The following is a 144,179-nucleotide window of genomic DNA, read 5'->3' as shown; positions in this document are numbered from 1 at the left end:
CTTCCAAACATCTTACAAACAACTGAAACAGTCTCATGACCTAGGACCAAACAAACATCTCCACTTCCGCACTGCATTATTGCTTCTCTTGCTCAGTGATCCTCAGTCATCAGTTAGGGTCTGGGATATTTTTTGTGAGAACAACAAGAGGTAAATTCTTCAAGGCAAGTGGTTTACAGGTAATAAATATGAGAAAAGCATTCCTTTACTCACAGCAGCATTTTGGGGAATGGGAGAAAAAGAAGAAAACCCTCTGAATCCTTGTCAGTAGTTACATCTTCGGCACGTTGCCCCCAAGTTTCAAAGGAATCTAATTTCTTCTGTGTTCCTTAAATACATCAGCTGACACTTCTTGCTATTACTCACTTTAGGTTAGGCCTATGTCTTTATTTAACCAGTGGATCAGTCAGACACTTGCATGCTGGAAAATCATATGCCAGTATTGATTTTCTTAGTAGTAATAATTCACTATCAGTAGCAGCAGTAACAATGCTTTGAAAGCTGGCTCCATAATGGTATTTTAACATTTTGGGACGTTTTGTGCAATGAAAAATGCAGAAAACACAGTCATAGATTTACCTGCTTCAATAGAAAATTTGTCTAATTTAGTTTTAGTTGTAAGGATACTATGCTGGTACTTTGCCTGGGAAGATCCTCTGCCACTGGTGCAGATGGAAGAACTCCATGATCTGAACAAGAGCAAGCAAAAGTGCTAGGGCAAAGGCAAACTCTTCTAGTTTAATGTACGAGGCCATGGCTCAAGTGAGAACAGAGTTTGTGTGGGTTTCTGTACAACACAGCTTGCTTTCTTCAAATACTACCGCCAAGAAAAGATGGTTTAAGAAAACAAAAAGGTTGATCTAGCACAGCTTCAAGCACAAGGCAGAATCAGGGCTGGAGTTCAAGTCCGGACTCAGCTCTTGGCAAACTGCACAAGACAACAGCAAACACCCTGCAAAATTCACTGGTCCTGCATGCTTTCCACCACCTGCAGCTGAGCGCTGTGTGACCTGGCAGCGAGTCATGCAGGGGTACAGCCCAGTCCTGGAACTTAGACCCCAACCTTTCCTCCGCGTACATTGTCTCAGAATTTATCCAGTCAAAAATATCTAAGAAAAAGTCAGTGTTGTGGAAAATAAGTGATTAACTTAAATAGGGGCCTATTACAGTTTAGCATACTGTTTTATATTTCAGTCCTATCAGAAATCTAACTTGAGTATTTACTGTAACTTACCAATTGGTTTTTCTTTTGTAAGTTTCCCCAGCAGCTTCAGGTGGATAAAATTTCCTTAGCTCCTGCCTTCAATTACTGCTTTCAAGTAAGCGCTAACAATTAGCGTATTTTCTTAAGAAGGATCTTCATGTCAGAGCTGTGTGCAGCAATCTCTAGTAAATGGGAGTACTGAATATTAAGGTAAGTCTATCAAGATCTAGGGACTAGAACTCCATACAAAGAGAGGATATTAGTGTAACAGTGAATATACCATTCATGTGAAAAGATAAGACACAGAAAATCTAAAGATCATGAGCAAGTTATTGTGAAATTTTTTTAACATTATCTCCTTTTAAAAGCAGTATAGTCTTTCACAATCATGTGCAACCATTTCACAGAAGTTTCTTTCTGTGTATTAACTAAGTAGTAGACTTGAAAATATTCACTAATAAGCAGTAGGCAATGGCTGGAGTTATCAGCCAGTCAAGGAATCAGCTAATTGGAAATATTTCAGAATCAGTAAAACTGAGAGTTCAGTGAGCTAAGAACACTGGTTCTATGGACACTGGTTCTAAAAAGGGTCCAGTGACCTGAACAAGCTATTTACTTTCTTAAAAATACATGTTTTATACAGGCTGAGCTTTCAAGTTTTTAAATCAAACTTGCAATGTTTTGTTAGATAAACTGCCTCTCATCCCCCTTTCTCATCAAGCAGAAAGACTATGTACTTTATCGAATACATGCTAAATAGGAGACTTTCCTCAAAAGCTTTGGTTTGAAATAAACATTTAAAAAATCTACTTTTGGTTATTGGTTATATACCAACGGTATGTTGACATAGTATCTTCCCAAAAATACAAGGATTAAAACTGACCAAAACTAATGTTCTTCAAAGATGTTAGTCTTGTCTTGCCTTTATCTGAAGGGCCTTAATAATGTTGGTGAGACCTTTTAAAAGCAGATAGCATTATTCTTAATTATGTATTTATTTAAATGCTTACATTGTAATTAATAAAGTTATTAATGAGAATAATATGTGTATTAATTGCCACAATTATTTACTTAACGAAGAGCACTAAAATCTTAGTTAAGTTCAGTGCAGGCAGTTATACAATGGAAATCAGTAGCCATTTTGAACAGAGGCTTCTGTAAGGCTGACATCTGTATGCACTGACCCCTGCAAACAGACAACACTGCAATCTCACAATAGAAGGATAAAAACATACATATTAGTCCAAAATATTTATTTTCAAAAGTTACTTGTTCCTTTACATCTCAGCAGTGAGGATATGAAATAAAATTAGGGCTGGGAAAATGAGACTGGCAGTGAAAATAGCATAGCTGTGGATAAAAGTAAGGGCTGCAGGGAAAACATGCAGAACATCATTTGTATTAGTGTGAGGCAAACAGAGGATGAAGAAATAGGGAAACATGCGAAGATGGAAAAAAAGACAAGAGAACATACGGACAGAAGATAAGGAAACAGATATAAAACCTCAAGTTCTGTAGCTCCGGATATTTCAAATACTAATAAAGCCATTTTAAATAGGATCACGAAGTTTTGTACATTCCAAAATAAAGACAGCATCCAGAATACACTGATGAATCTGACCAGAAAAGTCAAAGGAAAAAAGCAAGCATTATTTGATAATATTATGTGCTAATGCTTGCTCAGATTTTATTAAAATACTCTTATCTGACACTAAACAAAGGCAGATCATGGGAGTTTCCTGGCAGAACCTGGCTGACAACAGGGGCCTGGTATGGAATTGCACTGTTGGTGTGCTGTAACATGCCTTACCTAACTGTTGTAATTATACCCAATTCAAAAATTAGATGTTGGCTTTGAGCCAGTACTGAAAAGAAATCCATAGATATTAAAAGTGGAAATACACAGTTAGGATGTGTTTATGTCCTTAATTATGGCATAAAGTGGCACAGTGAAGAGCAGGATTAAATTCTCATCCAAGATGTATCTGTTTCTTTTTCTCTAGTGTGCAAGCACAAATACTAAGATGCCTTAATTAGAGCCATATGGCTAGTGTATGGAGCGACTGCAGGGTATTGTTAATGCAGTTTGAGTGCCCAAACTACGCTCATTCAGATGTTTTTGAATTACTCTGAATAGTTATAGGTCATAGTAATCAACTCGGAAAATACTGGTTAAAAAGATAATTGTTTTTTCTGATAATGATAACATGCTCTTGTACTATGTCTACCCACAAATTACAAGCATATCAACTCTCTATTAATGTACATATGCATCCACGGAGTAACTGATCAGGTTATTTCCACAAGAGCAGGCCATTTTGGAGACAAGCCCAGAAAAACAAACCAGATATAGGTTAAATTACTGATCTAAGTCTGTGTCATTGTATCATTTGGAGATAGTGCACAGGGGCACTCAGCATCTTATAAAATTAGTCCCTTCTATGTTTTAGAAGAGTCACAAGTCAACAGATAATGATGTAAGCAGTACAATGTATCCCAAAACAAATTAGAAAACTGGTGGAGGGGTTCAGTGGAGAGACGATGCATGTAAACATTGATTTCAGATGCAAGGACAGATGAAAACAGTTTAGAGGTAGAAGAACTTAATTTCTCAGATTATATTCTATTGGAAATCTTAAAATATGAAGTAGTTAAATGTACTGAATTCTGCTTTCATTGTGTAGTACCTCATCACTTGAAATGCCAGAAAACAACAGATATTTCCTTAGCTTGCCAGTAATGAGGACAAAAGGCAAACTTAACAAGGTGCTAAACTGAAGGTAGGAAAAACCCTGTGTTACAAGGCAATGCTTAAAAATAAATTGTGGTATTAGTGGATAATTGGCAAATAAAACCAGTAAATTACTTGTTGACTATTAACCTCTTGGTCATCTTGCCTCTTCCAGCCAAAAGAAAAATCTGCCTCATTGGCCATATCCATAACCAGGATCTTACTTACACAACCACTCCCACTCATTGCCACTGAAAGAACTTGCAAGTTGATGAGGTGTAGTCATTTACACCACCCGATGAGCTGGCATGGGGCATGTAAATTAGGTCTGTCCCTGGGGATGGATGAGGGGCCAACCAAGAGCTTATGAGTCAGGATTAAAGGCAGGGCAGGGACAGGAGACGCTATAGTGTGGGTCTTCTACAGACCGCCCGACCAGGAAGACTGAGTGGATGAAGCCCCTACAGACATATAGGAGCAGCCTCATGATCACCAGCCCTGGTCTTGGTGGAGACTTCAAACACCCCGATATCTGTTGGAGAAATGATCCTAAAGGGTGAAGGATGGCCAGGGCTTTGATTCCTTAACAGTGTTTCAGATACGCATGTTGAATAAAGCTGGGCTATTTTATTTATTTATTTTTCATTCAGCCTATGCACCTTCAGGAATCTTGAAACCATTAGTCTTTTCCCAAATATTGCCATCAGATCGATAAAAGTGTTTCGTAACAACTCAATGATGCAATTCAAGACTGCTTACTGACAAAACTAATTAACTAATTACTGGAAGGCAGGATGTAATCATAGAATCATAGAATGGTTCGGGTTGGAAAGGGCCTTAAAGATCATCTAGTTCCAACCCCCCTGCCATGTCAGGGACACCTCCCACTAGACCAGGTTGCTCAAAACCTCATTCAACCTGGCCTTGAACACTGCCAGGGAGGGGGCAGCCACAGCTTCTCTGGGCAACCTCTTCCAGTGCCTCACCACCCTCATAGGAAAGAATTTATTCCTTATATCTAACCTAAATGCCTCCTCTTTCAGTTTGAAACCATCCTATCGCTACACTCACTGATCGAGTTCCTCCCCACCTTTTCTGTAGGCCCCCTTTAAGTACTGGAAGGCCACTATAAGGTCTCCCTGGAGCCTTCTCTTCTCCAGGCTGAACAACCCCAGCTCTCTCAGCCTGTCCTCACAGGGAAGGTGCTCCAGCCCCCTGGTCATCTTTGTGTCCCTCTTCTGGACCCGCTCGAGCAGGTCCATGTCTTTCCTCTGCTGTGGACCGCAGAGCTGGACACAGCACTGCAGGTGGGGTCTCGCCACAGCAGAGTAGAGGGGGAGAATCGCCTCCCTCGACCTGCTGGGCACAATGATACAGCAGAAGTGATAACTGATTAATGATAAAGTAGAATTGCTGGACTTAAAGACAGAAATAAATTTCCTATCAATTTAATCTCCAGCAAATCTTGAGACTAAAAATAAATACCTATTTTCCTTAAATATGTTTTTTTCACAGGTTTAAAAAAATATATCATCATGGGTATATGCTCACATTCAAAGCCCTGAAGGGACAGTACATTTGCAATCTGTAACTTATTTCATAAATAAATGGGCTTTCCCCAAATCTAAGGTCACATCTGGCAAACACAGTCCAGAAGACATGACCTGGGCCTGCACCCAGTCGGTGCAGTTCAAAGGGCCCTACTCGTTATTTGAGAAGGCCTCCCAAAAATAATCACGTGTCCCAGGAAGACAGTGGGAAACATGCAGTGTGTTGTCGACATCTAGAGTCTTGCAATATGAGATAACATGTTAGGTAAAAAGGTTCTTATGCACAGAAAGTGAACTCTCCACTGTGCTATGCAGAAGAATGCTCCTGTCCACAGCAACCTCTCCTCTCAGAGGAAAAACCCAGTTGAATGAAAACTGATGATAATTAAGCAATCCAATTCCTCTGAAGGATGTTGAAACAAAACAACCTGTTTGTCTACTGAATTGACTCTGCAAGGTTATAAATCATTTTCTAAACATGATTTCTTCTAAGTATCTAAAATATTTTAGAGTCACTTCTAATTAAAACCTTATAATAAACTATAAAACCAGTTTTTCTCTTCAGATTATTGTAATTCAGTATGCAGGAAAAGGATTTTGGTGGGAACACCACTGAACTTTTTTCTTGAATACTTATCTCCATTAAGGGGCGGAGTATCCAAAACCAAACATCACCAAGAGACAACTAACAGGCAGAAAGAAATTGAACCTTGGACTACTTTGAATAATGTGTTAGAGGCATTGCTGAGACAATATATCTGTGAAGAAAACGTTACTGCATGCACATGTAACTGAATTATGTTCTTTTGAATTGAAATATCATAGTAAATGCTGTTGAAGAAAATTATGGGGTTATGCACTCAACTGAAGTTTGTTATAGATACAAAAGAAATAAAGATCCCAATTCCTCCCAAACCCATCTTTAAATAAATTTAAAAATTACTAGAAACTTTTTTTTCCTTTTTAGAATACATCTGGCCTCAAGAAAAAATGTGCCACCTTCCCTTGAGAATGTCTCTTTGACAGACTAGCAAAAAGCTGACAGTATTTCACAGGACGTTACGCAAAAAAAAAAAACCTCATAAGAACAAAATAATAATAATGAAATGACCCTAGACTTTTGTATGCACATTAGAAAAATTACATTAGTGTGATTATCATTACACATATAGAATCACATGCAAGCATGGAGAACAGAGTATTCTACCTGCAATCTACTTAAGAGATCCAAGAAGAATGTATTACCAAAACTTAAGATACAGCTAATTGGTTTGCAGCACTGTTTCCAAAGGCTTTCTTTGTACTTCTCGAAAGCACGGACTGAATACCAAATGAAGGACAGCTGTGGCTTTGGTGGCAGTCTGTTATGTGAAATTAAATGTTCTATCTGTAAGCTATAAAGAAGACTGTTCTGCCATCTCTACACAAGAAGATCTGCCAGGTAAGCTTAATGGACATGCCACATACCCCAGAAAACACTCCAAGAAACAGAAGAGCTGGAACTCCGTTGTGGAGCAGGAATTGCCCTAAACCTCTAGCATGGCTTGTCTGGGCCTAGCCAGCCCAGCTGGGACAGCTTGAGGCTCATCCCTGGATAAAATAATGTTAGTGACAACAGGGTGAAAACAGGCTCTGCATAATGAATTTGGCAGAAAAATAAACACCATGCAGTATGCCGGATGTATTCAAGAAAAGCAGAGAGATTTTCTGGTAGGGAAACACAACTGCTGTCAAACCAAACTGTTGTTCTTGTGAATCTTCCGAGACCACACCATGCCATTCTGCATTGTGTAGTTCTCCACATGACAAAACTCTCTAATTTGGCAAGTTAACATAAAACCTATAGAAATGACATTTTAACAATGTACAGGCCAAATATCACATTTTAAGTGTGATGTTAGTCTTCAGACAAAAGTTCTAGACATTTGCCTTCCTCTTTTTCAGTACTGTTAGGACAGTTTGCATGACAGAAATCCCCTTCTCTTGATCACATCATCATTTTGCTACCAAAATAAGTTAATTATCAGTAATACCACTGTTAAGAATTGCTAAAGTGGGGATAGGCCTAGATTTTTTAAAATCATCAAGTCTTCGTTAATTGAACAGGAGCATTTGTCTTTTGCCACATCTGTTGAGTCCTCCCACCTGCATGTGGCACATAGTTTTCACCAAGTTCAGTGATCCAGCCTCACAACCATGACTCAATAAAATATTCACTCATCCAAAACTGAGAACTTCAACCAGAAACTGACTGTCAAAATTACTTGCTTCCCTCTGGCAGCATAAAATTTTCTGGCAGTTGTGAATTTCCAGGTGGCTCCATTCAGTGACACTGGTTATGTTAATTCAACCTCTACTCTCATTAACTTATTCTCTCCTTCCCTTTGCTCTCTTAATTGCAGGTCTTAGGTTACCAATACCTGAAAACAAAGAGGAAAACAATAACAAGTCCAAAAACCAAAGGAAGCATTGGCAGCCCTTCTGTTTACTTATCCTTAACCCTCACTCTTTGGAGTGATAAAATGTCCTTGTTCAGTAGCTGGCCTCCACGTTAATTATATTTTTTTAAACCTATTTTCAAGACACATAGAAAATAGTTATTCTCTCTTTGTATTACAGATTGAAAGGATACAAGCTGTGGGCCATTCCAGAGATTAAAGTTGATCTACCACACTCTGCTAGGCTGGCAACATTTAAGACATGAAAGAAGTCAGCAAGTACAAGGTCTGCTAGCAACAACACCAGATTTCACTGTTTTATCAGCTTTTGTAACTCTAACTAGTTCTGTTGCATGAAATCATCAGATTTAGAATGTTAGAACTGTGAGTGTTTTAAAATCTGTAAGCACAGGTGATTGCGGTTTAGAAACTAGAGAAACTTGAAACCTGCTATGCACCAGTGATGCTGTTTGAAAACCCCTTACCCCTCTTATTCTGATTTGAATATCAAGAATTCTAATTAATGGATATTAGTAGGGATGGCTAGTGATAATTTTAGGTAGATCAGTCTCAAATAGAATAAATGATTAAATATAAAATAAAATCTGTATTGATTATGCTGTTAGCACGCCTCTGTAAAATTCCAGACCTAAGGTATTCATTAACCAATAATATGTTAGTGGCCAGAAATAAGAACAATGTGTTATAGTCCAAAATGTCTACAAGACAGGATTTATTATGGTAGCCATTGTGTATAATCTTTGAATCATGACCAAAGCAGGTACGAGCCAAGAGCCTACAAGCCAAGGACATATTCCCTGACCATACATGGTCAATTCGTGAAGTGGTCGAGACCGCCAACTCACGGTCCACCTACCCAAATTATACCACCTACTCAAAAGAGAACAATAGAAGACTATGACTGAGGCTGTGCACTAATTTGCATCAGAAGCGAGAAAAGAAGAACCAATCATTGAGAGGATGAAATTGAATATGCATTATATAAACTAAATATGTATGAATTTAATGTATAAATATCTGTTGATTGCAATGTGCCCGTGGACATCTTTGGGAAGGATCCCACATCCCCGGTGCGCATCGTTATTAAAGGACGTCTCTACTTATCTAACTTCGTGTAGATAAGTTTTTCTTACCCATTGCAGATTTGCAACAGTTCTGTTTAATACAACATCTAGTTTCCCACAAAAATCTTCTAGATTTCTTTGTTCAGATGGTTTGTTTTGTAAATACAGAACAATCAGTATTTAAAGGCCTAACTCATTTTTACTGGATCAGGACTATCAACTTGCTGTATACGGGGACTTTTGACACAAATGTTTTAGTTTAGGGTCATTTAGTGTTTGGGGGAATATTTAGTTCAATCAGTCAGGGAACAAGGTAAGCTCTAAAACAGTTTCTATTTCTTGATAACGTTTACTACTTAATGAAGAGAACTGTATTGTTAGCACAATATATAAAAAGCGCAAAATACAATCCAAGCACACAAAAAATAAAAGCAATTTTCTACCGTTTAGGTACTTCAGATAGGATTAGTTCTCAATTTTCTTCCACAGACAAAAGTAGAGAATAGTAAAAGTCTCCCCTTATACAAGGACATGGATGGGATTTACAAACATGTGTCACTTAACTTCTTGATCTCAATAAACTGGCTGAGGAAAGTGAAACTATACATTTACCATTACTGTTCTGTGTTGCACAGCAATATATAAAAGACAAGCAGTCTTTCTGAATGCACGCCTTGGGGACTGAAATTCAAAGACCACACAGATCCTCTGGCAGAAATGGGAGAACAGAATGGAAATGGCTGTTCAGTCAATATTCCCAGTTCCAGAACTCTATTCACTTTATTCTCTTGGACGTTTGTGAGCAGAAATTATTATCATTGCTCAGATATTGAAACTGGGGGTGGAGAGGGAAAAGGAAGAAACACAAAGTCGGTTTGTGATTCAGCAAATGAATTATTAACAAAATACCACACCCTTGACAGATGAGGCAACCAGACCACAACAGAATGATGTCCTAGTCAGACTCAAGCTGGAAGACATTGTTTACGGCTTCGACAAAAAATGATAGTGAACCATATTGATCATGATGTTCACTGCTGCTCAAGAAAGAAAAGTTTGAGCTGTTTTAGAGTTTGAATTTCACCCATTTCTAATATCCAAGCACCAAACTTTTGTGCGGACATGCCAACTTCATGTGGGACTGTAGGGAATCTTCCATTCTTCGCTCCTTAACAAAAAATGTCTCTGTTCGAAAAAAATGTTACCAAACAACATCTACACCCTTGAGAGCAGCTCAGAACAAGGACTGATTCAGGTGATTTACAAAACATTCAAATGTTGGCTTTTCTTTGTTGTAATAAGACAAGAACATTTTTATGAACCTTGTAATGAGGGAACACATCTGTCACATTCCTCTCTCGGGGTCCCTTGCTGCTTTCTGTTATGATGGTAGGAATTTTTTGAGAACTGGTGAAATTAACTCCCTGCCCTATCAACTTAAAGAACACAGGCAGCGTTAAGGTACTTCATAATCACAAGCAGATAAACTTCTTACAGTTCACAGATGAACTCAGTCCTATCCTATATACCCACCAAATTCTTAAACAAAAGTTGTGTTCCTTCAAGAGAAGTGTTGCCCTGTAACACCCATACATTGATTATAATGAAGGGAAGAAAAAAAAAAAAGCTGTTTTCGGCAGTTACTACCAGCACGTTAACATGACCTACGTTTAATTATACTGTGTCATGGTTCTTATCTGATACTACATTAACTTAGAATGTTACCTGTTTTTCTGTTGGAAAGATCAAAATGCATTCATGTGTGAAAAAAGAACATTATTATACATGGTTTATTTGTACTCTTATTCAGTTCTTTAGCAGCCTGACTCAGTGTCAGCAACCCCAAGGGTACATGTGTGTATTTCTCCTTTACATTTTTTTGTCTATGCCTGGTAATTCTGCAACTCAAATTTTCTTTTTGCAAGGAAAACATCATTCCCAGGCATACTGCAAATCTCATGCCCTGGAATTGCACCTTCAAACACTGATAGACGAGGGCTGGCCCCTGCTGAATGGCCAGTTCAGCAATCCACATACGGTGAATTTCACATGTCCTGACTCTGAGAGTCTTCAATATTTCATCACGGTTTTCCATTAACATAGAATTCAGACTGCAAGAGCTGCCCAAGGGAAACGAACACCCACAATTCATGTTTTCAGGGCACTTTAAATCCTTCTGGTAGCTTTGAAAACCTTGGCCTTTGTAGTTACCGTTTCTCTGTACTTACCAAAAATGAGAGATGAAATCTTGCTCCAAGGAAAAGTCAGTGGAAGTTTTGCTATTGATTTCAGTGGCATCAAGATTTCACTCAGGAAATTCAACAGATAAGTTTAATGAAAATGAGTTTAATGGCTGACTTTGACCATAGTTTTCTAATTGTGGTGCAGCATTTTCTACAGACCACTCAAGGCAGTAATGCCTCTGCCAGGGGCTGTTCTTTGAGCTCTGCTAACTGAGACAGATGCCCTCATTGTCTGAGCCCTTATGCCATGCTGAAGTCCATCTTATCTGCTTTCCAGACTGGCTTCTGAACTGAGCATCTCACATGGACAGAGATACTTTCCATGGATGTAGAAATGGACTAATACACTGTTCAGACTACCCATTACTTAACCCCAGATTACTTTGTTTTCAGTGTTGCTTGTTCTGAAATCCCTTTGCAGATTTCCCTCCCTCTGCAATCCATGGCACACATACACAGTATTCTGGACCCCACTCCAAAGTTGCATGCCTTTTTCCATAAATACGAAAAGACACCAAAATTTGCGTTATCTTTGCATACATATCTTCATGCATATACTTTTAAGAGATATGAAATACTGAAAATACTACAAATGTTAAAATAACTCATTACGCTTTATAATTTTATGATTTACAATATCATTTGTCATTCTTTGTGACAAACTCTGAGCTGCAAAACTTTTGGCAAACCCGTTTATTTGGTTGCTAAATGCTTAAAAGATGCTGCAACCACCAAGACGGATCCATCCCAGAGTCAGAAGCACTGTGCCCTCTGCTGCACGTGTCCTCAATGACAGGGACTGACTGTGATGGCTGATCACTGGCAGGAGATGTTCCTGAAAATCAGGCACCCTGTATATTTGCTCTTCATCCCTAAATTGGCAGATACTTTCCACTCTAAAGCCTTGTGTGGAAGAGATGATCATCCACATATGGACTCCTAATTATCCCCTGCATCCATAGTGGTGTAACGTGGTCAGGCTCAGATGTCCAGGGTAAGCAGGCTGGCCAACGCACTTCATAGTACAAGTGCTTCTTCGCAAAACAGAAACTGAAATACAGTTTTGTTGTGGGACAATTTAAACTTCTGACCTAACTACCAAGTAATAGGATGACTTCTTGCCACCCTAATCAGACAGGGTTTCACACACTGCCCGTTGGTTTTCTAGACAGATAATCTGACAATTCTGAGTTTTTCACAGGGCCCACTGTTAATTGAGAACAACTGCAGAAGATACTTCACTGGATCCCTTCCTTATGGTTACTACCAAGCCAATAATATTTTTCACCATAATGAACTAGGAGACAAAATTACAAACTGAAAGTTAGCATAGTAACAAAACAAATCTCAACTTGATTTTCCTGCTTCTTATAGATAATCATCAATTGCAAACAATCTTAGTGCACTTTAGAAACCGACAATTTATTTAGTATTTATTAATACAAACACTAACAAGAGACAGACTTGTTTTTGAATCTACACTTGAAAAGCAAACAGGCCAAGAGCTTCTGAAATTATGAGAAATGACTGAACCAGTTTAAACAAAATAAGCACACCCTTGAGACAGTCCAACTGAAACTCTCCCTTAAAATGTCTGGGAGTGCTCAGTACCTGACAATTTCCAGCCAAATTGCCAGAACAAATTAGCAGCTGTGCTTTCACTGTGCATCTCAAACCTGTAAAATCCATACAAAAATGGGCACTAAGACAATGAGTAAAAACAATATTAAGAATTATGTGAGGCAAAAAAACCCTTTAGAGCAAAGAATTTCTGCTATTTTGAGTAGTATTCAGAAAATGAGAGGTTTTAACAAACCGAATGTGATGCACTGGAAAAAATAATCAGGTAAAGCAATATATGGAAAATGTTTAGTATAGTCGTCTTTTACTTTCTGCCATCCTGTATGAAGAATGAGCATGGGGAAGGATGCCTTTGGAAGACAATGCATCAGCCATCTGGAGATAAAAGACCCACAGCAACAGCCTTTAGGTCAATTTATCAGAATCTATAAAACACAGAGGCAAACATTTCCGGTGGCAAAAGTGTCAAAGCCGAACAATACCAGCACCAAAGCTCACTAGGTCTAAGATAAATGCAGCTTCAGGCTTAGCAAGGATTGAATCACTGTCAGAAATATCCCATCTTGAACAAAATTCCTAGTCAGGGGTTTGATCGACTAAGATAGCTGTCGTTACTTTACTTTCACAATTAGATGAGATAGATAGTTTTAACCCCAGTTTCCTGTCTTGAAATGTGCCCATTCCCCATCCTTCTCTTGGCATTAACTGAATAAACGGTAAACCTATTCCCATTGCAGCTTTCTTTAATCTTCTGTATCCAGATCACCATACACAATTGCACGTTATTTTACCGCTTTCAGTATTGTTTTATATGGCCTAGCTGACATTTAACAAAGTCAGCTGCAATTTAAAATGTATGAAGATGTCATTATTCATCAGAAACCTGTTTAGCCTTTACATTAAAGAAGAGGCTGTGTAAACTACAAATATGTTTTCCGTCATATAATCTGGGACAATTCCACTTCACTGCTTTTATCTTTCTGAATTGCCTAACATATTTTTAAATGCATTTTATAGCAAAGGGAAAATTTCACAGATGCTGATACACTTAAATATTTATTCAGGTCACACATCATTCTGCCATTCATCGAACAGTAAACAGTAATAAGAAACACCACTTACATTATTTATTAGATGTAAAAAGGGGAGTGGAGCTCATGAAACATACCATCTTGTGCTAATCTCTGGTGCAGAGAGATGTCAAGCTACTCTCCGTTAAGCAGGTTTTTCTGCTAACAGGTAGCTGTGTATCAGACCTTCAGTTAACAAATGTCATTCCTGAGTGCACACCAACACCTTGAATGAAAGCCCTAGTTTCCATAAGCAATTTTCAAGCTTCCTCAAATTCATAACTTGATGGTTTTATGCTACTTTCTTCTCAGTCTTGGGGCTACACAGAAACTTAATCAAAACATTAAAAGGCTGTTCACACAATGGCCCAGATCACTTGTCATCCAACCTCCCATGTCACACCTGGGTTGTATTTTACCCGGAAAACACGGGAGGGATAATACAACTCACAACTTTGTTATGCAAGTATTAGCCTGAAGTGCTGCTTTCATTCTTTGTACTGAGGATCCACACAGTGTGTACAGATCTTATTCTTGCCCTTTAGGACTGGAAACCAGGAGAGAGGTACCTCTCTCAGAAGTATTACTAGAAATAATGAAACAGAAAATGACAAGGTATACCTCCAACAAAGCACTGGGATGCATGATTAACCTGCAGTTTAATGAAGAAACTAAGTCCCTCAAAAATTCACCACCTCAAACTCCTAAGAAAGTTTTCTATTGCAGCAGTGAAATGAAGCACCTTTCTTCTGTGGGTTACGTTTAGCACTGTGAGTACAGTATTCACACAGCAATTCAGAGAAAGGAAGGAGGTGGTCTGAACATAAATGCAAGGCAAATGTGCTAGAACAGTCATCTCCGGACAAGTTTCGCTCATGATTTTAATGCCCCCATGATGATGGTAAAAAGCTGGGATTATAAAAATTAACCTATTTTCTGAACAGTTACAAAAGACATAGCCAGTTTCCCCCAAAGAAATTTGATTAATATAACAACTTCAGCAAGCACAAGCTAATTATCTCAGTGGAACCAAGGCTAGGGTTTTGATTTTCATTTTTTTCTAATCTTTGTAGAGATAAAAGAATTTTTTAACTCCCAGCATATTTTTCTGCATTAGCCTCACAGCTTCTCCCTTGAAATACTGATAATAAATTATGGCACTTAAGGCTTCCAGAAGGATGAAATGGAAAGTAAATTATAATACATGATTTGCCTATTTTAGAGCATCACCTTAAAGAGACATAGTAATATATTTGCAGAATCAGATCGACTTTGGTGAAGTCCCACCACGTGGAAGTATCTGTTGCTGTGGACTAGCACCATACATATCACTCTCAAAAAGGAAATTCATCTCCTTGTATTTGCTTTTAAAAATGTTTCCAGTCCAAGGCTGTCATGCCGTGGACTGCTGAGTTCTCTACTAGCAAGGGAGAAGGAAAGCATACTGATATTATATTGATCTCCAAGTAAAGAAACAAAAGCTAAACCCACTGCTGGCTACAGAAAGGCTGGCCAATGCTCGCCCTGTGATTACATCTGTACTCTCATTCTTCCTACACCATTCTGCTCCACAAAGGATGCCACTAAAGTAAGGTATGAATCAACAAGAACAATAGGATTCGAATCTAATCCAACAGCTCCATAAACCATTTTCAAAGTTTTGGACAGAGCTTTGATAGATGTGTTTTTGTTTGCTTTTCTTAGCTTGGTCAAAGAAGTGACAAATTATTTATTTGCATAACTGTTCCTACATAGCAGGCATGGTATTTTAGTTAACCTGACAAAAGGCACCATCTGGCCTGGAGGAACAATTTATTCATCACAAGCATTATGAGACCAGTTGAGAGTAAATCCTAATTAATACACAAGGCAAGTCCAATTTAAGAATCACTTCTCACGACTTTATCAGATATTAATTTAAAGTAAGGATGGCACACTTGGTGCACTTGCTTAAATACCAATAATCCACGATGTTTTTCCAATTCAAAAGTATCACACAGAAGTGCTACTAACTAAAGTTTAGGAATAAGTTTTACTAAAATTTTCAGATAGGATTATTTCCCGTGGGATTTTAACGTCGTCTAATAGGAGATGCTACAAAAGGAAAGCTATCTTAATGCGTTACCTTTTATGCTACTTTTGTTTCAAATGAGTAAGTTTTTTAGGTCTCAAAATCGAAAATATTTCATTTCAGCATTTCAAAGGCAGGTATCATTGGAGAATTTGTCCAGAAGTGGGTCGTGATATACAGCCTTGGACTGACACCACTACTCTGAGCAAAATTGTCTTAACGTGGGAAATTTTTACTTGATTTTATTTCTTCCCAATTAATACAAACACTCAATCAATGGCTTATGGCATATGGATGACTGGATGAAAAACTAAAACTCTGCACACCATGCCAAATACACACCACAAAATTTGTTAGCCTCCTGTCCTAGGTTACAGTGTAAAATGTGCCCCCAAAAAAGTATTCTATTACCATCTTCAGGAGCTGTTGAGACCAGGTGGGGAGGTGCTCCCTGCCTCCCCCCTCTGGACTATCTTCTGTTAATGGACACAACAATGCCTTATCCCATAACCCATAGATAACTCGATCCTGGACTATCTCCTGTTAATGGCCCATCAAGGAATTGCCTCACGACTCCCCATCCCATTGTTAGATGCTCCGCCCGGGGGGGAAGGAGCCAAGCAGTCCATGCTAAATATAAACGGAGATTTCGAACACCCTAGCAGACTCCTTCCACTGGATTCCCAGAGGAGTTTTTTCCCCCACTGGAGTTCCAGAGGACAAGAGCTACCTACCTACCACTGGACCTTCGGAGGAAGACCAGACCCTTTTACAAGATCGCTGCTTCAACAGAACTACATCCATCGCTTCAGGAGGACTGCAGCCAGCATCTTATTGGACTGCTACTGCCACCCTAACAGGGTGTCAGGTTGTATTCCTGACTCTTGTCAGTGTAAACCAGTGGGTTGGGGTTTTTTCCTGCCTTGTGTTACATATATATATATATTAGTAAAGAACTGTTATTCCTATTCCCCATATCTTTGCCTGAAGGCCCCTTAATTTCAAATTGTAATAATTTGGAGGGAAGGGGGTTGCATTTTTCCATTTCAAGGGAGGCTCCTGCCTTCCTCAGCCGACACCTGTCTTTCAAACCAAGACACCTCCTCACTGTGTACCACTTATACCATGGCATGTTGCTTCTTACTTGAGAAGAGGCAAACAGTGACACTGTTTGGGACTTGCCTGAAACAAGACTTTGAGAAAAAAAGGGCAATACAGCATGTAATAGGTAGCATATTGTGTTTTGTTCATTAAACCTGTATGGGAGGGTATGGATGGAAGATTTATGTGCTCGCAAGGCTTGATAGCTCAACCGAAGGACATTCGGCAAAGTAAACAAGACCCGTAGCTGAGGGGGTTGAGTAATCACATTCTTGCATAAGTTCACCCACAGGGCAACGAGGAAGACCTTCAGCCTTCATCCTTACGATCACCAGGAGGCAGAGAAAGACCCCCCAGCAACAGAAGGAACATGCGCAGAGTATCGACCTGATTGCGACACCGCCCTGATTGCGACATCACGAATGCAGGAAATGAGACTGTATATAATGTGCTTACACGAGGCGGGAAGGCGCGAGCCGTTGGTGGAGCGCAGACTCCCCGGCCGCCCAGTGCTGCCTTTGCTCTTGTTCGCTTGCTAATATAATAAAATTCGCATTGGATTTTGACACTTTAAATTGTCCGTGTCTCTACTTATCATACAGCATGCCTGGCCAGGAGGCCAGTTTGCTTTCCTTGCTTAGCCTCTCCAGAGTATTTGAACATAACTGTTTATGCTAATGTTAATGCAAGTATCCATAGCACCACAGGCTAACTAAGGCTGGAAAGGAACCTCAGGAGAACTCTGGTCCCACCTCAGGTTAGATACAGGGTTGACCAGGTTCCTGAGGGCATATTAAGCTCTTATGGTTTTCCACAGTTAAATCAGTATTGCAAAATATGATGGTAACCAGCTAGTTGGCATATCTTTTGAATGCTTATTTTATTAATGAATTATGAGAAATCAAGCAGTACTAAATGAACAGGAAGATGAGAAGACTTCATTTCCACAGAATACTGGAGAGTGAATAGTTTGGGTAATGTTACTCAACACTGCATTTCTTAAACAGTAACTAGTAAAACTATTGCTCGACTCTCATTGTCGTCTTCAATCTTTTACTTTTTTTTAAAGCATGCCAAACATGGAAATTTCACCCAAAGGTACATGCAGGACTTTACTTTGCCCTGCCAGTAGTTTCATTAAGCTACTCACAGATCTTACACATTAGTTATCACTGTGTGCTAATAGTCTTCTTCCTAAAATCATATCTGTCATTTCTTTCAGGTTTCTTTCTAATAATTTTCAAACTGGCATTAATATTCCTTCCTGCTGCACAGTTCTGCTATTTTAAGTTAGACTTTAATTTTATTCTTGGGATCGATTTTCAGAAGACAAAATCTCTTATGAGGTTTCACTATCAAATGATACAGAACTTAGTTTTGTTTCTTAGTACAGGCTTTTGAGATGTAGGCATTTACTCTACAGTTCACACTGAACCTTTCTGCCACAAAGAAATGAAGACTTTAATAGCATGTATTAGTCTCACCTCTCTGTCACATTATTTCATAACTTCTCTTGCTTCCAAAGAGGCTTGTCTCTTTGAGAAACAAGTGAGGTTTGCTTATGATATAAGACCTTTCCAATAAGTTCACTCTTAGATAAAGTCATATGGGATGGCAAAGTGCAGGCTGAGCGCTGAAGAAAATGTTTAAGTTGGCTGAAGTGTAATTTCAAGCTATTTCTAATCTTACCTTTTCTGGCCTTCAACAAATGCAGCATTAGCCCATCTAATGATGTGGGAGCACGTCACAGATCAAATGACAGTCTGCTTTGAACATCTGTTCTTTGGCAAGTCTCACAGAGATGCACTAAAGTCAGTGATTTCAGTTTTCTAGGACTTCCAAAACTTTGTTTATACAGCAAAGCTCTGGCTTTGCGTATAGGAGTGATATCACCCCTTAATTACTGATCCAAAATTGAATCAGCATATAAGAAATATAATGCAGTCGCCCAAAGCTTCTATTGCCAGCTTCTTAGCTATACGAAACCACTGTATCTATCTGTATTTCACAGGCATGTTCTTCCATCCCTGTGTGTTATTTCCTAGCTTATGCCTACAAAGGAAACACACAAGACCTACCCTGAAACATCACCAAAATTCAGTCAAAACTTCTTTGCTTCAGAAAATTCCAGGTTTTGTAATCTGTCAAGCTTCCACATAAGACAGTGAATCTGCAGAGGAGGGTCACAAATGATGTCAACTCACATCATATAAAAATAAAAATGGAAAGATGAAGAGCTTAATCTGAAATTCCAAATTAAAATCCTGTAAATGATGGAACATTAGATATCATAAAGCATTTTCTTCTTCATAGGTATCTGTATAAATTAACATTTTTTCAAAATTCATCATACTTTTTTTAAAGAAAAAGACAGTCCTCTGTCAAAAATACAAAGCTAGTAAGATTAACAGGACTATAGTGATATCCAGGTAGCTGGATAGTCTCCCATCAACTTCAGGCATCTCACTGGCACTGTGAGGCAGAGCACTTCTTTTTTTCCATGAAGAGATCAGGCTCCTAAGTATGTTCCTCTGAGTTGAGTGCAATGAGATGTCTCAGTTAAACCATAGCGATACATACTCTCATTGCACCTCTCAACAGGAAAACCTCCATACACACCAATGTGCATAAGAGTCTTCCCTCCCTGGTTTTTCAGTGAGAAACTTTCAACTATAACTAATCCTCAATTAAGTGGGGATTTTCTAGGCTGTAATTTTTAAGGTGCCTATAACAATACCTATATCATCTGTCTTAATAACTGATTATGTTCCTTGACACTCCATTAGACTGCAGTTGGTGTTTTCTGCAGCAGCATTGCAAATCCCTTTTAGGACTACAGACCACTCAAAACTTGTAAAAGAGATTTCCAGATTCCAAAAATAATTTTATAAAAAAATCTGATAATTTTAGTTCAAAGGTAACTTGCTAAGGTGAAAAATACGCTCGTGGCTTTTTGTGTCCACCTTCTTGTAAAACAAAGATTTTAAAGTCTTCCTTTTTTACCCACCTTAATTCACATTCAGACTCACTGGCTTTGCTGGTGGGATGGGGAAGGATGGTGATTTCTGGCACTGCCAGTGAAAATAAGCTGAAATTTGAACAACTGAGCAGGAAAGAAATTTGAGGCAATCCACCTGGAATTCTTCAGTTTCAGGCAACTTCTATCAAGGTCTGCTTGGGGGAGAGGGGAGAACATAGTTTTTCATTCGGTCCTGCAATCTCTCCCATAAGAGCAGATGCTGCAGAGCTGACTGTAGGCAGAACAAAGCCAGCAGCTGCTGGGTAGAGCAGACTCCCCAAGCTACTGAAATGGCCACAAAAACTCCTCTGTCATCCATAACATCAGAGTCTGGGGTAGTCACGATTGCTGCTGATTTTCCTTATGTTTTACTAATAAAACAAGAGGTTCTGCCAGGGGTGACATTAATCTTACTCATCCCTCCCCTCTGTCAGCCTGCTATGATACTACATTACTGCAGAGGAGCATTTGGAAAATACAACATACGGTGTGGTTAAAGAGAGACTCGTGGGAATCATCTGACAGTTCCCCTACATGGGCACATAAAGCCTTGTTTGCCTGAGAGCAGAGGGAAACAAAAATCATGTTAGTAAAAAGCATGCGCAAGGAGACAAAGGCTGAAGCCTCATTCTCCCTGGAAAAATGGCTTTCCTCTAGAGCATCCTTAAAGGAGAGAGGAATCTATACCCTCAGTGATCTGTCAACTAGATTCAAAAAGTCTCGCAGAGTTGCATTACCCCATACACAAAAACACTGTTCTGCACCAAGCCACTGTCATGATGTAATATGCGTGCATGCATTCTACCTCCTACTTCTATAGGAGACAAATTTAATGACAGCTTGTTTTCTGGTTTACCTACAGGAAAGCTGATAAGAAAATGTCCTTCCTCCTCATTTCTCCTCTTGGGAGGAGGTGACTCATAGCACAACATTATCTCATTGGAATAACCTTGTTATCAAGAGGTAGCTGATGATATAACCCTTTATAAAGTAATAAAGTTGATCTTTAAGCCATCTACAGGATGAGGATGCCTGCGCTCTGCTGCTCTGAAAATTTCACTTGGCATTCCTTGTGATTTTCTGTCTCTGCTGTTTGGTAACAGTGTATGGGGTTTTTCCCTTGAAAGGAATGCAGGTCATCAAAACGATGTGAGGCAAACAAATAAAATAAAGGCTGAGTCGCTAAGACAAGATGTGTGCTCACAGTCCTCAATGTTTGAGGCCATAGTTGTCACACGCAACAGGGAACATCTGAAGTGAAAGGAAGTGTGATGCCAAAAAATAAAGACCTAATTTTTGTTTTGGCTTCAATTTATGCTTTGAAAACGGAAACCACAGAAGTGTTCCACTTTACAGAACAATCACACTGTAACCCCGCTACTGACCTCTGGAGGGGCTTAGAAATTCTATGCTTGAAAGGGATGTAATTAGTAATAATGATTAAGAATCATACAATACCTAGTACTTAAGAAAACCACTTGTCCTTGAGAGATTTCAGTTAAAGACCAGAAAGAGATTAGAGTAAAAATTATCCAAATCAGTAGTATGATCCTTTGGAACAAAAATGGGATCTGCTTTTACACATGGAAAGTCAGGCATGTCCTAGGTTCTAACTGTCGTTCCACTGTCAGAAAAAGACAACAGCAAAAGATAAGAGTAACACTGGACAATATTCCAGGCTAAGAAATAAATGACCAAGTATCAAGTGATAAGCAATTTTTTGAGAGGAAAACATCTGTATAGCATTTTGAAACAAGATATAATATTTGTTAGTCCTAACAAAACTGCTTTGCCTCTGCAAGGTTATTCCAGTGAGAGAATATCACATTCTTATGATCACTAAACCAAATCTCCAGCAGAGATCTTCATCTCTGTTTTTCGTAACTCTAATCTCTCTCCTCTGGTCCTTATACTGATTTCTTATAGCTTGAGTTACTCACTGACTCCTGTCTACAATTTCTCTGTGGCTCCACTCTGATCAGTTTATCTATTTTCAGTGACTCCCAAGCCATTCTGGAACTGCTTTTTTACTGTTTTATACCATATGCTGTTGCTCCTTAGGAGACTGAGAATATATGCTGAGCAACTAATAAAAGCATAAGGCTGTCCATCTTCATATGCCCACTTTCTCAAAATGTCTTTTAATATAAAACTATAAGGCAACAATCAGAGCACTGCAGGAAGGGAATTCATCATTAGCAGTGCTAGGGGTGTGAATCCACCCTATTTTATTTTACAAGCATATTCTGAAAGCACAGACTATCAAGCTCACTGGTTTGCAGTGCACTTTCTCTACAAATATTTTGTTTGCATAGTCCTCCTTTCAGGTAATGCACTCGGCAGACCAAGGCCTATGTGCTCACCTAAGTGACATGCTCAGCACTGCCTGGCACATTCAAAATTCACAGACCGACAAGAGTTTGGGGCACTACATGTCTGAAGTCATCTCTGGAGCGAGTGTTTCATGAATTGTGCTGAAACTTTCTGATAAAACAGCCAGAGTATTCACATAATTAAGCCTGATGTCACTTCCAGAAGTTTTCCAAGCCAGAGAGATCGGTTTTATAGCAGACGCTCACGCAGTGTTCCTAACCTCGTGCTCCCTTGTCCAGGATGTATGTACAAACCTGTCCAGAAACTCAGTGCTTGCTTTTAACCTAAATGCACTTTTCTTCTTCAACATCTTCCAAGTCTGTAAACCTGTTCATTACCTTATACAATTTATTGCCTTCCTTGAATACTGCATTGTTGTCCTAGGTTACAGTGTAAGATGTGCCCAAAAAAAGTATTCTATTACCATCTTCAGGAGCTGTTGAGACCAGGTGGGGAGGTGCTCCCTGCCTCCCCCCTCTGGACTATCTTCTGTTACTGGGCACAACAGTGCCTTATCGCATCACCCATAGATAACTCGATCCTGGACTATCTCCTGTTAATGGCCCATCAAGGAATTGCCTCACGACTCCCCATCCCATTGTTAGATGCTCCGCCCGGGGGGGAAGGAGCCAAGCAGTCCATGCTAAATATAAACGGAGATTTCGAACACCCTAGCAGACTCCTTCCACTGGATTCCCAGAGGAGTTTTTTCCCCCACTGGAGTTCCAGAGGACAAGAGCTACCTACCTACCACTGGACCTTCGGAGGAAGACCAGACCCTTTTACAAGATCGCTGCTTCAACAGAACTACATCCATCACTTCAGGAGGACTGCAGCCAGCATCTTATCGGACTGCTACTGCCACCCTAACAGGGTGTCAGGTTGTATTCCTGACTCTTGTCAGTGTAAACCAGTGGGTTGGGGTTTTTTCCTGCCTTGTGTTACATATATATATATATATATTAGTAAAGAACTGTTATTCCTATTCCCCATATCTTTGCCTGAAGGCCCCTTAATTCCAAAATTATAATAATTTGGAGGGAAGGGGGTTGCATTTTTCCATTTCAAGGGAGGCTCCTGCCTTCCTCAGCAGACACCTGTCTTTCAAACCAAGACAATTGTGTAGCACCTCTCAGTACTATTAACAATTCACCTCCTTCTCAGAGCTTCAGGATCACTGCAGCCAAAACACAGAAACTCCCCCTTCATCCATGACGCATCACCCTACGCTTCAGTCATCTTCACTGTTTCAGAGATGATACTCACTCCTAACCAACTATCTACTTCCACGGCTGAAAACAGGCCCCCAGCACTGAGCACCACTGTTCTCCTCCCAAGGGATTCACATTTTCTCTCTAACTTTTAATTCATTCCTGAAAGAAAAAGAAAAAAAAGCCCTTCACCTTATTGCCTTTATTGGCAACACCATACACCTTCAACTGTAAACAAAAATTACCTAAGAAAATAGAATATTTGTTTTATTTTCTCTGAGGAAAGCTGCTGCATGTTCCAGGAGATGAACAGTACTTGGCTTCAAAAGCTGTTACATGTGACTCTCCCCTTCTTTGACAGCACAGGCTATTTCACAGATTACACTTGCTGCTCATCAGTGCCAGTTAGGAATCATTTTCCTTGCACTAAGTTTTACACTGATGCAACTAACAGAATCAGGCATGTTAGCAGGATCATGCATGAATGACCAAAACCTACTTATTCAATTTTCTATTCAGTTTATCCCTTATATGTCACCATTTGATTTTTTGCGGCATGGTGATGGGAACAGAGAGAAGGGAAGAAAAAAGAACTTCCTGACCAGATTCATATAATCTTTTATGCCTAGTGCAATAAACAAAAGTTACTTAGGTAGCCTAGGGGCAAAATTATGAACCATAAATTGTAATTGATCTGTCCTGATTTTCATCAACTGAGAGTTTTAACCTTAATAACCTTGATGATATGAACTTCAGGGACTATAAAGCTCAGCCAGGACCCACAAACAACATTGCTTACCTCTATGCCACAAATAGAGTTATAGTTTCATCCTTCCTCCTGTCCTTCTAAGTTGTTTCCAACTCAGCCACTGCCTGCCGACAGTAACTTGGTAGTGTCTTTTCTGCACTAGGTAAGGTGCCAACCTTATGTGGGGCACACGCACAGGCCCGACTCAGCACAACAAAAGAGTACTCAATGGGATATACACAATGTAGAAGGAGCTGCCTGAAATAACAGTTGCAAAATGTGGGTCCTAATCCTGCAAATATGTGCAGAACTGTACGCATGGCAAAGGAGTGTCAGATAGGCCCTTACAATGGGGGCCTTCAGCAGCAACTGAGCAAGAGGAAAGTTACATTTTGAGTGCTCACCTGCTCATGCATGTGTTCAGTTGATTGATACAAGGCTTCATTCGCCAGTGGAAGCGTGAAACCAATTTCATATAAATTGGAACATACACACAAAAATCTTATCACTGCCTAAAGATATATTTCCATTACTTTGTTTTCTGTTTTCTTCAATCAGCTCAGTATTTATGGGGTGGCTGAAAAAGGACTCTATACATTATTTATTAACATTGATTTTAAGCAAGTCATTCAATTCATAATCATGAATTACCTAAGAAAATAGAGTGTTTATCTTATTTTTTCTCTCTAAAGAAAATGAAGTATTTAATTATTAATGAGATTTTATTGTTGAATTTAGTGAACAGATCCTTAAAAATAAGAAACAGGGATGGAGATAACTACCAATAGTACAGTTACACAATGTCATTAATAATTCCAGTGTTCACTGCATTTCTTAATTTAAGGAAGTACTGGTGCTGATTTAGAAAGAAAGTTGCATCTAATAAAAAAAGAAATAAAATAGCCCTCTGTTCCAGCATTTTCTGAATTTACACTTAAAGAAGGCTCATTTTCATCAGAGGCCTTTAATTCTGTCTAGACCAGTTCTGCTCTGCCGACCACTCATTATGGTAACAGGACGCAGTGAAAAATCCTGTGGAGGATGCAGGTCAATTACTCAATGACATTCACTTACCTACATTGATTAGGCCACGCGTTGTTGGACCTTCCTTTTGATTCCTTCTGTCATGAGGAAGTGGTTACACCCCTCCTGTAAGGCAGAGGAAAATTAAATTCATTAAAATGAAATTACTTTAAGTTTTATACAAATTCTATCTAACCTGAATGGAAAATGGCCAATTAAATATATTAAAGAGCAAAACCCAATAAAACAGCACAGGCTCAGATCTTTGCTCTGACCATGCAACCCTGTGGTGAGACGATTTTGTGTAATATGATACAAGCTAATGACCAGACCAAGAAGACCCAGGAATGCAACTCTGCCGAAGTACTAGCTTTCAAGCATTTTTTAGATAACACTTTTTTCCTTCAAACTCTTACAAATTAACATACCTTCAATTTCAATTTCCTCAATTTTTAGTTACCCCTCGTTTTTGGTTATCACAGAATCAGAGAATGGTAGGGGTTGGAAGGGACCTCTGGAGATCATCTAGTCCTGCTAAAGCAGGTTCTCTAGGGCAGATCACACAGGATCGCATCCAGGTGGGTTTTGAGTATCTCCAGAGAAGGCGACTCCGCAGCCTCCCTGGGCAGCCTGTTCCAGTGCTCTGTCACCCTCACAGTAAAATTTTTCCTCACATTCAGGCGGAACTTCCTGTGCCCCAGTTTGTGCCCATTGCCTCTTGTCCTGTCACTGAGCACCACTGAAAAGAGCCTGGCCCCATCCTCTTGACGCCCACCCTTTAGATATTTATAAGCATTGATAAGGTCCCCTCTCAGCCTTCTCTTCTCCAAGGACAGCCCCAGGTCTCTCAGCCTTTCCTCATGAGAGAGATGCTCCAGTCCCCTCATCATCTTAGTAGCCCTCCATTGGACTCTCCCCAGTAGTTCCCTGTCTCTATTGAACTGGGGGGCCCAGAACTGGACACAGTGCTCCTGATATGGCCTCACCAGGGCAGAGTAGAGGCGGGGGAGAACCTCTCTCGACCTGCTGGCCACACTCTTCTTAATGCACCCCAGAAGACCATTGGCCGCCTTGTCCACGAGGGCACGTTGCTGGCTCATGGCTAACTTGCCGTGCACCAGGACTCCCAGGTCCTTCTCCACAGAGCTGCTCTCCAGCAGGTTGGCACCCAGCCTGTGCTGGTGCATGGGGTTATTCCTCCCCAAGGTGCAGGACCCTACACTTGCCCTTGTTGAAGCTCATTAGGTTCCTCTCTCTCCAGCTCTGCAGCCTGACCAGGTCTCGCTGAATGGCAGCACAGCCTGCGGGTGTGTCAGCCGCTCCTCCCAGTTTTGCGTCACCAGCTGCTGATCACAACCCTCTGAGCTCTGTCCTTCAGCCAGTTCTCAATCCACCTCACTGTCCACTCATCTATCCCACACTTCCTAAGCCTACCTATGAGGATGTGGTGGGAGACAGTGTCAAAAGCCTTGCTGAAGTCAAGGTAGACAACATCCACTGCTTTCTCCTCATCCACCCAGCCAGTCATGCCATCATAGAAGGCTATCAGATGGGTCAAGCATAATTTCCCCTTGGGGAATCCATGCTGACTACTCCTGATAACTGTCTTTTCCTCCACATGCTTAGAGATGACATCCAGAATGAGCTGCTCCATCACCTTTCCAGGGGTGGAGGGGAGGCTGACTGGCCTGTAGTTTCCTGGGTCCTCCTTCTTGCCCTTTGTGAAGACTGGAGTCACACTGGCTTTCCTCCAGTCCTCAGACACCTCTCCTGTTCTCCACAAGCTTTCAAAAATGATGGGGAGTGGCTTAGCAATAGCATCTGCCAGATCCCTTGGCACTCATGGATGCATGCCATTGGGGCCCATGATCTGTAGGTGTCCGATTTGCCTAAATGATCTTTAACCCAATGCTCCTCGACCAAGGGAAAATCTTCCTCTCTCCAGACTTGCTCTCTGATGCTAAGGATTCCCTTCCTTCTTCTAGACAGGTAGATGCCATCTCTCCCTGGCAGGTTATAATCATCAAAGAATGTCCTACTGTCATAAAAGTCAAAACCCTTGTGATGGCACCAGCCAGAAAGCCAGAAGGTGATAGGCATTACTTATCTATTTCTGGCTGTCCCCTTTCCTCCAACTAGTAAAATGGAGGAAAAGATAACTTGGGCGCCAATATTTTTCACTTACACCTCCAGGGTTTTATAGTCTTCCTTGATTCTGCCCAGATTCTGCCTCATGGTGTCATTCATGCCCACATGAAAGAGTTACGGTGATAGCAGTCCATGCTCTTGACAATGTGTGCTACCCTCTCAGCAATGTCTTGGATCCAGCTCTCAGAAGGCAGCATACTTATTGTAGCTCCCTGTTGGGTCAGCAGAAGGGCGTCTCAGTGCCCTTTAACAGAGAGAGGCACCCTGTAACATTTGCTGTCTTCTGATAATAGGTCTGTTATACATAGCCAAGAGTATATATAGCAGTTCTGCTAACATATTCTTCTGATTAATCTGTTGCTTTACCCAGTCCTTAAAATGTCAGCTTTTCCATTACTGCAGCATTTTTTATTCCATTAAAAAACTTACAGCTAACTATTAATTTTTTATGGGTTATCAGTCACAATCCATTTATATCTAGGCAAAGTGCAACAGTTTATAAAATTGTGTGTTGTATGGTACGTGACTGATGAGATGCTGTAACTTATTAAGCGAAAAATAGTTCCCTTAGTCTGCTCCTCTGAAATTATTCCTACAACTGAGGAAGTCTTATGGTCAGGCCAAAGACTAACGGCCTACATCTGCATACCTGCTTGTTTTTATTGCTCTGGCTAAGGAACTGATCAACAAGGAGATGTAGCCTGCCAGAAGCAGGATAGCTTGTAGTCTTAGCAGTTCTGCTGACTTCCCAAGCCAAGGCAACTAGGAGCACACACAGAGACGAGAGACACTGGCAAGCCCCCAGGGCGACCCATATGCAGTTTCTCTCATATTGTACATCACCAGCTCACAAACACTGCTGGAGCCAGGAGTTTTTAGATGCAGCCCTACTCTGTTTTACTTTTTACCTTAAAACCTCTCACACATGCCTGGAAATTTGTTTTTCAACAGCCAATTTCTGCAGCCTAACTTACTCAGAAAATGAGGTAAATATCATCACTGCAGTTATCTGCCCAGGTCTACCTGAGCCTGCTCTGTTTTCTGATGCTGCCCTTTTTCATGTCACATCTTCCACCATGAAGCCCCAAGCCCTACTGAGTGTACAGCATACTCTCCACCAGCGTCCACCTCTCATGAATGCCCCTAATGTCTGCTAGCTTAAGCCCTCTGCCTGCCTTTCAGGCTCTGCATCTTCCTAGCACTGCTTTTCTTTCCCATTTCCCTTTCAGGAGAAAGGCATCTTGCCGGGTGCCAGCACTGCACCCTTGCTGTCACTGAGATAACCCTCTCGACATTTGAGCAGCCCTGCAGAAGGCAAAGCCAGTCGCTGTTCTTTTAACAGTTCACTTTGTTTCTTCTCATCTCCTGTCTGCATCTCCTCCCTCCTCTTTGTTATCCTTTGCCATATCAAAGAGTCCAGAACTTCATGTTCTGCAAAAAAAAAAAAAAAAGCATCTCTACAAACTAAATGCTTTAAGAGTCAGCATACAGTTTATTCTTTACAGCTGTTTCACTATAACATATATCTGCTGAAACTAGCAAGAGAGAGACTGAAAAGTGCCAATAGGAAAGATGTTTTTGTCATCTGACCACATAGCTATTAGGAACAGGAAGGATTGTTTTAGTACAAGTAATTCCTCTGGAAAGAGGGGATATGTGCTGGGTTTGGAATGGCAGATATACAAGGGGGAAATGACAGCTAAATCTCAAAGGCAGAGCAGAATGCAGAAAAAAAATCGGGGATTACTTTGAAGTTTCTAGTTCAGTGCTCTGGAGTTTCTAATTTGGGTTAAGGGTGTTTTTAGAAGGGCATAGTGTAGATCTGATTCCTTAGCTAAGGGAGCACTGAGACGGAAGAAGATGCACTCATGTATCTTAGAGGCCCATGGGTGCTCCTGGATTTAATCCAGAAACAAAAAATATCAAGAAATTTTCCAACCTATTTAATGTGGTGTCATGGTTTAACAACAACTCAGCCCCACACAGCTGCTTGCTCACTCGGGGCGGAGTGAGATGGGGGAAAGAATCGGAAGAGCAAGAGGGAGAAAACTCGTGGATTGAGATAAAGACAGTTTAACAGGTGAAGCAAAAGCCGCGCACACAAGCAAAGCAAAACAAGGAATCCATTCACCACTCCCCATGAGCAGGCAGGTGCTCAGCCATCTCCAGGAGAGCAGGGCTCCATCATGCATATCAGTTACTTGGGAAGACAAATGCAATCCCTCCAAATGTCCCCCTTTCCTCCTTCTTCCCCCAGCTTTATATGCTGAGGATGATGTCGTATTGTCTGGGATATCCCTTTGGTCAGCGGGGATCAGCTGTCCCGGCTGTGTCCCCTCCCAACTTCTTGTACATCCCCAGCCTGCTAGCTGGTGGGGTGGTGTGAGAGGCAGAAAAGGCCTTGGCTCTGTGCAAGCCCTGCTCAGCACTGGCTGAAACATCCCTGTGTTATCAGCACTGACCTCAGCATAAACCAGCACAAACCCAAAACACAGCCCATACCAGCTACTGTGAAGAAAATTAACCCTACCCCAGCCAAAACCAGCACAGGTGATCAAAATCACATCACGCTGGCTAGTGCCTGCTCCAACTTCTTCTCTGGTCCATTTCATACTTTTGGCCCACCTATGCCTTCACAGATTTCTAATTTGAAAAGTAAGGCTGATTTTCGATTGTATGGCAAAAGATCCACATAGAAATCTTTCTCCTGGAAAACTTCTTTTGAAGCAAGCCCAAAACAATTCTAGTGCCATTAGGTTGTCACAGGTTGAGGCTAGGCCAGCCACTAACAAATGACAGATGCTCTCTATTAACCCCTCTCCCCTCCCAAAAGGGAAAAGGAAAGAGAACAAGGGAGAGAGACTTTATGGTTTGGAAAAGAAAACAAAAACAGCTCTAATGAAACAATAACAACAAAAGAAAAGATAATAATAAGAATAAGGAAATAATGAAATATATACAGTATGTACAAACATATACAAATAGATACAAAACAAATACCACACCCAACTTCCCCCACCCTGATGACAACACGTCACCACCACACTGCAGGGCTGGCACTGGGGCAGTCCCAGGCCGGACTCGGCAGCAGACAGGAACGGGATGCAGGAGCTGGACTCAGGCACTGGATTCAGGGATGCACGGATCGGGATCGACGACAGAAGAACAGACAGAGTCCTCCCCAGATGTCAGCCATCAAAGAGAGAGAGACCCTCGTGATCTCTCAGCTTTATACTGAATATGACGTACATGGGATGGCATACTCTGTTGGTCAGGTTTGGGTCACCCGTCCGGTTCAGCCCTCCCTGCAGGTGTGACCTTTTTTGTGCTTGCGACCCTTTTCACTCCCAGCACCCCAACACAGAGTACAAGATTTAGCATTGACCTTGGTCAGTACAAGAACAAGTGTAAGCAAGGGCCTCTCTGCATCCCATTCCTTGGTACGAACTATAAACATCAGGCCTTATCACTGCTAGGAGCAGTCACTGTCTGGAAAAACAGGCTGCTGTTTCAGAAAGTGCCGTTAGTTAGAGGAGACTTAACTGAAAAGTTAAAGCACTAAAACAGAATTAGTTCTGGTTTATCCCAAACCAGGACATAGGTAAAGAAGCCTGTCCTTGCCATCTCTGTCAATGAAACGCAAAACCCAAAGAATAGGTGTGTGCATACATTTGCATCAATAATAAAATTTCTATATTATTCTTCTTTCTATTAATATCTTGTTAGCTACCACACTTTGTCATTGCTTCTGAAAGCTACTGCATGGCAAATAATCCAAAGCATTCTTAACTAAAGAATAAAAGAGAACAAAGATAGTAAATTAATTTCATCTGCTTTGTTTCCCACCCAGTTTCATCAATCAATACTATGTGTTACCTGCAATTCTGTTGCTCTCGTAAAAACCTTTTGTTCGTGACTTTGGGAATATATTCTAGAAAGTCAGTAAGTTTAGAAAATGACAGGCTGCCCACGTAATTATTCTAATTTACCAATAATCCTCTTTTGTTCACATAGAAGAAAAAGAAGTAAAAAATTACAGTAGGTGTGTAACTGAACTCAAGAAATAACAGCCTGCAGATTTGAGCAACGTTTTCACTTGCAGTGACTACACTCTCATGATTCCAAACAAGTAATTTGCAGTCCAGTCACACCTCCTGCTGGCCTGGACAACACATACCACATATATTGTGGCATACAATGTCTTAAATGTCCTAATCAGTCTTTTTTGTTTTTTTTTTTTTTTACCCCTTCTTTCTCCACAGAGCAGCAAGTACTCTCTGCCTAGACAACAGCAGCAGCGAGCTCTGCCCCCTTTCCTGCCATGCACATAGCCATGCTCTGTCCATCTCTGGGGAACAGATTTCTCCACCGGAGAAACGTTCAAGCCTTTGCCAGCATCTCTCCTCTCCCTCTTTCCACTGTACACATTATTATCTCACCTGCAGGGAGACCGCGTATGACACTTTCTGGACTATATAAAGTCTGTCAATAGGAAATCAAGTCCTCTGTCTCCTCCCTAGCACCCACAGCGCATTTCCAATGGACGTGTCCCAGCAGCCCTTTCAGCATCTCAAAGTGACCATATGCCCTACACAGCAACTAGGGTAGGATGGTGGTTTTAAAAACAAAGGATAACCCCAAGGAGAGGTAAATCTGTTCCTTATATTCCCTTCTCTTTCCCCATTGAGTCTGCATTTAGATACAGCCACCTTGATTAGAGGTCTGAAATGCATTTTAACATGTCCATTAATTAATTTTCCATAAATCTAGTTTTTACATAAATTTAGAGCATAGATATTCTTTCCCAGCTAAATACAGACACATGTAAGTATTTTCATACAGACTACATGGACAGATTTACTTCATAGCACTATAGATATGGGTTACAACATACCTTAAATATCACTAAAAATAGAACAGAACAGTACAGAAGTTGTCCTGCTGAAGTGTTGCAATATCTCATGGGAACACTTGAAAGGAGAAAGTACAATATTCACACTTGGTATTCACAATCCGATTATTACACATTTCTAGAAATGTGGCCCCACCCCACTTAATTAAAAAGAAAGCTTGAAAGAGTAGAAGGAATAAAAATGTTCTCAACTTCAATGACACTATTGGAAAATAATTATTTCAAAACTGCTTATCTGTTTAGAAGCTGGCACGCTACCAGGATCTTGATTGCTGTAAGCAATTTTATAACTGCTCTACACAGATAAATTTAACAAAGAAATTAATTTCAGTCTCATAATAAGTCTCATCTCATTACCAAAACAATGTCTGTTCTGCAACAGAGCCTTGTGCAAAGGGCTGCTGATAGAGGCCTTTGTGTGCAAACATTTAACAGCTGCCTAGAAAAACTCCACCTCGAAACTCCGAATGCCATTTAATGCTTATTTCTAAACATAATTCTTCCTAATTGTGAAACAGAAAGTGAAATGAGAATCATAGAATGAGTTGGAAGGGACCTTAAAGATCATCTAGTTCCAACTCCCCTGCCATGGGCAGGGACACCTTCCACTAGATCAGGTTGCTTAAACCTCAAAATATTGTGAAATAAAGCAAAATTCTTCCCAGTTTCACTTGTATTTTGCCCATTGGATTTGAGGAAAGCTACCTGGCTGCCATTTATTCTCAGTTTCTTAGATACATGCCCCTAATGCAGTAACAGGAGTATCGCTCCTCCAAAGAACCATATTGACTACGGCATCTACCTTGCATCTTTTTTTGCAATCCAGGGCACCTAAAAACATGTTAATTATTATGTCAGGCTTCTCTGTCCACAGACACAGCAACAATATGACTGTATAACAAGGACGGCCTGCGGGTAAAAAAAAGTGGTCTTCTTCCTTTATGCCACCATGCTGCCCTTTACTGGGACTTGTCTTCCCACAGGACGGTTCTGTTAGACCCCTAACTCCTCCAACAAGTCTTTGAAAATGCTGGAAAATACAACACAACCAAGATCAAAATTAAAATTTGACAGCAGATTCGGCAATAAGCTCTGGATGCTTTGAGCCAATTTATGGCCCCTGTGCTCTGCAAAAAAAGGCACAAAACAATAACAGGGTGCATAACAGCTCATAAATCCTGCCGCACTAGCACTTGTGCTTGCAGCTCTCAGATGGCACTGCTTGAGCAGCAGCATTATGAATAGCCTGATTTTTTTCTTCTACCATTCTTATTGGTGTTCTTGTTATGGCACATCAACCAGGGTATAAAAAAAATGAGTGCATGATATATCCTGATGAAAATCCTGATACGGACTTCAGCTTTGCTAACACATAACTTTGCTGAACAGCATCTCATCTTTGTGAGCCACAATGCCATTTTCTGCTACTAGACACCCCATCCAACAAACTGCAGAGAGCAGATTTATTGGCACAGAAAGTCTTTTTTCATGAGGTACTCCTCACGCATTTGCTGGTGTACTTGACCATGCAAATCAATATCTCTTTACAGGGCACACACTGTGAGCAGTAAGAAAACAGACTGTTTTCTTCAATCCAGCACATCCTTGAACTGCAACTTCATTATGCTATTTTTTCCCAATTACAGAATTATTCCGTTCACCAATTTTCTTCCTTGGCATAAACTCATCTACAGATTTATATGAAGTGTTTGCATTTAATACAGCATTTTATTCCTTCTTGAACTTCTCCAAAGAAAATGAAGCTAAAAATCCTCCCCTAAGTCTTCTTTGGTTATAATTAAACATATCTGATTTTCAACCTAAGTTTCTTGACCTATTTTCTCAAAGATGTTTTTCATTGTTCCTTTTCTTGTTTCCACTGCAACCTTTCCATGACTCTCAAAGTTTTCTCCTATTTTCTTACAATTCTATAAGGAAATAGTGACTTTTTTTGTGTTTGTTTTTGTTTGGTTCGTTGGTTTGGTTGTTTTTTTAACAAATGCAGAGATATTTTTATATATGTCTTTTAAAACAAAACAAAGATTCTGGGGCAATGGTCATTTCCATCTCCCTTGCAGTAATTAGATGATTCTGCAAAACTTCATTTAAATCAGCAGTACTGTTGTTAGTCTTTCACTTCACCAGGTTCCACAACACCACAAGGTTATTGCAGGCCAAGGTGGGGAAGGAATCTTCTCTGGACCCTGTTTAAATACTTGATACCGCAGCATTAGTCAACAGTACCAGAGCAAGGCACTATTCAATTGAAAAATTTTGAATAAATGCTAAATAGATCTAATATCAGTCTCCAGTGATTAATACAACCCAGTTCACACCTAGGGAGAAACACTGAGGCAACATAGTTGATAATTTTGAGGGTGATCCACATAAAGATTGCCCACACACATCCAGGTTGTAGGAGATACTATTTCAAAGGAAAAAGCAATGAGCTAAGTCCCTTTATGCTGTTATTACCATCCATTTATTCCCTTTCCTTATTTTTGCTTCCAGTATATTTTATAAAATGCATTAGAAACTATTTTATACATACATGCATATATACTTAGATGTTTGTATGCTATAGCTGCCAGAACTGCATCAAAATAATGGAATCTCTCATTTAAAATAGAATGGAAAAACCGTATCAGGTTCTGTGCAACTGCTTCCAGAAGACATGAAAATAGACATTCCCCCATCTGAGATTCCCACAGAAGTCAAAGACAAGAAGTCTGTTTAGGAGGTCTTGTAGTTCACAAGCTAATGCAGCGGGGTAAGGTCTTATGTTTTTCCTTTCAGCAAAACACAAGTGAAGTTCAGTTGTGCATTATTTTCCGAGGCCAACAGATAAAAAACAACATTTCAGTCAGACTTTATTGCAAAATCTATTAGATTTAGAAGTAATGTTCCAGTTCATATAAACGAACGTTAAAGATAGGCAGTTTGCATTCCAATTGTTTCTGCACATTGTTTATATTTAATCGTCTTCAATTCCGGTAATAGATTTTGAGCGGAGAAAGGGACCGTTCCTAACACTGTGCATTTCATACTCTGTGACTCATGGCTTTCAAAACTCAGCTGAGTATGAAAATGCATCTGAGAGGATTAAGTTCCAGTTCCAGCCCAGACCTTTGCTAATAATAGTTTTTCTTTCTCTTCTCCATCAAAAGCAAATGCAACATTTAATGTCTCTTTCTAATTTATTGGAAAACATATGCCTGAACCATTTCAAAAACATTCTCTTTACGGCCTGTTTTTTTCTGAACAGGTTGTTAATGGGATCTGTTTGGGTTTTTCCTACTGGGTCTGCGGCACCTGAAAGTAAAGTAACTTTTCAGTTTCCAGACCTCCTCATGTTTTATGCTGCTTGCATCAAGGGGTACATTTGCTGTAGCAGCTGTTCCTTCCATATTCAATGGATTTCAAGCTTTAAAAATAGTTACCTGTAAAAACAGAACAAACCTTAAGGTACAACAGTCAAAGGACTATTAATTTCACCAGCTTGGAACATAAAACTGCTTATCTTAAAAAAACATCCTCCTACACTATTCGGAACAGAAGTACAGCTGAATAAGAACTTTTCTTGAAAGATTTTTCTTTGCAAATGCACCAATCTATCTAAGCACCTTTCTACTGGTGTGTGACCTTTTAGGAAAACTACCCATTTTAATAAAAAACTTCCAACGACAAAGATTTCTCTGCTCCAAATTGAGTTTTCAGTCCAAAACAGACAAAAAATTTGGCTGCATCCATTCAGAGCACATGTTGACTCTCCACTGGATAACTGGACCAGGGAAGTGAAAGCTACACCTTATGCCAGGTGTGATGGGGACCTCACTGGAACATAGCTTTAGTTTTTTGCCGGATGGGCTCAGGTGGAGGTTTAATCAGCTCTGGCTTTCTGGCTTGCAGCAAACCACACTTTTTTTTTCCTGTGGTCCTTAGGAAGTTTTTCTCTTTAGTACCTCTGAGGTTTGGCTGGGTCTGCTCCCTGCTCACCTCAGCAGCTTCACAGTTTCTCTGCACAAGCTGCAAATTCTCAGAAGGTTGCTACAAGTCCTTCCTTCCTGAACCTCTTCTGCCTCTGTGCTCAATGCACACTGAAAGCTCCCCTCCCTTAGCAGGGGCTGCATGCTAAAGCTTCTCTAGGGGCAGCCCAGTATTTGCACGAAGGAAAAGAGGAGTATGTGGTTCTATGCAATTTTATGCACTGGAGCATGCAAGAAGTACTGTGACACTACCTAGAAAAGCAAGAGAAACCTGGCAGCATATCCTATGCAATGTCTATGACACACCTACTAGAGACACACTGACCCAAGAACACAACAGATGAAAGTATTACAACATGCCAAATCAGCTTTACATCAGCAGATTTAGACTATCCCTTGCTACAATGCTCCTGAATAGAGCCAATGCAGAACTGGCTATTCAGCAAGGGATTACTAGTTCATCAAGGAAGTTTCACTCTAGGTTTAGTATCTCCTAGAGCTCAGGAGTTGTCCAAGATTTTAAGTTTTCCTCTTTAATGCCACAATTGGTGTTTTGGATCACTGCCTGATCTTCACAGTCATGGAGAGTTTGTGGAGCTGGGATTTTTTTAATTTTTTTTTTTAGCAAGATCTGCAAGCCAAAATGCTTGTGCAACTTTTCAAAATTTTATAGAAATTATGGGTGGAAGCCAAGTTAATTCTGCCCAATACTGAAGATATTTTCTTTATCTTCATAATAATACCTGTTTAAACACCTTTCATTCTAACTTTAAAACCTATTTGCTCTTGAAAATGTAATTCCAATACTCATCTGAGCTCTGAATAATTCTTACGAAAGCTGAAGCCTTGTCAATCAAAACCAACAATCGGACATTTTAGGTCGAATTGCTTGGTAAGACCTTTTTCCATATAAGCTAATTATAAAGAATTCTCTTAATTGAATTTGTATTGCTGCTTTCTTCAGCCCATAGATGTATATATTAGAGATATGCAAGGAATATCTTTCAACTAACTTGCAAACTTTGGGATTAACTGTGAAAATGTAATTTCCGTCAGGAGAAGAAAGCAGATATGTAGACCGCTAAAGGCAAATCAGGTGCACACAACAATTTACAGCCTTACAGCTCTGTTCAGGCTTCAGATCAGAATGAGTGACTAGAGAGGCTTTGACCTCTGCTACTCGCCCTGCACAGGCTGGATCTGAGACTCCACCTTGACCTCACAAAGCTTTTAGCATGCCTGCAGGCATTCTTCAGTTCAACACTTTGTACATCCTTTTTTATTATACACTTTTTATCATATTTAGTTACAATGTGATGGAAGGCCCTTAGCATCCAAGATACACACACTGCAAAATTGTAACTACAGCCAAATCACTGGACTTGTTCAACAGATTTTTGTAAATATGTTCTGGTGTGGTATTCCTCTCATGTCAATGCTATTTGCTTCGAACCATTTCCTGGGAACCCCTTGTTTTCCAGGCTTACTTAAAGCAGTTTTCACAGTATTGTAAGAAGCTTGGTGACAAACTTTGCAGTTCATTTAAGCTAGTGCAGCCTGAGGAGCTGAGCCTACAAAAGGCTAGGTAAGAAGAGATTGTTCTCCAGCTCCACTAGGGTCAGTAGGTGAAAAAGGCAGGACAATTTTGCCCCTAAATTATTAGCAACTTATTGAGAGGCCAGCATAGATCTGCTGCAGCCCATTTAGGACTAAAAGACATTTTTGAAAAACGTTACACTCTGGAGGTGACACTGTAAAGCAGACCACAGACATTAACACATGCAAAAATACATGTGCACCTCACTTAGAGATTGAACACAAATAGCGATACATTGTCAACTACCTGTTTCTTTAATTACCACATTTACACAAACAGCTGAGTACTCACTGATTTGAACTTAAAAAGTCACATTTTGAACATACAAATTTTCAGAATAAGTCAAATTCTTACCCCCAACTGCACTGTTAAGGTAAGTTTAAACAAAACTTATCTGCTTTCTACATTGCTTCCAAAATGACTCGATTGTCTGCATGCAGGGAACTTCTGCAAGTCTTACATAAAGCCTGTCTATCTTATAGCCTAAGCTTTTAGTCTTACTTTAACATCAGATCTAGCAACAAGCTTAAGGCTAAATAAATGAGTCTTAAAACCATTATTGTCCTTCACTGGTGCCAGATCACATCAGTACCAGGCACTTAATTTGCTCTGGCTTTTAGTTTTAAATCAATCATTCCAGAAGTTCACACACATTATTCTTGTAACTTTTTTAAGTTAATAATGAAAGACACAATGACGATTACATCTAAAATAAAAAAGCTTAAATATTCTAAAGCCATCTGATTTCATTATGCAAATGAGATAACATGTCAATAACAACACATACTGTTTCAGCAATATGACTTGACTTTGTACTTAAATCATTTCAACTTCATTAATTATGTGAAAGGTGGAAGAGTCAATTTAGGTCATAGGCAGGTAGCACACACATATGGAAATCCACTATAAGGCCTACCTGTAATAACAGCATTCAAACAAAATTTTAAATGTATGTATTAGTTGCTTTCATAATTTTCAGTGTGAAATGAAGGACATACTTGGGAGTTTATCATCTGTGCCACTGTACAACACGTTTTAATTTTGTTTTAAATTCAGCCAGCCTGGCCCCACATGCTCTGCTGGGGCAGATGAGCTGCTGCACAAAGGAGCTGCTTAACTCCAGCTTGAATGAGAGACACGACCCTCCTATCCCACTCTCAGCTCAGCTCTCTGGGCTCCATCAGCCAGGACACAGGAGAGAGACTGATTTATTGCTAAGCACATAAAAACCATGCCAGAGGCACCCGTACACCTGCCCAGAACTTGCTGATGAGACAAACCAAACTGCATATCCATGACCAACAACCCAAATAACGCCTTGTCTGCTGGACTGTTCCTCATTCAAGAGACAGCTGAAGAGCAGCTGAACAGCATCTTCAATTCCTATGGTCTTGCCCTTCTTCCCTGCAATGCCTCACATTTGCTCAGGATCCTACCCAGTTATTAGAGTATGTACAGAGAGCACAATATGCTAAATGCAAATCCCGAGACTGATAGTTTTCATCCTTAAGAAACTCTTAGACTTTACAGGGTCTGCTACTTGGCTTGTTCAAAGAAGACACTGCAGCTTACGGTTCTGGGTTATATCTCAAATATCTGTCAGCATCACAAGGCTTAGCAACTTAGTAACAGATATTATGCAGGTAAGCTACGTTCTGACTACTCAAGTGTTAGGTCTCTTGCTTAGCAGCTGACCTTATATTTTATAATTTGGCCGAGTAGCTACAGGTAGGCAGAAGAGATGTGGTCATGAATCTGTGTTCAAAAACAGGAAGATTATGTCACTGCTAAATACAGACCACCAAAGAGCCTGGCATAGTTATACCTTCTTGACAGTGAGAGGGTACAGCTGAGCAATCATTATTTAGGATAAAAGCGAGCTGGCTAGTAAGTGTTGGAAAACAACTGAATAAAGACAAACATATGAATCTTAAAGTTTGGGGATTAAATGAGATATGTTATCCTTCCAGAGGCAGAATTTTGCTGTGAGGTTCAGGATGGCATATTGGCTGTGCACAACCATTTCTGCTTAGCTGTCCCTTCTTGCTTGAGGCAAGGTAAGTTTCTTAGGGAATGTAAAAGCATATGGATCTGGTTTCCCAAAGGTTTAGCAATTAATCACATGGGAAATCACTGGAAATCCACAAGAAGTGGGAAAAAATAATCACTAGACACTGGATTTAACTTCATTCAATTCCATTGTAATAGTCTCAGATAAAATTTTTACCTCCAATGAAAACAAGAATTTTGATGCAAGTTTTCTAAAGGCTTCCTTGAAAGAAGAATATCCTTAGATGAAAAAAGAAAAAACAGATTTTGGTTTAAGGAAAAAGGCTCTCTATCTACTTGTGTTTCTACAAATCCAAAAACAGGCATTCAAATCAAAGTAGCATTTGAACTTTGACTTAAATAAGCTGCAAAAGCTTTTCATAAGGAAGAGCTGAAACTCAAGTGTCAATCGTCTTTGCAGTATTATGATAATTTTTTTGATTGAAATGCAGTAATAATCTCTTAAAACTACAGGAAAATATTTTCAATATAGATGTAAGATTACAATGTAAAAATATGAGGATAAGTTTGGCTCTTGAGTATAAATGTGCAACCTTTCTGAAGACTGCACAGATGCAAATCAGCTGAATTTTACCTTTAATCTCGTTCCTCAGATAAGATTTCTACCATATTTTGAAATATGAAAATGATGGAATTTATGTGATGTACTCTGCATTCAACACAAATGCAGCTAAAAGTGAGAAACAAAATCAATGATTTCGATGATCAAAGAGTGTACACACTGATCCTGTAACTTTTGTGTCAGCACAAAGAATTACAACTATAAATCCTGCTCTATTAGGTATCTATTGCCTGTTAAACAATATACTATATGTACACAAATACACAGAATTAAATTTCCCACCAGCCTTTACTCATTCTGCTGTAGTTGTGCCTGGTTACACCAGTGGTGAATTTGGTTTATTGGTCCATTATTTTTCAGAACTTTGTCAGATGGAGAATTTTTGCTTTTAAAGAAGATGGATCCTTCAGTTGGCTTTTCTTTGTCCCAGTTCCTCCAGAGTCCCATAGAAGAGCAGCAAGAATGCTTCATCCAGCAGCATTTGCTGGGATTACAAGCTGGCCTTGCAAATTTTTGTGAACTTTCTGAGAAGGTAGCTGAGAGACAGTTGCTACTTGAAAGACATGGGTGTAACATCAGAAAACGTCGTAACAGTGATAGGTAAGTTCAAACAACTGTAAAGGCATGTTTAAGTGTGGCACCCTATCGAGGATAATGCAACGTTTTTTAACATCAACGTTTTCTTTCTTGAGAGCATTCCCACAGTGATCCCACAAAGTTGCTTATTGGAGCTGTCCCACAGAAAAATAATAAATATAGAAGACAACGCATGATTGCCCTATCAAATTGGACACCTGGACAAACTAAAAGCACAGTGCAGTGATGAACAGTGAACATATCTTGGCTTAGTTGCCTTACAGATGGTATTGGTCAGTAGAAATAACTACTTTCCATGCCAACACAATGGCAGCAGCATTAGCCCACTGCCCTTTAAATGAAACTGGGAAATTGCAGCTGGATTAATGTCAGCAGCAAATCACAAAACTGACACTGATGAGTCCAAGGTGGAGCTATCAATACAAGCTTTTCTGAGGCCTTCAGAAATTCACACCCTCGACTTCCCTACTGACCTTGAAACAGCAGCCACTGACAAAGCACTGCTCAGCCCTCTGCAGAAGCACACATCTATGTGGTGATAGGAGCATCAACCTCATCATGGGTATATTTCAGGGGCATTCTTCTACAGCAGGATTTCATCTCCAGCTCCACCTGATGGAGGTGAGCTAACAAGTTGTGGGGTCCCTCTTAAGGTAAGCTGAAGAATGCACATGGAGCAACATATATGAACTGAACAAAGAAAAGGAGCACGCAGCTTCATCAAAGAGTCTCAAAAGGTTTCATGTTGCTTAGGGTTTTAAAAGCCACAAGTTAGTCCCAAAAACAATACTGTAACTAGCAGTTAGAAACTGATTGTTCACAGACAACGGCTGCTTCTGGGACCTTAATATCTAATTTGGTACGCTGCACCTTTTAGGAGTGCAATCAAAAAGTTATGTCAACTTACAATGAAGTGTATTTCAGTATTCACCAGCTTTATATGTCTTTTGAAAATGTTCCTCTTACTAAAACAATTTTGATGTTACCTCAGGAGATTTCTGATTTACTTGCCATCTTATTTAGCATTTGCACTTTGGTGGAACCTAAAAATCATAGTCAGGATTAGGCCCCATTCCATGAAACACCACATGTGCTAATCCTTTTTTAAAGCTAGTGATTACTCAGTCTCTGTAGGAGAAGCCCTTGACAACCTTTTCAAGGACAAAGTACTTCCAACATGGAATGAGGAACTGTAACATTGAGATTTCCTTTTTACACTGTAAGAATTACGTGGTATAATTGTATTCTATGCATAAATTCAATATGCGTTCAGTCTTCATAAAACAATTCCTCTTTTTTTTTTGCACTGATTATAGATTTATGCTATGAACCAATTCTGAACAGGTTCAGCTGAGACCAGCTTAAACATCTGTGCCAGTTGAATTCACCTGTCATCAAAGAGACAGACAATTCAAGTCGGCAATAATTCATGGCGGACAATACCTGCTTCATTTCTCAGCAGAGGTGTAATGTGAATAGGGCAAGAACTCCTTTGTGACTGAATAAAAATACTGAAGAATTACTGTACCCGCTGCTCAGTATTAGAAGTGAACAGGGCAGCAGTTATGCAGGAACAATAGGCAGCACTCTCTTGCACAGAGGGGCGCAATAAAGAAATCATGGGCAGTCTTCACTTTGCACTTACAAGCACATCCTGTTTACCAAGCAACATCCTGGGGTTTGCTTCACCTGAATTATCTCATTGTTAGTCACAACTCAGGAGAAAATATCAAAACGTCACATTGAGTGATACACAAAGCCGACTTGAATTTTTAGTATGAAGATAAATAGCATCATCCACTAAGCAGAAAGCTGAGCAAAGAAGAATCACAGTCACCTAAGCCTACAGTCAGAGCACAGCCATGAACACAGCTGCTGTACCATGGCATAAATACTGCTCAATTTGATCAAAATACTTACATAAAGATGTCAATCTGATGAGTCATAACTCAGATACCATTAAGAAAATGCATTTCAATTGTTACTTTTGTTGCACAACAAAAATCCCTTCCGGGTGCCAGCATCTTAGTTATCTGGCTTAGGGCTTCTGATGCAACTTTGAATGTTCCAGGTGAACTTAGGTTTACAGTATCACAAATGCTCTTACAAATAAAAACACCTTTAATATTGGTATAGAAACCTGCTCAATAACTCTTAGGTTTCCCAGAGAAGATAGTCTCTTTAGCATTGATTGCAAAAGAAAAAAAAGTAGGACACATTCTCAATAAAATCTTCCATGAGTTTGTTTAATTTCTTAGTGTGACAGATTTGCAAAGAAAAAGCATTATGAAACCAAGTAAGTGTCCATAAACTTCTGTCTGGTGAACTGTTGTGCTATCACATGGTTTGGTCATGACACTTGAAGTTCTTCTTCCTTCTCTCTCTTACACCATATACCAAAGCCTGAGCTAACATTAACAACTTCCCCACAAAGCCAAAGAAACTGGGAATACATATTTAGCATTAAAAGGATCCAAAGATAAGATACAAAGAAGCTGTGGCATTTTAGTAGGCAGAAAAAACTGGTTTCAGCCACTCTTAGAGTGCTCTCAAATTTCTGTGCAAGTCACTTACCTTTTAAAGTCAATGGGTATTTCGCGATTGTTATTTGTGTACGTTACATACATTCTGTTCCATGTTGTCCATGATACAAAGCAACTGTACCACCCCAGGAGAGCTTTGTTTCAACAGATATTGGACTGAGCCAATGGAACAAATAGCCAAAGGGACAAGAGAGAACAATTTCACTTAAATTGTTAATAACAGAAAAGTAATACTCAAGTAGTTGTACCAACCGTTGATAAACTTTACATGGCTGGAAAATTCAACGAGATTTATAGCCCTTCACTTAAGAGAATGTGCATTACTCATTCACAGGCTCATGCCCTGTGACCCTTGCCAAATTCACACCGCTGATAATGCCTACCCTGCAATGTGTGTAAGAACATCACGTATGTGTAAATATATGTAAATACTATAAATACAAAACCCCTCAGCTACATGTACTTTTATACTCTGTGATCAAGGCCCCAAATCACTACCTGGGGTGTACAATGCAGAAAACTAGATCTCTATTCCCATTTCAGTTTAGTACAATCTCCTTTGTCCCATCTCCTGTACAGAGCTGGATGTCCTCTTGCTGTCTGCACTCCCTTGCCACTCAGCGCTGTGCATAAGTGCTACACTTTGCATCTTTGCTCCAACTTGTTAGGATTCCCTTCGGTGCTTTGGAGTTTGCAAGCTCCAGCAATAGCCTGGGGAAACACTTACCGGCATCTGAAAAAATCTCCCTTTGGGGAAGGAGTTTTCAGCTTCATCAGAGAGGAATCCCTCCTGCTAACAGGTGTTCCTGATGGAGCCCAGCAAGCATACAGTTTTTTCTGGCTGTGAACCGCAATCAAACTGGCAATTATGTGTTTGCTCATGTCCTTGATAAAAGCTCATTTAGCCACAACATGAGGCTGATTGCTTTTTCCTGCTGCCTTCTTACATATAGTTTTAAGCTACACACAGAGACTTCCCCCCACAACAAAATACGTGCAATAACCGGGTTTCAGAGCCTCCCGGTCAATTTGATAGATATGTGAAAATACCAGTTCTCAGGATCTACTTGTTATCCACTACATCCAGCGAAGGTTATAGAGTCTGAATAGGGTTTTGCAGTGAGAGGGGTGGTTATTATTCTACACTGCATATATCTGCAGTATAGGTATCTTATATAGGGGAACCACGTAAGGCACAGAATCAGGCATCACTGCCCTTCAACAGCAGGCAATATTTACCTATCTGCAGGCACAGTGATGGCAGCACGTGTGCATTGACAAGACTGCCACCTGTGTCTGGCTCTGCAGCCTTCCCAGAGACAGCAGCTAACCCTAAACAAGGCAAGCTCCAGCACACTTTCCACAGGCATCTCCCACATGCTGGCCCTGTCAGATGCAGCACAACTCCCCAACAGAACTGGCCAGGAAAAACATTGTCCCTGTGCTTTTTCGAACATACACATTATTATTAGAAGAGTGGGACAATTGGCAGACATTTGGCAATCCTCATGAGTTTCCACACCTCATTTGTTATGTGGGCATCAGTCTGTTTGTAGCTAAGCCTCCTATGAGAAAATCAGCAATATTCTGTGTCACATGGGATTGAACTCCTCCACTTACTCTTCTGGGCAGCTGCTACCATCTCTTCCTTTCTCCTCTGTTTTCCCCATGTTTCTCAAGCCTTCCCTCCTGGGATTCCTCATCTTTTGCCTACTTCTGAGCTGTCTCTTTTGTCTCTTTCTAAATAATAAGAACTTGCAATCACCTCCTCTTCCTTTCTGCCCTCCTGCCATCCTTCATTTTGCCATCATTTAAAATTTTACAGGAGGAAGCACTCAAATTACTCTGGCAGTGCCACATAAAATTTATTCAGTGTAGCCAGAAAAAGTGCATAAAGCACATTGTAAAGATGCACCGGGTAAAAATCGTTCTTAGGCTGCTAAACCATTATTTCTTGCAGCTCCTTTTACCATTGGGATCTTGCAGTGACAGTAAGTAAAGAGTTTAGAAAAAGAAATATTACAAAACCTTGCTACGATTGCATTAAATGTTAGACTTGGAAGAAAATAAATTTAAGAAAGTATGTAAGAAAAAACCACCTCAAGTCCCAGAGCTCATATGCAAACATCACTCAGCACTGATGGTTATATTGTTTAAATCTGTAGGTTCACTATTCCTGCTGCCTCTCTTGCCATACTAGCAAATCATCAGTAACCATTAGCAAATTGTGGAACCTCATGGCTGCAGAAAAAAAAGAGAGGCATGAAGTGCAGTTGTTTCCCCAGTGAATACTATATATTTACACTACTCCTTGAACATGGCTGAGCCTTAACAACATACAGGCAGTACCTTCTTTAGGGAACTTCTGCCAAAACACCATGAAAAATCCCTAAACTCATGCTACTTGCAACAGATCCTCCAAGACAAACCAGAATCAAAACATTTCCTCCAAGACTTAATAAAGCTCATACACCAAGAAGGGACACCCCAAAAAAGTCAGGAAACAGTGCCATCTCGCAAGTTACATCCAACATAAATATCACAGCAGGTCCCCAAGCCTCCACTCCGTCATCCCCACTCAAATGGGAGCATCACTGCACTATAGTTATTCACTATATACTATAGTAATTCATCAGTTAGCACTCTACCCTGTCCTACCTACTCAGAAAGTCATGGTAAATATAATTTCTAGTCCTCAGTGCTCACCAAAAAAACCTTTCACTTCTTGTTTATGAACTGGTTTTAAACAATATAGAAGTTTTATTTTCATAAATAAGTTTTATTGTAATTTTTACTTGTTTGAAGTCAAGCAATCCACAGGCTGTATTATAATTTTGTAGAAGTAGGGGGTTAAAAACCACAGTTCAGGGTAAAGACTCTGCATTAGAGTTCTTAATTGAGAAGTGGGAGAGCATAAAAAGGAAGTGCAGAGGGTGATTACAGGGCTTTTTCAGCAAAGGGAGCAGTACAAGCACTGAACTCCATAATCAAGAACAAAGAAAAACAAATTCACCTCTAATTTTCTCTGTAATACAGCCTTTGTTATTCATGCTCAGAATGCAAGATTAGAATTTATACCATCAAGTTAACTGACAAGATCAACATTTTTTTGAGATGTACTTGTTTTAAGGCTAAGACTGTGAAAAAAAAGAGGAAGGACATAAAAAATAACTTGGATCTGAAATATTTATTGCCTGGGCTCCTGCTTTGCAAATCAGTCAGATTTCTCTCTGGCTTCTGCCTGTTCTCTGCTATTGAACAGACTGCACAGAATAAATCTGCAGAGGAAAAAATGGAAGGAGACAGCACATGGAACGAAAAGCAGATACTTGTATTTACTACACTCTATCCTCAATTTTCTTCCTCCTCTCTCCAAGAAACAAACACAATACAACCCCACAAACCTCTTCCTTCTGCTAAGACAAAGCCAGCTACAAAGTCACAGTGCAGCAGTGTCACTGCTTAGGTAGGCACTGCAGGAAAGCACTCACACACAACAGTGGGAATGCTCCTGAGAATGCTAAGGAGATGTAAATATGTTAAAGAGACATAATTTTATATATGCTATGCACTTTACAAATGATAAGGAGAAATTATATAGTGCACCCATCCACAATTGTAGACAGCTGAGGTCTCCTGGACATTCACTTTGCTACCACACAGAAATCTGACATGTGATCAGAGCAGCTTCAACCTTCAGTGGGGCACAAGACTGTCACTGAAAAACCCAGTGCAGTGTTACTTAGCACAACTCTAGACTTTAGTCACTTAGGCCATCAGATGTTTGGGGTTTTATTGAGAAATAAGAAAGAGAAGTAAAATCAGGCATCTCTCCAAGTAGTTCTATGCAGGTTCAAGTGTTACCCTCAAGTGTTCAAGTGTTACCTGACATGTCATATTTTTTTCTTCAAATTTAATAATTAGAACTATGAAATTCATGAGAGAGCACAATCTGCCTCAACCTCTGAGAAAAGAAGAAATTTTTTTATATATTCTTTATATATAAAGATTTCTTCACTATCATCTCACTTTTATGAGAAAACTCTTATATTTGTACAGATACAGCAAGCTCTTGTAATCATTGTGCGTAATCATTGGCTTTTTTTTATCTAAGCACTTTTCAAATTCTTTTACATCAGGCTTTAAGGCTTCCAAGTTTTCTGGTGGTGGTGGTGGTGGTTTTCCCCATAAATATACTTTTAACTGCATGTTGCTGACGAACAGTTAGCTACCTATCGCAAAGCCACAGCAGGCTTGAATTCACCAAGCTGGTTGTGAAGTTATTAATATTTCCCCAGTATTGTGGTCTCTGCCTCCACACCGGTTTCTGACTCCAAGAGGTGACAGAAGCAAGAGGGTGACAAGAATAATAACCACTGAGGCCCTTTGGAACCATTATCATCTTCTATTCCACTTTCCCTCACAACTTACACTATAGAATATCACCCATTACTTCCAACATGGGGCTTATAATGCTAAATTCAAATATCATTGCAAGAACCCAGTGCATTCATCTCCAAGAACCAGGAAATATAGCTGTTTAATGACATGAAACCTGATCTAGAGCCCACTTCAGTCATACGGAAATCTTTTAGCAGACTATCGGTCTTTGCTTAAGGGCCATCAGCTCCAACAAATCAGGATGCAATTTTAGCTTTAATTGGACAGATCTTGAGAAGGTCATGTAAACACACTCACCAAGTTCCCTTTGGCCATCCCTAAAAAACAGGCAGCAGGGATGACCAGGCTGTCAGCACTTTATAGGTGAGTAACTTCTCAGTAGCTGTGTAATGTGCAGGCAAGAAAACATGCTAAAACTTAGTGGCACAAAGCGTAGTGCCACAAAGACACTGGCACTTACTTAACACGGGAGAAGATCTGGGCAGGGTAGGTGTGCTCACTGGTCCAACTTACCATAATATATCTGACTGACACTGTACCCTTGGGACTAGGGAGAGCACCTCATCCAAGTGCTGTAATTGAGCTGCTTTACATTATTTTATTGTATACAGAACATAGATGCAAATAAAGAATTTGCCTAACATAAGCAGGAAATGTTATGCTGTAGTCCTCAACCATACGGGCCAATCAGAAGTCAATAGATCAATTTTTAAAAAGGGAGATTGCTTCTTTCTAATGATTTAGGTTTGGTAGCTGCCAACTGGCCTTGCATTACCAAAATGCCAAATCTCTGGTAGCTGTAACTTCTTCTTCATTCTATGCTATGAAATACTCAATTTACAGCAGTATTCTACTTACTTGCACAAACCTACATGTTTACTTACCTATATCCAAATCGCAAACATTTAAAAAAAGGTTTTACTCTAATGTTGGAGAAGAACATGGTGCAGGAGTCCTTTCCATGTTATTTACAAGCAAACACACACATTTGTCCAAGAGGTGTCCCAGAACTTTACCAGCTTCTGAAATTACCTCCAATTTGTCCACATCAGTACTTTTCTTTATTGAAGGTCTGGTTCTTTAAGCTATTATCTGTCATCATTGGTGATCTTTTTGCATGTGAAGCATTAAGTTGATTCCAAAATGCATTGCTGACAATCGCTAAAAGTTGTGTTAAGATGGGAATTGCAACATCCAAAAACTTCAAATAAGGCACAATAAGAGAAAAGAGAGGGTGAAATAACAGGTTTCGAAATTTAAAGTAATAAGCAGCCTAAGGCCAAGGAAGGTTTACATGAATAAAGAACAACTTCCTGTAAAGATAATTACAGGTAACTGGCCAAGGTTTTAGATGGACCAGCTGGTTTCTGTCCAGATTAGATATTTGGGATCCACATTGATGACTAAAAGGAACAAGCTTCCAACATAAAAGTTGGAAATGTTCAAGGCAAGGCTGGATGGGGCTTTGAGCAACCTGGTCTAGCCCTGCCCATGGCAGGGGGGTTGGAACTGGATGATCTTTAAGGCCCTTTCCAACCTAAACTATCCTATGATTCTATGAAAGTGACCTGTTATTACAGTTATTACAGAAACAAACAAAACCCAAACAAGCAACAAACCAGATAGATGCACCTTTAAACATAAGCCACTACTTAACGAAAGAGAGCCATACACATGCTGAACCAAAACAGTATCTAACTGAAATCTAGAAGTTAGTCTAACTGCAAGTTTGCCCTCAAAACCATTTAACCCATTGGGATTAATAGAACAAAATCACCAATCTACTGAATTTACAAGAATGAATTGGTAGAAATTGCAGTGTGTTTAGTTATAAATCCCAATTTAAAAAATTCAACAAATTTAATCTTTACTCTGACAATAGCTAGATATTTGGAAAATTAGTTACTACCTAATCAATAAATCACAACTTTGGAGTCAAATATGGCTTACACATTCTCATCATAGACTGCCAAGTGAGCCATTCTTTCTAAGTGCAGGAAAACACAGTATGCAGTAAATCCAGCCAGAGTAGCAGAAGTGTTTGATCTGTCTGTTATATATACAAATATGCCTCTTACTGTACTTCAAAACACATGCTAATACTACTGTCTTACAAGATCGCATTTAGGGCTTTCTAAACTTGATTAGGCACTTTTTGTCTGGCAGCTGCTTCATATGCACATACAAGGACAGGAATACAGATCTGTAACTGCCAACACAGACCAAGGATGACTTGGCTCTTCCTCAGCTAACAGATCACAGGAGGGGACAGGCAGGGGCTGATGGCCTCCATCCTCCCCAGCATTCCAGCATCCAGCTCTGTTGAGCAGTTAATGAGGACCAGCTGCTGCCCCAGGCCCAGCAGACCCCTGGGAGCTGGGGGAAAGTAGGGAAAAGCTACTTCCTGACATCTCCTTGGTGCCACAACCACCTTGGTAAGGTGAAGCCCATTGGGAGGTACTGACATTTGACTTGAGCCTGAGTGGGTAAAAGAGCTCATCCTTAGCAAGTGTCAGCTTGGAAAAAGCTACCTGAGCTTTAAAATTAAGAAACCAACAGAAGTTCAGCATTTTGTAAAGCTCAGAGGCTATAAGCTTGCAGCTTTTTCAGTGTATCAGAAAGTTGAAGTCACGTGATTGCTTCTGAAGATGCTGGTATAAATTTGTCCCCATGAAAGATCATGAAATGACATTATGTCTCCAGTTTATGGAAAATTTGAGCTAAAACCATATTAAAATAACTGACTGAGAAAGAACTAGCAACAGCCAGCCACTCAATATCCATCCATCAGAAAAAATGAAGAAAAACTCACAAAACCAATCACCTTATGACTACATACCAGCACAACCTCTACAAAAGGACAAACTATATTTCTATTTAGGAAATGAGTTGTAAATCAAATCATTCTCTCCGACAAGATGAGATTTTCAAGAATAAGTTATTTTAAAATTCCTCTAGATGTAGGATATTTAAGAATTAAAAAGCATAAGCAGAATTTAAGGTCTCTTGTTATACACACTATCTTTCTTTCTCTGGGTCACATGGTGTAACTTGATGCTAAAAAAAATTAATTCTACATAATACATCAGGTTTTAGATAGCATCTTTTCATTTTTTTCCTAGGTTATTATCGTTGTGTACTTCATTACATCATATCAATGGAGCTTCTACGTGATAAAACCTGATGTGGAACACCATTTATCAGGTAAATCATAAAAAGCCCCTTACATGTAATTTAAGCTTAATACCAGTAAAGTTATACCATCTGCTCTGTTACAGGAAAACAAACACACTTTTGGTTTTGCTTTTGTTTCAGTTTATTATCTCACTATATACAGACATATCAAGACAGAGAGAGAGAAAGAGAGATCTATAGATACACAAAAGAGATAAATTTCTATCCTTCCATCCCTACAGCAGACTATACAGTAGCTGTGCAGAAAATAGCTTCTTAAAGTAAATGTGAATTGATGTCCTTTAATTTATTTTGAAAACCCAACCTGTACCACAGACGTTCCCATGGATATTTTTATATTCAAAAGTGATGATCAGTGGGAATAGTATTACTCAAATAGCCAATGCAACAATGACTACAGCTGCCCACATTTCACATTTCCATAAGTCAAACTAATCCAACTGGGTAAATCTGTTAAAAAAAAAAAATCAACTGGTGCTGATTTTTCCATATTAACTCCAGTTATAAAAAGGCTACTTCACATGTAATTTTGTGTAGTTACCAAACAATTTTTCCATTTATTTTATTCAGGCATGTTAATTAATTTTAGCCTTAGTGCTGTCACTTAAAACTTCATATCACTGGGGTATATATCTATTTTTTCAGTATCACAGTCACATGAGAAAAATTGACAAAACCCACAAAAACATCAGAATGATAAAGGTTGTCAGGGTAACAAATTATACACACGGGAAAAAGGGTAAAATATAATTATGCAGATGGCAAAATAAAAGAAGGTAATTTACAACTGATGCAGAAAATTACTGGTACAAAAAGCATACCCCATAAATCAGTTAGTTAGCAACCTAATTTGTAACTTTCTGAAAAACTGCAAAGATAAAATAGAGACCTAGAAAGGAATTTAAGTGCCTCATGTCTTTTCTTTCAGTAATGAACCTACTAAGGATGATATTAATAGATCAGCAGCACATTAAGTAATTGATGCTGCATTATTACCCCCCTCCCCTCTGCACTAATGAGCAACTACTTCTTGTGATGATTGACTCTCTTCAACAGGGAAAATAGGAAAATTTTTGCAGTACAGAAATGGCAGAAGCTCACAGGTCTGAGATTATCAGCTGGAAAACCTATTCATATTTAAAAACATCAACAAACACTACCCAGGCCAGAAAGAGCGAGGCACTTCTCTGCATTCTTACAAGTCCACTGGAAAGCACAACAGGAACTTAGACCTGTCTTCTCCCCGCAAACCAACAGGCACAACTGAATAATGCTTTTTTAAAAAGCTATACAAAATTAACTATGGAGGGCACACACACACACACAATTTATTTTTTTTTAATAATGAGATACTTTGGGGGATAAAAATTCAAATAATTTGGTAGCTCACAAGGAATGAGCAAGGTCATGGTGGTTTCTGGGCTCCTAACTTTTCAAATTACTCCAGCCCAACATAAAGACTAAACATTTCTCCAAGTCCTACTGATCTAATGAGGCACTTTTCTATATTAAAGGGGAAAGGGAAAAGACAAGGATGATTTTTGTGAATAAGGTCACACAACAAGGTGTGACACATTTGAGGAGGAGGAGTAAAGGTATTAAACTAAGGAACAAATGCAAGAACACATAGCACATGCGTCAAAGAGACTACATGACAGCAAGTTCTTCAGGAAAGATTTTAACATTTCAAGTAAAAAAGTGATCGTCTGTGCGGCACACTGATAATACAAAACAGCAGGTAGGCATAACGCAGCAGCTTTCTTAGGCAAAACTCATCATCCTGTTGGTACAGTTAGGGACTTCAGCATGCAATGCTGTGACTAGGGTGGCAAAGCTGTAGCATTTGCTACAAGTAGGGAAGCAGTAGCCTTAAAAGTCTGTACTAAGGTTTCAGAAATGGTCTTGGCAGAAATGAGTAACAGGTAACTGCAAGGTCATCTTATTTGTGACACTAAGTCATTAACTGATTATGCATCCATCTGTTCTGCTTTGCAAATTGGCCTTCTGTGTTCATTAGCAACCATAAACCCGGATATATTATGACACAGGCTAAGAACCACATACAAAAACATTCCAAAGAACAGACCTGAGCATTACAGCTACTCAGTGTCGTAAACACTAATGACTTTGAATCATACAATTAGCCTACTGGAAGTAAGAACCTTTAGAGCAAATGGAGTACAATATCTACATCAAGAAAAAAGGTATTTTTACTGTAAACATGCACAAAACCAAAGGGACTTTAATCTACAAAAATAGAGAGGGGTCTCAGTGAAGAGAGAGCTCAGTGTAGTAACTATTCATTACCACCACATTACTTTACACTTGCCCCATGAATTTCATTAAAGATAGAGATACCGGTCATTTGGGTCTGCTTCTCCTTCCTTCTCCAGGTCTTAACTGCACTTGCCTGTGTGGCAAAACATAGCAATAGAAAGGCACTGCAAAGCATGTTCTTACCCTGCGCTTGTACAGGATCCTCTAACAGGAGCTCCTCTCCCGCAGAGCCTACTCTTGCCCACCATCCATGCTCTGCGGCACTCTGGTCAGCTTCACCCTTGTTTCTGCAGATACAAAAGTGCTGGGCTATGTTGGCATCAGGTCAGGGAGCCAAACCCATTCCTGGTATCGTTACAGGGATGAACGTGGTGCAGGCACTTAAGATTAAAGTGAATACAATGTTCAAGTACGTAGAACTCTTCTGCATGTTGAGGAAAGAGAACCCCTCCAATTTTACAATTTGTACATTATGATAGGTTATAGTTGAATTATTTACAGAGTGAGCACTTGCACTGTAACAGTATTTTTGTTAGCTATGTAGTCATGTCAAGGGAAGCAAAAATAGTATAGTCCTAATGGACTTCTATTCATACATTCCACATTTTTCTCATTCTACCCTAAGGCTATAATTATATATGGTAACGAAAGAAATTAAAATGATTCCTGTTGCCTCTCTTCTTTATTAATCTTTAATGATTTTTAATTTGAATGCTTTAATCCACCCTTCCATAAAAAGAATAAAGCAGTAATTCTTCAAAAGCCTTTTGCCTTTTTCTTTTTTTTCAGTCATCCCTTTATACAACAAATTTCCAAAAAACCACATAGGAATTTTGGGTTTGGTACATACTTTCCTATTTTATCAGTAGTCAGAGAAGCAACTAAGGGCATGAACCTGCACCCATCACCAGCACATGGAGTGATTCAATAGAGCACATATGCATGTTTCTCTACAAGCAAATAATTACGTCGCTTCTTGTTCAACAAGCATTTAAGCAAAAGCTGCTTAGTGTAAGCTGTGCTCACTGCCATGAGTAATCCTTTTTTCATTTAAATGAGACTAATAAAGGTAGAAAACATGCTGCCTAAGAGTGGTTTAGGAGGAGAACCCAAGCTTTAAGAGCTTTTCCTTGCAAGAAGCCAAGAGAAAATGGGAGGTAAATATTAAGTTTGAAAGTCCATAGTCTGCAGCCAGTTTGGGAGAGGGCAGAAGAGCTTGTGAGCTAAACCCAGGCTGAATTAACCCTTCAATCCAGAAACCACTGCCTGCTGAGGTCACTGCTGGGCACCAGAAGAAAAGCATTCCACAGTCTCTCTAGACAACTGCTGTCAGAATTCTTACAAACAGAATACCTGCAGTTCCCCAGCCCTGTATACCCAGGCCTGTCACCACTGCCTCTTCACCCACTAGTCTTTGGGGCTGGCACAAGCATCTGCCTTGGTTACTTCAGATCCAGCTGGAAAGCAAACAAACAAACAAAAGCCACCCCCCACCACCTCAGCTTACTTCTCAACATTTCCCCAATCTTCATTAAATACACAGCCCTGAAATCTTCCTAGTACAGCCCAGGCGTGAATAGAAGTTACAGTGGCATATACACCCCAACTTACTTGTTCTTCTGGAAGGAGTGATATTTGGGTGATGCACACAGAATATTAGAGCATAATGACCATTACATATTTCTGGTGTGTCATGTGCACTGTACTTCCTAGCAGTACTTAGAGCAACACAATTATCCTTTTGGAATTTTTTTTTTCTTTTAATATTTCAAAAATTTTGCATCAGGGCAAAATTTTGGAATGATCCTCATCCAGCCACAAATGAGCAAACCGCCCTTTGCTTGGATACAGGTGCTATGAAGTGTGAGGGCAGGTCTTTCTGAGCCCAAATCAGAGGGGGCAAGAGGAGGACACTCCATCTTCCAACTTGAAAGGATGAAGAAGCATGCGTAACAGAGGCTTTTTTTAACAGGCAGATTAAATGCCTCCAACAAATCTCTGTCAGGACATTTATTTGCAAAAATTCAGATGTTCCAATTCATCCATTTTTCTCACTGGAACGCTTCCATTATGTATAAATGCCCACATTTTTGTTTATGTTCCTATCTTCGGCAGAGAAAGAGAGAAGTAGCCTGGAGGCTGGATCTATTTTCTGAAACGAAGGAAAGCGGTTTCAAGTCTGCACTTTGGGAAACAGCAGGATTTTGACCCACTGGTCTTACCTCCCCACAGGTTAGCCTGCATACTGGACTGCTGGCTATTCTGATATTGGCTAGAGTTACTCTCTTTGAACAGAAAAGCTATGAAAAGCTTCAAATTCAATTAACTAGCTTTCATTTCAGTCACTTATCTTGAATGAAAAAAAAAAATATTAAAAAACCCTGACCCAATTATTTCATACATAAAAGAAGCCTTTGTAGCAGGTGTAATATTCCTAAGAGGTGGTTAATGAGAAATTTACATCAGAGCTTAACTGGAACGAGTCTTTGATGCTGGTTAGCTTACCTGTTGTGACACTAAAGGAAAAAATCACAAGGGAGAGAGTGAGCATGCATTGCATCTCCACTGGGGGCTGTTACAATTTGATAAGCCACAGTCTTCCAGGTTATACTTCAGCTCCTGCTGAAGCTCCCCAAACCTCCTCCCCAACTCCACACTAGGACACCTACAACCCACGGAGACAGGTTCCCCCAGCATTGCCCACAAAAGGCCCACCTCCAGTCGACTACAGGAAGCTTTGATTTCAAGAGGCTTACTTCAGCACAAACCCTGTCAAGTCACACAGTCCTTAAACTAAATAACATTCACATCTGAGGTGGAAAAAAATACATTAAAAAACCGTAATGTCTGAAAAAATATAAAGCAGGTTTTTATTTTTTCCACCACCATGAACTTAGCTGAACCAAGAAGATCTAAATACATTTCTAACAAATTTAATGTATTCACAAGAGTTGCTTTGATTAGACATTCTTTAAAAATGCATAGTGACAGAGGGGGGCTGTGTGTGAATGCCGTTTGATTTGGATAAGCACAGCACTATTGCACAAGAATACCACAGTTAAGCAGAGATCCAAGGAAAGGTTCTTCTCCTCTGCAAAAAGCAGAGGGAACTTATTTTGCCTTGGACTCTCCAACCTGCTTAAACTTGATTTTCCCTCCTCACATCATTCTATGGTTTGACTGGCACAGTGAGAGTTCTCCTTCCTATTTCAATTTATTGTAGCCACAGGAATGGAGGCAACTATAAATTCACATGTCTTTGTGCGTATGGCAGTAACCATAGCGGGAATCTCATCTCCACAACAAAACTTTTCCAAACCCAAAATCTAAAATGGCCACATACTTCATACACAACACCCTGGTAATGAGAGAAAGAGATAAATGATTGAAAATTGTAACAGACAAGAAATTGTACACCCTTTTTTTTTTCCATTTTGATATATTCAACATAGACCTGTTTGAAAAGGTTATAAAACCCCCTCCAAAACACAGTTTCACATTGCTTTATCAGATTAACTATTTTTCAAATGCAAAAGCATCTAAAAGGCTAAAAGGGTTTTCTTATTACTGGCTTAAAATTGATTTTCATACTTCAGTACATTACTACTGTTTAACAAGGGAACAAATGCACTTCAACGAATAGATATCTAATTCTCTGTGTGACAGCAAGCAAAAATGCGCCAAGCTGCCAGCCCCCAGGAGACCTGGTAGGGCTGCCATGCTTTGAGAGTGTTCTTGAACATTCCCTGTAAGTTACCAACACTGTGCCATGCCTTTATGCACCCACTGCAAAATGACTGAAATCTGTTCATTATACCTGTCTGTACTTCAACTTGTCTTAAATTTAGCTGGGGGTGGGGAGTGTTGTACTTGCTAAAAACATGAACAGAATACGTATTTGAACCTTACTTGCACCCACAGGAAAGCTGAGATTTACATTTTAAAATAATAACAAAAATTGGCAGCCGCAGAGCGGGACGGAGGAGATGGGGAGCAAGGGGCAGGCAAGGGATAAAGAGGAGGACAAGGAAAAGAAATGAGCTTCGTGCTCCAGGACGTGATGAAAAACTTGCCATTGAAGTGTCATTCTTTGCAACACCCACAAGTCACTTTCCAAAACCCAGTTTAGGAATTGTACACAGAACTATCTCTCTAATATTGTACTGGGGCATCGTGGGCAGTGTTGTCCAACAAAAAGGGCTCATAAAATGTGTGTTTTGATTTTTCTGTGCAACAGGAATATGCTTTGATCTGTTTTCCAATGCATTCAAACAATTCTTGCACAGAGGTCTCTTTCCTGTGGTGCAACATAGGAAATGGCTGTTCAAAACAGAGAACAGCTGAATTAAAATCTCCATTTATGAACAGGGTTTCCAGCAGTTTTGCAAGCTTCCAACACAGTTCAAGCCCAGTCTAGACACCAGTCCTCTGCAGAAGCAGGGAATGCCTGTACTCATTTAAGCTTTGATCCTCTTGCCAAATTCGGCAAGAAGAGAGCTGACTGCTGCCTGACTGCTTTTATGGATATCTGTGAAATCCACTGGTTTGTCCATCTTAGCAACAAGAGATTTCCAAACACATCTGGCTGGTGGAGGCCAAGACACCATACTGTTTTCACTGGAAAAGAACAGGCCTTTACTTCAGAGCCTCACAAGAAACAGAGTTTTAACAATTTTCCAGCCATGGCTAGACCCAAGCCTAAAATCACATCCCTGGCAATATGTGGTACCAGATGCATTCAGAGACCACAGTCATGGAGGTAAGGGACACCCTGCTCCACACACTAGCTATAGATGAGACTTCTTTAAGACTGAAAGCCTGACATTTTAATGCCCTTTCATAAAAACTAGCAAGCTTTTGCTGAAGGTTATCAGCTGTTTTAAAAGAACATAAAGGTGGAAAGCAAAACACTTTATGAAAGACCACGATCAAGCTTACACACATAGCACTGCTTTGGTCCTCTAACACAGGTCATTTATGATATAGTCTTGACAGACACAGCTGTGCCATCCTGATTTTTGCGGAAGTCTGCTTCATCCTTATGAGGAACATTGGGCTGAGCTTCCTTTGGTTCCTTCTCAGCCTTTAGTTTTTACAGGTAAGGAGTGGACACATTCTCATATATTTTATTTATATTGTTACAAACGGAACCTTTGTTCAATTCCATAGAATTATTTTTCATTTTTAAAAGGACTGTGCTACCTATTGCATTGTTCAAGGACTGAATTTCCTTTTGCTGCTTGGTAGGTGGGTAGCCCTCAGCATTTTTGGCACAATCAAAAAGCCTCTTCGAATTTTCAGTTAAACTGCATTCAACTAAGGAGCACCTAGTCCATCTTCTGTTTTATTTTATTAATTCTGTACAATCAAATCCTGCTCTAGAACTCTTAGCTTCTTCTGGGTGCTTTTCACGGTAGGATTTAAGACAATGATCCAACATAATTTTTGCAGAAAGTACTTCTTAATGCAACTGCTTTTCACCAGCTCCAGTACAAAGTCACCTGGGTTAATTTGTGGCTGTTTAATCTGAAGGTTGTTTAATTTGACTTCGCTGACTCTGCCATGAAGCAGAAAAGATCACCGCATGATCCATTCTGCTAGGATGAGATGCCACAGCTTTCAGCACATAGAAAGTAAGAAGCTGATAAGGAAATGAGGGAAAAGAAGGCAGTATCTTAAGTATCCCAGCTGTTCCTAAACTGGACAAATATGTTCCATGCCAATTGCACTCAAGCTTTCTTTTCAAACTGCTCCTCAAATTTATTCTACCTTCACAGCAGCAGTCTCAAGAATAGAGATAATCTGTGGCATCTACAATTGTTCCCCCTATCTCTCCCTAGAGTACCTATTATTAAAAACTTGGTATTTTTAAAGCAAACGTGGCCCTGATTTATGCCACAACTACAAGTGTCCAGAAAGTGTGACTGGTTTAGCAAAAGGCTTATGAGAAATCTGGGTTAAGGGACTGAACTCACCATCATTGAGGAACTCAGCAGTGAAGGCCAAACAAGGAAGCCATTTCCTTGGGCAGCATCCAGCTGGCTGAGCACTCACACCTGCCTCTTCCTGCATCTTCTTGCTCAGTTTCTGCCTTTCACTTCCTGCAATAAACCAGGCATACACAGTACTTCAAAAATTAAATGACAGCCTTATTTAACAACACAGTCTTCCTTCCTCCATTAACTGGTCAGTGCGCTATACACCAAATAAACCACAGATTCTTTGGCAACTGTGGAAACTGCTACAACCTTAAACATTGCCTCAGGTAGTTTCCTCCTATTTACCTGCTCCCTCCCACCTACCTTAAAAGGGAAAATTTAGTTTACACAAATGGTTTAACTGCAGCATTTTCCAGATTTTTAGGTGCTTGACTTCACAACGTCAAAGGCGATTCTTTTAATGCACGTGCTTTTTAGGTTTTGTCCACTTACAATGACACACATAAAACATTCATTGTTAGGATGTTGCTACTAATACAATATCTAACTCCAAATGTCTACAAATTACAATTTGTATTTTCAGTCCAACTCTTCTAATAAAACAAAATAATGTTTTGTGAGGCACCATTAAAACTTAACCACATTTGACAGAAACGATCGCTCTATAATCACAATCTGATTCTGTAGAAATACAGAAATATTGACATAGAAAACTGAGATCCAATATTTTTAATGTCTTCTAATAAATCAGTTTGCAACAGCCTTTTATTGTCTAGTAAAGTTAGCATTTCTTTTTAAAAAGAAAGGTTCCTGCTTAATTTTGCAATGAATGCAATACAGCCGAAATTAGAAACCACACACTGGGCAGAAACACAAGGTGCGTCAGTGAGTACAAAGCCCAAGGCTACCATTACATCGCTTTTCCTGAGCTGCTTTCAAAATGAGGGTTCTGCAGCTGCAGGAGTTCCTGGCATACCAAAGCTGGTGCAGGAAGACAGGAAGTGACATGGACGAGTGCTCAGAGAGAGGCAGTTGGCAGAAATCATCTTGAAGAGCGAGCTGCATCACCAATTAGGGAATTATGTTTTGGGTCAGTAATTATAGGATGCAAATTTTTACTTTTAAGATCATTTCAGTTGCAAAGCCAGGAAGGCCTTAGCACTGCTATGCCTTTCACCTGATAATTAAGATCATTCTGCTCCTGGACCTCACCTTTACTGCATGTTTTGAGTAGTGTGTAACAGAGCTAAGTAAAGAGTACTGATGAGATATTAGTCAACAGGCAATACTGTCTGGGGGCAGGATGGGATCCAGGCAAAGACTCACTATAATTAGAGGATTAGAAACAGCCAAGACAATGCATGGATCATCTCTAAGATATTTGTTCCGATATCCGACAGCCTATTGAGATACCAAAGCAGCTTCCTTATCACAACAGTTCCCTGGGTCCATGGAGTTAGATGTACCCTCATGGATAACACTTGTTTATGGGCATATGTACCTGAAGTACATTAATTTCTCTTCTACAACCTTATTCCTTATTCGGTCACATAAAGCTTCCAAATGGACTCTTCCACTGGAATGTATTTCCCCAAAGCCATTGAAATAATTCTTTGAGGGTCTCCAATCAAAATAAATTAAGTCATTGATGAGCAATTCAGTGAGCTAAGCATAAATATCATAGACCAACTTAAAATACATTTATGGTTCCTGTTGGAAAGGAATGGAGTTGTAATCGAAATCTTTTCATTCACTGTTCCAAGAGAGTGAGTTAACTCTATATGGGTGGCTGGATTATACCAAATACAAAAGACTCAAGCCCACACACTGTGGCAACCATATATCCATTTGGAAACACAGATTTGATTTAAAAGAGACTCTTAGTTGCAGACTAAAATGTTCAGTGGAGATTTTATTGATTCACACACACCTCTCCTGAGAATCTCTGTAATTCATACACAGGAACGTTACCATAAGTGTTATTTTGGGGATTGTTACCAATGTCAGAGTGTTAATTTGCAAGTGGCTACAGAGATCAAATCAAACCCATTCCTGGTCTACCTCTGAACACAGAGCCTTTATACATCCCCCTCTTTTCACCTAGTAAGAAAACAAAAAGAGGTGATTTTTTTTTCGTATCACAGCCGTAACAACATGACAGCTGTTGGCTTTGGCATAGATTTAAAGGGCAGCAGTGCAACCACTGCCAAACTTAATTCACAATAGCAGACCTCAAAGTAGCTGAGTTACACCACAGCCCTATGGTACAGTGTGTCTCTCTCCAGAGCTGGCTTGAAGGCCTTAGCAAGCATCTCTCTACATCCTACCTTGTTGTAGAAGGCAGCACCCAAAATCAACACATACAGACCTACTGCCAGGGCTGGAAATGCAGACTAAGGAAAATGGCATGATAACATGCCACAAGTAAAGGTGAGAGAAATGACAAGCTGATATCCAAAAACTTAAGATAATTCAAGTATGTTTCCTAGCTATAAAGAAACACACTTCATGTAAGTTCATTTCAACTTCCATTAAAGAAAGAATAACACATGGTCTTGAGCAACAGGAGGAAGGAGACTCAACAGTTTAATAGAAAAGCAATGTTTTAAGAGGGAAAAAACCCACCATATATCTAAGACAGTATCAATCCATTTAGACTTGCCTGTTCCACAAAGAGTTACCTAGCAGCCTAGACATTTGTCTGAGGCACTAACTTGACTGCCTATTCCAGGAGGCCTACAAGAGTTCTTAAAGCTTTTTATAGACATCTTGGATCCTTCCAGCCCTAGAGAATATATTTATCACTTTTCCTACCCTGCTCTTCAACCGCAACCTCATTTGCACAGGAACAAAAAAGTCTGTAAATAAATGCTCTGAAGGCCTACCTGAATAATGCACTTCAGCACCTACATGTGGGAAGAGCAGGGCATCCAAAGCCACACCGCAGCCACGGCAGTTCAAAGGCAAAAGAATACGTGCCAACACAGCACCCCTTTCTCTCCCAGCATCATACAAGTCCACGCTGAGCTCCCAGGCAGCACCCCTGCTCACTGTATTAGACCATCATGCCCAAGGCAGAGAAAATGTTATTCCAAAGAAATGTAGAAAGAGAGAGAAAATATAATACATATATAAAATAAAATATATGTAGGATAAAACTGTAGGGTAAAAATCAGTGTCCCTGAACAAGCAAGAAAACAGTTTCTCATAAGGAGATACTAAAAGTTGCATGAAATGAGTGTTAGGGTGAGGAGGAACTGGCATCCATGTGGAAAAGGCAGCATCAAGAAACGGTTTTCAGTGAGACAGCAAACTAGAAGAAATATTTATGACGTGCAATTTATCATGCAGCAAACCCATTGCAGAGGGTGGGAGCACGTGAGAAGACCAAAAAGCACTGACTGAGCCTTAGGGTAGTAGAGTAGCACTGCAGAGTGTGCATCCTTCTCCTGTACTAGCACTTTATAAAGGTATTTTAAGAGTAGGCAGCTCCTCATACCACCTGATTACCTACACTGTCTTGCTGAAGCAACTGGAAACATAGCCGCATCATCCTCATTTAAGCACTCACCTGCCAGAAAAGCTGTGTCAGGTGAGCTATAAGCAGCAGCTCGTGCCTATAGTGATTTGTAACAAGTGGGATACAAATAGCCCTGGCACAGATTGTAGAAGGCTCTTCGTTAAAAGTCGTGTAGTTGTATTTAGGTAGGGTTCACATCTGTTCTTGCACTACACACATTCATAAACTCTCACTCAGCCAGGTCACAGTGAATTTGCCTCACAATGTCTGAATCTAAGGATTAAGTAGCAGGATTTATTTTAGGCATCCATGGGCCAGGAGAGGGCCAGAAAAGCCAGAGGAAGGATCCTTCATGCTTCCAAAAATGCCTTTTTCAAGATGTCAAGTGCAGAATGAGAGATTTTCCTCAGCATCCCTGCATGGGAGAAAAGTGTCAAAAACAGTCTCTCTCTCCTGGCTGAGTTTAAGAGCTCACAGCGTGGTTTGATTTTCACAGATGTTAAAACAGAAGACAACTAACAATGGTGGTCACTGTGCTTTGGCATCTGCTCCAAGGTTGATCTTTGTGGCTTCTCAAGGTCTTGCTGAGTGCAAACCCTGACACACACTAGCCTGAGGAAAGGAGCAGAGGTAACATCCTCAGCTGCTTCACCTTACAAATACTGTTCCTGGAGCAAGGGCAGCCTTCCCTATTTGCAACCCCATCACGAGAGGCTCCTAGGCAGGGCATTTTCTGGGTAATAAGCTCCTGCATGACACCTTGCTGATAAGGTCTGAGGCACACGGAGAGTTATCTACGACCACAGAGCAGGTGACAGAGCCAGGTGAGTGCAGCCCACCCCACCTGCCTGCTAACCATTTCCAAGCCAGCCTTCCTCTTCTGCCTGGTAATGGCCAAGGAGAAAGAGATTTTTGTGCAGACTTTGTAGGGGAAAGTCTTAATCCAAAATAAAGGTAGCTCAAGGATAAGTGTGGGAGATTTGGGAATAGGGGAGTCATTTGTACTTCACAGACAATTATTGGCCATGAATCATTTGCAAGGAGGATAATGAGACGCTGGAGAGAGTGATACTGAATTAAAAATGATGGTCCTGATTTTTATCCTTTTCCATTTTTCCCCTTAATAAAACTGCATGGGATTTTCCTAGACAGGAGAAGCCCTTACTGTTAATTAAATTATCTTTAAACCTTTGGAGGTAAGACTAAAACTTCTGAAGAACTAACACACAGGAGGAGAAGGCAGGAGAATAGCAAGCCTGTACCAAGACTGTATTATTTAATTTTTTTGCAACTACACGATCCATTCCTACATGAAAAATACAGTTTTAGGAAAATAATAGTTTCGTTAAGGTGCGTGTTTATGAGAAACCAAGACCAAAATATCTAGTTGCAAGTAGTTTGAAACAAATCAAATTTTCTGCTTGGTGGGATAACATGAAGAACTTTTGGTTTGAGTTAGTTCAACTGTGAACTGCCGTTTCTGAAGAGCTGCAGGTTGGAATGGCCACATTCTCCTGTCGCACCTGCGGGATGAGCTCCTGAGCAAGCCTCAGTGTTTTTTCTCTCTCCCCTTCCTTACCCCTTCAGTAAGTTTCCTCACGGTCAAAATATTCCTAGAGCTGACCAAAAACTTCACACAATATTTTTTTTCCTTGCCTAGCCATCAGTCTGTATCATGGGAGATGGGACCTGTTGGCAAGCAGTGATCGAATTCACCCATATTGCTGCTACCAGAGAGAGCAGCTTGGCTATTCTTATAAACAGACAATAGAAAACAAAACCCATTCCACTTAAAGTGGGGGTGCGGTGGAATATCAATCAGTTTTTTCCCACAAAATACACTGTGCTTTTAATAATTTCCCTCCATAGAGACTGCAGTAGGTAAGGCTACTAATAGATGCTCTGATGCATAGCTCACAGCAAGCATGCAGATGAGCAAATAGTGGTTCTGAGGTAATGAACAAAGATAAGTCTGCAATGGATAACTCAGGTGATTTTGGCTGACTTACTTACATGCTTACTATAAGACAACATGCAACCCAAACCATAAAATCTTCATTCTTCTCTAACAATTTTAAAAGATATTAATGGATTTTTTTTTTCAGTTTTATTAAGGCTTCTAGTATGGTGAGACATAGTACATGCGCAACAAGTTCAAGCTTAGTGTGATTTTTTTATAGCAAGCCCAAAAATACCAGTTTATTGCCTAAATGCTGACACAATCAAAAATGTAATGGAGAGAACAGAACTGCTGTAATTTCTGCTACAATCCTATCAATGTGGTTAGTAGACAAAGGTTGCACCAAGAATTTTACTTTTTATTTTCATTCACCTTTTCTAACTTAAGACTTATCAGGGGTTTCCTGTCACTTACCCAGTTTACCCACGAAACATACCTCTTTGCTCATGCAAAGGATGCAGGAGATTTTGTCTCATTTACCAAAGCATGAGCTACTAACTTGAAGCTAATGAACAAAAATCATCTCCAGAATTTCTCTCATGCAGAAAGTCCGCACAGAATAAAAACACTTCTTTAAAATGTATGTAAAAGAAACAGCATGCTCAGGGGAGGATATCAGCCATATTTCTAAATGTGCCAAGATGGGTCTAACACCAACTTCTGAAAGGCTATGGAAGTTGTCCAGTTTCACTGCTTTTCTCTCCAAAGATGACCATGCAGCTGCTGGGCCAGCCACCACAAGGACTTGAGGCAGAGGCAAGCTCTAGGCCAGCAGCCAGGGCGGACAACAGCAACGGACAGCAGCTGGTTGTCAGACCGATGACCTACCACTTCCCATGCAGGACTGCAAGATACTGCTTTGGATCAGCTGCCCTAGAACAAGGTCAAGACATTATTTCCGTCTGTGGAGTCATGGAGGTGATCTAACATAACCTCTAATGTCTGGTCTGATCTGAACCTGAACTGCAGTGCTCCAAAGCTGGCTGAAACATCTGAAAATACCGATTTCTTTATCAATTTTAAACTGGTGCAGTTATTCTCCAAACAGCTCAGGGCATATGCTCTCCTTACTGTGCCTGCCACTTTTGGAAGGTGGAGACTAAATCCAAAGCAAGCCAGAAATACTAAGAAGACACATCACTACGAGGAAGATTGCTAGTGGCCAGGTCAGAGCAGTGTGTGAAACACGAGCTGGCAATGCTGCTACCCTGCTAAACTGCAAGAGAAACACATCAGGGGCTGCTCCTTTTCTGTCCCCAAACTCACTAACTGCCTGCCCCAGGAAAAGGAGACCATCTGATCACTAATAGCCCAAAATATTTTGCAATATTATTATCCAACCGCTTGTCAACAGGCTGAGGCCAGGGGCTTATTTCAGATAAGCTAAATGTTATTGCAGCAGAGTCTGATTAAAATAAGTATACTCTAATAACATCTACACTGTATTACAGACTTCATTTATTTTTTTAAAGATATAGCACCTTCATTCTCTGTATGTCAAAGCAAATGAGCATCATTATTTGACTAAAGGAGGCAGAAATGAGAGAGAGATAATGAGCAGGCCATGGGCAGAGCCAAAAATGCAGGCCAGGTTTCTCAAGTGTGTTTTCTGTTAGGCTGCACTGTCTACAAGTGAAGGACTAACGATATTATAACTACAATTTTCTAAGCCAACAATGCCCTTTGTGGCTTTTAACCATCGGGGTTACTATCAAGTAAACTGCATTTGTCATAACTGTTCCAGTCATTCTTGCATTCAACTTTATATCATGCCAGCACAATTCTGACCAAAAAAATTATGTTTTTTGAAAGGGAGCAGCTAAAGAAAAATCCAATTTTCAGTTATACCCAGCTACCATTATAAACCAATTCTTCTCAGTGACAGCTCACTGCAGTTCCAGCTTTTTCTGCTGTTTTCTACTCTATACTGCAGCAAAAATGCCCATTATTGTAATTTTGATACAGTAACCAGGTTCATTATTACCCAGCTACGCAGAATTCATCATAAATTACCTGCAATTACCTTTGCAGGATGAAGGCCAGCTAGTGGCAAGTGATACCAATTCTCAGCAGAGGAGTGAAGCAGTACTTCCCAGAGGATGCAGCACAGCCCTCCCCACTCTCACAGGGAGTTTGTGGCAAGATGCCCAAAGCCAAGCAGGTCCAAAACACTGTTTTGCCTAGGCTGAAGGATTTCTTTTGAAACCTCCTGTGTTCTGCAGACTTGTATTCCCAAAACACATATAGCATCTAGTTTACCAATGAGTAGGAGGTCCTGGGGAAATACTTTACTTGAAAACACTGTTTTCATTACTTCTAAAGTGCTTTTTACCTCCTCTGTCCCCAAGAAGTTGAGAAACTCTGGCAGTGGTCCAGCTACAAAGTAACAAAACATATATATTTTTATATATCCATCCCAACTAAATTCTCTATGTTTCACCAGTTTATGTACGATGTTTGATTCATAATTTCCTCTGCCTTTATCTACTTTCACTGCCTAGTAAGAGGAAATTAGGCATCATGTCACTTTACCCTAAGCACTAATTTTGGAGAAGCTGCCAGTGTACCCGTATACACTCCTTCCCCACTCCCAGGTTATGAGAACAGACTGAGATCAAAGCTGTGCTATTACTGCACACTTGCCCACGACTCGCCTGAGCTTAATTAAGTCCTACACCACAAACGCCAGCAGTGGGTGAGTGAAGGAAGGTGAAGTGAAGAAAGAGTCAAGATCAATCTAAGTTCTTCTTTTCCTTAACCTTTAAAAAAAGAATTAGTCTCCTGTAATATTTCTCTAGCATTTCAAGTGCTGTGAGCTTCTCTCCCTTATCTTTGCTTCATTTAGAATTCACATTTGTCTTATGCTGTATTTACATCAGACTTTAATGCAAATCAACTCAGCTTATCTACTCTGCACGACTAATGCATGCCCTGTAAACAGAAGTCTCTTGAAATGGTTAAGGAGGGAATTTTTGAGACCTTTCTTCATCTTCCTGCTCTTGTTTCAGTCTTAAGGTGACATTTAGAAGCACTGATAGTGACTCTTAAGTACTCAGTGGTATTTAGCTTGCAATTTCTCCTTATACTCAGTGATTGATTGGTGTATTTATTTATTTATTTATTAACCTTGGGAAACCTTTTCACCTTTGATTGCTCCCTGAGTGTCTGCCTGGTGTGTTACTGTGATCCCACGGCAAAACTGGTTCAGTTTCCACCTTCTTAGTGCTTCCAGCACACGTCCACCAGACCAAATGATTACACTTCTTTCTAACGCAATTGTTAGTTTTCAGCTGTCAGAACAGTCTATGCAAAGTCATTTGAAGACATTTTGAACTTAAGGGCTTGAACCCTGCACTCCATGCCTTCTACTGCAGGTTTCATGTCTATAAAGAAGCATTGATGATACTAGTACCTCAAGGTCTAAAGTTTCCACAAATGGTCAAGTTCTGCTGCTGGGACAATCCTTTACTCTTGTATTTTCTGTCTTGTTTTGGTATCTGTGGGGTAAATGAACAGAATCATTCATTCAAATTTCTTCACTTTGGTGTGAACTTCTTGTCTGAAGATTTCTCTTTGCTGTTGCCTTGCTTTGAGGATTCCTAAGCAACAGAAAATTGCAGTCTTGTCCCTCCTTATACCAGTTTTAGTCTGTTTCTTTCATCGAGGTGACATCACTTGCAGATTGTACAGAACACAAATAACAAATCTAATTGAGAGCAACAATGCCATCCCATTAAAGTTTAAGGGCTTCTGACAAAGATGAGAGAAGGCATTCTGTGCTTACCTTAAGTGTGTATAGTCACTAAAATGACACTGCTGAGAACTGTTTTCCTTTTATGTTTTCTCTCAGAGGGCTTGCATGCCTATCACGATGCTTTGCGAGCAGTGTCCCTTTGTAGCACACCCTCCTGCATCCTGAAGCCTTTGGAGCCTCCCCTTTGATGCTGTATGTGCTTTCTGTGCAGTCGGCTCCACCTGAAGGTCTGTCCTTTGCTTTACCTCCATGTGAAATCTGTGCATCCTTCTGCAAGTAGTTATTCTACTTTAGACTTCAGCTAGTTCAAAAGGATAGAGATGTGGCTGAGAGGAATACTTCAGCATGTGGTAGAGAGATTTTGTACTAAAGAGTCCCCTTCACAGGGACTGGGATCACAGTTACATCACTGGCATCAGCTACAGATGTGACTGCCATGTTATGCTGGTCCCTGGTGACCCCTCCCCATCCCTACACATTATTTGGCAAACACACTATTTGCTGTAGGTGCTCATCTGCCACATTTAAGAATATCTACTCTTTCTGTGGTGTTTTTTTTTCCAAGTACAGAAATACCTTCTAGCTCCTTTACTTCCCACTTGCTGGTCTGCTGATCATTGTGGCTATACAGATTTTCTTGATACTCCTTCTAGATCTCTTCCCTGGCAATCATTACAGTAAAAGCTCTGTATACATACACACACACACACGCTCTCTCAAATTTGGGGCTCCCTGAGACCAAAGACTTCTGGACCCAGTCACCTGCCCTCTAGAAATAGAATTCACAATGAAGGGATGGTAAGTAGGCAGCCACCCTGGGCATCCTCCCTTTCCTTTCTGGTGAGTCTGCAAAACATCTCACTCCCAAAGAGCTCCACCAAGGTGCCCACGTTTCAGCACCAGCGAGGCTGCAGGACCTCCCCTGCCTGTCCTCCACCAAGGCTGCACCTCTCAGAATGATCACTCATAGCATAGCCCCATTTCTCATTACTTTTCCATGGAACCTGGACTATAAAAAGTGTTATGTCAGTTCTGACTCTGTGTTACAGTTTTGTTTACATACAAATGAAATGAAATTGTTATGGGCATGTGTTATTCTGGCTTCCAATCAGGATATTTTGTTCTAACCTTTAGGAGTTGTAAAAGGATCATTATTATAAAATTATATATACCAAATCATGGCTAATATCTAGCTGTCCAAAGCCACAAAAAATAAGATCATTACAGAAAGGAAAAACAAAAAAAAATTGTAAATGACTGAAAAGGGGAACTATAATTACTTAGTAAAGTATGTATGAGGCAGTAAAACCCTTCTGCACTTAGAAATTTTCAGGCCAAGGACTTCTATTTGAATTCAGGACCCGCTCCCCCTGCCCTTTTTTTTTGGTATACCTTCTTCTTTCCCTCCCCTTTTTTTCTTCTCTCCATCTACAAGGTTTGGCAATGCCAAGATAACATTTTGCTCAAGTAAGTACTTTTGTTTATAACAATTTTCCAACTTAAGTTTGCCAGCATTTTCCAACTCACATTTACTGCTCAGTTACCAACTAAACCTAAAGTTTGCTCAAATTTAGCTGGAGATGAAAGGTGGAACAAAGAAAGTGGATAAATGGGACAGAAATTTCGTAGGAGTTGCTGGCCTTGAACACAAAAGCTCTCTCTTGACTGAGAATAAAGACAGGACCTGAAGAAGCCTTCTATTCCCTGGTCAGACAACAAAAAGGCTGGCAGAGAATAAGGAAAACCATTAGTCTCCCAGCTTCCTTTTTAGTGTCAAGTGACAAACATCTATGGCAGCAGCCCCATAGCCCATCAGGCACCCTGAGCACTGTCCCTGAGCTCAGGCCAGGGAGTTAGCCCCAAGAGGACAGCGGGGATGGTGGTGACCAGGGGAACAGCCAGAGTCAGCACTTGTGGCTCGGTTTTGTGGCGTATGTATCCTGCTAATGACACACTCACCTAGTGTGATAAAATCAACTATTTGCGGTGGTTTTCTAATCTATTTTTACATTAAAATTAAATGTTTTACAATAGCTGACCAACACTAAGACAGTGACAAAATACTGTATGACAACAATCTGTGGACAGATTGTTGTCTTCTTGTATGGCTGACCATACTGTATGTAAAGCCAGCTAAGATTTCACTGTTTCCTTATCACGACTGTGCAGACAGTTTGCCAAAGGCTATGTTAATTGCAAATACAGAGCCATACACTTCTGCTGTATTTATGAGAAGTATTCTTGTCATAATGCATCTCTGTGTTTATATTTAGCAACACAAACTGTAGAAAATAATTATAGAAAAAGTATCAAGCCTGCATTTCTGCTTGAAACCTCATGTCTGCAATGGAAATAGCTCCTTGACAAGGCAAAGGGAAGGTGGATGTCTTTGATATTCTCTGCTCTCCTATTTTAAGCTCTTCAGAATTTTTTCTTGTCGGGTTGTAGTTGGGAAGACGTGGGTACAACTCAAACAGCAGATATTTAGTAGTTGAAAAATAAGAATGAAATAAAATTAGAGGATGTATATAATGAACAAAAACCTGTATTCTGCTAAATATCTCTTCCCTGTTGAGAAGCCTAATGATCCCAACCCATGTCATTGTAACTAGGACTTCTGAGATTTGTTTTCCAACTTGCTTTATTTATATCTACACTAGCTGAATGGCAGTACATCAGGATAAATCTCAGGCTCACTGCCATGAGTGGATTAACTTTCCTAATTGCTGATCAATTTTTCTTTCATCTCATTTCTCATTCTAGTACCCAGTGATTTCCCTAATTCACACCATACGGCCTTTAAATGTCAGATCACAAGTACTCAGAAAAAAAAAAAAAAAAAGACATTTGATAAATCTGAAAGCTATCCACAAAGCCACTAGACAGAAAGTGACTGGCCCAAAAAATTGCCCTCCTCCCTTTCCATTGCAGGTAACAAGCCATGAGGACCCACGTTCTAGATACACATTTTTCAGGAGAGATATATCAAATGGGCTTCCAAAACAAATGAAATGGAACTGCAGCCCCTAAAGCCGCTGCAGTGGGCTGTTGCTTCATTGCAGCGTTATTCCTCTACCCCTTGCCTACATGGGATTTCCTGGCAGAGCAGGTGCCAGCCCCCAGAGGCATGCACCCCTCTCCCAACTTAGGAGGCCACCAACATGTCGCAGGGTGACTCCTTCCCACTTGGAAAGCACAGACAGCTGCCTAGTGACAAAGCACTTTGGATTTTATAATCATTTATTTCAAATGAATAGCTTGCATATGCATAATCGGGTATTCTAGCTCTGATATGCATGATGATTAGGATTAATCACTTGGCTGATGAACTGGGCCAAGTGCAAGCTTGCCCTGTAGTAAAGCTACATGCAAGGGCTGGCTATATTCTTTACTTCAAATTCAATTAAGATGTCACATATGCTCCTGGAGCTAGAGATCATAAGCAAAGTTCACATTCAGCAGTAGTGAGCTGGACGAGAAAGGGCAGAGTCTCTCCATCACCATGAGTGGTGTAACACAGGCCCTTGATTCCCATAGTGTTTAGGTAAAAAGATGGAGGGCACCACTTGCACCTGAGCAGCTGTACAAGCTGGAGTCATCTCAGTGGCCAGAAATGACTGAAGAGAGAAATACTCTCCTTTTCATTCAGCTATGGTTATAGCCCAGTGATCTGATTTCAGAGTAGGAATACTTTGGAGGCCATAAATGGGGGCCCTACAAACACAATGCAATTATCCTTCAAGTTTTATTTTGTGTGGACATAATTAACCTCTTGCTGGGATAGCCGTATGGGGTATCTTCTCCAGCATCTTACTCTTCTGATCTGATTTATACAAACTGCTGTGGAAGGGAAAAAAAAATCAAAAAAATCCAATGCACCAAAAAAAAGAAAAAAAAAATCCCTCAAACCACCAAAATCCTTCAGTATGAAGAATACAGACAACTTTATCTTTGCTAAATTCAACATATAATACAGGCTTAAAAAAAAAAAACACCAATCAACAAAACAAAGCTTATCTCTTCAGCTCAACAAATAAAGCACATATTGTACATTTTGAGAGGCTACACTGAACATCCACTAGCATTACCAAAAATCACTGTCCCAGGACATTAAATTTGCAGTAGAAAAAACATCTATGTCAGAAACTTTTTAAACCTACATTAGAGAACAGGAGCTACTACATGTTGTCAGCTATTTCTCAGACATTTTCCAAGGTTTTTGTCCATATTCATTACATATCAGTTTACTCAAACTTGATTGCAGCATTTTTCCTCTGTCAGTATTAATGTTCTTTTTCTTTTGAGGATATTAATGATGTCTAGCTGGTCATTTATTTTAGAACTATGATTTCCTCTGTTGTTTTTATAAGAAAAAATTAATTAGTATTTTCTGAGAACTGTCAGGTCATTTTTATAGTTTGTGTTTTCCTTAAAAAATGTAAGGAGAGAGGAGAGATGTGAAAAGATATGTGGCTAAAATCAACCATGCAGCATTGTAAGCAAAAGATCCCACCTAAGGAAAATGAAATTGCTACATACAAACTTTCACTTAACTTGGTTAACTATAAAGCACAGGTAACATTGCTAAACAGAGCTTCCTTTAGAAATAAAAGAACAAAATAAAGAATAGGAAACCAAATACTTGGGGAAAAAACCACAGTTGCAGTCCATCTTCCCGGCATTCAAAGAGGCTATCAGAAAAGATGAAAACCAGGACTGTTGTGGCTGTGTGAGAAACTACGCATGACAGCAGCTGTCCTGTTCATATTTTGGAAGCTCTCAGGTGCACAACCAGCTTTATTACCAAAAAAAAGTAAAAAGTTTTAAAATGTATATACACACACACATATATACTGCCAGCATGCCTAGTTATTCACACAGCTGCACCAGTCCTGGTTTTAATCTATCTGGATAGCCTTTATGCATGCAGGGAAGAAGGAGCAGCTATCCTGCGATTTAAGAGTGCTGTTAATTATTAGCTCAAATAAAACTGCCCACTGGTCAGTGGAGAAATATTTTGCTCAGCTTCTTTCCATATGGATAATCCCAGAGCACCCAGCCTCTGCCCCACACCAGCTCTCTCAGCAAGCCTCCGCACCAAGAAAAGGCTGGAGCAGCAGAGCAGGCCCATGCAAAAAGGCACTGCCCAGGGCACCCGCCCTTCCCACCCTGCAGCCGTGCTGTTGCACACCCCAGCAGGACTGGCTGGGCAGCTCTCCACACTGAAAGAGCTGAATGCCCCTGTAAAGCAGATGTTAAATACGTTACTGCAAAGAATCAATACCCTGAGAGGTTAAAAGAAAAAATAGAAAAATCACTGTTTAAAGCCAGTAAGACATTAGGTCCAAACTCAATTTATTTTTGAAATTAGATTTCTCAAATCCAGCAAGTCTGCATTTTGGCCAGCTTTTATACCCTGGCCTTTTCTTTTCACCTGTAGACTATCTTACAGAAGCCAGCCAACAAAAGCAATTCTGCTACTTCACTTTATAAGCACTACAGTTTCCAATAACTCATTTATTGATCACAGAAGTGGTAAATGTCTGTCTATCCTTGAGAAGAGAGAACACCACCACAGAAGTCCTCACCAAATGATTAATGAGAGATCACAGTTATCTAGCTAAAGCTATAGGAGATCAGAATATTTACACACAGCCACAAGATGAACGTACCCTTCTTTATGAGACTCTTTTAGCTTGGCTGTAACACTGTGACCTGTGAATCCCGACTTTGATAAATTAACATCCAGATCACAATCCACAGCAAAAAAAGGATTTGAAATGGCAGCAAGGGGCCAGGTCCTGAATATAAATCAGCCCAGCTTCTCGGGCTTCAGGAGCTGACACGTACTAGGCAGAAATCCTGCCATTAGTAAATGACTCCTGAGTTAAATATAGCATATGCCATTGCCTGACACCCAAAGAGCTGTTCAGGTCTAGGTAAAGCACTACTATTTCCACTATGCAGAGTTTTACAGATAGCTTGCATGCATGAAATTGCAAGAGTCACAGGGCAGATGAAGACTAGTACAGAGATTTACAAATTACGGATTTATATTTAGCATGGACAAAGCAACCCAGGAAACATTTCCTCCTCGGCAGAATAGCAAGGTAATTTCACACATAATGGAGAATGTGTAGACAGAAGGGCTCCAAGTCCTCCTTTCTTCAAAAGCTGCACAACAGTGCAATGCAGAGGAGGGAGGCATTGCCTCTGTCTGGCTGCTGCCTCAGCTTCCAAGATACCTGCTGGAACTCCTGAAGGAGCTCAAATTTCACATTTATAACATTAAATGAGTAACTGAAAGGAGCTGAACACAGAAGCTCTGCAGTAATTTCCTCCCTCTTTACCCCCAACACTTCAGCTTGCAAGACAGCTTAATAAAAGCATGTATTTCCCTAATTATATTTAATTTTGCATTCTTTAATTTTCAGGTCCCTTCTGATGCTTGTACCTTTATGCTTTTCTGCCTTTTCCACTTCCACACATCCCTATCATGTGCCAAATGGAACGTTTCAATTTTTTTTCAAGGTCATAAAATAATCTGATTCTCCCATCAAAAAAGATGACTGAACCAGACCTCAATTAGTCCTAATGTATACCATCCTCCTAGTCTGACTCACCATGATCAAGGCCCTTGGATAAAGTTCTACATAAAACTGTCTACAGCATGACACCAGCTCATGTGAATAATGTGATTGAAATCCTTTATTGCAACAGGTGCACAACCAGCTTTATTAGCAAAAAAAAGGCGACAAGGTTTTCCCTTTTCTCAACTATCCATGCTGTCAAGTCATGCTAGTGGAGTTACATCAGCATGCTGCATCACTGAAATACACTCACAAATACTTTGACTTCAAGACATTCCTTATTCTCCCGGTCCTGAGGTGTTTTCTGGCTTTTTGGGGTGGTTTGGGGACAGTGGGGTGGGAAGGGTTCTTTTGCATTTTGTGGTGTTTTATTGGTGGGTTGTTTGGGGAGTTTTGGGGTGTGGTTTATTTGGTCCCCTAGACCTGCCAGAAATCTCTGAACAAATATAATTTTTGATAAACAATGAAAAAAATAAGGAACTTATATAAATATGATATTACTACTAAATAAAACTTTCTCCTTCACACACGAAACCTTTTCATGATAGTCCATCAGTGTACCATATGAATCTTACATATTTGTTCAGGCCCCTTTTACTTATTTTTAACCTTTAGTCAAGCAGAACTACCTCCCAGGATTTGACATTTATACTAAGGGATGCTAGGATCTGACTTACTTCATTTTAAAGTAATCATCCTTTGTTGCATTTGATGCTTATGCAATGCAAAATTGCATCCAATACACACAGTGTCACATTGTTGAGTGTTATCTGTAATTGTACATTTTGCTACCTCAGCACGTCCAGTAAAAACATGTTCCCTAAATCATATTTATATATACGAGCTACAGTGCAATGAAGGAGTAAAGTGTCTGTACTTTAAAAATTATCTTTAGAACTTTGTTGGAAAGGATACCCAGAGTGTAACATTCCTACATACCTCTATGATTCAGTAATGTAGCTGGGCCATAAATTAATACTTAATGGTATTTTGCTAAATTGAAAAAAAGACAGTTCCATTACTACAGACCATAACCTAAATCTCCAGATACAAAATGACTTCCCATTCAGTTATAAAGAACTGAAAGACAACAGTTAAGCTTTAAAATTGGAATATATTTGGAAAATACCCCATTAAAATGGTAGCATTGATAGTGCTGAAAGGGATCATCTTGACAAACCTTTTCACAACCAGTGGTACCTTTGTATATGGCCTTTGGAATTTTACTAATGGCAAATACCATTACATTTTGTAATTTAAAATATATTTGTACCAAGATATGAAGCACTGCACAAACCAGATTAGCATAAGAGAGTTTCTCCATATATATCCTTTACTAGAATTAAAAGGTAGCAGATATAATATATGAAAGTGTGTGCTTGAGATTTTGCTAAATTACCACCACCATTAATCTACCTCTTTTGCACCTTTTGACATTAGATATAAACATACTTCTTGAGGCAAAGAGGGCAGGGTAGCAGAAGGAACTTACAGGGAGCAGCTGTATTTGTATTTGTCTAGCCTTTCCTCCCAGATGTAGTGCACTGACTGCTGAGAGCTAGTCATTAATGGGTAACTGCCAATATTTTCAACGTGTCTATAGATTTTAGAGCAAAGTTTGAAATGCCTTGGGTCGGGCCAAAGGTTTTACATTTTCATAGATCAATTAAAATCAAATACAGTATTCTGAAAATTTAAAGGGGTCAAGAAAAAAAAAAATCTTTGTACACTTTCAAAAGCCTGTATGCAAAGTTAGAGGGAAAAATGGAGCCCAAGTGTCGAAAAAGAAGACAGCAGTGACGTGAAGTGCTTTGGAGTGAGGGCAGGCATAGGCTCAACTTCTGAGTCTATTCAGAAGCAGCATAAATTTTTTCAATGCACAATGGAAGCAATTAATAACAAATGCACTCACTCTGAGTTGCTTAACAAAATGTCCAGTTTAATAAAGTTCCTCCTGTCTTAAATTCCAGCAACACACTATTGAGGAACTGCAATGCCTAGTGATAAGGGAAGGCACTGACATACAAAGCACACAAGAAACCTGAGGGAAGGAAGACAGTAGGCAAGACATTTTAACACCAGCACTCAAAAAAAAAAAAAAATCAACAACCCACACACCACCACAAAACAAACAAACAAACAAATGAAAAAAAACAAACACCCCAAACCAGAAAAGACAGGAAAATGAGCTGCCTGTACTGTAGTACTGTATGCTAAGGAGAGGTCAGGGTTGAATCAAATTGACATACTACTCATCTCAGCAAGTAACACAGAATCCATGTTCCTTGAAATGCCTTGCCTAAAACAGAGCAATGTACGATTGGGTCTATAACACCTTTCAGCTGAACAGGGTGGCTACACTAAACACAATATGCCAGGAGAGATCAGAAAGGGCAGGAAACAAATTAGCAATAGGGAGGTTTCAGTTACCGTCACCAACTCAGCAAACACCACACTGCGACCTGAAGCAGAGAGGACACTTGCTCCAATGCTGCCAGTAACTGTGTGAAGAAGCTTACTGGGAGCTCATCAGATGCAAAACCCTACTTGGTCCTAAGTAGGTACAGGTCCATCAGAATCATGCAACTAGAAATGGCCTCTGCAGAAGTTACCACAAAGTAGTTAAAGGCAAACTCCTGCAGGAGTGACAAAAATGCAAAAAAATCCTTTAGTGACACTCAACTTCAGGAAGGCAGATTGCATAAAAATTAGGAAGCTTATTAAAAAACAGCTAAAAAATTACATTTTAGAGATCTGAATGCTGAGACACAGCAGTGAAGACCGCTGAAGGGCAGCAAGCTGGAGTCACTGGGCCAGTGCAGACTGCCCATTGCGAGGAGCTGGAGAACAAGCAAACGGAAGCTGGTAGTAGCTGAACAGCACAGTGAGGGGTTATTAGAAGCAAGACGACAGACTTAAAAAGCTGAAATTGTGTCCAAATGAAGAAAATAACAAATGGTACATGGTACCATTTAATGATACACTAAATGCAAAACCACAGTGAGAAAAGCAAAAAGGAACCAAAACTAGTCTGAAATCCTTTCCTTCTTTAGCAGAAGCACTGAAATCTCATTAAGGCTAAATAATGCCCAGGGTAGAAAGAGCACCCAAAGGACAGGGCTGCCACAGGGAAGCTGACCAATTTCTTTGCACTAATGTTCAATGTGGAAGAAGTGAGAAGAAATCTATCTGGAATTGAAGCAACTGCAGGATGAGATGTAGAGTAAGTGGACAAAACAAACAACAAAACCACTAGCACTAAAAGGTATTCAGGTGAAGGAGAAAATCTGATTTGCTAAGTAGGTATCCCACTTGCTTAATCACCTTGGTATGTACCAGAATGTGGGAGGTGTCTATACTAGGTATAAAAACAGGGACTGGGGTAGAATCAAGGGAATTATAATCCTAATACCTGCACCAAGAAATTAGTAGAAACTGTGATACAGGTTAAAACAAAGGAGGTCTTGGCTCTGCACACAGTGGGTAAAAAAGCTTTAGTACTCGCTGAGAAAATAGCTGATAGATGCGAAAAGCTTATCAAGGCTCATGTTTATGGAAAACACTCTTGTTAATGGTTAGTAAATAGATCAAAATCACATCCAGCTCAGGAAGTCCACAGACATGCACACAGCTGAAGGCTGGAAATACGTATTTGCTTGCTATGTTTTGATTCTTCCTTGCCTATCTACTTATGGACACTGTTGCAGATGCAACACCGAGCAAAATAAAATCTTGCTTTGGCCCATTAGGGACACGCTTTTCTTCTGGCATTAAAAGAGCTGAGCTGGCAATGCAATGTCCAAGTCAAATCCAGAAAGCACACCAAACACCCTGATACTTACTGCTGGGTTCTCAGCGCTATGCTGAGCCCTCAAGGTCAACATGGGACTGAAACAACAGCTAGTTGTCTTTCCAGCATTGGCTCTAAATCACACTGGTCTAAGTTTAGCCTGAGAAGGCATAGAAACATCACAGCCCTGGCATTTACTCATGAATGAAGCTCAGAGTTTATTCCTTGCTTTCTTCCTTTTGAAAGGAGACCTGGTAAAACGTTTTGGAGTCCATCAGAGTGTAGACTCCATAACTTTAGCATATTGAACCAAATCTTGTGAAAAAAGTCCTCTGGCATCAAAATTTTAAAATAAATTTTCATTTAAAAATGCAGATTATGAAAATGCCGCTCCTTGTCAGAATGCAATTTGTATGCAAATAAGGAGAAGGGATATAAGATCCTTAAACTAGTATTCACAGAATTAGGAAGGTCAACATAATTCCAATTAAAATACAAAGATCATGAGCACAAATAAACTAATTCTCTATATTACTAATCTTTTCCAGTTATTTAGGAAGTCTTTATTAATAAAAATGACAGCAACTAATAATTGAACATAGAATTGGCTGTAAAGCACGGAAACAAACTTAAAGCTGAAGAAATCAGCTCACTGCTCCTGTGATGTTAATGCGAAATTACACCCTCTCTCTTTCAACAGATTGGGTCTTACACTGACTGGACAGCTGGTTGGGGGTGGGGGCCAGGAGGGGAAGGTGGGTGTTTGTTTTGGAGGGTTTGGGGGGGCACAGAAGGGAGGGGAGGGGGGTTGTAATCGAATTGTTCCACTTTCCTATGTCAACTCTAGGCAATGAGCATATTTTAAAACTGTTGAAAAGTGTTCATGCCCCAGACCTTCAGCCAGAATAGCCATTTGTAGAACTAAGTCATAGTAAGAATCAAGGTAAACCAGGTGCCATTTTATGGAACAGTTTTTGCCTTTTTCAGGGTGACATTACTAACTGTGGTTGCACTGAACAGGCCCCACCATCTTATGTTTTCCATCCCTGCGTAAAATTACTGACAGTTCAGGATCAGGAAAGAGGAATTACAAGGCAAGAGACAACAGTTATTCATTGCTCTGATGTAGAACAGAAAGGAGGTTACCACCTTGCCTTGGATTCTTAACTATTTACAGGAAGACAGGCTTTCTCTAGTTCAAAGATATTGCTAACTAAAATAATCAAATATTACACATAATGATTGACATCATGAATTACACAATTATATTTAAAAAGTTTCTCAGTGAAATGTAGAGTCAAGCTGAAGGTAAATTCAATTTCTTTGAAAAATATAATAAAAATAAAATAAAAATCAGAAAGCTCAAAAGGAGAAACAATTACCTCCTCCTAGTTAGTAGAGATTCACATGTTCCACTTGTGGCCTGATGGCCTTCTCCCAGACCACACATGTGATCTTGTGAAAACAGATCAGACAGTGAAGACAGAATGGCCGCATCACACCAGAGAAATAATCACTGTTGATTGTGGTGAACAGCTTGATGATAAAGTCAAAAAAATAATTGCCAAAGTTAGTCTTTCCCTATCAACAAACTACTTTGAGTTACCTCTGCTACATTTCTTTACCTTTCATTTCAAATAAGGCAGGAGCAGAAAAAATAAGTTTAGTTTCACAGGGGAAGTATCACAGTGCAAAGACTAAAGAAACTACTGCACCCAAAGGAGGAGGGAGTTGTACAGAATTTAAAGTGAATCAAATTTTGAAAGAAGAGGCAAAAACAGCAAAGGAAAGCAGAACATATTTTGCTACACAACATTGACTAGGACTGCTTTTAAATCAGTAACAAACAAAAAGAACCAAAACCAAAGAAAAAAATCAGAAATCACCTAGCCCCAGAGTTAGCTCCATTGATACTATAAGCCATAAAATAAACGTATATGCATACACACACAGAGATATACAAGGCAATCTAGGAAGATCTTATCTGAATTATTCTTGATCAAAGTAAGAATATATTATCTCCTGCATGAAGGCAGGAGATCCAGCAACACACATCTCAGTGTCAGAAAACGGGCACAAATATTGCTTTTAATTTAAAAACTCTTGAAATTGCAATTAAATTATTTTTTTTTTAATTTCTTTTATTTTCTAGGAGCATCAACAGCAAATCCCTTGCAATGCTGTGGAATACATCCTGGGATCTCCAGGCACTTCATAAAAATGCACAGTTGATTAACCCCTAGATATAGATGGCAAAGCAGGCTCTTGTTTAATAGGCAAGGAAATTGATACAGAGGAAGGCATAGGGCAGACGTTATGTTTGAATACCTGAGCCAATTCATATGTCATTAACCCCAGTGACTTGCATCATCACCAGCAACAGCTGCTCAGGACCTCCGAGGAGCCCTGGTGCATCAGAGCTGGTCCCGGTGTGTTCACAAGGGAGGCTGTGGTTCAAGGTTACATAAATACGGCTTCCAGGTCTGCTTCAGTCACAAGACACATCTTGCTACACTATTTGGAATATAAATGAAATATATGTCAAATATCCTAATGGTTTTACTGGCTGTCTTGCCAAATGCATTTGATGGTCATTAGGTCCTACGGGGGACTTTTTCTTTTCTATATAATGGGGACGAATAAAAATTTGGTCTTTGTATTAGGAGTTCTCTTAACATAGGGATTGATGGGGTGGCCTGACACAGAAGAAACTATGAAGAATAATCACTAATAGGATTAAATAAGCCAAGAATATTTTGAGGAACAATTTAGGAACAGCAAAGCCTACATAAAGTATGTTATTATCTACAGGTACCTGTGCTAAGCAGCTCTGTATATTGATCACATAAAAAGGATCAGAGCGTTCATTTTTGTTTTTCAGAAACAGCAAATTTAAAGCTGCCCTACCAAACATAGATGACGGAAAAAACGTTTACTGCTTTCTCAACTCCCAGCTTCCCGTCCACAAAACTGATTTTTAATATAGCCCTGCATAAACAAAAATGAACTCCGCATTGACATCAATGGCTTCTTAAAGTGCTTTAGAGAAATCATTTTGGTGAACTGCTTTGCAGATACTAGAAGTAGTGTCAAAAATTAAAATGTTACTTGTTTTATTTTTTTTCTATAGATGGAACGCTTAGTTCTAGAAACATCATTTTGTAGACTACTTGTACGCTATGTGACCTTGTCTTCGAGGCTCTACTGGCAGACAATTTTATGCCACCTAGTTAAGTCTTATTATATTGTAATTATGCTGTCACATAGAATCTCAAATGAAATTAATGAAATATTATTAATCCAAGACAAGAGCTATGGAACCAGCAGAACTCTCCCTGTTAGCATTTGCTTTTACTATTAAGACCCATCACTTAAACTCCTATATCAGGTATCTAAAAAAAATAAATCAAATCAGAGAAATTAAGTTCAATACACAAATATTTTTATTAACTGTGTCTTCAGTTTCAGATTTTTCACTAAAAGCTCATCACAGTCCTCTGGCCAAGAAAGAAATTAATCGAAACAGGTGGAAAATATAAAAATAGAGAAGATAAATTAGGAAGGGGAAGAATGAAAGTACAGTTCTGCCTGCCTAATTGGTCCCAGACAAATAGGGGGAAAAAAATTACTCAAATACGACTAAGTTCTTCCTCAAGACTTACATAAATGAAAGCTGTTAAGTGTAATTATCTGTAGAAACATGAGAGCACCAAATATTGATAGTCTGATTTGATCACTAACAAGAGGAAGATGCACTGCGAAGCAAAGATGATCTTTCCAGGACTCCAGTCCCATGAGACAGAGCTGTTATTAGGAGGTGATTATTTGGCTCCTTCGAGTCTTCCCACTACTCCGCACTCACAGATCAAAGTCTCAGTATAAATACTAACACCCCATCAGGTCTGCCTCATTGAGTCGTATCTACTGTATTTTTCTATATTGATTGTAAAAAGATGTGAACAATCTGAGAAGTAGTAGGCATGAAACCCTTCTATGTAAACAAAATGGACATCTCTATTGTGTGCGCAAATAGTTTTGAGCACAGCGAAGAGTAATGGCTTTTCCATCACACATCACCACTAGTTTCACTTCAGGCTCACTAAACACATCCACTCAGCGATAGAGAATAGTTCGAAAGTGGCTCAAACCAGTCAGTCAAGACGGAATCACTAAATCAACCCACTGCTTGTTGGTATGAGTTGCGGCCAGCCACAACACCTGTAATTCCCTGTAGATCAAATCCCAGACACCAGAGGAGAGACAAGCAGAGAGCACGCATTTCTCCATGCATATAATCAAATACACACTGAGTTTCAGGCTCAGCTCAGCTAAGTTCTGTATGTGCGGATGCATGACTCCCACTGCACACTGTCATATACAGATACCTCACACTGTCCTGTCACATTATGTGACAGAGAAACTCAGCAGCCGCTCCCAGACAAACCAGGATTCCATCTGTCTGCGATAATGGTAAAAACAAAGGTGAAAGAAAAGGTAGAAGAGCTAGCAAGTTAGTGCAGCCTTATCTGAGACTAAGTGGCTGGTAAGTCTCAGCAATTCGAGCCACTTTCCCTTGTGATGTTGCATTCAGCAACTCAGGATCGTTAGGTGACAATTCCCTTTAAGTGCACAACATGAAAATGACTTGAAAAATAGTCAGCCTAAGAACATTTCCTGAAGGAACTGTTTGTAAACTGTACCCGGTACAAATGCTGGTAAATGTTTTAGCTAATGAGTATTATGAAAAATTTAATTGTTCTCTAAAGAGTTGCTGAATTTTAAGATTAAATTCAACTCACTGAAGTGTGAAATGCAGGAATTGTAAATTTAGCTTAAATACTGTATCTCCATAGCATCTTCACCATGGAAAAGATGCACAAACAGCCACAGTGGCTCCACGTTCCCAAAGAAGAGAAAGGGAATAGACCCCTGTTGGGGAGGGAAGGATCATCAAGGCTACCAAGGAGGACCTCTCAAGGTCACCAGCCACCCCCTGCTACAGATTAAGAGCCCAGTACACACAACTTAAATCTCTCTAGTTGTACCAGATGTTAAATAGTAATGGATCTTTGCTCTGAGAAGATCTCTGATTTTACAACCTAGGCTTTCCAAACACTGACCAATTTAATAGCTGTCTGCATAGAAACATAATACTAATCTTAACTGAAATCTATGCTGCTGGTTTGCAAAACCTGTTTGACTTTGGACATCACCTCTTACGGTGTGTCAGGCCTCTGTTTCTTTGGCAGGCAGTTTTTTGACCCTTGGACAGGAACGCAGCTGTCAGCCTTCACACCACAGACACAGTGTTTATAAATACATATCAACATGATGTGCAGAGATTCAGTCCCCGGCTGTAACACCAGCCAATGCCATTACCAGCCTTTTAAAGCTGAGAGCTCCCACTCAATGTCTTTTTTTCATTTTATACCTACAGACATATTTGTCAGACTGAGTGCATATTAACACCAATGCAAGAAATGGAGTGGCCAGAGATGATTACAAATGTTTCCATGCACCCAAGAGTTAAATGCTTCATGGGAAATTCTTAAAGTAGAAACGCTGTGCTCCTCCTTCCACTCTGTCCTGAGCCCAAACACATAATGTGGCTTTCTGTTCTTGTTTTATACATATAAACACATGTATGTATATGCCTTTTTAACACGGGTTAATAACTGCTGAAACATGTCAGGATTCAGAATACTTACTGTCCATAATTCCTGACTTCAGCAAGTTTCAGAGGTACTTAGCACCTCACAGGAACTTTGCTTCAAACTGCATACCTAAACCCTCAAACTCAGCTTCCAACAACACACCTAATTCTTAAGCTGGCCGCATAATACACTTAATTTAGGACAGAAGTGGCCCATTCAAGCAATACTTTATCACATATACATTGTATTTTTCACTTATAGTATTTCGATTTTAACTCTAAATCTCAGGAAAGCTCCTGTCATGTGTGAGCATGAATTCTTATCTGTGCTGGAAAACTGCTGTGGGATCAGTGCACAGTGTTTTGTTTTATAAACGTGCTTCAAAAACCTCAGAGTAGAACACTCATAGTTTTTATATATCTTTTAGATACTTTCTAAACACTTAATTAATTATGGTTCTGTATGAAACAGACATTTCCAGAGCACCCAAAGATTTGTTCTGCACGTGCAGGAAAAAACTTCAGGTTGCAGTGCAACCTTCACTGCATAAACATAGGTTTTGAAAACCCTGTTTAGAAACATTCATGTCACCATGTAGAGAAATCTCTATAGCTTAGCCATTAAGTGTTATCCTCTTGAAACACCTATTGAAACAGGGTAAAATATGATGAAAAACTGCGTATACCAAAAGTGTATCTCTATGCAGCAAGAATCAAATGTTGGGTTTAGAAGAACTCTGGACTGTTACAGGCAACATGTGGCTTTTAATTCATACAAAGGGATAATCCAACACTGTCTTAAATTCATACATGTGGCCTGCTGACTGAACCCTACAGCATTATTTCACCATAATGTAACGAAAAGCACATTGCATTCATACCAGTATATATCATAAGTTTACTGAGTTAATTATTTCTTGGTTTTCACGTTTTTATGTAGCAAGTTTTCTTTTGTTCCAAGGTAGTTGAAAGTGACACCTACAGTGAAACACGGCTTAGATTCACCTTGCTTTATGCCAATTTTTTAACTCATGATCCTGAACACTGTTTGCATCTGTCACGGGTTGAGGCTGGGCCAGTGAATAACAAATGATAGATGCTCTCTATTAACCCCTCTCCCCTCCCAAAAGGGAAAAGGAGAGAGAATAAGGGAGAGGGGCTTTATGGTTTGGAAAAGAAAACTAAAACAGTTTAATGAAATGGCATCAATAAAATAAAAGATAATAATAATAAGGGAATAATGAAATATATACAGTATGTACAAATATATACAAAACCAATACCGAATCCAAGTCCCCTCACCCTGCTGACGATACGTCACAACCACACTGCAGGGCTGGCACTGGGGCAGTCCCAGGATGGACTTGGCAGCAGACAGGAACGGGATGCAGGAGCTGGACTCAGGCACTGGACTCAGGGATGCACGGATCGGGATCGACGACAGAACAGTCAGAGTCCTCCTCAGATGTCAGTCATCGAAGAAGAGAGAGACCCTCGTGATCTCTCAGCTTTATACTGAATATGACGTACGTGGGATGGCATACTCTGTTGGTCAGGTTTGGGTCACCCGTCCGGTTCAGCCCTCCCTGCAGGTGCGACTTTTTTTGTGCTTGCGACCCTTTTCACTCCCAGCACCCCAACACAGAGTACAAGATTTAGCATTGACCTTGGTCGGTACAAGAACAAGTGTAAGCAAGGGCCTCTCTGCATCCCATTCCTTGGTACGAGCTATAAACATCAGGCCTTATCACTGCTAGGAGCAGTCACTGTCTGGAAAAACAGGCTGCTGTTTCAGAAAGTACCGTTAGTTAGAGGAGACTTAACTGAAAAGTTAAAGCACTAAAACAGAATTAGTTCTGGTTTAGCCCAAACCAGGACAGCATCTTTTAGCATTTCCATCGCACTTCGGTAAAGGACAGCAGTTTTCTGTGATGGAGCCACATCTCCACAGCTGGACTCTCCTGTTCCTCCCCTCCTGTCCACCTTTAAGTGCAGTTTCATGTGTTAATTCACCTAGCGTGAAGACACCAATTTGTGATCTGAAGACAAATCTCGGGACAGAAAAACAGAAGTCCTCTTAAAAAACTCAAGCTTTTTGTACTACACAGATACTGAAAGCATCCCAGCATTGGTCTGACAGATGCAAACTAACAAGAGATGCTAACAAATTGTCTCTAATGCAGTCCTCATCCAGCGATGATGCTGAGAACAATTAATCCCTCACTGGGACTTCTGCATCTTTAAACTTCCATTTAACATTCAGCTAGAGAGGATTTCTTACAACCTCTCTTTGAATACACAATATTTTTTAAAAAAAAAAAGAAAACACGGTGCACATTTGAGGCTTTCCCTTTCAGCAAGCTATAACATGAAGATGGTAAGGATCTTCAGCCCTGCTAACAGTACACATCCACTTAGAAGGGAAAAAATTACTATGAATTGATTTACAGCTAAACTATTTTTAACATCTCAGAACGACACAGTGGACTTTCACCAGCTGGCAAGATGGTCGTATTCAAAGGTCTGTAAACTTATAGCCGTCAGAAGAGAGATCTTCTAAAGCTAGGAAGAGAGGACTTCAAAATCATACATCAATGCAAGATAGATGTACTTTTCCAAATTATCTTTGTGCTTAAACCTTTAAGTGCAGTTAGCAACTCCTGTAAGGTTTGGTCCAAAACGAAAGGAGTGCACTTGAAATCAACTGAGTAAATGATCAACACTTAAGGAGTAAGTGACCTCTCCACAGTAAGACGTTAATTTAGAATACACAGTTGATATTTACTGGCACGAACTGCCATTATCCTAGCAGTTCCTAGGAAGATTACAAATTCATTTCTGCTATACCTGTTGTTCCTAACATGTAAGTTTGAATATATAACATGACAGGAAAACTACATTTTCTACACTGCAAGGTTTTGTTCTGTATACTGAAGATAAAGTTAATTTTATTTGTTGAATCTAATGAGATCTGGAAAACATAGTCAGAAGTGAAAGTTTACTTGTGTAGTTGCTAAGCAATGGGCTCGTACATAAACTGAGTAATCATTTTATATAGGATTTTTCCTCTTAAACATCATGACATTTTCAGGAGATTACCAGCCGAAGGTAAAACCCCTCTTGTTTTCGTCTTGAGTTTGGCAACTCAAATTATTTAATAATATTTAGAATATATGAGACATTCCAAAGACTTTCATTATTTCTGCTTTAAATATTTAAAAGAAGCTGGCAGCTTTCGCAAACAGCAGCATCCATTTCAGCCTGCAGGGCACATGCTCAGGCAGCATCTATAATAACAGGGTTCCTCTGAAGCCACTGATCTAGATTGAAGGGACACTCCCAGGTAACTCCTGAGGAGATAATCAAATAAACATTATCTGGCCTTCAAAAAGAATGATTCATCCTTAGGGCACTGCTGCCCCTACAATAGCTAAAGCAAGGATTTTCTTTTTAAACATAAGACCTTCCAAGCTGCTAGGGCTCTGGCAGCAGTGTGCAAGAACTGCATTCAGCCATGTGGTCACTTCTAACAGGATAAAACTCCTCTAACTTCAGAAGGGTATTCGATAGGGATAGTCAAAGGGCTGGATCAGGTATAAAGACACCCAGCTGCGGAAGGACAAGGCCTGACTATTTTGCTTTTCTCACCTGCACAGGAAGAACCAACTGGAGAATATTGAGGTAAGTTAGTTTTGTCCAAGTCATCTGATGGTCCTGATCTAAGCCACTGTACATCACAGAAAATGTTCAATGACACCTTCTCTGCATCTTCAATGCCCTAACTCCCCTACCCCCAAAAAATAAAATAAAATAAAATAAGGTTAACTTTGTTCCAGAATATTTCTAAATCTCAACTAAGAAGTTGCAGGCATTTGCACACTCTCTAAGACTACAAATAAGCAGCCATGTAACATCAAATCAATCGTATTTCTTTCCTGGGGGGAGCTCTCAGTTTCATGCCTGCAGGACCATCCCTGCTCGTCATGCTATCCCAACTTGATGTTCTCATAAACAACAAAGGGACATCGTCAATGTCACCATGAGAAGGCAGCTGCACAACCAAGAGAATTCCAGCTCAATGATTCACCTGAATAACCAGTATCAGACTGCTAGGCAGCAGAAAACCCCACTTTGGGAACCAGGGGGTGCAGACTGCAAGCTCTAAGATCAGCGTTCACTTACAGGATGACTGGTTAAGTCACATCTTTACCATTAATGCTGAAGCCACGTTGACTCCAGCTCTCAGACAGTATTACACCATTCTGTGGGACATCCCAGAGCAAAGCCAAAGAAAAACATTCAGCATCTTCAACAGCTTTTAGGATTGAGATATTCCAGCAGTTTCTCAAAAACATGTAAATACGTTCCAGATTGTTTTCCCTGATATGTCGCTCAAACTCACATTTCCTCTTGAAAGTACAATACACGAGTAGAAAGATTATCTCAAAACAACAGAGTAGTAAAAGGTAGAAAAAGCTTTCAAGAATAATGAAATCAGAAAACAGAAAAGAAGAACTAAAGCAAAGGCTTGGCATGGATTAATTCAATAAATTCCTTTCCACATTTAGTCAATATTTTAACACAGAAATAGAGCCTCATTTAATTTCTAGATGCAGACCTGGCTCAGCTTGGCAAGAATTCTAAGGCTATATCTAAATTTTGCAGCTAGGATCAACTGCTCTGCGCAGTAACGGAAAGGATAACTAACACGAGATTGGCATCCACATCTTGCAGCCCTCTTCTGGTTGAAATTATTCCATCACTCCAAAAAAAAAAAAAAACAACCACCTTCTTCAAATAGCTTAATTTTGCAACTGTAATTGCATTTGGTTGACGATGATAATTATCCCTTTCCAATTCCCATGGTAACTCCTTTTCTTCATGAATTGCAATAGCAGAGACTACAAAAAGCAGTAGAGCATGCACACAGTTTACCCTCCAAAAAAGCCATAAATAAGAATGGACTATTCACTGCAACATTAATGCTGTGCTGTTGCAATGATTAGAGAGAGAGTGTTTTTTGGTTTTTAAGAAAAGGTAAATAAATCCGCACCAAACTATCTTCTTCGATTTTACCAAATGTAAGTACACTTATGTATTTTTGTCAGATTACTTTAACTTTTTTTTTTTTCCTCCTACAGACTACTTTGTCCTTCATCAGCTTGTACTGGATTTTTGCACTCTTGATTTTTTTGAGGAAAGTCAAAAGCCTGACACAAGACTCACCTTTTCTCTTATTACATAATGAAAAGACATTATGAGTCCTTTCTCTTTCAGCTCTAAGTAGCTGCAGGTAATAAGCGAGACATTAGTTCAATACCATTATGTCAAACAAATGACATCTGGCCACACTGCACTATAATTGTTGACATTTTTCTACAATATTAAATCTAGAAGCTTCACCCAAGCTACTATTCACTTACTCGAAGCAGATAAAGATACTGCACAGCATTATACAGTAACGCCAAATCATTCAAAAAACAGAATTTGCCCACCTATGCTCACTACTCTATATATTCCTGCTAAGGTAATCAGGTGAGAACAAGCAACAGGCAAAGGAACACATCTAGGTCCTAATGTTTTCCACATCAATTACCACAATTAAACAGCCATTTAGTATGCAACATGTGAATACTTACTTAGACACAGAAAATAAAGGGTATTGTAAAGCACCGGATGGCATGATCATCATCCAGCTCTTGTAGAGGACAATTATTTGAAACGCTACACTGAAAAAGGAAGCCTAATTGATTACAATATATGGGTGCCACGGCTCACTTGCCAGTATGTAGATGGATTTGAGTAACTACAGGAACATAAGAAGTCACTTTTCTTACTATAAATTAGAGTTAAAAGTTTAGGACAGAATATTAGCTTAGGTACATCAACAGCATGAAAAATAAATCACATTTAAATACAAACTTTGTGTTTTCCTATTCAGGTCAAATCACTTCTACAGAACACACTTCCCCTTTATCCCTGAAAATGAACAGACATATAGAGGGCTACACACACACCCCCTGTCACCCAACACCACTCAGGTTTTACATCCTGTGACTCATTTCAGGGCCACTGAAAAGAGCTACAGAACTACATGACTGTCACAAAGGCTTGCGTAGGTTGTAGAGCCACAGGATTTATGCAGGTGCCAGCAGGTAAGTGGGGTGGGCGTCCCTCCACATTGCAGCCTTGGGAAAGGAGAATCAGAGATCTGACAGGGGAGCACAGATTTGCTTCAAATTCAATTTGCCAATTTTCACAGTCTGTATCAGCAAAGATAAAAGGTTAATCATACTACAATATTTGCTCCAAAATCTTTATTTTCCATTTATTTACCACTTGTGTTACTTATACTGGCTTAGCACTTGCAAAACATTTCCACTGCCTAAGAGGCACAAAAAGCACTATAACCCTGTTCATTAACTCTGTCAAAAATCCCACTCAGACCATGCTTGGTTCCCTGTATAAAGCACACCAATGAGGCTGGGAGACTGGAAAAAACAAGTAAAGAAGGTCCGATAGTGAGCCAAAACCATCCTCTTCAATCCCGCTTCTTGTGTGTTTACTACAAGTAAACCAGTTGCAACCCAAAGTCCACCTTACAGAGAAGAGAAAAAAAAATCAGGAATTTTGAGCTCAGAAGTATAGAAAAACCGAAGATTTTTTCATGCACTTATCTCTACATTTCCCCTTAACTTCTAAGGACTGGTAGTTATTTCGATGTAGGTGGATTGACTTCAAAAACTTTTTTCACAAAAACGATTATACACTGCTACTTTATTGTATTTAAATCCCTATGAATTGAGTTAGGAACATCTCCATAAAATTACAGCATTAAATTTTTATACATCATACTTTAAAAAAAATAAAGACAGCAGGTCCTAAGATCACTTGACTGTGACAAATTGTCTCTTTCTGCTCACTTCAAATTGGCCTGTGAGACTTATCAAATCCCAGCTTTGTTACTGCTAGGAGAATTGATTTTAAAGTGCACACTGTCATTATATACTTACAGAGAGGTATATTTTAGGATTATGCAAGTGCTTGATATATAATTGGTTCCGTCTTTTTGCCGCATCTTAAGTTTTTCGACTAGAGAAAACAGAAAGATTTAAACTGCACAAAAAATGTGAGTAATCTTTATGAAACAAGAGTAGAAGGCCGGAATACAACTCCTAATTAAATGAATGTGACCTTCTTAAAATTGTCAATCAAAATTAACTTCCTGTGAAACACAACAGGAATGGCTTTTTTGAAATGTCACTGGTGCCTATGTGTTTGTAGGGATCACAGCACAGCACTGGACCTCTGCTAGTAAATAAATTAATCCCAAGTTTGGAACATCACAAAACCAGGTCACTTGCTGTCAGAAAACAACTATGAACTCACAGCAGGACTAGCATGAGGCTTTCACAAGGTATGACTGCATTTGTGCCCATGGTGAGGGCAACCAAGCCCTCCCACTGAAGGCTGTCCTGGCAGCAGTGAGCCTGCTGCACTACCAGAAGACTCTTGGGTACCTTGCTGTCCCACAGTATGGAAACTTTCCTCAGATACAGCACTAGCAACATCACTTAAAGTGAGGCATCATATCAAACCTCTTCATGTGCTACAGGTACAAAACGCAAGATGAACTCCCCACCTGCGTGCTCAGTAGAAACAGGACTCTCAGACTTTAAAGTCAAGCACAAAAACCTTGCCCGGAGCACAAGCCAGCTTTAGAGAATCTACCTCCTTCGTTCCTTGTACATTTCCTGCAAAAGCATCTGGTTGAAGCACCTGCCTCACAAGAAGCTTTTAAGCGAGGAACAAGTGTCACTTGTTCATACATAGTCTGTGATTTTTCCATGCGGGGGGCTGTTGTGCAGAAGGCTGTTGTATGGGGGTACAGAGGTGTGCATTAAAAACATCTCTGTACATAACAGCTGGCACACCCCTGCTATCTATACACAGTATCCTCCAGAGAGATGGGAGAAATTTGAGCCACAGATTCCAACTCCACAAAGACACAGACATACACTGATCTCCTGATTAAACTCCCCCAAAATATTTATACTTACAGCTTTGGTCTTAATAATACTGATCATGCAAGAAGGCATATTGACATACTGTTTAAAGGGAAAGAAAAATGTTTAAAGTCTTGGGAAACAAGGTAAGATTCAGAGCGTCTATAAGCCATGCCTGTCTGAAAACTATTTTTGACTAGAAAAAATTCTTCATCAAAAAAATTCTTTATCAAAAACTACAGGGATTGCATGAAGTGATAAGCATATTTCTGTTGCAGTGGCTCAATCCTGTTTTCAGAAGTTATGAAAGACAAAAACCAGTTTTGAACACAGATTATGAATACTTTCTTATTTCAAGAACTGCTATCAGGCTTAAGATCAAGTTTTAAAGAGATGATTTTACTCCATAGAAACAACTACATGATTATAAGCTAATAAACACTTTCAAATATGCAGTAGGATGCAGAATATCCTTAGAACCAATACATGGGCTCCAGAAAGATTTACTGAGACTGTAATAGATCTAAATTGTGAAATAAAGTAATCAAGATAGATTAAAACAAATTCTGGCATATTTAATACTCTCTATGTTGCGGGTTACAGTTACATTACAGGTGTGCTCCAAAGGGAATTTCAAGAAGTATTGTGCACTGTAAAAACAGAGTGAAAAACAGTTTGCTTGGTGGTCTTAGCACTTCTCATTGAAGCTTCCCAAGAGTTTCCAAGTGCTGGAACAGTCATCTAAATTTGATAGACATGCACCACTTTGACTTACTCTGGGCATTTAACTCTTCTTGGAGCGCAAGCCCTTTTGCTTCCTGTCCCACTCACTCTCCTTTCCCCACAAGGGGAAAACCCCCACTCCATCCTGAGGACTGGAAGACACAGCAGAAAGCAATCATAAAGGGCAGTATAGAGATGGTGCTTTCCCCAGGAGAGTCTATCATCTCTAAAACCCTGGACACACAGGCTGACAGAAAATGTCTAGAGACCATAGCAGCACAGAGCTTTCAAAGACAAGCATTTAGCCCTATAAGTAATACTGTAATTATAATATTGCTTCCCAGAAATGTTTGAATAACTAACTACTATAATTAAAGCCTTAATAACTATTTGGTTCTTGACTTTAACCACGATCAACACACACAGTAAAATGACATCCCTGTCTGTATCTCTTCAGAGATTACAGGGAACCAGCATTACAGAGGACTACTGAATAGTGTAGTAGTCTGTATTTTCTTTTTCCTACCTGTTATTTGACAGACAACAGCATAAATAGTCATTTTCCATGGCACTTCAGTTGCAACAGCAATCTATGCAAAACACTAGCGTAGTGGAGTCCTCTTTATGACAAAACTATGCGAAAAACCAAGCTAATCAGTTTATTGTGATTTGACAGTACCCAGCATGTTTGCTCTGTATTCTAAGGAAAACTATTTACTAGTCCAGTGTGTGCTGCTACACAGAACCCTTTTTGCATGGAGAAGCATAACAAAAAACAGTGCAGAAGAGCTTTTGCAAGAAGGATACCTAGAACAAAGAGCAAGTGACGCCTGCTAGAGCTGAGATGTTTCTGTGTACTTTCCCACTTTCCTCCCTGAGAAATGCTGAGCTTTTCTGCTTAGCTTCTGTGATAGCTGACAAGTAGTATATAATAAGTTATCATATGCTTAAAACAATACCTATTAAGGTTACATATAACACAGACATATTTAATTTTGTAAACAAACACCCCATTGATTCTCAAAGCTATTTATGTTCAGCAACGCCATGGTAGATCACACCAATGTGCTTTTCTGGATGCTATAAAACTGCCAGTCTCCTGTATTTTCTCATTCCAGTTTTACGCTTCTGTATCACCACCACCACCCCCTTTTCCTCGCTCTTGAACATACTTTAAGATGCCACTCAGATTTGTTACCACTTTGAGGGGTCAAAACACAATTTGTGAGCAATGAATGTTGAACGAATGATACCCCCTGCCTACAGTAATTGGCAGTGGTGCAAGGCAGACCAGAAATGTGGAATCACCTATTTATAGCTAGGAATTTTTTTTGCTAGTTTGCATACACATCTTTTCCAGTAGGAACAGCTGGAATCTCACCAGTTGCCAAGTAATGCTGCTCAGTTCCCATTGTGAATGCAAAATAGCATTTCAAGTTGTTTGCTAATCTTTTTACCACTCCCCTCTCAAACACAGATCTTGGCTAGTTCGTTGTGATAACTTTTGTTTTCCTGTTATTCTTGTTTGATATTTGAAACGCATCCTTTACATGCTACAGGTCAATTACAGTTTATTAGGAATAAGTGTGAATTATCGCCCTAATACCCTCAGAGCAAAAGTCCATTTAAAAAGTCAGTTTTTGAAGGGTGCCAATCACCTCTAACACGACAAATTTTCAACAATCCCCTCACTCATCACCTAATTTTAAGATTTTTTCCATGCTCAGTAAATTTCCTAGCGAGTAATGAATCATAAGCAATTTATTAATCTTCACTATCAAAGTAACACTGAAAAGTCTAAGATTGTTACATCTGACTTGACAAAAATGTCCTACATTACTGACCCATATAATAAAAGGGGTCACTGTCTCTGACAGGTTTGCTGGACAGTTTTCCAGCTGTTTATTTCAGACTATTTTCTTTTAGTTTATGTCCTGTTTTTAAAGACCTTTAACTCCTTTCTCATTTCTATCACCTCCCTAATTCACAGGAAAACTAGACCTGACATCTTTTGTCACTGTTGCATTCTATTATTTTGTTTGTTTCCTTTAAATGAGAAAATAGACTTTTCAAAAATTTTTACTTATCTTATCCAAAGTATGTTCCCCTCCCGAATCTATTCACACAGTTCTGCCCCTTCCTCCAAAGCCAGCTCTCTAACCCAGAACAAACTGTTCACTTATTTGTATTAGTTGTACCCTAAGCTCAGATGGCAAACTCGACACGCTCACTTTAATGTAAAGATAAAATCCTGTGATAGGTCTCCTATCATGCAAAAACAAGTGTTCGATTTTATGCATGAAGTTCTGGCAAGCCAAAGGAAGCAAAGGGAACAGCAACCACCATCAGAAACCCTTTGAATATTTCTGTATTAACTGTTATCTTACCACTTGTAACCACATTAGTTACTGCGTGATTAGAAAGGTATGCAGTCATTCTTCTGCTTCTGTGGAAGGGAAACACAGGGAAAACGCTTTCCCCACAAAATGCAAGTTGTGCAAATATGGCTCAGGCTGTATGTTTGGTCTCATCAGGTAGCCCATGAACAGAAAGATCCTATCAGACTGATGCTATATCTAAGCCTACACACGGAACACCTTTTAAAATCAAGGAATCTGATACTTGCAACAGGGCTTGGTAAATAATATCAAAGGTATGATAATAAAAAGGGGCTGGGGAAGTGGTGTCTATTCCTGCCATGCATTTGGTACCATGAAAGAAAGTTAAATATATTACAAATACATTAGTTATTGAGAGAGAGAAAGTGAGCTGATCAGCAGCATGAACATAAGATATTGCAGCAGAAATGTTCTCAACACAAGAGGGAAAAAGGAGGGAAAAAAACCTCACCATGATATAATGAATGTATCAATCAACACAGAAGAGATTAGCAGTGGGAGTGAAAAAAGAAATAAGAAATTAGGGACTCCAGCAGAAACAAAAATGTCCAAAGTGATAAATACTTCTGATACTTACTGTCTCTATTATTCCTGTATTTATGTGTTTGGCAGAATACTATGCAAGAAAAGCATATTCAGCACCAAGATCTACAGATAAAGAAGGTAAAAAAAAAAAAAGGGGGGGGGGCAAACAAACCAAAAAGATGTAAGGATGCCATGAGAGACAAAAGAACCGTTAATTGGAAGAAATCGTAAAAAAGTTCTCTTTGCAAAAAACAAAAAGAACTCCTCCCCACAAAAAAAAAACCATGCTGTTTCTGTTGAAAGTGCAACAGCAACATTTCAATTATTCTCAGAGGGAACCAGAATACCAAGATAAGGCTGAACTGCAGTCAGCCTTAGAAATTCGGTAATATCCTCGTGGGGGGAGAGATTAAAGTGATGATATCACACATCATATGATCTATATATCAGCATTCTTCATTTAAAAAAATACCTAGGGAAGTTACCAGAAGTGAGCACTGATGATCATTAAGTGAACCTATATGGAATTTCCAGCCAAAATTCCCAATGCATCAGCTGGAATCTCGTGAACTGCTTTAAACACCTAGCAGGGGCCTTGTCTCCATGATCTCACCTGTGAACTAGTTTCTGTGACGGACAATTTTATGGCAGTCACAATTCTCTGAGGGTATCCATTGTAGGAACATAAAAAAAATTCTTAACAAGATTTACTCATCTGATTTTGCAGTTGTGTTTTGCCTTAGACACTGAAAAGTATCAAAACCAGCCATTTAAAGTATCAAAGAAACAGCTGCAGAATTAAAATTAGGTAAAGCTTTATGAGCCCATCCTAATTTCTCAGCAGACCACCACACACAAACACTGTTCATACAAAATAAAGCTCTTCTCCAAACTGTACTGCAACTTAAAAAGGACACGAATCTTTATAAAAAAAAGGAACAGCAAACATGAACATGATCAGATTAAATCAGGCTTTTTCAACATCTTATGAATACCCTTAGGCATGATTTGCCCATCGATTGCTTAACAATATGAAAGGATGGCTTGGAAATTCCTCAGACTAGACATAGACATCAGCGTGGGCCAGGTGATGTTCAGATGTAACTTTAAATCCTGCTGCATCTCATGAGGCAAATCAATAATTTTCAAGGGTCACTGTATGAATAAAATAGACTTGACAAATTCTTCCATCACATTCTAATTTCCTACAATTAATGACAATTCTGATAAAAAGTGGCGTGGCTTTATTGTGAAAAATAATTTCAATTTCAGTCCAAGCAAGGTGCATTACTAACCTAGCAAAACTAATTTTGCTCCAGGCATTCTTTAGAGACATGCTTGTTTTGAACAATTTTCAGTTTAATGAACCAGCTCCAAGCAAAGGAAATGCAGCATTAATTAAAGGAAATCTACTTGCTTTTTGTTTTGTTTTGGCAAGTTTTTGTTTTGGCCTTAAGATGGGTTGTCTCAAGTTAATTCAATTCTGGTGGTTGCGTGCCTCTTGAGCTGTGAAGGGTGCTGCAAGGAATGCCTATGTGGTCACACTCCTTCCCTCTAAAGGAAAGGGAAACCAGCCAATTCAGTTAACTTACAGCCAGTAAGACCATCTAATAAATAACTACAGACTAACAGAATTGGGGAGAACACAAAAAGAGCATCTGGGAAAAGATGCAAACAGAAAGGGTAGCAACTATTCCTCAGGTATACCTACATCAGTTAAAGAGCGTCTTCTTGCTCATAGCTTTCTCCAGTGACAGAAATGTTACAGAAATTCTGCTCACGGTGCTACCAAGATTTACCCTTACACTGAAATCTAACAGCTAGTTTTACCCTTGCCCTCTTAGAGGGACACAGTGTGACAGCTTTGGACCAAGTCAAACCAGCTGAACTCCTATCAATGTAGACTGAGTCTTCCATGAGTCCTGTAAGAAACATTTGAAACTTGAGTACACCTAGATCAAACTACTTGTAGTCTGGACTGCGGTCTTCCATTTGAGTGTGAGGATACTGATGCACCTGGATACCTCCACCCAGGTATTCACAGAATCACAGAACAGTTGGGGTTGGAAGGGACCATTAGAGGTCTATTGCTGGGTACTGAATGACGTCTTACGATGCTCCTGATAAAGAAGGTCTGAAAAATAAAGGACTATGAGATACAACAAAGAGGGGTTATCTCAGTGGTACAAGAAGGCTTTACACTACTAGGTGCCATATAGGTTCTATCTTTTGTGTAGAAATCCAGAGGAGTCTATCTAGTAATGCAAGTGGACATAACTTTTACTGGGGATGCCTCAGACAGCAGGTGACCTGCATGATCAAAGCCTTAAAACTAATCTCTGTGCTCAAGAGAGATCTTAATCTCAAAAAGAAATCCTCAATTTATTCAAGATGAAGTAACTGTAACAAGAAAAAAGATCCCTATAATATACTAAAGCAAAAATTCACAGAAGAGCTTCTCCCTCTTGGGAGCACTTTCAAAAAGACGTTTAGTTATTACTGATGCTCAAGAGAAGTACTTGTAATCTGATGAAAATGGAAGTATGCAAACTATTCACTGCTTCTTTCAACGTCTTTGCAGTGCCAGAGTCAATACCAGTAGATTTAGTGTTTAGAGGTATTGCTGGCTAAAATTACACAGCAGGTTTATATAATGAAGAGTTCGAGCCACAGCCCAGATAAATTATCTCTCCTCTAACTTTCCTTCCCAAGACAGAGACAGAAGCAGAAATGCCTTTTTTGACTTTGCCACCCCAGCAAGCATGCTGCAGTGACAGAGAGACAGAAACATGGAGGGCGTACGATGAAATAGAGACAATAGTTCAGCTTCAATCCCAGACTCCACAGCAACTCCTTGGTGATTCTCCACTTTCAACTAGAATTGTAAGTAAACGAAAGAGTGAAAAAAAACAGGGGGAAAAAAACCCTCTCTATATATTGCTACTAGACCAGTCGTTACCCCCTCTCAAATTATTTCTGCTTAGTACAACTTCACTGATTGACTGCAGCACCAGGCTAGTAATTAATTTGTGATTTCTATTGAAGCATTTTAGAGCCAAACCTAGCAGCTATTAATTACTAATCTTAGTAAGTATTTTCAAACTGCTTTCTTAAGGAAATAAAGGTATGCAATCACTCCATCATATCTCTGTCCCTTCCCCACTACATTTTCAACCAATTTCAATCCAATTTGAGATACAGATGGAAGTTTGCATGGATTAAGTCCCAGCACCACCTGTGCAGCAGCACCTGGTTTTTGTTTGATCTGGTTTTTATTGGGTTTTTTCCCCTCCAGAAAATCACCCAGTAGTTTCCTCATGTTCTTTTATACTGCTGCTGCCTGTAGAAGGACTATCTAGGTGATTATACCCAAATACATCTGCAATGGCAACACATTAATCTTTGTTCAGTTTCATTAAAGAAGACACGTCATGCAAGGGAGAAAACCCCTTATAATGATCTCCTGAAAGTAAAGTCTTCCAGATGCCCAAGAGCTAACACCATATCTCTGCATACTGCAGCCTCACCCTCACTCTGCAGAGCCTCTCTATACCCCAAGCTACTGGAAGAGCTACTTCCAGAATTACATTATCTTCAGCAGCTGCAACGCTGAGGGCATGCAAAAATTGGGAGAATCAATGCAGGAGACATGTTCTGTAGAGGAGCCTATTTGGTTTCCAATTGCTGGCCCAAAGCAACATTAATTTACAAGCCCTGGTTTCTACCCTTTGCAGAAGAGGTAGCAGCATACAGGCCGAGACCATAGTTGGCATGCACAGGCAGACAGAGAGTGAGGGCAGAAAGGCAGGTAAAAGATTTCATTTCTTCATGCCTGAGGTCTTCTGCAGATTTTCTGCATCGTTTGCCTGTTAACCCCTCTCGCAAGAATAAAAAGTAAGTGCTTACCTCTGAACCCATCCAAACACCTAAGCTGTCTTCACTTGAAAATCCTGAAGGGAATAATCTGGAATGGACTTGCTTAGTGCCTTTTTCCAAGTCTTGCCTCGTTCCACCACATGTTGGAAAAAACCCATAAGGCCACTTTCATCCAAACTTGTCCTTTGGCCCTCACTTCATGGCTGAATGCACAGTTTAACATACTGATCATCAGCCCTCATTAAGATTTATAAAACTGTTTGCTCTGACTCTGATTCTTCTGGAAAACAATTTTTTTATTGTTTTTTAACCACTCCATTAGAGCTTCATACTTCCCTCTTGCTCCATCACTGAATTATACTTGCTTACTATGATGAGGAAGCATCATGGCTAAGAGTGGCAGTTCAGGCAATGGCTGCTCTATCAGATTTAAACCGCTATTAAGCTGTTACCACAAAGAGAAATACACTGAGGGGCTGGAATCTGAATAACTGGTGGTTTGGGTGAGTGTATCACATTTATCTGCCTCAGACCTCTGGTCCTGTTCCCCATGATTATTTTAATGTGCAGCAGTTACTTGGTTTGGTGCTTTTGAAATTAAGGATTTTGTTTAGTGGTTACCAAAATCCTGCTAGGAATACACACAACAGCTCTCGTTTTTATAAAAATCCTTCTCTATTTAAGAGTGTTTATTCAGGGTGTTTAAGGGAGTTCCCTGCAGAGTACAACAAATGCATGTTTCTGCAGAAATAAATTACTATCTAATGATTTCATCACCCAAACTGCTACACCTAAATGAGTGGTTATATGTATTCTGAATTCAGACAGATTCTATTTATAGAGCATTTATTTATGTCTGAGATGCATTTAAATATAAATTGCAGTACCCAATACCAAGTTTTATAATATGCCATTCATAATCCATTATGTATTTTATTACATGTATTGTAGAAGAGATAAATTCATAGTCCCTATTTATAGTATTAACAAGGAATGACGAAACCACACGAAAGATGTATTGCTTTTTGGGTTATGTGTAGGTTTACTGCTAAGGCATATCTACAAGTCATTTTTAATGTTTCATTATAATAAAATACATGATCTGAGTGCTGTAATGTATGTAAAAATTAAAAGAAGCACTACTAAAACAATATAGGCTTTCATACTCAGGCACAAACAAATACAGACTTAGCATATTCTCAGATGCTTTCTAAGCTGTAGCAGCATGTGGGAATAAGTATTGATCTGTTAATTTAAAAGCTTTTACCAGGTGCTTCATCACAGAGTGTTCCAAACAAAAACTTTACTTTGTTTGAAAATTTGGGGAAAAAAACACACAAATTTACTCCTTGCATCCTTCTTAAAATTCATGGGTCATCCCTCACCTAGTATGCTTCTTTTCCCACACTTTCTGACTGTCAAAGTCTGGAATCAGCAGGGAAATAAAGGCTTTCCTCTTTACCTTTTTCTTAACTTACCTCCCAAAATTTCATTTTGTATTACTGGCTAGGAAAAGATCTTATTTCTATTGTTACACTGTCCTCAGGAGAAGTTATCTCCACACTTGCTCAGTTCTCCCGCTTGCCAAAGAAGCAAAGAAGAGAAGAAGACAATCTTCTTCGCACATATATGGGGGAAAAGGTCACTGTTTAAAAAAAGAAAAGCATCCAAAGCCAATTAACACTTTCAAAAAAATATTGCCGTGGGTTTTGATGATCCCTCCCCTTTAACCAGAATCCTGGGGAAGTGGGAAGAGAAATGAAAAGGTTATTTTTTGATCAGTTCAGGTTTTGATTTGAATAGTTATTGCTCTCCTCCCTAGTAGCTCTGAATCCTACGATCTATCTCTTACTAGTCCTTTCCAGCTTTCACATTCATGAGTATTCAGTCAATTCCCATTCAGCTGCTATTTCAAACAACGTGTACAATTTCAAGCAAAGCATACCTGAACAGGTCTTTACAGAAGTCTCCAATATTAAATTACTGTCTCATGTAGAATTACTGGTTGGTTGTGTATGGGAAATGGGAACCAAAACATTAACTCATGGCATTACCTATCGGTCATTCCATTTTCTATCCCTGTAATACTTGAACACCTCTCACTGAGACAGAAGGTTTGAAGACAGCATTGCCCTGAAGAAAAATACTTCATCCCATATCACAGATGGAAACAGAGGCAGAAGTAACTTGCTCAAAGTAAAGATAATCTCTGTGACAAAGCAGAAAGAGAATGCTGATCTCTGGACCACTATTATATATGTGAGTGGACAGTGAGGTGGATTGAGAACTGAAGAGCTCAAAGGGTTGTGATCAGCAGTGCAGAGTCCAGCTGGAGGCCTGTGGCTAGCGGTGTTCCCCAGGGGTCAGTACTGGGTCTGGTCTTGTTCACCATATTCATCAACGACCTGGATGAAGGGACAGGGTTCACCCTCAGCAAGCTTGCTGATGGCACAAAACTGGGAGGAGTGGCTGACACACCCGCAGGCTGTGCTGCCATTCAGTGAGACCTAGACTGGCTGGAGAGCTGGACAGAGAGGAACCTAATATGGTTCAACAAGGGCAAGCGTAGGGTCCTGCACCTGGGGAGGAATAACCTCATGCACCAGCACAGGCTGGGGGCTGACCTGCTGGAGAGCAGCTCTGTGGAGAGAGACCTGGGAGTTCTGGTGCACAGAAAGTTAGCCATGAGCCAGCAACGTGCCCTTGTGGCCAAGAAGGCCAGTGATATCCTGGGATGCATTAAGAATAGCATGGCCAGCAGCTCGAGGGAGGTTCTCCCCCGCCTCTACTCTGCCCTGGTGAAGCCTCATCTGGAGCACTGTGTCCAGTTCTGGGCCCCCCAGTTCAATAGAGACAGAGATCTACTGGGGCGAGTCCAGCGGAGGGCTACGAAGATGATGAGGGGACTGGAGCATCTCTGTCATGAGGAAAGGCTGAGAGACCTGGGTCTGTTTAGCCTGGAGAAGAAAAGGCTGAGAGGGGACCTTTTCAATGCTTATAAACATCTAAAGGGCAGGTGTCAAGAGGATAGGGCCAGGCTCTTTTCAGTGGTGTCCAGTGACAGGACAGGGAGCAGTGGGCACAAACCAGAGCACATAAAGTCCAACATGAGGAAAAACTTCTTTCCTTTGAGGGTGGCAGAGCACTGGAACAGGTTGCCCAGAGAGGCTGTGGAGTCTCCTTCTCTGGAGATACTCAAAACTCGCCTGGATGTGATCCTGTGTAACCTGCTGTAGGTGAACCTGCTTTAGCAGAGGGTTGGACTAGATGATCTCCAGAGGTACCTTCCAACCTCTGCCATTCGGTGATTTTATAACTAACACACAGCAAATCTATCACTGCTTACTTCAAGATTTAAGAGGAAAGTAGGCAACACTGAAAGATCATAAGACATAAATCCTAGGATTTCAAATGTTACAATTTTAAGAACCTTTGATAAACCTGATAAAGTAATTTTCCTAATGAAAATTATTTTAAGATACAACTTCAATTAAAAGTTTGTGATATGAAAACATTAGAAGTTAAAATACATACCTGTGAATTTCACAATCTTTTTTGTTTTGTTAAAAAGCATGAATCTTCCTTTCATTATGTAAAGGTGGATAAACAAAGGCACAGGGAGGCTAAGCAAGTTACCAATCTTACAGCAAAGTAAATAAAACAACCAAAAAAGCACCAAAGTCACAGTTTTTAGCCATACACGCTAACCAAGAATCCAACCCCTAGTCTTCCTGCAGTTCACATACCAGATTTATTTTGACTGGTGTATATTAGTGATACTAATACTTTTTCCATTTTGCAGATAAATTCAGAAGGTAGAGAACTTTATCAAGATCATTTTCTTTTCCAACTTGTCATGTACATCCTATATTTACATAGTAACAGACAACATTTATTTTAAGTAAAGGCAAAAATTACAGCTTACCATGAGACTGTTATATGGAAATACATCAATGCTTTCGTATTGGTATCGTTATGATAGCTATTACAGCTTATTCCATTAATCCTACTTTCCTTATCAAATCCTTTTCAAAATCCAATCGTTACCCCCAGTTTTTAATACTTGCACTGCGTTGCTATTTTTAATTCCTTTGTCCTCTCTGCTTCCCCTCTGTCACAAGATGCCCTTGATCTCTTCCCATTTATTTCCTCTCATTCTAAACTCTTGAAATCCATTAGAAGTCTAGGCTATCCAGCCATGTGCTCACACTTATCTGTCTAGAGAGAGGGCTAAAACACAATTTAATCCTTTTCTGGGCTGCATCTAACGAGTAGGCTGCTTCCTAAATAACTTAGCTTACAAAAACAAAAAGCAATTACAAAAGCAGAACATACAAAATAACAGTCAAATAGCAAAAAACAAATAGCTTGGTTCACTGGCTACATCTCAATCTCTTGTGTGCACCCTCCCGAACTTGGATGTTACAAAACACTAAAGTGAAAGCTGCGGAAGTGAACTGCTTTCCTCTGTAGGTCCATGCAAGGTGCATCACGCTCTGGCAATGATTTGTTTTCTCCGCTTCATTCCCCTCTGGCAGTGAGTATGGTCTATGCAGTAGAGATTGCACAACCTGCATCATCCCAAACAGCTGCAGCTTTGTTTGTGCTTGAGGCCAGTGCTTATAATCACAAAGGCTTAATTAAACATCACCCCTGTGCACTTCAGTAAATTCATAAAAATACAGAGTACTGCCTACATTCTTCTGGTTAAGCAGCGGCTGGAAACGGTAACAACAGAAAACCTACACAAACCTCTTTGCCCTTGCTGATCCAGCAATACCATACTTTTAAACTTGGTCAAGCCCACTGTCTTTCCCCACAAAAAAAAAGAGTGAAAAGCCTTAACTTCTTCCAGAAGACACCCACAGGAGTCAGTGGTGTAGACTTCTTGGGGCAATATTTTTATCATTTATATTGCCAGAAGATACTATGGAAATTCGCAGCACAATTCCTACTTCATGAAGCCATTTTCTTTCCCACCCTGAACACACCATGTCAGGCACAGAAAAGAAAATGGATCCAAAGGATAAAGCCCTACAGTGGCAATCCTACTGGATTCAGAGCTCAGGGAAGAACCAGGAAGGAATGATTTCTCACAAAGCGGGCATTAAACCTGCACAGCAGCAACAGGGTTGAGAGATCATTTGAACATCAGAGCACAAGGTTAGTAGTAACTTTCTTCCACAGCTATTGCCATGGTCATGTTCAATGCTTTCTCTAGCTTAAATCACAGAAAGAAACAGTATTACCAGGAATTACATCAGTGAAATCGAGGGGAAAAAACTGATTCAGAAAGCAAAGCAGAAAAACTCAGTAGAGGGAAAGGACAAGACATTCTTTCTTGCCACGCTCTCATAGAGGACCTTCATTCCAGTAGAATTATTATCTTGTACAGAAAAAAAGTAAGAGTCAGCTCAAAAAGTTCTTTCTCTTTTGTCCACTGGTATCAGAACAATAGTCAAGTCTTGCACAATCAGTAAGCGCATCTATTTTACAAGACTTTCTAACATTGCACAGGAGTTTTCATATTTTTCAGCTCTAAAGGGTCAAAGTATTCATCCACTTCCTTGGGTCTATTAGGACACAGATGAAACTGTTCATTCTTTTCAAGAAACCAAGAACCTTCTATTCTAAGAATTCTGCTTCAAAACGTTACTCTCCTAGAAGGCTCTAGGAGAACAAACAAACTGTAGTGGGGACCACAGAGAGACTCTTGGGTATATCCTTTATACAACAGCCTCTCAACCAATCCTGCTGATATAGGAAGAGATCTAACATAAGGGAGAGTAAGAAAGGGAAAAACTGAAGTATTAGCTGCTCTATAGCTGTTTTCTGCCTTGGTGAGCCCTGGAAAACCAAGCATAAGTAACTGCAGAAGGCAGTCTCACCAGCATTTCAGATGCAACATATTCAGAGCTATGATTGTAACCCTGCAGGTTTTTGCATATGACTAGTCTTATTACTGTGATTAGAAATGCATACCTAGGTACTGGCCCTACTCTACAGGAATAGAAGTTTGCAGGATTAGCATCAAGACAGCCAGACACACAAGACAGCGCCATTTTAATTTCATATTCATTATTTTAAAAGCTCCTGAGATCCAGCAACAGAAGTGGGAATAACAGCTTCACCTGGCTTCACAGGGCATGTGCAAGGATGGGAGGCCCATGCTCCCCTTTGGGACCTGGCAGGAAGGAGTCACAAGCCAACAGCTGGCTAGCTGTTCTGCACGCTAAAAGAGACTCTCCCATTTTAACCCCTCTTCTGCATCATTTTAGTTCTACTTCTTCCAACTAAACTGTTTAGTTTTGGGGACGTGTTAATGAGATCCTTTCCTGAACACCTGCAGCGCTCTCAGGGGTCTGTCCTATCCTTTAAGGATTCCCCTTATAGGTCATTACCCTCAGAGTTGCACATGAATGAGATTTCTTGTGCTTGTAGAAGCCTACTTGTTCCCTTGAGTGTGACTGGCCTAATTTCTGACTTAAAAAAATCCCACAACATTAACACCTAAGCCCAAACGTTTTAGCATCTCCTGGAAGGCAGTCATTTATTCATATACTGGGTAACCTCTTTCATTTTCCTCATGTGTCATGTAATAGGGGGGTGTAAGTACAGTGGGTGATCCCAAAGTTAGGTGTCACACCACCATTTATAATACTCGACATTTCTTGGCCCTTTGTAAGCTCCTTCATTTATGCATTTTCAATACATAAGCACTTAAATCCCAGCCTCCTGATCTCTCAGTATCATCAACAGAACTCCTTCAGTTTCTTCAAGTCCCTGCACACTGGTGCAAAGTATTTACTGGTACCTAAATGCTCTTGATTGTTTGTCTTCTACAAGAAGATTGTGTAACGACCAGAGGCACTAAGAAAAACCTAATTCTGTTCAAGCAAATATCAGTCCCCTTCTCATACCTCCCAGCTCGCACCATTACTGCTTTTCTTGGCTTACTGATGAAGCCAGGGATCACACTTCAGACCAGACAACAACCTCATTGGCCAGAAGCCGAGGTCCTCAAGAAAACCATGTTAAAGAAATACTAAAATCTGGGGCAAAAAACATGAACTTTTTTTTGCTGGAATGTTGAAAGTGTTGGCTTCTTATCAAAGCCACTTAGAAGTAACTAAAGCTCTCTCCACTGAATGTTAAGTCACCCAAAAAAGATTTCAGCTTTTGCCCTTGCAGCAAGGAATTTTTATTCTGGTTATTCTGCCTTTATTGATGAAAAATGTACAGTCAACTATCAAAAAATTACTACCCAAAGTATATTACTTATGTCACCAAAGACACAGTTCAGAGCTCTTTCTTATCTTCTCCTGGTTTCATTGCTTTCTGGATGCACGTTTAAGCCTGTGCCTGAGTTAGACTACTGACACTGGTGTTATCTCTACTTTCTGAAGAGCTGTTGTGGTATCTATCCAGGCTGCATTGACTAAAGGATGTCTGGACTTGAACATGATTACATTAAGGCAGATAATGGTCTTAATGAGGAACAGATTTTATTGCTTAGAACATTTCTTTCCTTTCCCTTACTTACTCTCAAAGCAGGATGTGCATTTCAGTTATTTTTTACTGAAAAGTAACAAATCTATTTTTTAATTGAAACATGGTTTAAAGCTATAGAGAAGTCTTAAGGGGTTAAAAACACATTTGCTAAAACTAGATTATTGAGTCTACATTTTAAGCAATGGATAATTAGTATAGATATAGATGACAGATTTGTTCTCTGCATCTTCAACAAGCAAATAAAATCACGGAAACTACATGAAGAAAATAAGTAAATATGAACACTACTGAAATATTGACCTTTTCATTAAAACAGTTTAGGAGCCTATGGCACTCATATTGAAGGGGTAGACAAAATCACCGTCTTTAGGATTTTATCTTTAAAATTACCACTTGACAACCTATTAGCTAATTTGCTCTTTAATCCAGCATTACGTAGATTACCTTTTGCAAAATGTCATCTGCACATGCAAATGAGATGTTTAAGCTCAGAGACAGGAAAAAAGACATCTGCAATTTAAAGACATACGGAATCATTCATTGGCCAATGCAGAGTAGGCATGGAAGGAAAGGAAAGAACAATGTAATTGCTTCCCAAGTCACACCTTCTAAATAAAATAAAAAGTAATCCCAAATGAGTAGTGAATCAATAGATTCAGGCACTGGAAGCACTGAAGTAATTTTTGGAACAGTGTAAGCCCATGGCTTGTAAGCTCCCTCTTGTTCCATATTTAAGAATAGCTGTACATGTGCATGCAGAATACGTTTTCTAAAAATACATGCTGATCAAGTTCATAATTATATGAAACAAACAACTACTCTTCTAGAACTTTTTCTTTGCAAAAACTGAAAACATACTATTTCAACTTTAAGCTCCATAAAGATGCATACTTTTGCTTTCAGACAAACAGAATTAATTCTTTACTGACAATAGACAGAAAATACTGTGTATTATGCAAATTAGTGTAACAATGCCCGTAGCCAAAATAAGCCAAAAGGTGGGAGAAAAATCGTCTTTTGTTATAAACTGAAAAGACATTCTACATCCATTTGACTTACATTTAATCTTTACCACAGACAAATATGCCAAATAAATAGTCTTAACAGCACTTTAGCTGCCTAAGAAACAATCAAGCTTCTCAGCTGCTGTTCATATGCTGCTATCTTCATATAACCTTGGTTTCCAAACATAGACTACTTCTGGGTTGGGTGAAAATAAAAAAAAAAAAAAACACTCTGAGATCACAAGAAAGGAAATTTTGTTCAAAAATAGTTTTTAAAAGATTCTTGATAATTTTTCTGTTTCTTGTTTAAGGACCAAGATGATAAATGACCACAGACTATTTTCTAAAGCTCTAGTTGCAGACATCCTTGCTCAGTTTCTGCTGTATGTAATTACTGCAAATTTTGAAAAGATGACACTGAGGTCACATGGGGTTAATCTGATATATTACATGTCATTCTGCTACACAGATATCCTGATGTGCAAGCAGAGCCAGCGTCTGATACCTGGACCAACTTCTCCATTAATATGATTATCAAAAGCTTTTTCTTTTCTTTTTTTGACAGTCAAATGCTTCTTTTCTTGAAACTTTTTGAGGTTTACAAATGTGTCAACTTTTTGCCATTTAAGGCATGGGGAATGATGTTTAGTTTACGGACTGGCTTGAATTTCTCCTGCAAAGCCTGCAGTCCCCATCTCACTGGGCTGAGGGACCTATGGACAAGCAGGTAGTGGCTACAGCACACACTGCTCTGACACAGGCAGGGACCAGCCCCACCAGCGCCACCCCCTCAGCCACCACAGAGTGAAGTTGAGGGCTTTGCAAGCACAGTATCCATCAACCTGTGCAGCACCTGAGAAAGCTTAGTGGAGAACACAGAGAAGAAACAAAAAAGGAAACTGCAAAGCCGGAATTAACTTTTCTGACTAAGCACTGAAAATTGTTCCTGGTGAAAGAAACGAGTATTTTTTACTCAGGTTTCATAAAATCTTAATTTGCAAACTTTTTTTTAAAGCAGGAAAGCCTGTCCACAACTGTGCACATAACAATTTGCTGTACAGCACTAAAAGGCTTTGTTGGGTTGTTTTTTTACAAGCTCTGTAATTTGTGAGACTTCACAAATGTATCCAGAATTGGTGACTTGACTGCTTAAAAAAGCCTTCTCTTTCCAAGTTGAGAGCCACAACTTTAACCCCTGCAGCTCAAGCAAGATCAGCGCATGAAAAAACAAGCTTTTCTGTCTTTACACTGGTCACATCACACCACAGAAATCCCAAACCTTCTCTACTAGTAACTGACTGTTCCTTTGTCAGGCAATCCCCCTTCCATTACACTACTGCTTCCTTTAGATAAACATCCCAGGGAAATAAGAAGGCACAGCTTAGAGAGCAGAAGCTCCAGCCTCTTTCCTTCTCTCTCTGCAGAGGTTTTCCAGGCCACAAACAAGTGTCCCAAGGACCAGCGGAGCACAACATGAGTGCACTGCCCAGCCTCCTCTGATCAGCTCTGAGCGTCAATTCCCTCAATTCCAGTGGGAATGAAAAGGATCATGACAGATGCAAACCACGGAAGGCTCGAATCACCAAGACGTGCCAAATGCAACGGGTATCTGAGCCATTCGGCCTCTTCATGTAGAGCCTGTATGCCTAACTATAGAAAAATCAAGGTTGTAGAGGCAAAATAATTAACAAGCAGGTCTTGAGAAAGCCTCTAGCTTTCTGAGTAATTCTGTATCCTAATGTGAATGCTACCAACAACAAGCAATGAAATAAAGGAAGCAGTGCAGTACATAGGTGGGGTTGTTTTTACCTGAACTGGTAAAATACTATGACACAGGTAGACTCATCTTAAAACAAAAACCCAATAAACTTGAGGACAGAAAAAGACAGGGCCCTCCAGCAGGTAACTAAAAATACACCCTAAGTTTTGACACCTGTAAGGAGTTACTCATTTATAAACTGTTTTCTCTGTTATTATGCGTCTGTTTTAAAACAAGCAGGACTGTGATGTGAGATCTTGTTGCAGCGTAGGTCTGCCACTGTGCCGAACAAGAACTCCAGATTCTGGCCTAAAGTCAGGCCTTTGGGGTATAATTATAGCAAGTGACAAGACAGCTGTATCCTCATCTGAGAGAAACATGATGTCTTGTGCAGATAAAATGGGTTAGGTAAATGCTTCTCCTTTGGGGACTGGGAGGGGCAGGGTGAGCCTGAAAAAGCCAGAAGCACAAGTAAACCCCGAGCTCTGACAAGACCCATCTGTCCTGCTGTTGGAACAAGCACTTGTGACAAGGATCCTGCAACCTGGGACTGGCGAGCTGCTGGTGGGCTGCTGTCAGACCCCAGAGTGCTTCACCAGTAGCTGCTCCTGATCTTTTTCCAATGATCAAGGAGGGAGCTGGCAGCAGCCAAATAAATGGCAGCAGCAGTCCCCTCCAAGGCATCGCATCTGCAGGGTGGACTGACTCTTTGCATCACAGTGACACCCCACCTAAAAGGGAGGCAGGAATGGTGCTCCTCTGGCACAAGAAGAAACTAAGTGGCCACCCCAGCCAGAAAGATTGGGCACCACCAATCTGTGGTATGGATCAAGCTCTACTGCATTTATCTATACCAGTAGAACCATGAATGCCCTTTGCAGTTCATTTTGCAATAACAGAAAACCCTTCAAATAGATAATGAAAACAGAACTGGATTAAGACAGATTTTTAAGGCTCCAGTAGTATTTGTCTTTTTAATACATTTAAAATAAAATATTTGTCTTTATACATTTCATCTCATCTCCATTATTACTCAGAGATCTATTTTAAGGTCAGCAGCTAAGCAAATCAAAACAAAACCCAAAAGAAACCTTTGGCTAAATTTTATGCACTTGTTACAAATAATGAAGTCTAGAGAGCTCTGCTAAGTTTTTTAGGTCTTCCACTTACGAATGAAGCATGGCTCTGGAGACAGAGGGATCAGATTCCTTACCTGATCCCCACCAGAGGGATCCTGTTATCATCTTCACGGATTGTCTAAAAGGGAAGAGTACCAGCTGCAGTTCCAGGAGCCAGTTGCATGGGCAACCCAGAGAGACCAAAGTCTGCTGCCCCCAAACTTCTGAGGAAAAATGGAGTAGCTTTCCTCAACCAACATTCTGGGTCACTTTCAGCACAGCTGCACTGAACAGAAAGCACAGCCAGCCCCAGTGGAGTCAACAGATAATGCAATAGAGCAGGCTATAAATTACAACGTTTTCCAAGAAAATGTTACAGTTTGCTGAACATTCTCTTGTCTAAAGCAGTTAACGAGTCAGTTGTTGATCATGGATGAGTTTAGGCTTCCTCTCCAGTACTCAAGTCATATAAAACTCTGGCTGCCACCTATCTCACTAAGTACTACACAGCACATGGACCTGAACACGTGCACAGAGTATTGCTATGCATCTAGACAGCAATTCTTGCACCCGGTTCTTTTGACACCCATTGTGTCCTATTGCTATCAGCACAACATTCACTGAATAACATACAGATCCCAAATGATGTTTTTCCTCCTACAGAAGCATTTTGAACAAAAAAATGCAAAGACAGCCTTCTAAAAGATGTACTGAAAAGCATCCAAAATTCAAGGTGATGCTTCCACTAACCCTTGATTTATATTATTTAATCCCTTTCAGCAAGAAGGATAAACTGCAACAAAAGTCACGCTTCAGTTATCTTGAGGGCTAGTTGTTTAAGATTATTAGAACAGTAAGGCTATAAATATACATCCTATGAAGGTAAGTAACAGCAAGAAAGATGAACAGGTGTTTTTCTCTAAGGCTTACCACTTGTTCAAATGCACAAACCAGTATTTGCTTTCCAAATTCCAAAGCGAGTGCATCTTTGGACACAGAATTTTACTGACAAAGAGAAAGCTTTGACAAAGACCGTGTGCTGAAGAGTACCTTATTTCCTAACTTACTGTTTTGCTACTCTCCAGCTACTTGATGCTTCAATATTCAAATTTCCATTAAAAGTGGCAGATTTTGACTCCTTTTGGTTGAAGGGAAGAACAGAAAGCAAACTGATCCCAAGTCACATTGACTATACATCAGTGTCTGCTTCAGCAGCAAACCAAAGCTCTTTGCCATGAAACACCAGTAATGTGCAGTGAGCCATCGCAGAGGAAGGCTCCACATTGCAGGCAGCTGCTCACCACCTGCATGCTCACAGAGCCACCTTAAGTAAAACCCCTAGCCTCCATGATTTAGACTGTTGGGTTTACACAGACTGCTTCTTTCACTAACTAAGGACTTTCTCAGGGGTTATCATCACCCTAAGGAAAAACTTGTAAATTTACATGTTTTTTACAGGAGCAGCTGCTCACAGCAAGAATATTTAAGTGACTCAAGTCAATGTATTAAAACAACATGTACAAGAGCACACAGTTGGAGGCTGCTATTGACACAAAACCAGGTTAGCACACTAAAATTAAAGGGGAAGTTTGTGGGCCTGAAGATTTCCTGTCTCTTCTCCAGGAGAAGGAAGCATTTTGGACTGGGGGACAGGGGGAGAGGAGAAATAGAAGAACCTGCTTTTGGAGCTATTAAAGAAAAAAAGAAAAAAAAAAAAAAAGGAAGAAAATATTTCTGCATGCATTTTTGAGGAAGGTAAGTGAGGCTTTAGCCACCCACTAATTGCTGTCTGTTCTCCAGGAGCAGTCCATGAGCTAATGGAGAGGATGAAGCCAACATCTCCCCAGCCTGGACCCAGGGCATCAGGCTTCAGCTGAGATGGGACTTGGGAATGAGACACAACCTTTCCATTGGCAAAGGTGGAGGGGATCTATCAGCCTTGCATCTTCCCTAAAAGCACATACTTGTTGGCTTTGTGTGAATCAGCCTCTATTGCTCTTAGTTTTCTTGTGCAGCTTCCTTTGTGTCTAAGGAAGCCCCTTTCCCTTTCTCATTTGTACCATGCAGTGAATAGCCCTCTGCCTTTCAAGCTCTATGTTTTGTAATGAGGTCTCACCATTTCAGAGAGCACTGCTAACAAACATCGTAACTGAGGTGCACTTGCACACATCCAGGCCACACCATGTGCTGACACTCAGCCTCCAAATTCAAAATCACTCGCTCAGTTTAAAGATCCCTATAAGCTGTAGGAAACTAAATATGATTATTGAACTAGATGATCTTTCAAGGTCCCTTCCAACCCCTAACATTCTGTGATTCTGTGTGATTGAAGCTTTCTTACATTAACTTGGACTATGAGTGTATATTGTAACTAGACTAATAATTTGAATTATTAGACTACTAAAACATCATTTGAAGTAACGATAAATTCTCGACTTCAAATATAGTTATTCTTTTATGGCCACCATAAATATGACTGATGCATTCTTTGCTGAAGTAACAGTAATAGTTATGCAAAGCTCCTTCACAGAATATTCAGATCTTTTCCATGCTTTAAAAAGTGAAAATATTTAGTTAATCCTTACCACATGGCAATCAAGCAGACAGAATGAGTGTCAGACTGCCAAAATATACAAGATAAAAAGCTCACCATGGGTCAAAGGCTGGCAGGTGGCTGATTCCTTTTCATATCTGTATTTCTTGTTATTCTCTTAACAGGGAAAATACGTAAAAGGATGTTGTCCGCATTCATTCTCTAAACTTCATCCATTTAAGCCTAGCAGTAGTTTAAAATTGTACGAGGTTCAGCTGTATCCACACATGGACAAAGTTAACCACCATCATCTTATTTCTTTAATTCCTTTCTCAAATACCACAGTAGTACCTGGTAGGAATGCACAGGCTACATATCTAAGCCTGTTCTCTTCAAACCCCCTAGCTGAAACAATACTACTTTTTAAAAGCTGTTGGCACTAACAAAGTACATCAAAGTAACAAAAAAGCAACTAAATTGGTGCTGCCCTGATGACTCTGCTACTTTGACAAGAGCTACAACAAAATAAAAATGTATAAATAAGTTGACCATATACTGTTTTACTTCTTGCATCTCCAGAGATATTTTCTGACAACACAACAAATTTAATAAAAGAAAAATGTCATAGTTTTTTTCAACTAAAAAAGAAAAATAGGGTAATACTTAACTTGTCATGAGGTCAGCATTCCTTATTTTGCACTGGGATGCGCTGGAAGCTAAAACCTACTGTAGAACAGCAGCACAAACAACTTCTCAGTGAGTACAAGAGAAGTTGTGTACTGTCCCAAAATTCAGAAACGGGCCTCCAGGAAATATTGCTCAGCCTCAAACCTGAATGTCAACATCTTCACTCTTCCACTGTTTGCACCTGGGGTGCTTCAGCCCCATGCTCTACAGTTCTATCAGCCCCACTAGTCCGCCCTTCCTTTTAGCCAGAGAGTCCTTCTCAAGCACTCAGGGGCAGTGATTGCCAGGAGGTAACTCTATGCTTCAGTGTGCAGTTCAGGTCATAATTTTAGTGGAACCACAAGTACATCTGTAGAACAGGCAACAGTAGAACCACAACCTCAGGACCTGCAGCCATTAAATTTTACAAGTGGCAGTAATCCAGTGGGACATTTTCTCTAATATGTTATGGACAAATTTAGACATCTATCACTGGAATAATTACAAGAAACATATAAAGATTAATTACATCTGTATCCATCAGCATATTTATGCCAACACTGTAACCATGTGGTATCTAAGCATCTTACAGAATTTATGACCAGAAGAGAGCATTAGTATCATCTGCCTGGCTTGCTGAATAACACACGTCATAAAACTATACAATAATTTCAACATCAAGCTTGGTGCAGCTATAGCTTTGTCTCTCTATTAAAAAGAACAATTCAACACATCCTTAAAAATTGCTTTTAGCATTAACTGGGAAGATGCATACCCTACTATGTGCAAATTTCAGCAGTTTCAGCACCCAACCAATGGATTATTATCATCAACACAGTTCAAAAAATTCAGTAAGTACTGTATTTATATACACTCTTGAAGATTAAGGTTGACGAGCAAACTGGACAAAATAACTGTACTGCATAGCAAGCAACTTGCGATTCAATACAAATTCTTTTCTTCAGAAGAAACAAGGTCCTTTCCCAAGTTTTAGCATCAAAGGCAAACAACAGAAAAGTTGCCCTTTCCATGGTGGCTGAGAAGGCTAAAGCAACAACTAAAGCACTGGAAACCACAATGCCACAGTAAAAATGGAAGATAAACTGCAAATAAGGACCCATTAGCTATTACAGCTTTTAGTGCTGTGCTGAAGTGCCCATAGAGCTGAAGTGTCTCTAGTACTTGCCTCGCACGCAAGGCACCTGGCATCTTATTGGAAAATGCATCTCAAAAGGGACATAGCAAATTGTATGAGAGAACAAAACTTATTACAGCTTTTGGCTAGGAATCCAAAATCAGAGCTGGGATTTATATTTGTTACTGTGAAGTGATACATGCCAAGGTGTTGTAAAACCAAAACACAGCTGTTACTTGTCTGGACCACTTTTTATACAGCCAAGAAAAGCTCCACCGTGCTGTAACTGGAGAGCAGACATCCCAGAGCTCATTTGGCTTGTAAGTACCAGCATAAATTGTGAAACTTTCCACTGAAGATCATGCTGGATATGATTTACTAGATTTATTAAAATAGGGAGAGAAGAAACTGCTTTAGAAACTTTTTCTAAAAAGCAGAATTATTAGTACTTAAGGTGATGACTGGAGTGAGAAAGCAGGGAACATCTGCCTTTCCTGCTCATGCAGAGGGCCTGAGCAGGAGTTTCCCCTCTCAAAGGCCTCCCTCCAAATCTGACACCTCTCATGTATGGGGCAGAACTGACTGAACCCAAAACAACTTCTCTCTGTTCCTTGTCCTCTCCCTTTCACTGAGAATCTCAAGACCTCTGAATGGTGAGGAGTACTGCAACTGTTGATTAGTGAGTTGCTTTTCTGGATAAACAGAAAAACGGACAGTATTGGGGGCTTTTCCATGCAATTAAGACTTTGGTGAGCTAGGGAGCTGATATTACTAAATTCATCGATGATATGCAAGTTGCGCAGTGACTTCACTGCTTTCAGTTCAAAGTCAGCACACCAAGATCATAAATTTCAGCTTCATATGCTGAAATGGCTGGGTTCAGTGATGCCTTTTGAAGACACCCGTGTCTGTCTGTATCTGTAGACTTTACAATAACTTCCACTGCATGCTAGTTGCAGTACCAATACTTACGTTCTTAAGGATGATTTCTTTCTACTTACTGATTAATACTATAAGGAATTATTTGGTCCCATTAAGAATATGTTAAACATAAGGAATGAAAGAATTACTGTTTAAATAAACAACATTCTCCAAGAATAATTAGTTGTGTCATAGGATAATGGTAAAGCACAGAAAAGTAATGATATATAAAATGTACAGTTCCTCTCCTTCAGGATTTCCTTGAAATAATTCTGCACACCAACCTGGTTTTTGTGGAGAATCTTTTGATTGGTACAAGATGGCAGTTTACACATACATATCTGTGCACTTGCAGCCACCATGAAAGGACACAGAATCACTGATTTAGAAGAACTGACAGTCACATTTCACAAGCTCCAAGGTATACTTTGTGGGGGTAGTCTCCCAGCTCATGTTTGATTATTTGTACGTGACACATGCTGAATACATATTGGGTGATGGAAGCAGGCTGAGTCAATGCCACCAATTTTAGTAGAGGAACCGATGACATTTGTCACCTTCAGCTGTACTGCCGTTAGGGGCAAAAACGTAGCCCTTGTTTTCTTACAATCTGAAACGTCATTAAATTTTAGAAACTGTATGGAGCTCCTAGGTTTGTAGAAACTTAACTTGTTGATAATGCTCCTTATGTCAGCTCCCATTTGATAGACTGGATGAAAATCAGATTAAGCTCAAGTCAAAGTACAAGAACAGCCATATCTTTAGCAACAATTACTAGTAGCTTGCAGTACTGTTTGATGCATACAGTAGATTCAGAACAACACATCTGCTTCTTTGCAAGATAGTTTGAGACATTGTATTTCCCCACAGCGGTCCCAAAGGGGAATGCATCACAAATTGTATAGAAATTTAATCATACAGCTTATTTAGCTTGCTTTCCATACTTCTCTCCCTTCTTGGGGTAAGAATTGATGAGGCCTGATTTGTTGCTAGGTACTATCCCCTATCACTTGTGAGTCACAGTTGCATTTTTAAAATGAATGCTTTTGTTGGATACATCCATTGCATCTCAGCATGTTTTACTGAAATATGGCAAATTCAATCACACCATCAATTCTATAGATTTCTGAATGTTCATGTAGCACTGCAGACCACGTCCATTTCATGAGCCCTTCAAACATTTTGCTGACATTATGAATTTCTGCACAAGATTAATTTCATTCACAACACAGACAGGTTTTGGGATGGTTTCAGTGGTGCCGAGTCTGTGCGCATGCTCTGTCTACCTAGAGAGACCCTGTTTACATTTTACTATTGCCAGTGACCTACAAAGCCAGTGGGCTACCACCTTAAACAAGCATAGAAACATGAATAATTCAAACTTCAGAAGATTCAGGCACAAATCTAGTCTCATTTCAGAACACAAAATCTATGGGTTACAACTCCATGATCTGTCCAGATCAGCAGTCATATTGCAGTTTCACATGCTGTCAAAAAGTTGAACGTGAATACAGTATCACTGATTCAATCTTATTGAAAATGACACATTGAACACAGAAGAAAAAAAAGCAAACAAACCCCCACAAAGAAAAAACCCAAAACATCTGGAAGGTATTACACTGAAAAGGGCAGAGCAGCAGTTACTGAGAAGGGAGAGAATTCAAGTCAATGAAACATGCTCAGACTACAAAAAATTAGATTAGGTATTGTAAACTGCATAACAATCCCCCTCCTCACATCATTAAAATCAGTGATAGCAGAAAAACAAGCAAACTGACATTACTGCATTGGATGTATATTTCAGTGACCGTCTTGGGAAAAATTCATCCCCATGGAAAGACTGTTCTACATTAAAAGACTACTACACTATACTGATAAAACAGGCTGACTCAAGTTTTGCTGCCTTGAATAACAGCAGCTAACTTGCCAGCTCATGGACTACTCTAAACAGCAAAAGTCTGCAATTGCTGGAGACAAACCTTAGCAAAGCAGCTTTCCCCACTTCAGTGGCTTTGCCTGTACTACATTGCTTCTCATTGTTACTGTCAGATTTGGGTGATCAGGGACAGGGGGAAGGATTCAAAGCTACAACATTAAGTTGGGTAACAACACTATAAACCAAAATGAAATCTCTAGGGGTACTGAAAAACTTGAGGTATATTAGCAGCAATTTTGCACGCAACATTTACCACCCGCACACACACACAAATCAAGACAGATCACAACTATATAAAGGAGCCATTTCTGCAGAAACAGGATTTCATCTTCATTTGTTTTGCAAAGGAAGAGTTTGACTAGGACTGCACAATTGCTCCTTACATAAATATGTCTCTAAACTGGAGAGACATGGATTTGACAAATGGACCACTCAGTGGATATGGAATTGGCTGCATTCAAGTCAACAGCTTGATGTCGAGCAGAGACGAGTGATGAGTGTCATTCCTCAAGGCTTGGCATTAGGACTGGTGCTGTTTAACATCTTTGCTGGTGACATGGACAGTGGGAGTGCACCCTCAGCAAGTTTGCCGACTACACCAAGCTGTGTGGTGCAGTTGACATGCTGGAGGGAAGGGAGGCCATCCAGAGGGACCTGGACAGGCTGGACAGGTGGGACCAGGCCAGCCTCAGGAAGTTCAACAAGGCCAAGTGAAAGGTCCTGCACATGGGTTGGGGCAATCCCAAGCACAGATGCAGGCTAGGTGATGTTGGGGGTGCTGGTGGATGAAAAACTGAATTGGTGGATGAAAAACTGACTATGAGCCAGCAATATGCGCTCATAGCCCAGAAAGCCAATCGCACACTGGGCTGCATCAAGAGCCGAGTGGCCAGCAGGTTGAGGGAGGGGATTCTCCCCCTCTACTCTGCCCTGATGAGACCTCACCTGCAGTGCTGTGTCCAGCTCTGGGGCCTCCAGCACAAGAAAGACGCGGACCTGCTCGAGCAGGTCCAGAGGAGGAACACCAAGATGATCAGGGGGCTGGAGCACCTCCCCTGTGAGAACAGGCTGAGAGAGCTGGGGTTGTTCAGCCTGGAGAAGAGAAGGCTCAGGGGAGACCTTATAGTGGCCTTCCAGTGCTTAAAGAGGGGCCTGCAGGAAAGGTGGGGAGGGACTCTTGATCAGGGATAGGATGAGGGGTAAGAGTTTCAAACTGAAAGAGGGAAGTATTCAGGTTAGATATTAGGAAGAAATTCTTTACTGTGAGGGTAGTGAGACACTGGCACAGGTTGCCCAGAGAAGCTGTGGCTGCCCCCTCCCTGGCAGTGTTTAAGGCCAGGCTGGCTGGGGCTTTGAGCAACCTGGTCTAGTGGGAGGTGTCCCTGCTGATGGCTAGAGCGTTGGAACTGGGTGATCTTTAAGGTCCCTTCCAACCCAAACCATTCAATGATTCTATGATATATAGTCAAATAATACTTCGTTATCCTACTACTGCCAAGCATTTGTTTGATTCAGCTGTCAGGTACCTTCTCAGTACTGATTTATTAAATTAATCAGCCAGGTATTTGGAAGAAATTTTGCTAGCAACCATAGTGCAGTTTCCAAACTCATTTTGCAATGCTGGAGCACTAATGTGCTGGGTGCTCCTGCTTTTAATTAAACACTAATAGGGAGAGCTGTGAGGCTGGGCACATTGGAGCTCTGGCAAATCACAACATGGTTACTGGTAACATTGCACACATGTAACAGGTCTGCGTGGCAAGGTTTTGGTAGCGGGGGGGTTACAGGGGTGGCTTCTGTATGAAGTTGCTAGAAGTTTCCCCTATGTTGGATATAGCCGATGCCAGCTGGCTTTAAGACGGACACGCTGCTGGCCAAGGCCGAGCCAATCAGCAACAGCGTTTTTCACCTCCGCAATAACGTATTTAAGAGAGTGAAAAAGTTGTTGCGCAGCAGTAATTGCAGCGAGTGAGAGGAGTGAGAATATGTGAGAGAAACATTCTGCAGACACCAAGGTCAGTGTAGAAGGAGGGGGAAAGAGAGGCTCCAGGCGCCAGAGCAGCGATTCCCCTGCGGCCTGTGCTGAAGACCATGGTGAGGCAGGCTGTCCCCCTGCAGCCCATGGGCGGTGGAGCAGATGACTGCCTACACCCCGTGGAGGGCCCCCACGTCGGAGTAGGTGAATACCTGAAGGAAGCTGTGACCCCGTGGGAAGCCTGCACCGGAGCAGGCTTTTGGCAGGACCGGTGGCCCGTGGAGAGTGAAGCCCACGCTGGAGCAGGTTTGCTGCCACAGACCCCGTGAGGGCAGCTCATGCTGGAGCAGTCGGTCCCTGAAGGATTGCACACCATGGAGGAGACCCACGCTGGAGCAGTTCATGAAGGACTGAACCCATGGGAAGACTCACGCTGGAGAAGTCATGGAGGACTTTCTCCCATGAGGGGGACCTCACATTGGAGCAGAGGAAACGTGTGAGGAATCCTCCCCCTGAGAAGAAGGAAGCGGCAGAAAACAACAGTGTGATGAACTGACCCCAACCCCCATTCCCTGTTTTCCCCCTGTGCTGCTGGGGGGAGGAGGGAGGAAAATCAGGATCAAAGTTATGCCCAGGAAAGGAGGGAGGGGTGGGGGGAAGGTGTTTTAAGATTTGGTTTTATTTCTCATTACTCCTCTCTGTGTTAATTGGCAATAAATTACATTTCCTTTCAGTTGAGTCTGTTTTGCCTGTGACGGTAAATGCTGAGTGATCTCCCTGTCCTTATCTCAACCCCACAAGCCTGTTGTTATTTTTTTTTCTCTCCTCTCTCCTGTCCAGTTAAGGAGGGGGAGTGATAGAGTGGCTTTGGTGGGCACTTGGCATTTTGGCCAGGGTCAACCCACCACAGCACACCATGTAAATACCAGGTTTTTTTGCCTGAAATGTAATGTTGATCTTCCTAAGAACACCCGTCCATACAAAAAGGTAGTAATTTATAAATCTCTCTGGAGTGCAACAAACAAGCCTTCAGCTAATATTAAAAGCAGCTTCCCCTGACAAGAAGCTTTATGCTTGCTTTTTAATATGTCTAGTACACCATCGTCACAGAGAAAGATTTTTTTTTTTTGCTATTAAAAAAAAAAAAAGAAAATTATTGTAGCTTGTGTAACAAGGTAGAAACCACAGAGACGCAGAGGAACTCCAATGTAGAAAAATAGGACTTCTCCTTTGCTCTATTGTTTAAAATGAATTAAACACGATCTAACCTTCACTGGCTTTTCAAACTGTATTTGGCCTGTTTTTTTCAAGGCTTTGAGTGAGTAACTGAATTTTAAAAAGTATGAAATGTTACAAAAAGAGGGCGGGGGGAAGTGAGGCAGCAGGGAAAAAAAAAGGGAAGTAAAAAAATTAGGCCACATAAGAGCTGGAAGGTGGATGATTCAACACGATTTCAGACAAGATTTTCCATCATCCCTATAGTCTTGTCTGCAATACCTTTAAGTATATGAAGCACAGACTGAAAGGATCCCACATGTTGTGCATGTTACAGCACTCTTGCACCAGACACCACAGGGATCATTTGACCTCATATTGCAAAACAAACTGTGTTCTTCACATTACATTTTGTTCCAGCTGAAATTGTAATTCTGGAATAAACACAGCAGATATTCTCATTTGCCCATAATTTCCACGCATTTCTGGCCTCTCAGCTAGTAAAGTTAAGGAAAAAAACAAACAAAGGCAAAAAGTATCATCTACTTCCCTAGTGTTTCATCTCCTTTATACAAACCCATGCTATTAGCAGTAAAAATTATCAGATCTACAAAAACATAACCTGTATTTTTCCATCAATAATAGCTGATACTCTCCAGTACAACCTTTAAGCCATTACCCAAGATGACGACAGCAGAAACACTTGGATAAAGGAAAAGGCAGAAGGTACATATCCCAGGATCAGCAGGACAGATAGATCACTAGCCTGTGTTTGGCAGGGACAGCCCTGAGCCACAACTTGTCACACCTGCCAGAGACAGGCAGACTCCTGCAGAGCTACTCCCCATCTCGGTGTGCAACTCCCTGGCATGCTGCACATAAAGGGCACAGAGCTGGACCTGGGCTGCTTGGACATACTTGTGCCACAGACAGTAAGCCCTCCCAGAGCAGTCCAGGCAAGAAGTGGTGCTTTGGATCACAGGGACATGGTTCATACGACCTCCAGCAAGTTCACAAGAGCCTGAAGTCTCACCTTCCTAACACTGCTTCTGAAAGGATGGATGCAGTGGCCACCATGCTTTTCTCTGCCTGCTGAAATAAAGCTTCTCGTGCCCTCTCTGGGAGGCTGCGCTCAGAAGGACTCGCACCTACCATTACCCAGGCTCTCCGAGACACGTCCCAGACAGATGCTAACTATTGCTGGAGGGTGCAAGGCCATACAGGCCATGGGCGTACTCAGAGATTGCTACAGTCTATTCCCAGCTGTGAAACACTACCTTCTTGTTACAGGAGACTTCAGTTCAATGGAAAGCAGTCCTGAACCAACCTGGTTTTCTTATCTGCAAAGCTAGTGATAAAGGATCTCATATTGCATTTTATATTTTTTTGCTGCATTTATATAAAAATGACTGTTTCAAAAGATACCGTTAAACAAAGTTAATAAGAAAATACAGAAAGCAAATTTAAACTCAAAATCTTTGATGAAGTGGTTTAACTAATGCAGAGGGTTTCTTGAGCACCCAGATTTCCAGCAGGTTTTAGAAATCTGATGTGCTTCTGTTAAACCAAATTTTCATTCCATCTGAATCAGTTTGAGAGAGAGACACTAATAGTTTTATATTTGAATTAAAAACTTGCTTGACAAATTCAGGCTCTCTTAAATAAGGTTTTTCATCACAGTATGTTAATTTAAGATTTTCAGAAATTGTAATAAATGCAACGCTAACACAAACATCAGGTAAAAAAAAAAAAATAATAATTTCCACTATCAACTATATTTACACTGGAGAGTTTGAAGTGAAAATACAACCTGCCAAATATTTCCTATGTATTTACTTTCTTCCTCCTTCTGAAGCTTTGGAAAAGAAAGGAAATATTCTCTCCCTGACAGTCCTCCTTTTTTTCCTTAACTTTTTTCCCCAGTGTATGGAAGAAGGGAAAGTAAAAATCATATGATGTTAAGCAAAACAACATTTTCACAACTTGCACACTAGAAAAAGGTAAAATTGGTCATCCTCAATTGCCTTACTTCAGTTTTTCCCTTGGTGTTTCCACTGGAAAAAAAAAAAAAAAAAACAGAGGAAGTAGAATGCAAAATACAAAGACTTGCTGAATTTAGCTGTTTGAACTGCAAAGGTGTTCAGTAACTACAGCTCAAAATTTCATAAGAAAACTATGTTGTTCCTTTTTAAATTTCTGGAAATTCATCTTGCCCTACGAGATCTTTGATATCATATAATACAGGGCTCTATCACAGCATGTAAACCAATTTTTCTGTTATAAAGGAAGTTCTCAATATCTTGAGCTAAATAAATAGCTCCTCTATACTACCACAATAATTAGTTTCTTAAAGAAATATTTTTTACATTCTAATGCTCTGATTCAATTTTCACAGATTAATTTTTAAACAAAGGATGATATTAAAGGGAAGCTGGTAATTATAAAAACATAACAAAAATCTACACCTGTCACTAATTTCACCTGCCCACTCTTTATGAATAGATTCGAATATTATGAAGGAACATCTGTCTACCTGAAATCAGAGTAAGAAATTTAGCTGTGGTGGCATTTCATACATCTATAAATTATAAATTACTTGTCATGATTAAGTTTAATTGTTTCCCAAACTCTACCCTGCCATCACTTTGCATTTGTGCACAAGCTGATTTTGCTGTCAGTTAAAGCGTATCTCATTTGCCATGGTTCAGGATCACAGCTCCAGCCTCTCAATGGCACCACAAGCACAGATTACAGGACGCTTCCAAAAACAGCTTCTGAGGTTCAGTTCCACCACTTTAAAAGCAGTGTATCAAAACAACATAGTAAACCATTTTTGCAGTAAGATAAAAGGCATTTGAAAGGTATTAGAAGAGTAACTTAAAAAATTAAAATAAGCAGACTTTAAGTACTCCACTATTGCTCACAGCAACCTCAATTCAACTCTTCACAATCACCTCACTACTTAAACTACTGGCATTTGCTACTTAAGCAAAGCAGAGGTAAGGCTGTTTCAAGATTTTCTCTCACACTATAATTCTCATCTACCCCCCTACCCTGTGGAAGAACAACAAGGGCACTGCAGGTTCTTGAGGCTCTAGGTTTCTTGTCCAGAGTCTTTCTTTTATGTCCACTTCCAATTGCAAATGGTAACCCCTTGATCTAATCAAGTCACAGGATAGCTATTGGTATATATATAAGCAATGGGTGTTTGTTATAAGGACATGATATTTTTGAGTCCTGTATGTAGAGAGATGAGTTAATCCCTTGTTCACTGAGAGAACTATAGCAAACTCCAGTCTGTATGAAAAACAAACAACAGTTTGGGTTTAGGGTTTGCTGGGGCGGGGGGGAAATTCTTCAGGAAAATTCATTGCTTACACATTTGTACACTTAAAAAAAAAAGCTCAGCAGGTGGGACATTATGAAGAAGTTGAGTGAAAGAACACGAAGTTTAAATACCAGCATTTTTTTAGAACTTACTTTCTTCAGAAAATTCTAGTGTCTCCCCTCTCATTTCTGAAAGATAACATCCATCCCTTCCACATCTCTGAAATTTTGGACACACAGAAATTCAGATGTCTCCCCAATTCTACGTGGAAGCCTTGCTAGAGCTGCTCCCACTGTCAGACAGCCGGGTAAAGCTGAACCAGTTCTGTGGGACTACAGAGTTTTGGAACTCAGAAAGAAACAACTTCCATGGCTAAAACAAGCAGCTTTTATGAAGAGGTATGGAATATAACAAAACCAGAAACTGCAATCAAAGACTTTTTTGAGATTTAACACCAAAAACCTCTGCTAAGTTACTTCATTCTGCCAGTGGAGTTTTTCACCCATCATGGGCTTAAGTAGACACCAAAAATAAGATGTAATATTGCCTTTCTCTTAAAATATGAAATGCGAATGGTGTACCTTATGCAAGATGTTAATCCTTCTCTATCAACAGATACAACAGTAAACAAACCTTCAATTCACAGACTGAAATATTGATTAATGTGCAGAACACAAAAAGAAATGATTGTTCACTCTGTTCCAAAACAAGAATGAAAAGTCATGTAAAATTAGCAGGAACAAAGTTATTTCCAGAATATATAGTTCTACTGTGGAAGTGTTTGTAGATGTACAGTGGTTCAAAAAAGGAACTGGAAAAATCCACAGTGGAAAAATTCTAAGATGGCACTTTAGTCTCAGAAAGGTCCTAAGTCCACAGCCCTGGGCACTCAGAGAGCCTACCTAAGAAGAAAGATGCTACCTGCCTTTCCTCTTCTATCTGGTCACAATGCCAATGTCTGACTGGGAGAAGAAATGTTTCTTTCATCCTTTAAAACACACATTTCAAAAAGCGTTGGGGTTGGGTTTTTTTCTTTATAAAAAGCAACAAGAATACATGGATCACAGCCAAACTACTACTTAATATCATTTTGATTAAATGTCATAGCAAACTAGATAAAAGCTAATGAAGGGCTGTACTCACTGTAGCCTGGATTCAGGCCAGGCTCCAGGCAGACACAGTATTAGCAGATGGTCTAATATCAACAGATGATAAGCAAGCCCGCTCTCACCCTTCCAGACCTCTCTAAACCTTTTGACACTGTTAAGGTTCACAGGAGTCAGGGGTGATTTGCTAGGATGATGTAAGTCCATCAGTGACAAATGCCCTATATGACCATACATTAATAAGACACTTAACAGCATGGGCAAGATTATCTAACAGAAGCTGAATCCCAGGGAAAAAAGAATGCTTGTTTCAATGACACAAATTCATTGAGAAGAGCTCTTGGACTTACTGTTGAAATTAAGCTCTCACGAAACAGTAACACTTAAAAACAATATTGACAGTGCTGCTTGCGCTAACTGGAAACATCATCTTGAAAAACAATCTGGTCTCAGCTATGACCCCTTGGTTTCTTTTATTCAGGAATTCAACATGCATTTCTGGCATGCATCCTTCAGCCCTTTGAAAATTCCAGAAAGAACTACATACTCCTGCTCTCTACTTTCGCTTTCTACAGACATTATAGTAGGCTCAATTTTTATCTTTAAGGCATTTGGCAGCCTGGTTTCTGGCTTCAAAACATGAAGAAATGAGCTCCTCAGGCATGAAAGACTTCAAAGTATGGAAAGCAGAAAGAACATCCACCCAGGGCACAGTTTCCTTAGAGCTCAGTCCTAAACTGGAACAAAAGACCAGCCCTGCCCTTTTCAAAAAGTCTGAAAATACATATATTTAAAAAGACAAAAAATATGAAGCAATAAAAAACAAAACCTGACAAGACAGAAATTAGTTACAATGAAGGTAAAATGACTTAGTCATACTATTTGGCACAAAACTCACAGGAATAAGTGTGACAAAAGCAGGGAAGGAAACCATATAAAGCATCCTGTAAAATAAAAGAAATCTCTCACTGTCTCAGCATCCCTCTCTTTGTAGCGCAGATTTCTGGCTCACTTTGGAGGCATCAAGTGTAAGATATTGTAAGGATCATGGTAGAAGGCAAGGTCATAAAACAGGAAACCAAACTTATACCATTAGAGTTATGCTCTTCAAATGGTATGTTTCATATGGAACTACAAATCTGCCTCAAAATTTATTTTTTTCACTTATTGCTGTCTCAAAAACATATGCACAAAGTTTTCAAGGTTCAACCCTACATATAGTGAGAGAAAGAAGAACGATTACTAATTCACAGTGAAAACTACTGTTAGGTCTTCCTTGTTTTCCCCTATAAATGCTATAAGTTAATTTAGGAGATATTTTAGTGCTTTTTTATGTCAACTTTTTTCATGTCACCTTGTATTGGCTGCTCTTGGCATTGACCAGCAATTGAGCACTAAATAACTTCCGTTTACCTGTAGATTTTCAGTTTCCTTTTTCCCTGGTTACTACTGACTCCAGTTTTATTTGTGCTGACAGATAATCTGCCATTAATCATGCACTTGGAGTATTCTCTGAGTTCGGCTGTCTCACAGAGAGCAAGTTAAGGAGAAGTTAATGATATGAACATACCGAAAAGGGCAGCAAAACAAAAGAAAACAAAAAAGTAAAAGAATCTCTACTCTCATTTTCTCTAAGAGGTAAAGGAAAATACCTGGGATTAGCAAAAGGATGGATACGAAACAAACATGGAGGAGAGAGAGAGGGAAGATGTCTAGAACTGAGTCTATTCTCAGTGTTCAAGTGATCCCTATCTATGGTAATAGCGGAAAACTAATTTAAAAACAATCCTAATATTTTTTAGTAAATGGCTTGTATTTTCTTGTGATAATGTTGCAACCTTTTTGGGAAGTGATCAAATAAATCCATGAATGTACCAAACGTTACTGTCAGAAATCATATAGATCCCAGAAAACACATACTTGCACATCCTTGAGTCTTCCCTTGCTGGATGGATTCAGTTCAGTCATTTCCCCCAGCTCAACGTTAATGCTCCCCAGCTCAGTTGTACATCCCACACAACACTCCCATTTTCATGCACAGTTGCACACAGATCACTGGATAAAGAGTTCTACTGTTGGCAGAGAAGACACACATGCTCCCGTCAGTTGGCTGAAGTGCTTAAACCTTACAAAAAGGAAACAAACGTATGCTGATTGCACACCCAGGTCACTTCTCTGGGAAAAACATTTTATTCTTTCACTACAATCCTGTTCACCTGTAAACTTTCAAATGCTCTTTGCAACTTGTGCAACTTTTCCCTCCCAATAATTCTATGACCTGCAGGCAAGACAGCAAAAAAGTTTTTTATTTCATATTAGTTGATTACAAATGTCAAAACACAAACAATACCCATTAAGACATTTTGTTCTGCAAAAGTCATTCAGAACATCAGCCCAAACCAAGCTCCACTGACACTGCTTTACAATCAAGCCTCTTGTACTCACTTCGCTACTTTTTAGTTAAGTGCTATGAAACGCCTTTTCAGGGTCCTGAAGGGAAGCATAAAGCAGGGGATCCCTGCACGGATGAGAGTGCGCTCAGGAGGCAGCAAGCAGGCTCTGCGCTACAAGACTGCAACTTCGGAGCACCTGCCCCTCAGAGCAAGCCCTACTCTTTGGTTCATACTACAGCGTTGCCCACCCCACCAGCACATGATAAAATAAACTTGGTTCTGAGCACTCCCAAAATCTGCTCTTTTATTGCAACATTTTCTTCTTTCTGCAGTATGTACCTAATCCTTGTACCTCCAAACAGACTGCCGTGTATGGGAACACAACAACCCAGGACCTGGCTGTGCCTCAACAGGGGACTACAGGTAGGAGGAACATGACAACAGAAAACACAGGAGGAGAAAGGGTTTTTTGGAGGAAGAAGGAATGGAGAGGGCTGGATTTCTACTACAAAGGAAGACTCAAGATAGAATAATTCCTTTTTTATACAACGCCTTTTACCTATCTCTGCTTTTTGCCAATACTGTAACAAGAAGGAAGATGAATTTCACCTTCAGATATCTGACAGCACACTAAAAGAGAAAGGAAAGATCCAGGGCACGCTGGATTCACATTCAGACATGAAAACTGTAATGAAAAGAAAGGATTGTGCTTGCTTCAGGCCCTGAATTAATTCCCCTTTTCTGTCACTTAAATTATTGTTGTTTTTTTAATATTGTGCATACACATGGATATTATCTAAAACTAAATAAATAAGGATTGGCTCCAAAGGCCATTCCTGCAAGATGTCTGTCAACTTCATATAAAATAATTCTGGTTGCCAATGACTCAAACAAAAAACATGAACACTGAGGACATGAGAAAAGAATATGTTACCTTAGACTTGAAGAAAAGTACAGCTGACTTTTCCACTTCAGACACCTCACCTGACCTCTGTGGAAGTCCGGCAAGATTGACCTGTCTTTCTAAGATCCAATCTGGAAAGTGGAATAGTCATTGACCTTTCTTATTGGGAAGTGTAAAGTCCATTCCTGCAACTAATTTTAAAACTAAGGCACATCTATATGTGCATACATGCACAAACACACACAATGCATTTTATCTGGGTACCTTTTAAAATTTTGCCACTCCATTAGGCTATAATAGCTTTGTCAAATGAGCCAAGCCTTATGCCTCCTGGTAACAAACTTTTCTAAAGTTGGAAAACATTATAATGAGCTAAAGCACATCACATCAAAAGCCTACGCAGTGCTAAATTAGCATAGTGTGACAAGATACAATGTGACATAACATCTTCATAAACTTAAGCATGTCAGAAAATAAAATATCTTTCCATCAGGTTATTCTGAATCCAATCCATATTTAATCAGCCAAATCACTAGCCAGCAGCTTTGAAAGTTTATTTAATAACACCATCACCAATTGTCTACAGTGACCCAATTAGAACTATAGAAACAAGGTTAACAAAACACTAAGACAGAGAATGTTTAAGACTTCAGTAGCTCTCCATGAGTGAACTAAAAGCACATTTTCAGGGCTTGATATTATTTTATCACGAGCAGAATGAATACTTAGGTGATTATTGTGTGCACAAAAAGCTAAGCACATTTCTTTTTAAAAAGGCCATAGTTCCTCTGTGTAGTAGACAATGCAATGTGCAGAATCAGTACAATTCACTAAAATCAGAAATACAGTAGGTGATGATTCTGTGGAACAAAAGATTTGAAGCATGGCTGAACTCCCTGAGCATCCAGAGTAAGGCCAGGATTTTATCATTCGAGTCTGAAAAATATTGCCGCAACTGTGACCGGAATACAGTTTTTGCCCAGTTATGAAATATTTTTGCTAGAATAAGATTCTTCATGGTATCTTTGCTATTCTAATTTTAATCTAAACAAATGCTGGGTGGCAGAAAGGCATGAGCACAACCCCCTCAAAAATACTTAAAGAAAACAAGAACTTTTCTTGCCACTTGTTACCATCAATACTTTTCAACAGACCTTAACAACAGAGGACTTTTCTGGACCTTAGATAGAGTCTGCCAGACACCACCCCCCCTCCTCCCCTTTTTTTTAATTTTTTAAGCACTTATGTTTGGTATCAAGGAAAAAGAAGACCTTTTCTAGTCACAGACAGGTGGGAGGCAAGGCACTTCACCTAGAAACACGTACATACACGTATAATACATTCAGGCAGCTTTTGCTTCAAATGAAAACTCTTTCAGGTAAAAATCCAAACTACTTCCTGAGTATTCATATGTCCTTTTTGTGAAGTGCCATCACAGTAAGTCCTCAGCTATACTGAACAGTGCTGCCATAGCCTACAGAGTGAACTACAAGGTATTCATCAGCTCAGATCCTAACAAAATTGACAGAGCGCACCTATTGCAGTGTCAATGAAATTATTATATAAAACTTCATAAACCAGCACAGCCCAAAAGGGCACTCTTTACCATTTGAGAGAATGCAATGCAGGAATATGGTTTCTAATATCAAGGAACCTTCAAATATAATAAATTTTACAAAAATTAAATTGAGTGGCAGAGGTATTTTCTTGTATCTCCATGATTGTGCTTATTAGCAGTGTTAATAGGTGTTTGTCTAATTAAACTAGTATATTTTCAAGAGCAGAGTATAGTTCAAAGAATAGCAACCCCACTAAAACAAGAGAGTTCTCCATTTCAGGCATAGTCTTCTCCATGTTACTTACCCAGCATGTGGTCAATGCTTCAATCTATCTCCAATTTAAAAAACAAATCAAATTAAGGAAAACAAATTGGTCTCAGCTCCATGAGGTCTAATTTATATAGAAGCTTGTTTAAAATCTGCTTGCAAATTGTGTATTATTATTTGGAGGGGGGAAGCTCTGTTTGGAACAAAGCAGTTAACAATTTTCTCCTCTAGAAGAGCAGAGCTTGCCCATAAAGTCTAGCGAAACCTGAAGCAGAACACGAATCTTCCTGTTTAAATTCAGAAATAATGAAATTTTAGTGTCAGCAGATATTTCTAGAGAAATTCCAGGGGGGTGAGGAGGGGGGGACAATTTGAGATTGTAACTGAAACAACTTGGGTTTTTTCAAAATTTGAAGTGTAATGCTGAATCCACTCTTCTTGGGAGAAAAAAAAAAAAAGTTAATATTGGATAATTATATTACATATTATTTTAAACTACTTCTGAGTGAAGAAGTATTGAATAATATGTTCTAAGCATTATTTATATGTTTCACCCAGAAATATTAAATGCCAAATAATTTCAACTGAGAGGGGAGGAAGTCAAATCTATGACAAATCATTTTGGCTCTGACAACAGGATTTCTACTAGCAGAACAGCTTTGCTGACTGTCTCCAGTACTGGTAAGGAGGTGGAACTGGGGGTTAAATAATTAAATAAAGTATTTTGGATTTCCATTGACTCTCCCATTCCTTGATATGCACCAATTGATTCCGTGGATTATTACACATCACTGCATTATTTTTTTCTCTCCACTGACACCTGAGACACTGGCTTTGAAAACAGCACATGTAAATAGTGTGGTGAACCACTGTTACTTCTTGGTATTGTGGGACTGACAGGTAGAGAACTGAACACTTGTAAGGTCTCCCAGTTGCTGTACTTTAAAGGCTGCCAGACCCAGTGGTGCAGAATTCATTGCTGTGTGCCAGATCCCCCACAGTCAGCATTACTGCACAGCAGGGTTTGACACAGAACTGCCATATTCCTTTCAGAAACAGCTTAAAAGCCGCACAGACAGATTACATTAAGGAAACCTCCTGTGCTTCTATTGTCTAAGATGATGGCCACTGCTGCTCTCATCTCAACCTCCTTCCCAAAAGCAAAAAAAGACAAAACCCAAGGGATATGACCCCTTTTCATGCCTTCTCAAGTGGGACTGCCCTGGCCTTGTTTAGGAAGGCTTCACTCCCTTGCCTCCTGTGATCGCAGGCAATGACACCTATTTTCCTTCTCCCCGAGGTCCTTGACCAACATTGCTGTTGTATACCTTACTTAACACATCCCTGACCTCAGGCCACTTTCTTCTGTTACAGCCTTCTGAAGAAACATTTGTAAGACCTTGAACAAATATCACATTCTAGAAATATTAAATCCCCCCAGTCTTCCTAATGCTGCTGCTTCTTCCCTGAGCACTGGGGAGGCTGATGACTGTATCAGCTGTAATCCTTCCCTTTAGTAGCAAAAGCAGCCATAACAAGCAGACATTTACCAACCCCACCCTCATTAACTTGAGTCTGTCATTTAAGAGCATATAGAACACAGAGTATCTCTTGGCAGGTTTTGGTGGTGCTCAGAAAGGAATCACACAGCAGCCATTTCCATGATTCACTGACTACATTCTCCCCCACTGGATCTGCAGGTACTGTTTAAAAGCACCTCCTGACCTCCCACACATTAGGAGACCTAGGATGACCCTACATGTCTTCTGAGATTCTGAGGTAAGAAGTATTTCCAAGATGCTTAGGGACAAATGCTGTCTTTGGAAGACATTGTTTTTCCACTGGAAAGCACTAGTTTGGCTAGTCAGAAACACTTTACAGAAGTATACCACTGACAGCTAAGCTTTCATTAGGACAGGACCTGTCAAGGTGATCTTTCTTGTCACAGTAGGACTGTCTGTAGAGTTCAACAACCAGGACTCTACCCTGAGCATGGCTGACTCAGGAGCAGCACAGCTGCTGTGTCTGGTAAGTTCCTTGAGAAGAACTATTTGCCACTCGGAGTCATGGTCCTCTCTCTAGGCAATAACAGCTAAAACAGTTTTGAAATTAGGAGACAAACTCATTTTGCAGATTTTGTGGAACTTTTATGTCTTAGAACATACACTTAAGTTAGGATTTATGAGGGTAAAAAAAAAAAAAAGCTAGCTAACTCTTTGTAGACCTATTAAAAACAAATTCTTTGATAGACCGTGCTGGTATACTTTTTGTTTTCTTAAATAAGAAGGGATTAGAAGAGAAAGCAAGCTTTTAAATAGGTTTTCTGGGTTTTATCTCACAAATACTTTTGCCAAATGCACATTGTGATCAAGTGGGTTAATCTGCACCATTTTATAGGAGAATATATTTGTATTAATCAAAATCAAGCATTTTTATTTATTGGGAATTGTTGCTGTTGTCCTTGTACTCCTGGACTATTTGGAAGAGATGATAGAGCCTGAGCAACACCTTTCAGAAATGCAGGTTATATATATATATAACAGGATATACAGATTTGCAGAGGTGACCAGAGAGCAACTTCTGTGAGTGAGGGAAGAATGAAATGGCTGAAAGGAAGAAACCTGAAACATGTTATCAGGTTTGAAAAAGAGCAAATCCATAAATTTGATGTGAAAGGTCTCTCTATAAGAGACCAAAGGTGATTTTGATGAAGGCAGCAACAACGTCTCCTTTCATCTCTTCCATGGCTCCTTCCCCTCTCATCTAAGGCATGGGATTTTTACCTTTTTCTCCAGATGTAGAGGTTATCCTGGACTATGGCCCCCCTTTCCTCCTGTCCCTACCACTGAACAGCAGCCCCTATTCATATGTCTTGTCTCTTTTACCTTCCCCCTAGCAAGCAAGAACACACGGTTCAAGCAGATTGCTGCTGCAAAGCTAGTACAGGGAGAGCTGCAGAGGATGCCCGTGCACACAAATACCCACAGACACAGGAGGTGTCCGGACTGCCCTCCCAAGAGGACTGGCTGGGCAGGAGGCATGAGCAGCCTCCTCAGCTCAAAATGGCCAGTCAACCCTCTGGCACAAACCAAGCTCCCTTCAGATTGCCAGCTCAGGCAGCTGTTTGGCAGGTACATCTCTTGCAATGCAGTTACTACCATTCCTTTGACACACAGCACCTGCCTGAGGTGGGGTTTTAAGTAACAACATAGAGTAGATAAGTCTTCCAATACTGGATAAATATTAACATTTTAAGAATTAACTTGTAAGTAAAGCATGTCTCTCTGATGCATCAAATAATGTCAGAATAGTAAATGAAACAGCAATTGCCTGGTATACCATTTCCTCTACCCATTCAAACAGGTGAGAGCAGTATGTGATGTATTATTTTGTTCTTTAGGACAATCTGTAGCCATACAGCCTGAAAATCCTAACCCTCATCCTCCGCTCTCCCCCAGCTCATGAGCTTGCTTTTGTTTCCCAAGCACGGCAGATTTGTATACAATTTGCCAGGTACAAAGCCCACTGATACAGCAGGTGATTTTCTAATAGCAACAGCTTTAAATCTAGCAGAAACACTGCTGGCCTAAGCCCAGCTTAAATCAGTGTTGTCTGCAACCAGTAGCACAAAAATGTTCTTGCAACTACCCTGCTCTATCAGCATCCCCAGCCTCTTTAACAAACCAATTTTCAGGATTTACTTTTACAAAATCCATATAAAGTATGTTGGTTTCCCATGCCTTGTTATGTGTGACAGTGTCTACTGCATTCTTACAGACCATGTACCTTGCTGGGAGCTGAGACATTACTTGAGCAGACAATCTAGGAAGATCATAAGGACTGTGAGCTTCATGTTTCCCCAGTGACATAAAGAAGATCTATATGCTTTGTTTATTAAGAACAAACAACAAGATACTGTTCATCACCAGAGTGTTTCATATGAATGTGAAATGACAGACATTTCTGTTCAGTCCTGGTCATACTCTGTGCTGCATGTACATAAAAAGGAGCACCAGGATTCTGGTCTTGAGTACTGCCTCCAAGCTCCTAGAAGAGAGTTTGACCTCGACAGTTCGGTTTCTAACTGATTCATATACTGGTGCAAGTGGCTACAGAACTCACAAAACTCCATTTTGACAGCTAAGTGTGGATTAAGCTGCGTGCAGAGACACAGACAAAAGCAGCTGGGTGAAGAGAAAATAGTTTGTGAACAACTTAAACAGCAGTGGCTGAGGACAGGCTATGTGAAATGCCTCAGTAACTTGGCTTTTTCTTGCCTTTATCTACAATTAGCCCCAGTGTGAAAGAAGGAGGATAGAAGTTAAGGTTGCAAGCAGTCAAGAATTTTTCATACACCACTGACACTTTACTTAGACTATTCTACAGGCAAACCTAGAAAACATTGTAACCAAAGTTGTGCAAGGATTGCCCAGGGAAGGCTGCGGCCTTCAAAACTTTTAAAACAAAAGCAAGAAGAAGTGTTTCAAAAACTGACAAGAGATTAGATTTGCAATTATGGTCCAGAAATAAAATTTTAAAAACAAACAAATACACATACATCCCCAAAAACCAAACCAAAAACAAACCAAAAAAAACCCATGCCAAAACTTATTCCCTTACAGACATCTCTTAGTTCCCAACTTTCAAAGCCTTCAAGTAACAGCAGCTATGGAACCCCTTGCCAGCTAAGCCATCATCTCAGCCTACTTCATTTCTGTCTAATCATTTCTGGTCTTAAATATCCAACAACGAATTGTCTTCAGCTCATTTTCTTTTACCTTCAATCTCTCAAGTACAGAAGACTTAAAATAATTCATCTTTCTATTTCCTTCCTGCCTCCCAAATAACATGACCTTGTTTTTCCTAGATACAGATTTTTATTTTTTTAACAAATCAATAAAAAATAGTAAACCAGTAAAAATGAGGGTTTACCTAAAAGCATGGAAGAAGCAAGCAGGGAACTAAACCCAGAAAATTCAAAACCATTATTACAAAAGCTCTCCATTCCCTGAGGTAAAAGCTGGGTTTAAAGGGTTTTTTTCATTCATACTGAAAATGATCATTTACTTTAGGGGTAGATAAAGAACTGAATTATCTACAGTTAATAGTTTCTGAGATAAAAATTACAAAACTAAATGGTCTTTTTTGCATCACAAAGCCTTACTCTTAAACTGCAAAGTACACAAGAGATTGCTTTCTAAAAGAATCTTCAGGGATCACATGGGATTTTTTCAACTGAAATTACCTGTATAAGCAGTTATTCAATAAGCAAAAATATTTGTAGGGTCAAGCTCTGAACTAAAATATATATATACATATATATATACACACACACACACAAAGCATCCTTTAGAAATTCACTGCAGATGAAAGAAAGAGATATTACTTCATTTGACGTTTTTTCAAGCATGTTCATGTTTTTGCATCACATACAAGAGAAATCATGACAACCTCCACCTACATGACCTCATTTAATTTTTGCTTTTGATGACAGAAACCCAACATCCCTGCTCATAACATGTTATACCCTTGTGATGCAGTGGGAGTTTTGAGCAAATAACAATTTGGACAACACCCAAAGCACAATGGAGTTGACAGCAATGCAGATATGGATTCTGAATGTGGAAGTTCTACTGCTTCTGGGACTAGGTTTTTGTTACTGCTCCCTGAGCTGCCTCTGCACAAGCAACCACACCCCCACAAGGCATGGGCAAAAACCTAGTCTCAGAAGTACAACTTTCACATTCACCAGTTGATCCTGTAAGGATAAAGCTAATTCCCAGCAAAAGTCCTGTCAAGAGACTGAATATACATAGTTCTTACATCAGTGTAGCTAGACAAGATCGTTGCTTTTATTTTCTACACAAGATTTACCTTAGGAAGTTAAAAGCTCTTTCTTCACCTCCACTAGGATTCTATATACAGCTAGATATTTAAAAGGTTTTTAAAAAAAATTTTTAAATAACAAAGGAAGAAAAAAACAAATTCACACATCTTTGCAGTGAAAACTCGTACATAGATTGAATTTGAGGAATAGAAACCATTATTCTTCATAAAGGAGATAAATGGTTCCTGACCACTACTTAAGAGTGGTATGTGCAGATTTGTTAATTTGTGAGATTCTGGCCCAGTACAGGATGACATTGCCCTACAGACTTCCGTCACTGGTTTCTATATAAAGTGACTTAGTTCTTCACCGATTTTCCTCAAGCTTTGATAAGCTAAAGCCTATATTTAGCCAGACAGCACATTGTGATCTGACCCCTACTGTTGTTGTTCTTCACAAGAAAGAAAAATCAGCTGGTATTTGCTGACCATTGAAGGACAAAATGGCTTCTACATGTTACATGTGAACATGCACAGGCAGATTTCTTTATTTTAGCAGTTATCATTAAGTAGGTTACTTCTACAGATAATTGCAAAGCACCTTTAGAAGTGGCTATGCTCACGATGCCTCTCCAGATCACAGGACAGGGCTCACACTGGCAGTGCAGGGAGAATAGAGCTCTCTCCTCACCCAAAAAGAAGATAAATCACGAGCAGAATTTGGTCACGTAACCAGCATTTCCTGAGCAAGGAGACTAAGTACAGTCACGTGTACACCAGCAACAAAAACACTTGGAAGACAGTGAAAGTCAGCCATGCTGTTATCCTGCAGGGAAGTAGAGGGGTGGAGCTTCACTGAGGCCACAGATACACCACAAAGACAACAGCCACAACTTGAGGATTTAGATTTTTTACTGTCGTTTTTACTCTGTACTTACTCCTCTGCAAAAGAGGAAGATTTCACAAGATAAATACTGTGTTTGTATCACTTACCCAGACTCTGAATTTTGGGTCATCACTCACAACAGTTTTCTTTTACCTGTTGCATCTTAATTCACTTAAACTTTAGAAAAGCTGCTCTGTTCACAATGACATCTACACAAGCTTAAGGACATTCTGAAGTTCCACTGAACTAGCACTTGAAAGCACTATTGGCTTTAACCTAATTTTGAACCACTCCAGATAGAGCTCAATTTAACCAAATGCCAAACCAATTTGATGAAGCAGGTCTTACAACTCCCTAATTGTGCCTTACAGAGTGCCTAAACCAGCACATTTAGTTGCCAGCTCTCTAGACCAGCCCTGGACTTGTATTTTATACACACCCCAGGGTTTTAGTGGAAGGAATCTAGGACAGGATCTGGAGAGCTACCATTGTGAGGATGCCAACACAATCCAAATTTCAGTACCTTACGCGACTGCTGCACAGCACACACTTATTTATTCTCACCTACAATCAAGAAGAAACACTAGCATTTCATCATAATTTTGTAAAAGGTTAATGGTCAGATTAAGCAGAGAACTGTATATACCACTGTATCTGAGATTTTTTTCATTATAGGTGGTATGAGTGACAGTATTTCATAAGAAGTGCAAATTATGATCAAAACCCTGAACATCAACTTAATTTAAAGTGTCTAGATGAAAAATTCAGCTGACAAATGCCCTTCATCCCAACCAAATATCTTCCACACTGCTAAGCAAATGACAAGACAGTAAAGCAAAATGGAATTTAAACACTGTTTTTCCTTCCCATTCCAGTGAAGCACAAAATCTGAATCCCGGTTCTGCTCTCTCAACAACTTCTACTAATATACCGTTGATCAGGCACTCCAAGTTTCATTAGTTGCAAGTAATATGTGCGTATTTTTCTTCTTGGCTGGTTCTTAAACATAGTACACAACATAAAATTATCAGGATATTACTTAACACGCCACAGAGAGGGGTGTGTTAGGAACAGAGAGCTTTCCACAACTAAGTTGATTTTCATGGGAAAAAAAAAAAAGCTGGTTGCAAGCAAATTGAATAGGGAAGGGAAAATATTTTTGGAGGATTTCAAGAGGTTATACCTGTGTTTTACCTTTCACCATATCAGGCCAAGTCCTCAGTGGATACAAATCACTGCAACTTTATTTCAGTCAACAAAGCCAGTTCAGAAATCGGCCTTTTTCTATCTCTCCAAATACTGCCAACAGCCTGGGTGCATGCATTTGGTTTTTCTTCACATTGCCTTCTTCAAATTCAGCCTTAAGAGAAAGCTCACAGAATGCATTTGAATATAGCTTAAACTTGGGGTATTATAGTGGATTTGCATTTGGTCACAGAATCCCAACCTTTAAAGCTGCATGTCTGGGGGGGAAGCTTTTATAGAAACTCGTAAGTCAAAGGAATAAGCACAAATTCTTGACACATAATAAGAGTTTTCCAGACAACCTGCTTTCAAGCAAACCAAATATCCTTTTTTAATACAAACCTGAGGTACGATCCCAGATACCTTCTTCAACACAAACTAGCCGTACACGGGTTTTGCAGGAACTGAAGCCAGCCACAGCTACACCTTTCTTTCCCTCACTATTGCCTGTGCACTTGGCAGCCATTTATGCATTATTTTTGAGACATCTCGCTCCTCGTGACGCAGAGTCTGGAAGACGAAGCCTCAGAAGCCCCCTCGGCCCAAGAGCTGGTGGCTGGCGAGGGCCGACACGGAGGCAGGCTGTCGTTCCCCCCTCTCCTCTAAATTACCATCAGGTTCAGCCTTTCCTGAACTCTCTTATTACACTAGGGGAAAGAAAAAAATAAAACCTCCTGCCATTTTGTCTGCTTTTGAGGCGCTACCAGAGGCTGAGCTGCGTGAGGGACCCAGCAGCAAAGCAAAGCCCAGCTGGCCTGGCCCAGCCCTACCTGCCAGCAGGCACCATCCTCCCACACAGAAAAACTAGCCAACCCACCGCTCACCACCGAAAGCTTGTGCTAAACACCTTCCTCTTTGTCTGCTACCTGTGGGGGCAGCGGCGGAGGCTACTTGAGGCCCCGGCCAAGGGGCGCAGGACAGGCTGGCAGGACGCCCGCCTGACCACACCGGGGAGGTGGGCAGGGCTGCCATGCACCTTTAGCCTCGTTAAGTGACGTGCAAAGTAGGGTGAAATTAGCTTTTCAAAAGGAAAAAAGCAACTGTAGAAACAACTGAAACCCTGAGTGCCAGGGCCTCATTTTAATTTTCCTGCGTGCAGGAGGAAAAGGGCAGCTGCCTTGCATGGGGAGGTCAGTCTAGACACCTTTCCACCTTGAGGAAATCCATATTTTTAGGACATCGCTTCCCCAGTTCATAGTTCAAGGAAGAGTAAGGAGCAGCCAACACTGGCAAGTTAAATCAGGGGAGCGCCTCTGCCCCAGGCACATCACAACACAGAGCGGGAGCACAACTGCTTTTGAAAGTATCATTGACACTGAAAGCAGAAAGCAAAACCATCATGTTTGTAACACTCGGGCAGAGATGAAAGCATAGACTGGCTTTCTCTTCGCTCCAGCCCTCATCGCTGGCTGGTCTGGGATATTTTGACCAAATACTCCCATGTGGTGGCTGGGTTTTCAGCAGCAGGCATAGTTTCTGAAGCAGGAGGGAGTGGTGCTCTCTGGTGACTGGAAAGCGCTCTGGCCAAGGGCACTGAGGTTCAAAGTCATCAGCTCCTGTACATCAGGCAGGCACTGGAGATGTTGTCAGCAGGGAATGGACACGGCTGAGTGGCTTTAGTGACAGCTAAGGAGCTGAGGAAGATGCGAAGGTGTGGGGGTATGCAGAGTGGTGCTGCATGTGGCCAGGATGTGACTGACATACTCTGACACATACCAAAATGCCAAAAAAAATTGAAATGCAGGAGGTTTTTTTCTCACTAAAAATGTGACAATATCATGTTATTTTGAAATGTCATGATCTTTCAGAAAAAAAAAAAAAAAGTAATATTCAGAAGAACTTTTTTTTTACTTATAAGACAGTAATTACAAAGCTGGGCAACAGCATGAAAGCCACCATCTTTTCATCTGATTACTCCACACATCCAAGACAGACCATAAAAAACTACTGGAATAAGAAAATAAATCCCCACATAATCCACACCCTCAATTATATCTCAGAGAAGAGTATGAAAAAAAGGTAGGAAATCTTCTGGGGTACAGAAGACCAGGACAATGGGATTCCTGGGGAAGATAAGGCCCTCATGTGACCAGAAAAAACACGTTAAAACATCTAGGTTATCACTTCAAAGCCATGATAATACTTCTGGTTCCCTAGAGAGTTAACTTACCAGCATGCAACCTGAGACTCCAGATTTGTACAAGCTAATTAACAAGGTATTCTTAAACACATTAACAAGTTCAGGCTACAAAACACTCTGAAAATGAAACAGAGCTTATGAAGCACTTATACCTTCAAATTTGTTTCAAAGACCAAGAAATCAGGCTTCCAGAATTAATGTTCTTCTGGTGGCTTTGTTTCTATAGTGGGTAGCTCAGCCTCTGACATTTATGATCGTAATTTTTATATGATTCTCGTTTGAAAACTAACAAAAAAGGACCCTTGGAGAGAAGACCAAAACCGACACATCATGAGAAAACACCACTAAAAAAGCCCATAAATAATGATGTCAGCACATTCTCCTGAGGGCCTGCTCCTCAAGTGCCTTTTCCCCTGGATTAGCACTGCTAGCTCCAGAGCATGCACATTCACAGCTATGTTCTTTGGTAAGGGGACCCCCTCGACTGCTCACATTGCAGGCAGCTGGTGACACCCTTGGGAACGACAGCATCCCCCAAACACCCATGGCAACCTCAGCATGCTCCCAGCCACTTATCCCATGTCCCACACATCTGCTCCACTCATGGCCGCCCCGTAACTTACTGCTGCCCTCTGTGGGGTGCACTACCCATCTCCCTTAGCCACCAGCAGCATTTTGCCCTCCCACAGCACGTCAGGATGAGGCAGGAGGGGCTGCTGCCCAACAGTTTGCAGCTATCCCTGCCCAAGGGTGCAGACCATCGACACCCAGCAGACGCTTTGCTTCAGCTGCTCTACTTTGCGAGGGCTTTACCAGAGGAAGCCAGCAGCAAACCGACTTACATTAGCTTACAAGAATGATTAGGTATAGTCAGATGATCTCAGAATACATACTGACCTTTTGTTACACCAGCCCTCTGCCTGAACGCTCCCAGTTGCAGGTTATAGCCACTCTGATGCTGATTTTACCCAGCTGTTTTATGCTCCTGCATGGGAGGAGGGCAGTGAACCATCCTTTTTCTGCCTTAAAAATTGACAAATATCACTTCTATTTGTGTGTGATAAAAACTGAGGAAGCTGACAAGTTTCTAGCGAGGAATTTCCAAGAGGCCCAAGGTAACTAAATATCCATTTGCCAATAAATTTCAGACAGATTTAGACACCTAACTCCTTTAGGTCCGTTTGAAAGTCCCAGTCCTAAACTAACAGAATGCAACAATGAACAGCAACGTAAACTGTACAAGTACATTGAAATCAGTTCAGCCTTAACTATCATATAATTAAAGTTTGGATTAATAAAAACATAGTTTAATCAAAGTGAGAGCATGCCTTTAGTGTTGGTATTATTCTCGGTTTCCAAAATAAAGCACTATAGCTATGGTTTAAAGTAAGTATGTAAAGATAACAAATTACATTCAGACAACTTTTCCAGTCACTTGAAATGCCAGACATACTCACATTAAGTGAAAAAATACTCTTCCAACTGTTTTTTACGTCTCATGAAATGTTCTGCATTGTAATTGGTCTTCTTCTATAGGCATTACTTTAAAGCATAGAGTCAAGGTACTATGATGTTCTGAGGATCTGCTGTAGAGCACAGTGATTGTATCTACTTTCCTCCGCTGCAATAGTTATAAAATAAAGTTTAGGGTCTCTACCCTACATGATCCTCTTCAACACCATTTGACTGAAATCATGCACAGGGTCAGAATTTAAGATTGCTGAGGAAGAAACACAGACAGAGTTCTATGATCATCTAAATTAATCCCTTTTTAAGTTGTTGCTGCCTTGTCAAAATACCTCAGCAAAAAATTTGATCCCATTATTTTCTTAATGGAGTAGATATGAACAATACCCAGCACACCAGTCAAAACACAATTTTTCTAACCTTTGGGCTTGCACCCACCACATAATGGTGAAAACTCTCTCTGTGCTCCTTTTATTATTATTACTGTTAGCACCCACAATGTGGATCCTGTTAGAAGAAATGAACAGGCAACTTTGCAAATGATGCATGCAGCAAAATAAAACATATTGTAATTTTCTATAACTGCAATATATTTGGTTTTGGAATGCTGACTACTGTGAAATCGATATTTTTGTTTTTACAGTGAATTCCAAATTATTTTTATTTAGTCAAGCTTTCTACACAAAACACCGCATAATAGGAAATGAAATATTTCTCACTGGTTTTCTACTTTAGATAGCTGTGTTACATATTTTGAATTCCACAGCAGTCATGTTTGCCATCACATGATCAAGTCTTAACAAGAATGTATTT

This window comes from Leptosomus discolor, chromosome 6 (genome assembly GCF_034619465.1).
Source record: "Leptosomus discolor isolate bLepDis1 chromosome 6, bLepDis1.hap2, whole genome shotgun sequence".
NCBI classification, from domain to species: domain Eukaryota; kingdom Metazoa; phylum Chordata; class Aves; order Leptosomiformes; family Leptosomidae; genus Leptosomus; species Leptosomus discolor.
Note: the sequence above shows the minus strand (reverse complement) of the source record.